Source organism: Mytilus californianus, unplaced genomic scaffold (genome assembly GCF_021869535.1).
Source record: "Mytilus californianus isolate M0D057914Y unplaced genomic scaffold, xbMytCali1.0.p SCAF_9, whole genome shotgun sequence".
NCBI lineage: Eukaryota > Metazoa > Mollusca > Bivalvia > Mytilida > Mytilidae > Mytilus > Mytilus californianus.
Window position 1 is genome coordinate 41,979,148 of NW_026262745.1, and position 144,179 is coordinate 42,123,326.

At 31.6% G+C, this 144,179-nt stretch overlaps 1 protein-coding gene and 1 long non-coding RNA gene across 2 annotated transcripts; one reads left to right on the plus strand and one right to left on the minus strand.

The window, feature by feature from the left end:
- Positions 1-6,649: 6,649 nt before the first annotated feature.
- Positions 6,650-25,909, minus strand: LOC127716437 (uncharacterized). Its single transcript, XR_007988927.1, has 4 exons — positions 25,776-25,909; positions 16,810-16,875; positions 10,980-11,261; positions 6,650-10,075 (listed from the first exon to the last, which is right to left on the minus strand). It is a non-coding gene; the product is annotated as an uncharacterized LOC127716437 (long non-coding RNA).
- Positions 25,910-34,079: 8,170 nt separating this feature from the next.
- LOC127716563 (myelin proteolipid protein-like) lies at positions 34,080-48,498 on the plus strand. The gene is made up of 7 exons (XM_052222784.1): positions 34,080-34,226; positions 36,806-36,959; positions 37,576-37,735; positions 40,838-41,000; positions 42,654-42,751; positions 43,696-43,761; positions 44,683-48,498. The coding sequence occupies exons 1-7, from the start codon at positions 34,223-34,225 to the stop codon at positions 44,809-44,811; spliced, it is 774 nt and encodes a 257-aa protein (XP_052078744.1). The 5' UTR covers positions 34,080-34,222; the 3' UTR covers positions 44,812-48,498.
- Positions 48,499-144,179: the final 95,681 nt, after the last annotated feature.

The window sequence follows — 144,179 nt, forward strand, 5'->3', positions numbered from 1 at the left end:
TTCATTTACCCATTTCAATAAATTGTATTGACATCCCTAAATAGGACAATACAAATCATTGAATCATTTGCAATTCCTTACATTTGCTGTGCACTGGCATGACATATTAGAACATTGACCAGACTTCTTATCCCATTATCAATATGGCTTGAAACATATAGCATATGATGCATGAATTTACATTGGATTCTGATCTCAATTTAAGTTTAAAAATCTTACCTCAAGAAATTGAATAACAGTGCAAAAGGAATTCCATACTAAACATATCTGACCATCATAAAAAGGCTGTACTCATTTACTGACAATGTGTTGATTTGACCCTACAAAATAATGGAAACTTCAAAATTGTACTTAAATTTATTGGAAAAGAACAATTTAGTGTAAATTGTTACTCAATAAATTTGTTAAAATATAAATGTGATTTTGTGTACAGCAGATTGTATGAAAAAGTGAAGTAGTACAAGTTCTAGCTGACCTTTGACATCTGAATTTACAAGCACTTCCGGTTTTGTTGTGAAGATTTGTAACAAGTTTAATGAGTTAAATCATTTAGTTTATATGGTGTTAATTAAATGTAGTCCTGACTAAGAACAGATTTCTTAACTTTTAATGTTTAAGTTTTCACCAAATTAAAATCTAGAAGCAATATTGGCCTTTTAATGTACATCAATATTTTTTACTAATATTTTTAATTTCAGTTTCAGGAGCAGCCATGCATTTTGATGGTAGTTTGGGCCAGCAACATCATTTCTAAGTGAAATTATTATACCAATGTGCCATTGTCCCCTTAAATGAGGGGCCTGATGGGGGGTCCTCATCACGATTCACGAGTTGATTTTTTTGTCAATCACGATTCACAGAAAATAAATTTCTATGATCACGGATCACGAAAATATAAAAAAAAAAAATCTGTAGAAAAACGGATCACGATAGCAAAAATGCGCCAATCACGAAGAATGAAAATAACCCATCAGGCCCCTCTAAAATATGAGTAGCAAGTGATTCTGAACAGGATTTTATCTAAATGTTTCATTGAAAGCCATTTTTCTATTTTATGTTACCATGCATGCATGCCCATATTGCCCATATTTGGGTATCCAACAAGAATCATCAATTAATTATTTCAAAAAAGTTTGACATGTAGATTTTTTATCTGAATTTAGTTGATTTCAGCTCTTTCGTCGTTATTGTGTTTCCAGCTATGTTTTTAACATTAAGTAATAGTATGCATTTACCTATGAATGTATGTATATCAAACCTACATCAACGTTGCTGATCAGACAGACCAATCATTTAGAACACATCTCTTTAATAGACTATGTATCTAATTAAGATAAAAGAGGTTTGGAGTTCATGACTAGGAAGAACTGTTGACCGTCTGCCTCAACCCATTTGTATCATCCGGTGATCTGTCACATGTTGGTATGCTGCACACCAAAGTTTTTATCATAACTGACCTGAAAGGACAAAATTATTATGAAACCTACCATAAACAATTTGATGACTGATTGCCTTTGTTAATAGGAGCTATCACCAAGATCTAAATAATCGATATTAAACAAACAGACTGATTAGCCTTCATACCGCATGGAAATAATGAACTTATAACCTTATGTAAGCTTAATGTAATTGAAAATGCTTTAATATATTGATCTATTTCCACTAGTTAAAAAAATTGACTGTTATGGGACGTTTCTTGGAAGTTTTTGACATCAGAGTGAAATGGACGAAAAGACATTTGGAGCAATCTGTTTGATTGGTTGTGACATAAAAAATAAATTTCTGAAGGATTTTATCAAAGAGGTTTTAAATTATCCATATCTAAATAGTAATGATCACTATGAAAGTTAGTTCAAGGTTTTTGGCATTCCCAATGAAAACATATCCAAAAACCAGTATCTGATATCTTATGTGCTTGTTTATTACAATAAATATTGGATTCTGTAATCCCTTCTGTCAATAAAATAAAGTCTTTCAAGACAGCTAATCTCTCAAGACAAAGCTTATTGTATAGAATTCATAAATTTTTAAGTGATTTCAAAAAAAGATATCTCAGATATACTGAAAAATGGGTTACTGTGGATTCATTTATTTTCGTGGGTACCAATTTTTGTGGATTGCGAAAAAATTTCCTTTTCGTGGATATGTGATTTCGTGGTTTTGTCAAAGTCTGAATACAACCTGATATAAATTTGTATTTCGTTGAACATTTAATTTCATGGTTCAGCTGTACCCACGAAAACCACGAAAATTGGTATCCAACGAATAAAAATGAATCCACAGTATTTCTCATGCAGAGGTACAGTTCAAACCAGTTCATAAGGTTTCATTTTCATGTTTTTCTTACCTTTGATTCTTATCTTCTTTAAAGATCAAATTTACCCAAATGGATATTTGACCGTTTTGTCTTATTAATTAGACTTAAATATAAGCAATGATAAATCCCTTATTAAAATTTTCCATTTTATAGTAGTTCGACTGTATCTCATCTAGTAATGTCTACCTTTACCAGTCGGATGTTTAAAGTCATTGTTCAGCTAATATTTATCATTTGTCAATTTGTAATGTATATTGTTCTTTTCTAAAATAATCTTAAGCTTAAGCACTATAAACCAGGTTAAACAAGTGAGCACCACAATATTCTTAATAAACCTGCTTCATGCCCCAGTCTAGTGGTTGTTATTATCATTCCATCATCAGTTTTTTCTTGGTGATATAACCAATTTCTAGTAACTGGTCAGTTTGAAATCTATCAACTCTTTAGAAAACTAAAAGGTATTGAAATAAATTTTGCAGATTGTAACAGTTTGCTTCAAATTACAGAAGTTCCAATCAGGCAATTTTGATTTAATGCAACTGTTGATAATATTTTTTTTAAAATTGACCAAATTGAATCTGCATGAAAATATGTTTGCTACACAGGCAGTTGAGACATGGACCTTCCTTTTTTATGGTATTTAGTATGGATTTATCAATAGCCATTGGATAACAATTTTCATGAGCAATGAAAGATCCTTAGTGAGCGCGCTCACATACCCCACTTCCCCACATTGTCATTAAGAAATAAAATAAGTATAAGAAAAAAAAATTGTATCAGAAAAAAAAATTGATTCATAATGTCCTGTCAATATGCACATCTACATAGTATGTCCTTATTATCTACACAGTTTCATGAAATTCTGTTGTGTGGTTTGAGAGGAGTTGTGATGACAAAAGGTTGCATAGTATATTGGGCAAATAAGTTCAAAGGGGCGTAACTCCTGGATAAAAATTGAATCGTAATTTCCGGTCGATATGCACATCTACGTAGTATGTCCTTATTATCTGAAAAGGTTTCATGAAATTCTGTTGTGTGGTTTGAGAGGAGTTGCAATGACAAAAGGTTGCAGTAGTATATTGGGCAATTAAGTTCAAAGGGGCGTAACTCCTGAATAAAAAATTGAATCGTAATTTCCTGTTGATATGCACATCTACGTAGTATGTCCTTATTATCTGAAAAGGTTTCATGAAATTCTGTTGTGTGGTTTGAGAGGAGTTGCTATGACAAACTGTTGTAGTAGTACATTAAAGTAAATAAGTTCAAAGGGGCGTAACTCCTAGAAAAAGAATTGAATCGTAATTTCCTGTCGATATGCACAACTACATAGTATGTCCTTATTATCTAAAAAGGTTTCGTGAAATTCTGTTGTGTAGTTTGAGAGGAGTTGCGATGACAAGAAACAGGACTGACGGACTGACTGACGGAAAGACGGACAGATGGACGGACGGACAGAGGGATGGGTCAAAAACATTATACCCTTCGCAACTCGTTGCGTGGGGTATAATAAAGTATATATTTATCATTGGCTGGTATGCAAGTTTTGGCAAAAACCTCGAATTCAAGTATCCACTAAAATAAATGAATTCACAGTAAAAAAAAAGGTTAATATAAATTGCTTTTATATTTCAATTATTTTCACTCATTTAATGTGTTCTAGCTCTTACCCATATAATCTTACAACAGTAGTTTATACATATAAAAAGGGGGTCCAAGCAGTGAGTCTGCTGCACCTTTGATCAAATATAGAATTTGATTCTATAGAGATAACTATATCATTTCCATTAAATATGGTTCCAAATTCATCTGGGACCATTTATAGCTTGAAAGCAGTAACCTTTATGAGTTTATTAAGGTATCATGTTGGCTAGTTGCCATCTAATTAAGAATTACTGACGACAGTCGTAGATTTGTTTTCATTTAACCATGGGTTGGGCATTTATATTAGATTATTTTGTCCCGAGCGATACTCTTTTAACCCACCATTTATAAATTTGAAAAATATTATAACATTCGATAATAAAATTTAAAAACATATTTTCTACCTTAAAGTATTCTCTTTATCTACTTTTATTACATTCTGAGGCATACAAGAATGTATTGAATTCTAAATATATGTGTGATCTGGCACAAGTTCAAGAAACCCCTGATGTTTAAACTAAACCTTTATTCCATATATACAGTAATCAATTAACATATTGGGTTGATCATTTGACCTTCACCTGTAGAGGGTACCCAGAAGGTTATATAGAATCCAAAAGCTTATTATCTAGCTTTCTAATAAATCTAAAATTCAAATTTACTATTTACAGAATAAAAACAATATGTTCTTGATCACTATGTTCGAATTTAAATAATGCAGAATGACATGTCTGCTTAGTTTGTTAGATTTTTACAACAACCTTCAAGCAAATAATAGTTTGCAGAGGAAAGAGTTTTGTACTTCACTCAATATTTTTTTCCCTAATGAAATCATAACATAAATATTGTGTTAGAATCATTTCAGTGTATAAGCTTGAGCTAGCTGCTATTTTAACAAATGTGAACCCTAAAAAGGATATATTATTGTTTGTTTAACATCTCCAATATTTCATAAATATATATTTTAATACCATACTGCAAACTGTTTTTGTGATAACCTAAAAACATCTTAAACAAGAATTTGCATTGCACACAATGTTGTTTAAAGTATACCCCTATATGTAATCAGATAATGATTAAAAAATTCTATCCTCACAGGGTATAAATTAATTTATAAGTGTCTTTAAACTGCTAGCGAATACCCAGAACATCGAAGCCACTAACAAAGGGCAACTTGGCAGACCAAATATTGTATCATTCCTTAATATGGAATAACAAAGTTGCATGGTAAAGAAAGGATGGACAGACCAAAAGACAGATGAAAAAAGGACAAAGTCATTTCAATATCCCCCATTAGTAATAATGAATATGTAGTTTCATTGTACATGCATTTTCATCATCTGTAATTCCAATTTTATAGAGTCTCAAGTGCTTTTTCATAGTTGATTTTTATTTTACTTTCTTTAATGCATTTTTTGTATCCCTTTAATCAAGATTAAAAAGGGAATATTGAATGCTCAATATATGTGTGACCTAGCACAAGGTCAAATGCCTGAATACCAGTGTTTGTATTAAAGTTCATCTTTTAAAGTTTGGTGTTTTTTTTATTATCAAATAGGTAATTACTTGTCTTTGATAGGCTCATAACTTGTCTAGATTCAATTTAAAGTGTTTGACCTATTGTCTAAACACTTGACCTCTAAAATTGTTATTGTTTTTGTTTTTCATTTTGTTAGGTTACCGTCTCATTGGTTTATACTCCATAATCTCCTTTGAATACTGTTAATTCAGAAATTATTGCTTGCATTTATTATTGCGATTTTGACGTGACAAGACCAAAATGTGAGAATAACTGATGCAATTACAAGTAAGCTGCATACAAATATATATGCGCCAGATTTCAGTATGCGAGTTCTTACTATTGCAATACCCAAACAGTCGCATTATCAGGATTATTTTCAATAATCAAAGCCTTGCAATAATTTCTGAATTTACAGTAATTTATTCATCAATTATGCTATTTTCTCTTTTATGTAAAAACAATAAAATTTCCCAGACACCTTAACATAATGAAACAATAAATGTATTGCCCATGACCATTTACCTGTATGGTTGTAACAAATAAACTATTAATAACAGCTGACTTTTATTCTAGAAGATTCAGAAAAATCCATTAATGTTACATAAAAAATATATAAAATTTAAAAGCTATGGAGAAAACGTGTTTGCCTTTTTGCTATACTTATCCAATTTTATATAATTTAATTTGAAGCCTTTATTTGACTGAAATGTTTACAGAAATAAAGTCAACTGTAAGAACAACTTGCATGATTTTCAAACTTTTTATTTGAAATAAGGCAGTGTAAGGACTATTTCAGGAATCTATGACCTGCTCACTGGGTGGACCTTTTCAATTAAGCAAAAAATTTGCCATTGTAAATTGTATCATTTATGGACTTAAGTTTGCATATCCTTTAGAAGGCTATTTCAATAAAATGAATGTGGGAGAGATGGAACTTCCCAAATCTCCCTCCCCCTACCAAAATATTTTTTTGTGTGTGTAGTTTTGCATACGTCAAATGGACATGCATCCATCAATGACCCACGACCCATTTCCAAAAATAAAACTTTTGTTCTACCCTCCCACATCCATTTCAACGGATTATCTCCAACACAATCATGCATATGTTCCTGGAATACTCCAAAACAACAGTTATAATTAGTAGAAACAAAAACATACAAACAAATAAATAAAACAGTATTACTTTAATCACTATAATCAAACAAGGCAATCATTGGTTCTTTTAATACTCTTGTTATTGTCAACAAATATAATATGACATTGTGGTTTGTTCATTATGACATTCTGGTTTGTTCACTATGACATTGTGACATTGTCATATGTGCATATATCATCATGTTTTAGTACCTATTAGATAATACAATGTGGTCCATTCAACTGGACCTGTTGTTTTTTTTTTACCTCATCTTAAATTTTTTGAACAGGTTAAATTTTTAATTTTACACTTTAAAAAATCAGAATATAATAGATCACTTGTATAAAATGCATAAATTCATTACTTTGACATATTCTTATTGCATACCCATTCTTTTCACTGGAGAAATTCTTTACTTTACAATCTTATTGCATACCCATTCTTTTCACTGGAGAAATTCTTTACTTTTACAATCTCATTTCACACCCGATCAAGAAAAAAGGAGAAACAAAAAACATTTTTGATCATGACTTGGATAATGGTTTTAATCTAAGAGGCTAATGGAATCCCTTACAACTTTCAATTGTACTATTTTATCTATCAAAAAAATACCGTGTTAACGGTACACCACGTTTTTTAGTTCAAATGCTCTTATGACTTTCTTTCTTCAAGAATAGCCCTGAACTGCACTATCATGTAATATACATTTTGCCTCAATACAAGAACAATGTTTTGCTTAATTATTTGACTTTTGAACAAGAAAGCAACTGAAAAACTGTTTATACATAAATATACATTGCACAGGAGTCCTTTACAAATATTAATTACAACATTGCACATGTGTAAGCTCTTTGCTGAAGTATATTTTGATTTCATATCATTAGGTTCTTTACATGTAATGACAAAAATATGTTACATAAACATGACGGTATAAAGTGAATAAACAAATACATTGTTTTATAATTGTAGTGAATTTAATCTAGTTGCAAATTTACAGAAATTTACGAGGTTTATTTTTGTCAATTTATTTCTTGTACATTACATATAACACCCCTCACCTTCCATATATATCATTTTGAAGAACTTAGTGATTTGTGGGATATTAAAAAAAATAACAAACTTGGGGATAGTTTTCAATATGCATCTACTGTAAAAGAAACTGCTTTTATTTGTTTCAAGAAAGATAACTTTGACTGTGAAAATTTAACCTAACATTAACATAGCCTGGTATCATGGCCTAATCTCTGTAGTGTTTATAGAATCAGTAAAGCCAGGCATGGAAGAAATCATTTGAATTCCTGTCAGCACTGATCTGGACTGACAATATCTACTGTCAAGGAGTGAGCCAAGATCCCAGGCTAATGTTTACACAAATAATTTTCTAATAAAAGTAGCCTAAGGAAGATTTTCAAATAAGAAGGTATAATAAAAAATAAAAAACATTTTTAAAGAAAAATAATTTGTTGAAATAAACAACAAATTCAAAGCAATTTGCAATAAAAAAGTCCTTTTTTCCCCTTCTTTTAAACCTACCAAATTGTGAATGACAAAAAAAAACATTTTAAATACATAACATTTATATATAATCATATATTAATTTCAATTTACATATGATATAAATATATAACAATGTGGCCAGCAGTATGGAAATGCTGCAACATTATACACATCATCATCTATTCTTATTCATAGGAAATTAACTTAAACATTCATAGCTGCTGGTTCATAAACACTCTTTCCCGAAAAATAAATTCTAGAAACTTGAAAGTGTCAATTCTGATTTAAGCCTGTATCAATTCATATAAAGATCCTATTAATGCATCTGACATTTGCAATAAACATGTATATATCCATACTAATACATACATAATAATGAATGCTGTTCATTGGCTGTAAAATGATAATACTTCTTACTGACAAAGAAAAATATACAATTTACAGAATTTTGTTCTCTTAAAATCAAATATTTAAGCTTTAACCCAAAACTTTCCAATGCCAAAGAAGAAAAAAGGGAACTTACAAAAATGTCTGATGAAGACTTAAAAAAGTTAACAGAAAGTAAACAAATTAATTAAGCCGAAATATCTTTAAACTAAGCATTAGAAATTTGATGTGTGGTTTTTACTAACCAAATAAAAAATAGATTTAAAATGCCATATTACAACCATCTGATCCTATGTGAAAGGAATTATTTTATTTAAAAAATATGACTATATTTTATTACAATATATCATAAGATTTGAATAATTAATTTACACAATACAAATTTCATTTTTTTCATAAAAAGCTATATATATATATATATATATATATATATTTAAAGTAAAAATTGTTCAAGCTGATCTAAAAAGTAAAATAATTATAGTTACCATAATAATACTCCTAATACATATCAATGTACTGTAAAATGTAGATTTTATGAAGAGAATATTTTCCCTAATCGGTGATAAAGACAATATTGTGAAAATATCCACTGGTGTTTATTTTATCTTTATGGAAAATAAGAATCAGTGACAGGTAAAAGCATGAAAAAAATCTTGCACACAGTTTTGATCCCTACAAATAAATTGTGAATTTAAAACTCACTTAGATAAATGATTTTACCGTATTGAAAGCTAGAGGAAAGCTGAGCAGAAAATTAATCATTATTTCAATATTGTGTTCTTTAAATGACATAAAAAGAGTGAAATGAAAAAATACTAAATAAACCACAACAAGCACAAATTGTTGTTAGGTGTTACCATGTGCTTTGTACACAAATACATCATATCTTCCAAAATGGCATCATTTACAGCAATGGTAAATCAGGTTTCTTCATATCAAAGTTTAAAAACTTACTGAAATTTTATGGTTTATCTTCAACAAAGGATAGCTTTGATAATAATTTTCATTTCAATAAAACTGCCTGTATTTAATATGAAATTAAGTTTTTCATTATTTTTAAATATTTATATTTTACTGGCAAATATTACTAGCATTAGTAATTAAAAAAAATATTAATATCTTACAAGCAATTTTACTAGCGTAAATAGTCAAAAAGATGATTTATCATAAAAAATAAAGTAATCACATTATAAAAAAATATAAACATCACATGAATCACAAATATTATAGGAATACAATAAAGATCTTGAATATGTCTATATTAGCACCCACACTTAAAGGCACAGAAGCAAATATCTACTTTGGCATGATTTTTCTTAAGCAATAAACATGTATATAATTAATTTTAATCATTTTTTAGAAGAAAAAAAATTAAAATATTTTCTTGGTTTTCTATTTTGCAATGGCACTATAATAATGTTTAAAAAGTTTTGAAGGCAATGAATAGCACGTCGAAGCCACTGACAATATACAACTTTAACAGCTATGCCACTGACGATTTACTATTTTAACAGCTACAACAACAGAATTTCTTCTTTGTGGAAAATATATATATTACTTCTATCATTTGTTGAATCTGAAAAAATAAAAAAAAGTTTTTCAACTTTTATTTCATGTAAACATGTCATCCATGAAAAAAAAATTGTAAAATAATGTTTAATATTTACTTCATTATCAATAATAAGAATACTGTATTTCATTAAGTAAAAGGCCTTATTGGAATTACCCAATATAAACTGAAAATAGGCGATCAAGTGATCACAGATACCCTTGCCCGCAGAAAAACAACTCTTTTATCCGTATATGCCAAAAGCAAAACTCAAATTGATAGTAACCTGTATTTTATGTTTCAAAGCATCGTGTTCAAATCTATTAAGAATTTGTCAGCTTTTTCAGTATCACCTTGAAAAAAAATCAAACTTTCAAGGCAACTAAGGGACTAAATCGAACATTAAACGTCAACACGTCTAAAATTAAACCTAGGGGATTACTCCAGAACGGTAAATGTCAAAACTATCAATATTTAACATGACATGTGTTATATGATCCATGACATTGTGTTCAAATTTCAAAGATTTGGTCAATTGGTACTTTAATGATTGTTCAGAATCCAAAGAAATACGAATGTTCATGTCTTGTAAAAGGCTAAGCTTCAGAACAGTAAATGTCAAAACTAACAAAACTGCTTATCTGAGCATCTTATTGGAAACTAACTGAGCTATTAAGGCACATCTTACATGTCTAACCCATGATATATCTTTTCATATAATTTATCTAAGTGGTTGAGAGCACTGAAGGGATTTAGGTAGCTATCACTCTGCATTGTGAACTTAACATTGCATTGAATAAAGCAAAGAAATATTCATTGGTAACTTTGTGAATGGAGTTATTTCTCTTTGTCCATAAAACTGTAAAAAGAACAGATAGATTCTTACTCCATGCACTACCTTCTGCGACTGTATTAAATATTATATAATTACCACATATTTATCACATTCATTCATGTTTTGATCCCATTATCTTCTATATAATGCAACACGGTCGTCTAATTGGTTTAAAAGGATTGTCTCTAATTGGAAATAGGAAAGGATCTTGTACAGCATGCTTCTCACAGTATTGGACGAGTTCTGGTATTGTTGATGACAACTTTGACCTTTGTACACCAAGATGTGTATTCAGTAGTGTAACTTGATTCCGTAAATCTTTTGTGCGTTTGTCTTCCCACTGCGCTGGTTGGCGATAGACATTCATTGTGTTTATTTCTATTAGATACAAATACAAAATATTAGTATAGGATATGTTAGATATATATATAACAAATTATAAGATGTGACACAAATACATGTACATTTTGTATGACACAAGAGAGAGAAAATCTAATATTCATGGGTAAAAAGAGCTTTTAAATTCAAGACCAAGTGCTAATGTATGTGCAGACTTTAAATCAGCTTTCCCTGTTCTGGTAATTCAAGATATAATTTGGTTGAAATGCACTAGAAAATAACAATTAAGGGGAGATAACTCTGTAATTTGCTATCATTGCTACCAAAATTTCTCGAATTACCAGACACGCAGAAATGAAAGACCTCCCATTTCTAACTCAGGATGAGGGTACCTTCAATATTGGGTGGTTAGGTCGGTGGGTTTTTTTCGCCATGTTTTGAATTTTTTCTAAATTGCCTGATTCTTATAAAGACTGGCACTTAAGGATCTATTGAATTTTTTACAAAAATATTCATAAACTATCTACTTTTTACAATTTACAAATGTATATGGACTTGTGATCCTTGCTACAACTTGTACCAGAATTTTTTTTTTATCTCTATTAATATTGCCTTAAAAAAAAGCATTCTTCTGCACATTTTTAGTTAACCCAATCAAGGAATTGTATATCTAAAAGGAATGGAAACGCGGTCAACTTCAAAGAAAATTATATTATGCATTCGGGCGATGCGTTAATTACACCCCATAGCTCTAACTGGCTAATTACTTGTCTTGCATCAGTTATCAAACTTGGTCATTTAATCTTACACCAGTTGTGGGACTCTGGTCATTTAATCTTAAAATTGAGAATGGAAATGTGGAATGTGTCAAAGAGACAACAACCCGACCATAGAGCAGACAACAGCCGAAGGCCACCAATGGGTCTTCAATGCAGCGAGAAACTCCCGCACCCGGAGGCGTCCTTCAGCTGGCCCCTAAACAAATATGTATACTAGTTCAATGATAATGGACGTCATACTAAACTCCAAATTATACACAAGAAACTAAAATTAAAAATGATACAAGACTAACAAAGGCCAGAGGCTCCTGACTTGGGACAGGCGCAAAAATGCGGCGGGGTTAAACATGTTTTTTGAGATCTCAACCCTCCCCCTATACCTCTAGCCAATGTAGAGAAAAACAAATGTACAACAGTACGCACAGTAAAACTCAGTTTAAGAGAAGTCCGAGTCCAATGTCAGAATAGGAAACAAAAGAAAATAAACAAAGTGACAATAATACATAAATAACAACAGACTACTAGCAGTTACTGACATGCCAGCTCCAGACCTCAATTAAACTGATTGAAAGATTATGTCTTCATCATATGAATATCAGGCACAATCCCTCCTGTTAGGGGTTTAGTATTATACCGTCATAAAATATATGAGAAGAACATAACCCGTGTCATGCCAACAACTGGTTTTAGAATAAATATGTTTAATTCCGATGCAAAGACCCTAAAAGTGAATCAATATTAAAGCCAAAATATGCAATCTTTAATGACCTGACAACAGTAACGTAACTATATCCCTTCTTAATAAGTCTGTTTAAAGGTTTTGTTAGCTTTTGAGGTGAATACTGACATTTTTGTGCTTTGTAAAGAATATTACCATAAAAGATTGGATGTGAAATACCCGAACATATAAGATGTCTGCATGTTGAGTTATATTTACGAATGATGTCCTTATACTGATGATAAAATTTAGTAAATGTTTTGACTAGTTTATGATATCGAAAAACCCTGGTGTAATAATTTTTCAGTAATATATAAATTTCGCTCGCTAAAATCTAATACGTTGTTACATACACGAGCGAATCGTACAAGTTGAGATATATAAACACCATAAGATGGTGTCAAGGGAACGTCACCATCTAAAAATGGATAATTAACGATAGGAAATGAAAAATCATCTCTTTTATCATAACCTTTGTATTAAGCTTCCCGTTAATGATATAGATATCAAGATCGAGGAAAGGACAGTGGTCATTGTTAGTATTAGCTTTATTTAAAGTAAGTTCAACAGGATAAATTTCTTTAGTATACATACTGAAGTTGTCATTATTGAGAGCCAATATATCATCCAAATATCTAAAAGTATTGTTAAATTTTTGTATCAGATGTTGTTTCGATGGGTCTTTGCTGATTTAAGTCATAAATTGTAAGTCATAACAATACAAAAACAGGTCCGCAATAAGTGGTGCACAGTTAGTCCCCATTGGAATTCCGATAACTTGACAATATACGGAATCTCCAAAGCGAACAAAAATGTTATCAAGTAAAAATTCAAGGGCAGATATAGTATCAAAGCATGTCCAATTGACATAGCTCTTTTGTTTGTTGCTACTAAAAAATGACCTAAAAGAGTTTGAACATATGTATTCGCATTCCGACTTTTTAAATGCCCATTTAATTAGGTGTGTGAATTTTTTCTTAATAAGAATATGAGGCAAAGTGGTATATAGGGTAGAAAAATCAAAACTTTGAACAGATTCAAAATCACCAATATACACCAGTTGTGGGACTATGTTGTAAATTATTCGTGTCTATTTATCAATCATAATTTTTATCTTTTAAGGCAAAACGCAAAAAATGGTAAAAACCGTATTAATAGGGCAATAACTCCAATGAGGAGTCGTCAGATGATTTCCTCCATTTAATTAATTGTAGATGTTGTCTAGCTGATCATTTTTGCTTATTTAAGTTTCTATCTATCTATCGTAATTTTTAAGATATAAAGCAAAAACACAAAAAATTGGTAAAAATCACCATCAAAGGGCAATAATAATAATAATAATATAATAAGGAGTCAAATGTTTTTTGAAAAATCATAGAAAATTCATTGTTATTACCAATTTCATAAAACCAACACGATGTTATAGAACACAGGTTAAGCTTTTGAATTGTTATTTCATTTACATGTCTAGTTCAAGTTGTTATTTAACCTCCGCCAGAATATAGTGTGTGGGTGTATTTTTTTACCCACTCCTTAATATTTCAGCATGTTTCGAAAGAAAATCATTTACAATAAATTAATAAAATCTAACATTTGTAACTAATTTACACCAAATTGTTGCAAAATATTCCTTCTTTAAAATGATTTTTTATTTTGACACTTTGTTCTTTTCTACTTTTCAACATTTTGAAAATTCATACTAAACTGCAAGATTGAAAGACATGCTTTGACAGAATAATGAAATGCAAAACTGAAATTTTGGAAATCATAGAAAATACAGAAATTAAACCAGAAACATAAAAAAGAGTCCAAGTTCTAGAATATGGTTTCAGCTTCATAATGATATCAACTATTTTTTTTGCCTTTTATGGTTGTCGAGCCTTTAGAAATAAATGGGGAATGTGTCCATGGGACACAGATGATGCCCCCGCTTGCATATCATATAAAGTTATAAAGGGACATAACTGAAGAACAGTAAAAGTAACATTACCCAAATTTGTACTTGATCTGAGTTTTGTGGTAATAAGTATTGTGTATAAGTTTCATAACATTTAGGCAAATGTTAGTTGAGGCAAATTTAAGTCAGAGAACGGAAATGAAAAATTCAGCAATTTTTCCATTTATAAAGGGGCATAACTCTAGAACAGTAAAAGTGACACCATCAAAATTCAAACTTGATCTGTGTTTTGTGGTAATAAGCATTGTGTATAAGTTTCATAACATTTGGTTGAGGCTAACTTAAGTAAGAGAACAGAAACGAAACAAATTTTTTTTTCCCTCATGATTTAAGAAATTGTCAATTTTCCAAAGAAAAAAATTGCAGGTCACAATTTAATTTGCTAATTCTTGGTATATAGTCTGAAAACAGATTTACTAAGTATTGCCCAACAGCACAGTGTATTGCACAACAGCAAGAAATCTTCAATTGAATATAAATTCAAATCATACAACCAATATCAAGTTCTTTGACTACTTTTATTCTGTGTCAGAAACCTATAATGTGTCAAATATTTAATTACAATCCAAATTCAGACCTGTATCAAGCTTGAATATTGTGTCCATTTTTGCCCAAACTGTTCAGGGTTGGACCTCTGCAGTCGTATCCAGCTGCGCTCGGCGAAGCAGTTTATTCCATTTGTAAAGGGGCATATCTCTAGAACGGTTAAAGTGACGCCACCAAAATTCAAATTTAATCTGTGTTTTGTGGTAATAAGCATTGTTTATAAGTTTCATAACATTTGGTTGAAGCAAACTAAAGTTAGAGAATGGAAACCAACTTTAGGACGTACGTACAGACGGATGTACGGCTGGACAAGGGTAAAACTTAATGCCCCCTCCACTAAGGGGGGGTCATAAAAAATTTAAAACACTATTCTTTATTTAGTAGTCCAGATGAAACTCTTGCAAATTTGACGAAAGAGGTCTATTTTAATATGACTTTTTATTAAAAGTTTATTGCAAACATAGGTCAAAAAGGCATTAAAATAACACCTAAGGGGTTCCCTTTTACACGGAAGAGTTGTTTCTACATGTCTTGGTTTTTATCCTCTTTTATATCTTCTCAAGGAAGATGACTCTGTGAATTTAGATGGCCGATAAATATAACAGGAAATGGACCTCTGTTATGATTCTTTGTAATATTTATCATACTTCCGAACGAAACAGACATGACTTATTGCTCTGCGGCAGTCCTGATTGATCTCGAGACGCATTTCCATTCCTTTTAATTATACAATTCCTTGACCCAATATACTTTTGTAATCAAATAATAATAAAATAATGCCTATGAAGTCCTTTTTAGTGGTTTCTGAGAATGTGTGACAAAAATATCTGTTGGACAAACAGATTGACAGATGGACAAATGGAAAAGGTGAGATCACAATATAACCCCTACTCTTAGAGAAGTGTTTTCTGTGTTAAAGAAGTTGTTATTCTTTCCCTGTAAATATACAATAAAAGCACAATTTTTTATCCTTATTTCTTTAATGCTAGTGTTAGTGGTTTATGGAAATAAAAAAAGTAATTAAAAAAGGTAAAAAATAAAATACTGAAAATATGAAATTTTTTTGTCCTGGGTGATTTTTGTTTATTTCACAATCACTTAAAACATAAAGGTTGCTGTCTAAATAATGTATACCCCATCTTCTCCCTTTGCAAAATTATTGAAGATATATATATTTATAATTAAATTTAAGTTATTGCATTTTTTGTAGATCCATGATATTTTTTACTATAAAAAAAAATTCATGTGTAATATTTAGTGACTTGCTAAAGATTGTTTGGTCTTTTTTTTAACAAGCTTTTCTTTTATCAGACTGATTCAAAAATAAACTATCTTTTAAACCATATACTTTTTCAGCATGTAGTGGAAACATAGGTATTATTTTTTTTGCCTAATTAGTCACCAAAAACAAAACATATAAACAACTTTTTAAAATGATCAATGTTTAAAAAAAAAAACAAGTGCATGGTGACCTTTGTCAAATATGCATTGGAATTTAATCAATTACAAAATATAATGCGGTTGTATCCTGTCACAATCATGTTTAATTTTAATAAATTAAAAATTAAGATCTTCACATGTACAAACCTTCTATGCAAGGACAAAATACAATTCCTTTCTAATCTTTGAGTTCAATTCACTGCTTGATTTATCCTGTAAAATAAAATAATATGCCTTTATGATGGCAACATCTGTTTCTGACAAGGTTATATTACATATCAACGGCTCATGTTGATGTCCAGTGTCCATTGTATATCATATTATATTGTTATTAATAAGTAAGGATTAAAAGGTTTCTATAAATGTAGGCTTATGTACTATAATGTCAGTAATCTAGCTCTGTACTTGTTTAAACAAATCAATATTTATTTCTATCTGTTTTTATAAGAGCATCAATTATGTACACTTGTCACAATTTCAGTGTGTAACTGAATAATGTTTAGTTCAATAATATTCAAACAACATCAACAATTTAAAAGACTATAAGGCCTCCTGAAAAAAGCTATGGAATCCCTACAAATGAAAGGGATCAATTGTTTGATGAATTCATCTGTGTATCTGGTTTTAACATGATCAAATACACTAAGAGCCGAAAGATGGATAACCCAAAGATGTATAACTAACCAAAAATCTTCAATACATAATTCATCGCTATAAAATTTCTTTCAAAAACATATTTTAACAACTGACAAACTAAAATTTCCTGTTGAGTTTGGTATATTTTATTATAACATTGGTTGCAATAAAATACCGTAATTACTGACAGTAGAATTTTATGCGACTGTCATATAAGTGAGAGCTATAAAACCAGGTTTACTCCACCATTTTCTACATAAGGAAATGTCTGTACCAAGTCAGGAATATGACAGTTGTTTTCCATTGGTTTGATGTGTTTGAACTTTTGATTTTGCCATTTGATAAGGGACTTTCCATTCTTAATTTTCCTTGGAGTTTGGTATTTTTGTTATTTTACTTTTGAATAAAAAATCTTTATATTCGCATGTATATATATATATATATAAGATTCTGTAATTTTACTCTTTTTACATCATACAACAAAAGGTGCTGTCAATGACATTCCATCATAAAATGAGAACATTTAGACAAAAATGCTGTTCTATGCACTTTCTATATTGTATACATTATAAAATTAAAAGTCAATGTAATAACAAGACTAACAAATCCATCAATTCAAATATAGAAAAATATTCAATTCTTGAATAAACAACAGAGAAAATTCACTTATGTGCTAATCCCATTCATGAATTAATGCGTCATTTGGTCGCTTAAAATATTTTTCTATATCATAATTTAGGGATTTGTTTTATTTCATAGTTATTCAATAAAAATGCAAAATTTGTAGGAGTTCTGTAGTATAATGTGTCTCGCCTGTGATTGCTGCTGTCCGTGTAAAAATGTTATTTTGACTCATCTTGACTGCCAAAAAACTAAAGTTCATTTACAAAAAAACATTTATCAGTAAAAACTGATACTTCGCTCTTGATCATCAAGAAGCTTCTGTCCAAGTTTAACAAAGTTATAATGTTTTTAAAATGTTAACTGCAAAAATCTAAGAACTTCTATACTTGTATACAAAGATGAAACAAGAAATAAAAAACATTTCAAAAATAATTTGCCTCAGATGTTTTCTCTTAATCATAAAAAAGTTTCTGTCCAAGTTTCATAGTATTGCAAGCCGGTTTGATAAAGGTATTGATGTCTAAAAACTTTAAAGCCAATACTATATCTTAAGTTGTAACGCCAAAAAATAGCGAAGTCCATTTATCAGTCAAAATACGCATAAAATAAACAAAATCATGAAGAATCTTCTGCTCCAGTTTTCATAAAATTCCATGAAGGTTAACCACGAAATTGATGTCTTAATAAACTTTAACATGTATGCTCCAGTTTTCATTAAATTCCATGAAGATTAACAACAATTATGATGTCTTATTAACTTTAATATTGGAATGTACCTTAATTTTAACAGAAGAAAAAAATCAAGTCCAATTATTAGTAAAATAGACACTATTAGATGAAAAAAAATATTTTAAAAATTTTGCCAGATACTATCTTGAGACCATGCAGAAGCCTGTTGTTTCTTTGACACCACATGGAGTGTAGGATCACATGTCTTTCACTTCAATTACTTTTGCTACAGGCAAGACAAAACCAGGCTTTCTTTCCTTTTTTTTGCCATAAAAAAAAAAAATTGCTAATTTTGACACTAAACATAAAAAACTGTGTCATCGTTCCAATCTTTGTTCTTTTCTCAAATTAAGCAGCTAGAAATTAAAAGAAGCAAACATTTCTTTACAAATATATACCTACCCTGGTTATGTAGAATGTACTGTTTTAAACAAGATAGTATTTCCTGAAATGTGATCTATAAATGCATTATGCACTTGTAATTGGTTATATTCCTGACCTCCCTATTAAGTCTACTTAACAATGCATGTATTTAACTGGAACAGCAATTATATTTGTTTAAATCCTTTTAATTCTAAGTGCATCACTAATTATTTTTGTGGGAACACTTTAATGATTTGTTTTCCTCGACCATTAAATAATTACTTGAAAATAAAATTACAAAGTTAAAATGATGTATACAGTGTTTTACATTTATAAGTGTATATAGAGTCCTATTTTGGAAAAACCACAAGAGAATTCAAAAACACTTGTAGGCACTTAAAAATATTATGCAGATGAAATTGTATCAAACCTCATTATTTCAAGACTGAACAAAATATAGATTTGGAGAAAAAAAATATGTGTTCATAGAACACCATGAGTCACTCAAACTGTTACATTTCCATGAAGGTGCAGATCCAGAATTTAAGGTTATATAAGTAGGGGGAAGATCCTAACAATAAAGTCAAGTAGACCGAGGCTAAAAAAAATTTGTTTTACACCAAAAAATTATTTTAGGGGGCATGCACCAGCAATCAGTATCAACCCATGTCATGTTAACCCCTGTCATGTTTAGTTAACTGCAAAATCTTGGTCAAAACTCTGACTTTGCATAAATTTTTAAAAGTTCACAACATGAACATGTAAACTCTGTAACCGCAACTTCGTAGTAATTTAACTACATGTACTTTAAAACAAAAACTTTAACCAAATACATGACATTGGGGACAGACACACAAACTAAGTAAAGACAGATGTATACACAGACTGGAAAATTTAGTTAATGTCCAATAATATTCTAGGCGAGGCATAAAAAGCCCTTCTCTCTTAAGAGCTTGCTCTTAACTTTACAAATTTTCCAAGAAAAAAAAAAGTATAGAATGGATACAATGTATCACTTTAGTTCAATTTAAAGACATGCCCCAAAGATTCAATATACAAAACAAATCAAAAATTAATATATATATATATATATATGTATATCTATCTGTAAGTAGAAAATAAAACTTACACCTTATATTACATGTACAAAGTCTGTACTCCAATCCCAACACTTGTACAGGAAGTGATCTACAGGAAACTATTTACCTAAGTTCTCTGTTATTTATCTAACAATGTCAATAATATATTATCCCTTTATTAGGAAGACTTCCTTCAAGTACATTTAATGCATGTATTTATTATTATGTTTAGTACTTTAGATGTCCTGATAATTTTACTTCAAAACAGATTTAACATCCCTAGGGTAATTCTTAGTTTGGAGATGTAAACATGATAAACTCAACATTTTGTAAAATATATAAATAAACAAATAAGCATGGCTTAGTCATGTTAGTAGGCATTATAACTATCTTAACAGCAGTTTAACAAATACTAGTCTATATACAGTAATCACTATATACATGAACATGTATATGTTCAATCCTCCAGATCATGATCCTGATATCTGGATATCTTAAAGTAGGATGAGAAAAGTTTGTTTTAATTTTTGAGATGAAAGGTTTTTGTAAGATGAAGATGGGGTAAAATCATTTTTTATTTGGCATTAATTCAAAGTGAAATTTAAAGTCCTCTTTTGATTCATGTGGAAATAAGAGGCACTGAGCAGGTATCAATCAGTATTTTCCACATATCTATATCTAAATGGTAATGACTGACATACATGTAGCTAGCATACTGTCCATAATTACAGTCAGCTAAAGGAGCATGCAGAAACTATCTCCGCCATTCTTAAATAACCAAAATCTAACTTTATGTTGATTATTCAAAATTTTATTCATAATATACTTTGGCTAGTATTTTCATTTTATATTTCATCTTTATGAATATGTTCCGGTCAGATTAAAGATTAATTTCATTTTGCAATAAAATTATAAGATTTTAGAAAAAACATAGAAAACAACTCTTAAACGAAATTTAATTTTATATTTGCATTTAACACAAATGATCATACCATACCAGACAGACAAGTACTCCTTACGATCTTACCATACAAAAAATATAGTTAACCTATTGTTTATAGCATCTCAGAAACTGACCGCTTTGTGAAAACTGAAAATTTATCAATGAACCATGAATATTAGGTCAAGTTTAAAAGAACAAGGGAATGTGCAGCTTCATATATGATAATGCATAAGACTTTTTACAAGTATCACTCCAAACTTTGGTGGATATTTGACAACTTTGTCAATCATCGTGATCATACCACATCTCCTCATAGCATGTACACCTTAATAATTTTCAAACACAATTACTCCTTCTCCATTAGAATGTTGTTGTTTTTGAAGAAAAAAGAGAAAAAGGGATTTCAGCAAAAAAATCAATATAAATCATATACACGACATCACTTCACAAGTACATGTACAATCGGTGGTTGGTGAATAGAGTTAAACAGGGTTGTCTAATTGATTAAGTGGGCAGCCAAATCAGAATCAAAGCCCCGAAATAATTGTCATATTTTCATTTCCATTATGTTGTTCTAATAGCTTACTAATGAACCTTCCCTTTTTTTTTAAATTAATGATTCTTTTACTTTCTTTAACTGTATGATTCTAGTACTTTAATATTTTATCATGTTTTATAATGTATAGAAAATTTGTAAAACATCAGCAAGATCTTTTCATGTGCAAGAATAACTGACCCTTGATCTTTATTTAATTCCAGATAAATGTTGACACATACACACAATTATTGATACCTTGTGATGAAGAAATTTAGACAATGAATTTAACTACTGAATTACTTTATAACAAAATTGACAACACTGAATGACAATGAATGTACATGTAAGAAGATAAAGGATCAGTTACGCTGAAATGTCTTCAAACTTGTGATCAGTCCTTTTTGTTACTGTAACAAGCTTTCTGGATTGGCTTGAGTCGCTCCTTTAGACATGTAAAATTGTAACAATTAGTGGTGTTGTAGATTTCCAAGGAGAGGAAAGCACTTAGTTCAACCATTTTAAGAAAACTTGTATGTGTCTGTCCCACAGTCAGGAGCCTGTAATTCAGTGGTTGTCATTTGTTGCTGTACATCATCAGGGGCGGATTTAGAGGGTTTTCCAGGGGGCCCGGGCCCCCCCCTTTTTTGTGGGAAAAATTTGGTTGATTATATAGGGAATCACTGAAGCATGACTGGAGCGGGCCCCCTCTTAGGCAGTCAGTGGGCCCCCTCTTATGAAAAATTCTGGATCCGCCACTGATCATATTTGTTTTTTGTTCATTATTTTGTACATAAATCAGGTCGTTAGTATCTCATATGAATAGTTTTTCATTTAGGCCTTTTATATGAACTATTCGGTACAGGTTTTGTTCACTGTTGAAGGCCATACGGTGACCTATACTATAGCTGTTCATTTCTATGTCATTTGGTTGCCGGTGGAGAGTTGTCTCATTGGCAATCATACGGTACCATATCTTCTTATTTTTATATTTGCAGAAGGTTATGATCACTCTGTTGTAGATTTTTTTTATCATTGGTTGGTACTATGAATGATGAGGCAATACACATTTTCTTCTGTACATGATTTTCATAATTCTTACACACGAGCCATTTAGGAAAACAACTGAAAATACCAAACTTACTTCAAATTTTGTTTTTTAAAAGGTTGCCATTAACACAATTAATTAGGAGATAAAAGCATGACAACATGAAACTTCATATAAGATAAATGCATAGACTTCTTACAAGAATACACTCCAAACTTTGGCTTACCAGACCAGCCCTCCCCTTTTTTTTCAAAATCCTAGATCAGCACCTGTCTAGTTGCCTACATCTATGTCATTTTTCTCTGGTGAATAGTTGACTCATTTACAATCATCATGATCATACCACATCTCCTTCGTGTCCTTAATATGATGTACATTATATAAAATGGTCTTAATCATTTTCAAACACAATTATTCCTTTTATCCCATGACTCCATTAGAATGTTGTTGTTTTTGAAGAAAAATATGGTTTCAGCCAAAAAAATAATATAAATCATCTACACGACATCACTTCACAAATAGAATTTGTGGTTAGTTTAAGATTTGCCTGAATAGAGGTAAACAGGCTTGACTAAATGATAAAGAGGGCAGCCAAAGCACTGAAATATTTGTCATGTTTTCTTTTTCATTATGTTGTATGTAAATAGGTTTCTGACACAGAATAACTGTAGTCAAAGAACTTAGAATTGGTTATATGATTTTAATTTATATTCAATTTTTTGCTTTTGTGCAATACACTATGCTGTTGCAATTGCCCCCCCCCCCCTCCCCCTTTTTTTCCAAAAAAACAAAAAAAACAACAACAAAAAAATTTGAAGGATTTTCTTTTTGATTTCTGATATCTTGAGGAGAAAAAATTGTCACCCCTCCACCACCACCACCAATTTTTTTTTACCCAGCCCCCCCCCCCCCCCCTTTTTCCAAAAAAAAGTTATTTAACTCAGTCATGGTCATAATTTCAATTCAAATTTCCAATGGAGTTTGCAACCATAATTACCCATTTAAATATATCATAAAAGTCTTAAAATAGAAAATGACATACATATCATAGCTAAAATTAATTTCCCTTAATCAGCATTTTAATAAAATTATTAAAATAGTAACTTCTAAAAATGAATTGACAGCTAATCACATCAAGACAATACAAAAATTCTTTATACATAATTTAAAAGCAGTGTAAGGCAGGTCATTCAAAGTTGTGTTTGAATTACCTCCCTTACACTGTAATTTGTACTTAAGTAATTGTTCATTAACCAGGACACCCTTGTTTTTCCTCTTTTTTTTGCCCCTCATTTCTAAACGGTTTGATCCATAATCCCCCAAAGCCAATCCTAACCATCCCTTTGTGGTATGGAAACTTCTTGTTTAATTTCAGAGAGATCCATACACTGTTCCACAAGTTATTGTCACGAAACTAGAAAAATGCTTATTTGGGCCCCTTTTTGGCCCCTAATTCCTTAACTGTTGGGACCATAACCCCCAAAATCAATCCCAACCTTCCTTTTGTGGTTATAAACCTTACGTTTAGATTTCATAGATTTCTATTTACTACACTAAAGTTATTGTCCGAATACCAAATGTCTTCGGACGACGACGATGTGATACCAATATACGACCGTGGTCGTATAGAAAGGTCCCAAAATAAGATTTCCTACCATAACGTCACGATTATTTTCACCTTTTCTGCGCTTTTTCCATGTTGTACAATGTACAGAATATTCAAACTAGTTATACTAAAAAAAAACAAATTTGGTGACCCTATTAAAATCATACCAATAAAACAGAAATTTCAGTGACAATAACAATCATATTTAAAGAAAATTGGTAGGACAGGATTTCTAGTAAAAATTGCTGTACTTTTTTTTACATTCTATACATGTACATGTAGACTAGTATTTTCCAGATAGGTAATTTGCTTTATCTCAGAAAAAATAAATGTTAAATATATAAATGTTTGATGTTAATGTGCAGTTTCTCATGCTCTAGTTGTATTCAACATTTCGGAAAATTCTGTGAAATCATCCATTTACTTACCTGTAAAGTGTAATACAAGTCCAACAATTTTTTGTAGCTTTTCACAAAATGAGTGTTTTTGAGCTATTTTCCTTTCTTCTTGTATAAGAATGCATGCATGTCAGGTATGAAATTCATGTAAACAATTGCATATCGCAATGCCTTGGAACCGTATGAAGTAAAAATTAGATATAAAAAATTCTGGCCACGATTTTCCCCTTTTACACTTTATTATACCAAGGATTTGTATACTAGTATAATACTGGGATCAGTATATCTAACGGGAAATGAATCTGATAGGCTTTTCAGTATAAAATTGATAAAATCTCGGACTCCACAAGACTTCGCGAGATTTATGGATTTTTGTGGCGTCTGACTGAAAAACAGTATCGGAACTGCTCAATAAATTAACCACATAATTCTAATCGTAAATAAATACAAGTTTTATCATAAAGTAAATACATTTTGTCATATAAAATTACCAAAATAAGTGTGATTTATTTGATGTTAATTGTTTTATAATGTTTTTGAATTTGGGAAGGCAATCGGCATGATCGGCGCCATTTTTTATTACCCTGTTTGCATTCTGTACCATTCTGTGATAAAATGAATGCGATTATAACAAATTTGAAGTGACAGAATACAAGTTTGATACACTGGCATCACTGTAAAACTAGTTTGAATGACATTTTATTGATATTATCAGAAATTATTAGGATAATAGCGAGTACGTTTTTAACACTTTCCGTATCGTATCGTTGTTACCTATGACCCGACGATAAAATCGGCTACAATTAGGTAGTTTCAAGTCCCGTCAATAAATATGTTCCTGTATAATACAAATCCTTGATTATACATAAATTTGCAAATTTTTTCAAAATATTTTATTTGTTATTAAAATGTCTTTATGAATCAAACAAGTTTTTGAAAAGATTGTACACTTCAAGAGCAGCAATAGAACACTAAATAATTAAATCGTGTACTAAAGGACCAGTAAATAAATGCATGACAGTCCACACGGAAGTGTTTCACATTTTTACTTTTTACCTGACTTTTGGATCTAATATTGCTATGCATTTTATATACAAATGTACATTCAGCATGAAAAAAAACGGAACTATCTTTCATAGACTGTATAAATACCTTTCCCTTGTACTGTGACAACCTCAAATGATTCACAGACTCTTTATTTCATCGATGCAAAACGAATTTATCCACGATTCCCCGCCCGAAGTGGAGTTATTTCCCTTTCGTTAAATTCTAACTTAGTGATACAAGTTCGGGTTTTATTTCCGTTGTCGTTCACTTAATTCTCTGACCTGGCATCCTGGCCCAATCTAATACTCCCAAGACCTAAGGCTATTTATTTTCCCGATTGTGACATTTTTGATAATGATCTAAAGATATACAGTATATAAATTAACATGCAGATATTACTGATCTAATTTCAAAATAAGAAAGAAAGAAAAAAAAAACGAGAAAGAAAGACGAATGGATGGACGGACGGATAGACAGACAGATACAGCAAAATCTGAAATTGATATTTTTGGATCCATCTAATAATCAATGTTTTTTAAAAATAGACTTTTATAAATTTATCTATGTAATTTTAATATCGAAATTAAAGACAGAAAAAGCATTTGACAAACTAAACCATGAAATACTATTCAACAAGTTGTACCATTATGGAATAAAAGGAAAACTCTGGATACTACTGAGAAACTTGTATAAAGGCATGAGCATTAAGGTTAAATGGGAAGGTCAATGTACAGAAGATGTAATGGCGTTACAAGGAATTCAACAAGGTGCAAAACTATCTACAACGCTATATAAATGCTACAACAACGTCATACTGGATAGCATTTTAAAAAGTGGACTTGGAGCATGTATTGGTAATATACAAGTCCCTGCACCCACATGTGCCGATGACATTGCTGTCCTGGCAAATAGTACTGCAGACGCACAAGGAATATTAGACATAGTACAGCACCATACAAGCAGAGATCTAGTTAAAATCAATCCAACTAAATCTGAAGCTGTTTTATATAATGCAAAAGGCTCAAACATAACAACACTGCAATTCGAAGACGATGACATCAATATAACCAATGAAACCAAACATCTAGGTATCAAAAGAAACGTGCAAAACCGGGCAAATATCTCTGAAAGAATAAGAACCGGCAGGGCAACAATATACAGCCTTCTCGGAGCCGGTTTACACGTCAGAAGGGGATTCTCACCCATGGTCGCATACAAGCTATGGAGAACATATGCAATACCAACAAGCATCTACGGACTTGAGGTGATGAACTTTACTTGCAAAAGAAAAGGATATGCTAGAACTGGCAGAGAGAAAAATCCTCCGACAAATTCAAGGGCTTCCAAATAATACAGCAAATATGGCTGTCTATACCCTGGTAGGAGCAGAACCTATTGCCATCACATTAGACAAAAATCTACTTACCTTCTTCATGAATATTCTTCGAAATTCAGGAACCATAGAATGTGAAATTCTGCGTCGACAAATAGCATTCTCAGACCAAAGAGGAAACGACTTTATCAACAGAGTGGAAAAAACTCGATCAAAATACAATTTGAAATCTAGTAGTTACTACATAGAAAAACCACTTAAGAAAATCGAATGGAAAAGACTAGTAGGAATAAAGATCAAGGAATACTGGAAAAATGAATGTCATTATGAAAAAATGGAAAAAACATCACTTAAATACATAGAGATACAGAACAATCCATTAAATGAAGCACACAATATATGGAAAAGCGTAAAAAACAATAGTAAAGATGTAAAGGCAGGAGAAATAAAAGCAAAAATAAGTACTCAAACGTACATATTACAAGCCAAAAGAGCTAAGTTCGATCCGAAAGTTAACCCGATATGTACAATCTGTGAACAGGAAAATGAAGATCTAGAACATTTTATTCTACGCTGCAAAGAATTGGAGCAAATAAGATCTAAATATTGCTCAAAAATAGAACAGACAATGGATGAAATTGATACCTCAACATACAAGAAGATCATACAAGAAGAGAATTTACTGCAGCTCATAATGGACTGTACTAGCAAGGACATAAACTGTTACTCAACTGTGTATGAAAACATTGAAACTCTGGCTAGAAATATGTGCTACGAGATGCACATGCTGCGCACAAAAAGGATAAAAAACTTGAACACAAGTACAGTATAAGTAAACTTTTTTTAAAATAAAATAGTTCCCTACTTTACCATCTTACTATTTTATGACGTATTAGGACCTAAATTAAATAAAAAAATTTACAAAGTTTTAAGATATCCAGTTACCTTTAAAGAATAATGATAAGATCCAAAATAAGGTAACTTTAAACTGTGAAAGAAAACTTATGTATATATGATGAATTGTTCTAAACCCCAACCCTTTTACATAAGTCTTATAAAATAACCTTCTCATTATAAATTCTGATGTACGTATAGCACCTTTAACTACTCTTAGTAACAATTATAAGAAAGTTTAATTTAAGACCACTTAAATTCTAAATTCTTATTTGTAAATATATCCAGTTCTTACTCAACTTATTCTTACACTTCAGCACATTATGAATATTATTTTTAAAATTTTATGATGACAATCCTATGAATTAGTTATAATATTAATTATTTAGTAATTATTATTGCCTAAATTCAGTCATCTGTACATAATTAAATGTTTCCTTATGTTCTAAGGTGTATATAGTTGCTACAATTATACCCTATGGGTAGTGCTCCACAATTATTGGAGGAATATACAAGAAACTGAACTGATCAAGATAGATATATACCTAGGACTTTTCAATATAGATACTGATATATTACTATAGTGTCCCAGTATATACGAACAAGATGTACTAGTAAAACTGTGTAGACAAATATTTCGACTCAACATATTGCTTTCTTACAAATACTTTTAACTTGAATTGTTGACTAATATCGGATGATTATGACACTGATTTTACCAATAAAAGAGACCCTACTTGCATTTTCTTATACATTATGCTCTTATAACTTGATATACTAGACTAGAACACACCCGCGAAATCGCGGGCATTTAGAGCGTGGTTGAAAGTATGTAAACTGTTGTAGGATGAATTTTTGTAAAAGATTTTATGACCGGAAAATTTCAGGAAAGGTATCAAAAGTCATAGGTACTTGGGGACAGGACAATTTTTTTTAGCCCTCCCCCTTTTTTCCAAAGTCCATTATTTTTTGTTTTCTGTTAATTTCAACTTTTTTCACGCTTTTCTGTATACTATGAACATACATATATGCGTTTGTTTTTCTACATTGGCTAGAGGTATAGGGGGAGGGTTGAGATCTCAAAAAACATGTTTAACCCCGCCACATTTTTGCGCCTGTCCCAAGTCAGGAGCCTCTGGCCTTTGTTAGTCTTGTATCATTTTTAATTTTAGTTTCCTGTGTATAATTTGGAGTTTAGTATGACGTCCATTATCACTGAACTAGTATGCATATTTGTTTAGGGGTCAGCTGAAGGACGCCTCCGGGTGCGGGAGTTTCTAGCTGCATTGAAGACCCATTGGTGGCCTTCGGCTGTTGTCTGCTCTATGGTCGGGTTGTTGTCTCTTTGACACATTCCCCATTTCCATTCTCAATTTCATAATTTTATATATACTATAAATAAAGTGTATTTGCTATTTTACTATCTACGGCTCTCAATATAATATATCAGTGACCGCCGTGGATAGTAAATAGCAAATACAATTTATTTATAGTATATGTATGATCATAGTATACAGAAAAACGTGAAAACAATTGTCCTCTCCCCAAGTACATAGGAAAATTATGTGTAATTTTAACAGTCCTAATCGGAAGTCTTGTCTATGACTTAAAAGTTAGTCAAATTAATATCCGGACGCCCTTATTTTCGTTTTCATCCCAAAATAACCCAAACCAAATAATTAAAAGCGAGGATGACAAATGCGACTATGCATGGTACCTATAGGACACAGGGGCATTATGATTAATTTATTGTGTTGTGGAAGGGAAAGAAGCGACACACAAAATGAGGTCTTCTCATTTAATAGTATAGATAATGGAGTGTGTGTCCGAGCGAGAACTTCTCTAAGTTAATTACTTTAGGAATATTTATCTAAAACTCATATTTCACTATTCAGCCCCATTCTTCTATTAAGTCAGACGTCAGGCGCTACCCTGATACACCCTGTCTTGTTTTTGTCCCCTGGTTTTGTAGGTTACGTCTTTTGTCGGGTACTTGATGACGGATGGCGCTTGACCCGAACAGTTTAGGGGCCAGCTGAAGCCCGCCTCCGGGTGCTGAATTTTCTCGCTGTGTTGAAGACCCATCGGTGGCCTTGGGCTGTTTTCTGCTCTTTGGTCGGGTTTTTGTCTCTTTGACACATTCCCCATTTCCATTCTCAATTTTATGTTTAAAGGGACATTAGCTACGACTTAGACAAGAAAATCAAAATACGAATCCTTTGATTCAAGTATCAATAAAAGCGGAATTTTGAAATAATATAAATAATATTTCTTTATAAGAAATTATAGCATGGCCCAAATTTGTCAAAATACGCTCAAAAAACATCGCTGATGTATTATTCACTTGCATAATTCGGCCTCATGAGTTCGAATCCCGCACGTGGCAGGTGCGCTCGACTCCAATCTTAATTGACTTAGGGTTGTAAGCTTTCTCCCCGAAGGTCGATGGATCTCTGTGGACACTGCGACTCGTCCAACAACAAAAACTGATCGCCACGAAATAGCACATTAGTGATGAAAGTGCCGTTAGCACCAATCAATCATTAACAGAATAAATTTATGCAGTCAGACTATACACTGATAAGAGGCTTTTCATAATAATATTAAACACACAGTTCTTTACACTGAAGTGTTTGCCCCAAAATATTTCTTCTAAATTTGTAAAAATGCAGACAGTATTTGTACATTTGCAGATAGATAATATACTAGTAAGTATTATTCTATGTTTGATTTGGAAAATAAATTTTGACTTGCATATAGTATAAGCAATATTGTATCGTATTTTGGCAACGCAAAGAGAGTTTACCTTGTAGTTCTATGCGAATAACCTTTCAAATTGATGGTCTTTCAGTAATGTCACCAGATGCTTTTCGACTGCCGATTAAATTCTGAGTTTTGTTTCACGATAAAGCAATGTATGTTCAATATTTCCGTTATGTTAGCTGTAGAAATGCGCAAATGTAGTTTTTTTTTTCGCAAATGAAATATAACCTTGTGGTGCAAATGAAAGATTGGAGTTTGTAAAAATTGCCGTAGATTCAATGCGCCCATCTAAATTTTAGTGGCTATTTTTTTTTTCAAATTACGGGCAAATTACATGCCAAAAGTTGGCAGTAGATGATTAAAGTCATATGAAACGAGTTTCTTGTAATTTTATAAAATGATAGAACCAACATGCATGCATATATACTAAAGCGTGCTAAGTCTAGTATGCACGTTTTTTTATTTATATTTTTTACGAATCTATAACGTATTATCAACAAATAATATTTCATTTAGTGATTGTTGATCTCAAGCTGACTGACTTTGGAGTTTCTTGCCGAAGTTTATCGGATCGTGACACTGATAAATAATCAACAGAGAGCATGCTAAGCACGTGACAAATAAACTTGAATTCATAGAGTCATGATATTTTCTTTTGATATTTTCCATGCGTTTCCATTAGTTAATTAAACTTTTCTCTAACAGTTGTTAAATGATTTGTTGTATTAAATTTGTTTTTAAGTATTTTATACCTCCAGTGCACGTTTGTTTACATTCTTTAATCACGGTCCTCCCCTAGCACTTGCGCTGTGCGATGGCCGAAGTTTTATAGTGGTGTCTCGTAGTTAAGGTAACTGCATACGGGAAAATTTCGGCGAATTACTTACGGGAAGACAATTATTCAATATCAGTACATTTGTGGAGATTTTGATAATATAAAGGATTTTCTTTTACAAGAAAGTTCACGTACACTTGTTTCATTGTAAAACTAAGCCATTCGAGTATATGAAACATATTCAACTTTTTTTTAATTTGAAGTTTATATGACTGTAATAAAATGATGTTTAAACTTTCTGCAGGTAAAAAAACACACCGTCAAGTTCATAATATGTCTAAACGGGTTAAACATGTTTGAAGGCGCCAGCCCTCCCTTAATCTGGGACAGGTGTAACAATACAACATAATAACAAACAATAAAAATCAGTTGAAAAGGACTTAACTCATCAGATCGATACAAAGCAGAAAACACATGTAACAAAAACACAGATTGGACGTTACAGGGTATTTATACACCCGTCACAACAAAAAGACACAAAGTACAGATCTGAGAGTATACAAATTTACTGACAGCTAGTTCAAAGCCAATAACAACTTATAAAAAGAAACCATGTATCTAAGACTAAAAAGTACATAGATTACGTTTATTGAAACCAAAACGTCACTACAGACACGGGCATAAGGAAAAAGTTGGGATATATGAACACCGTAAGACGGTACCAAAGGATCCGAACATCACATCCAAAAAGAAAATGAAAATAGGGAAAGAAAAATCGTCCCTTTTGTCGTAAATTTTTGCGTAAAGTTTCTCGTGTAAAACTGAAATATCTAAATCAAGGAAAGGACAGTTATTGCTTTAAATATTTGATTTAAAGTAAGTTCCTTTTGGTGAATTAATGCAGTATATTTAGAGAATTATTTAACGAAAAAATATCATCAAGATAACGGTAAGTGTTGTTAAATTTGTCAATCAAATCTGAGAATTTAGACGGGTTTTTACTGAGTTTGACCATAAACTGTGATACATTACAGTACAGGAACAAGTCTGCTATTAAAGGGCACAATTGGTGCCCATGGAATACTTAAACCTGTCGATAAACTTTATTGCGGAAACGTACAAAACTGTTCCCAGGGAGAAAATTTACAACTTTAAACATCTCATCACACATCCGCATATTTACCTTTCTCATTAGAGAAAAAAGGCTTCATATGAGTTGCAGCTAATATATTTGCAATCAGATTTTTCAAGCGACCATTTAATTGAATAGGAAAACTTTTGTTTGATATATTGTGCGGAAGTGTAGTATAAAGAGTGGAAAAGTTATAACTGTGAACCGAATCAAACGAACCATCGAAAGCACTTAATTTATCTAAAACATCCAAAGATTTGTTTACACTCCAAAAATAGTTAATTCCACTATTTTCAAATGCTTTATTACAAAAGTTAATGATATTTTAAGTTCTTTGGTAGTAGTGAAGTAACTAGTTAAAGGTACCAAAAGATAGGTAGAAGAACATTCACTACAGGCCGAGATGAAACGATTGTACGGGTTTTTTTTTGTGTACTTTAGGTAACCAATACATAGTATGGACTTTCAAATGTTAAGAGGAGGCCTTAAGCTGAGCTGTCAGGGTATGACATGACTATTTACTATTTGACTCTTTGTGGAGCGCACAGCCTTCAATGTAGTTCACTAGCTGAATATATAATTTCATTCTTAAGGACTTCCGTGTAATATGTATTCATACCACCACCACATTTTTGGCTGCTTTGTCAGTCGGTACGAACACAAAACGCTTTGCGAGTACTTTAATTTTGTTTTTAGTCTAGAAATGGGCATATTACTTACTGTTTCATTTATTCTAAATTATTTTCGAAATGTGATATGGGAACATCAACAATTTTTAGACATTTATTTATTGATAGCCTATTAGGAATAAAGTGACTTTTTGTCAGATTTCTCCAGTTTACAGCAATCAAAATACAATAGGATGAAAGAGCATCTTTCATCCCCAGTTTTTGATGGGGTTCGTGTTGCCCAGTGTTTACTGAGTTTTCTATGTTGTGTTTTATGTACTGTTGTTTGTCTGTTGGTTTTTTCCTCTTTTTTTTTTGCCATGGCGTTGTCAGTTTATTTTCGACTTATGAGTTTGAACTGGGACTATACTAAGCTATTTAGTATGATAGTCCCAGGTTTGAATGTCCCTTTGGTAATTTTCGTCTCTCTTTTATAATGACATGACGACACCCTTTTCAATTTATTTTCGACGATGGACGATATGTTGGTCCTTTTTTTTTTTTTTAAAGTTTATAACATCTCGGTCTTGAACGATGCAGAGGTGCCCTTTTAGGTTCGTTGTGGTCTTATAACGTTTGTAGATTTATATAGGGCTTTTGTTGTATTACGTACGAGTTCATGAGGGATCAATGTGGCTAAAACTTTGTACACCTGCATATTTCGCACCAAACTCCGAAACAGTGGTGACATCTGGCTACGCTTCTTTGTAGAGAAAGGGAAGTATGACCCGAACGATAACGCTGTATGGAGTTTGATTTCGCACCTGTAAACATAGTCATAGCAACGTTTGACAGGGAAGCAAAGTTGTAGTAACTTATGTTTAAAGCTCTGAATGTACACAGATGTAAACACACCTGGAACTAAAGCGACACCTGTACAGGAAACATGATTAATGAGAAGAATTTGAAATTTCTTAATGTTAGAAATGTAATTAACAACCCTTAATTATCTGAAAACGCCTTAAGAAATTCGTGAAAGGTTATAAGATGGGTAAGTGTCATATGCATAAATTTATCAAGCAGAGTATAAACGAAAAATGATAGATTTTTTTCATACTTTCAATTTCATACTTGTACTATTAAGTTGTAGTATATATTGATATTGAAATATATAATAAAAACAATGACGCCGAGCTTGTTTTCAAGCTACAGATGGTGAAAAATAACACATGATGTAGCTGGTTACATATATACCTGGGAATAACTGTGTCTGGTGTGTAAAACTAACTTGCTCACTTTCAAAATAAAGAGATGTGGTATGATTGCCAATGAGACTACTACTCATAAGAGTTCAAATGATGTGGATGTAAGCAATTATAGGTCACCGTGCGGCCCTCAACAATGAGACGGTATAGTCGGCTATGAAAGGCCAGACATGAAAAATGTTAAACACTTTAACAGGTCAGAAATAAACCATTAATTGGTGGATATACTTAATTCATATATAACCCACCATTTCACATACAAATGTATACTGATACTAAACTAATTAAGGTATTATGGCATTTTCTTCACTGTTAATCCTTAAATGAAATTTGAGCATGTTATATGAATGTGCATGTATACTGTATTATTGATGGTGAGACGTTCATGAATTATTATTGTATTGTATTGTTATTGCATATTCCATCTAAAGCTTTAATGAAAACAATTAGAGACATGTAATTGCTTCTGACTTTCTGTGCTGCTTTTGTAAAAAGGTGGATTATACCTTAACTGAGGTATAATAAATTAATGGATTGATATTCATGACTGGTTTATCTATACATTGTAGCTGTAACAGTAAAAACTTGAACTTTTGTTTGTCGTAGTGGACAGTACCTACAAAACAAAAACAGGGTTTTAGGAGATGAAAACTAAGAATTTTAAAGTGCCAGTTGTGTGAAATAAAATTAAGGATTAAGCCCATTGAATTTGTAGACTGGTCGTATGTTTTTTCAAAGGATAGCTATTTATGCCAACTAATCAAGTATTTTTTTTCACTTCCAGCAATCGTAACTCGAGGGTACCATCAAAAGATTCTGATTTTTGGCAAAATAATGTTTCACTTCATTAAAACGTGATTATGAATGGCCTTAAATTAACGTTTGATCCATTTATTGCATTATAAACATCATATTCCTTTCCAACTTGCGCACTTAAGATTGTTTATTTCCGTTAATTTTCCTTCATCTGCTTTTGAAAAATTGTTACAGAAGCAGATTCCAGACCAACTTTGACTGAAATCCGTATTTTTACAATATTAACCACAGATACATGTAAATGCTCAAATGATCAGAGAATTATGAGCCCAAAGTGAAAAATATGAATTCAGAGCCGATTAATAGGCATTTGGTTAGACTTAGTTACAACTACATGTATATATTTTAACACAACCTAGTTTTTTCAACCTATTGATTTAATTTGCTAAATTTGTCAAATTTATACATTTTGTAATAAAAAAACATGAATATCATAAACAGAATAGTTTTCTTTATTCAACTTATTGATAATTAGTTTACCTTTTTAATTTTTTTTATCTGTAGATATATTTGTAAGCAACAGTACTTGATATACATGTAAGTTGGCACATTTTGGGGTAAAGATGGCATGAAATGCAATCAAAACCCTATGGTACTGACTTGATATCTATATCTTCCGTGGTTGATCAGTACCTTTGATAGTACAAACAAAATAGTGCAGTGAAGTGAGCATTTTTCAAATCCTATCCAGTCAATGTCATGCAGTTTATTGGTGATATGTTATACTTTGAGGGTACAGGGTGCATAAATCTGTTATAAAAATAGGTTCAATTACAAATGTACAATCATGAACGAAGGAAGATAACTCCTACTCAAATTTTTAATTTACCTAGCAAAATACAATTCAATTTTAATAGACAATGTTCAATGTTTTATTCAAAAATTCAAAAAAATTGCAAAATGAAAGCAATCTTTACCCTTCAGTGCTCACAAGCACTTTGATTTTTGGTAGTTTCTGACAAGTGGAAAAATTTAATTGCATGTACTGTAACTATAAATGTCAATTTATGACATAAGCTGAGCCTACTTTTACTGAAATGGTATTCTTAGACAAGAAATAAAACTGGATTTGAATCATACAAAAAAAAGAAGATAGGATACAAAAATTAACATGATTAATGGTAAGATAAAACCCAAACATTATAGCTCAATGGCCGAACAAATACTTCTCTTTTAAGTCTCACCACTTCTACCTATCAGTTTCAAAAAGAGAAGTCACTTCTCCTTTTGATACTGAGATACTATAGATCAAATCAATTGTCAATAGTCTGTTCTGTATTTGATCAATATAGTCTCCTGTCCGCTGTTCATGGTGTAATTCTTTTATATAAGGATAAAAACTTGTATAAATCTCAAAAACATTGACTTGGCAGCAATTGCTTTTGTAGCACTCTTATGCTTTGGTTTCTGTAACACAATGCAGCATGAAGTGTTAGAAACAATTTACATATTCAAGATGAAGAAATAAAGAAATGTGCATCAGAGACAACAAAAAAGATAGGCTATACATAAAATCTGTTTGACTTTGTTTGAATATTTTTATTTACAGCTTGTGAGAACATTGGCAATTGTGCCTTTGCCTCATTGATATCAGCACTACTTGTATTTTTTGGAGTTGGTGTATACTGTGGAACCCTTTACAGAGCATTACAGATCTTTATTACACAGATTCTGGAGGATATTTTTGGATTTAATGTACCATGGTAAAATATAATTTTAAAAAATTCAGTCAGAAATTTATTTTCTTCTACAAAATGTGAATTTAAGAAATCTTGGTGTCAGAATGAACATTTGATCATTATATATAATTGTAAAATTCAGACTTAATGAAAAATAGATGAGATTCTATTCCGTCCAAATGAAAACCAGACTTTTTGAAAAATAGGATGAGATTCTCTTCCATCCAATTCTTTGACAGTTGTCACTATAAAAAAATCCATCAAAAACTTGTACAAGAAAACTTTGATAGTGACAACAGTCCTTAATACATTGTATTTAGTTTTACTAATTTTGAGAAATGTTAGCATTACAAGCTACCAAATTTTCATATATATATATATTTTCAATCCTTATAATTATAGTTTTTTGCTACAACTGTGAAATTACAAGTAATATCAATTTTTTCATTTCATTTGCTCTTCATTGCTGTGATGTTGTCACAGGAAGTATGTGCTGTCATGAATGTTGGATTGTATTTTGTTGGGGAATGAAAACTTATTTTGGAATGCCACTTGATTATTGTCCGCCAATCATAAAAAAAGATTCTTATGAAACATACAGTAATGTTGTTATATTGTAGTAATGATTTTTAAATTTCAGGTTAGAAGTTATACAGATTGTTTTTGTTGTCATAGGTGTTGTCATGGGAATGTTTGCAATTCTCCTTTTGGTGTTTGGTTTCCTAGCAACAGGGGCTACCAGGAAAAATGTTTACTCTGGTAACAAATGCATTATGGGAGGCAGAGTGTCTGCAGGATTTGTAAGTACAATGTAGTTAAAGTGAATAAGTAAAAAAAAAACTGTTTATAGGAGTTTAGTTTTAACATATTTATTTGCATAAACACAAATTGGATTAGACACAAGTCAAACAGACCTATGAAGTCTCCTCCATTTAACATATTAAACAATGCCATATATAATAGCATGCATACATTACATTTTATTTCAACATTTGTATAAATTGGACAGAAAATTTAAATGGCGCAAAAGAAGAAGAAGAAAAAAACCAACACAAACAAAATAAGGAGTTTCTTAATAACCACTTGATGGTTTTATTTTTATCAATAATTTAACCTGTAGTAAATCAGTGTAAAATTTATGAAATGATATTTTACCTTCATGCTTTTACATTAAAAAAAAATCCACACATGCAACAATGCTGCATGCATCCTTTCTACTCTTATAAGATGATCACGCAATAAACCTCACTGGGTTTATATGCCATATCAGATAATTAAGGTGGCACCCTCACCAAAATTTTAACTTTTGGGCATTTGAAACAGTTTGGTCATGTGGTTTTACATTAGACATTCTTATTTCTGCTTGAGCAATGATGGTTTCCTTACACATGATAATTTGTAAATAGCACTTTATAAATTTATTTAAATAGAGTTTAACATTTGCAAGAGAATTGGTTAACAAATATAAAAATAAGAAGATGTGGTATAATTGCCAATGAGACAACTCTCCTCCAGAGACCAAATGACATAGAAGTTAACAACTATAGGTCATCGTATGACCTTCAATGAACGAAATACAAATATGATATAGAGCAACAAAAGACAACAACTGAATTACAAGCTCCTGAATTGGTACAGGCACATACAGAATGTGGCAGGGTTAAACATGTTAGTGGGCTCCCAACCTTCCCCTAACCTGGGACAGTGGTGTAACAGTACAACATATGAACAAACTAGAAAAATCAGTTAAGAAAAAAAAAGTATATATTAGATGTTTTTTGTCGAGCCTTCGACTTTAGTCGAAAAAGCGAGACATAGCGATCCTACATTCCGTCGGCGTCGGTGTCGTCGTCGTCGGCGTTGTCGTAGGCGCTTCCACAAATATTCACTCTGTGGTTAAAGTTTTTGAAATTTTAATAACTTTCTTAAACTATCCTAGATTTCTACCAAACTTGGACAGAAGCTTGTTTATGATCATAAGATAGTATCCAGAAGTAAATTTTGAAAAAATAAAATTCCATTTTTTCCATATTTTACTTATAAATGGACTTAGTTTTTCTGCCGGGAAATATTACATTCACTCTGTGGTTAAAGTTTTTAAAATTTTAATAACTTTCTTAAACTATCCTGGGTTTCTACCAAACTTGGACAGAAGCTTGTTTATGATCAAAAGCTAGTATCCAGAAGGAAATTTTGTAAAAAAATAAATCCATTTTTTCCGTATTTTACTTTTAAATGGACTTAGATTTTCTGCCAGGAAACAACACATTCACTCTGTGGTTAAAGTTTTTACAATTTTAATAACTTTCTTATACTATTTTGGATTTGTACCAAACTTGGACAGAAGCTTGTTTATGATCAAATGCTAGTATCTAGAAGGAAATTTTGTTTTCTTCCAGTTAACATTTACATTCAGTCTGCAGTTAAAGTTTTTTAACATTTATTAGATTCATAAACTATCCTGGATTTTTACCAAACTTGGACAGAAGCTTCTTACAATCAAAAGATAGTATCAACAGGAATATTTTTATTGATTTACTTCCTCATTTTTGTTGAGCCTGCCATTAACAGAAAAAGTAGGCGAGACACTGGGTTCCGCGGAACCCTTACGAATTTTTTAAGTCATCAAGCTGTCATACATGTTTAAACCATTGTGGTGACGTCAGCCTATTCATTTACCGTGGATTCTTTTTCTAGAATCAACGCTTCCTAAATCTGCCGCTGAAATGGACTCACCAAATTCTATTCAATTGTTTCCTTTGTGTGTCTAATTTCATCAAGTTTGAATTGGCTAATTAACTGATTTCTGTTCACTAATGGAATATAATTTAAAAACTTACCTTTAATTTTTGTAATTCGTATATGCCTTCACTGGGAATCGAACCCTTCCTTGAAATCTGTTATGAATGACTGACATCAACACATCGACGAAACTTCTCGGCTACCAATGGGTTACAACTTAGATGTCTATTTTATATATATAAATGAACATCGGACACACAGGGGTTGTACCTTTATATATACACAATGGGCAGTCGTGTAGTATAAGTTTGTTAGCCGTGAGGTTAGCATGCTTAGAATCAATGAGTTAAAAGATAGGGATTTGTCGGTTTAGGTTCGAATCCCTGTATTATCTCTGTTGTCCCAATTCTGTTTTTTTTCTAATTTTGCATGTTATAGTGGATATTTTTGTAATAATAGCGTGTTTTACCGTTTATTTTTTGGATTATTATTGGCTATTTCACATGTTTGAAACAAAAATGATTACATTCTATTTGTCAATTTTTGTTATGATTTCATCAGTTTTACTACATAATTTTACAAATATTTGTCTGCAAATTCCTATGCTAGAAAATCGTGATGTGCCTATGGTGCTATAAATTTCGGTAACATACTTATTATATATATATACTTTATATATGCTCTTTGGTCGGGTTGTTGTCTCTTTCACACATTCCCCATTTCCATTCTCAATTTTATTAGAAATAAGTTCGAATATGTCTTATTTTGTAAAAACAGATAATATTCAGATGCCTGATAATATAAAGATCTATAAAGGTAGAAGTGTTATATTTGTATTTTGTTAACCAATTAATTGTGATCTGAGAATTATCAATAGATCGTTGGACACGATAACATGGTTACTTATACTCACTTACAATACCTTCTAATTAAGAAAAGGCTTTAATTTTGAAAAGAAATTAACACAATAGTTTAAGTTATAGATACAATGGATAAGCGTAGATTCATGAAAAACAAACCATTCGCCCTCCGGGATCATGGTTTCTTTTTCAAGAATCCAAGCTTATCCATTGTATCTATATAACATATATAACCATAAATTTAGGAAATTTATGTTGTGTTGAAGTGTTTTGTATTTTTCAAACTCTTTGTTTTTACAGTTTATGTGTATATCATACCTACTGAATCTTGTATGGATTGGTATGTTAGGAGTGGGCGTCGTCCCAGTTGTTGCGTACCTCATGGTCTCATCCAGATGTGATAATAGTGTGTACAATAAATATCAAAATGGTCAAGTGACATGTATCAATCTTAACCACTATGGTATGTAACATTTTGAAATAAGAATATTTGCTTTGATTCAGTCTGTACTTAATATACATGCATGACCACTGACTTATAGATATCTTCTGTAATTATTGCCAGTGTTCTCCCCAGGCCCTTAAAGGACCGCGGGCCCGCGATGTATAATTTTCTACCGTGGTGGTATCGTTCTTGCCGCGATGTATAATTTTTCTCCGTGGTGCTTAAATTTTCGGGAAAAAAATTGTAAATCGGTAAAGTTTTAAAGGACTTGTTAAACCTTTTCCGTGGGTATAAAATTTCAGATGAAAATTGACCAGTTCAAACCAGTTCAATCCAGTTCTTACAACTAGATTGTTTACACCACGTGATCGATTTACCTTTTGAGGTTAACCTTGATGATTGGATTTAATCGATGTACATGATTCTTTTGTGTTTTAATTAATAAAGAGATCATAATTAATTATCACACTTGTGAGGGACAAGCAGACATTTGTTAAATAACTCTATCACTCCAGCCTTTGGTCATAAATAATTTGCGTATTTTAAACATGTTGGAGTTACTTCCCCTGATTTAGCTTATTACAAATAAGTGCTCCTAATATATTATCTATCATTGAAAATAGAAATAAAGTACAAATTGAATGCAAAATTATATAAGAATGTTACTTTAAGGATAAAAAATTTCTTTGAACATACCAACAAAAATATATTGCAAATTATTTTTGATAATCATACTTTCATTAATGCACAGACATATTATAATAAATAGGTAGTAGTTTCCAATTTGTAACTGAAAGTAGTCAAAGTCTTTAGTCACTGATTGGAACTCAGCTGGATATGATACATGGGTGCACAGATAGATGATATAAATTTACTCTTCATGTCTGTCTACCAAGTAACACAATAATGATTATAATAATAATTGTATTGTTGTTTAAAAGAATCATGTCAAGTAAAGCTATGGAAAATAGTTTTTAATTTACTAAAGGTTCTGCATTAAAATTTAATCTTGTTTAAATTTAATTGTTATGGTGTAATCTAACAAAAATGGGGAATGTGTAGTGTAACTACAAGTATCAGGACAAATTGGCTTGATCAAAATATAAAAAGTGACTTTAGTTTAAAGACTAAGAGTGCTTTCTTTTATTTATTCTTAAAAGAAATTAAAGTATACAAACTGTTTATTTTTTTTACCAGTAATTTTTTGACCCAAAGTCTACATAATACAGTAAACAAAACAAAGACAAAAAGGTAATGACACAAAAACTAACAAGAAAAAAAAAAGCGATGCAACGCGACACGACATATTGTATAAATCATTTTGACACGCGTTACCCTGGTGCTATCCAAAAATTCTGGGGAGAACACTGTATTGCTATTGTATTTTTCTCTCATAAACAAAAAAATGTTTTCTGTATGTGATGTTCTCCCATAACAAATAATATTTATAAGGCCTTAAATTTATTATTTGATGCGATATGCAAAATAAGATGGTATATTGTATAAAAAAGGGAACAGGAATGGCCAAAAATACCTCACAGTACAATACCTTGTGCTTTGTGCATGTATAATATTAGAACAATGTCTGCTCACTGTATATATGAGCCTACTTTGAAAATACATTAACTGAACAAAACAAAATATGAAATAAACTAAGTTATATTTTTACAGGAATTTATAGAAATCAAAGTTACATTGCTATTGGACAGTTGCCACCAGGAAAAGAAAGTGTTTGTGATCCTAATGACCTGAGGAGATTATGTGATAAGGTATATTGGCAAAAAATAAATGTAGTATTCTTGAATTAGTATGGTATATAAACAGAAAATCATAAAAACAATGTATATGTTACCAAACAGTTATTTATATTATGGTATTTTAAAAAAAATGATAAAATGTATAGGTCCCTATTTTTGTATTTAAGCTACAGGCTGCATGAGGCTAATTTTCATACTTTGTATTATGCACTGAAAAGGCACTGTTATGTGACTTGAAAGAAAACTAAATGATAGAATTGTAAAAGAAAATATAGGAATAGGTCATATTCTGCCTTTAGAAACTTTAAAAAAAAAAATGGCATGCACACGCTTCATTTTTTGCTTCTTAACAAAATAGATAAAATTACAATGCATTCTTTTATGTTACTTAATTATCTCCTCTTAGTCAGAAATGTTTTTGAATATTTGTAAAAAAAACACCAGTTGTCTCCCTTATAACTCATACACGTTATTCAACAGCAGTTTTTAAAGTAACACATTTGCATTTTTTCTTTATTTTTTTATTCCATTGGAGATTTTAAACAGTAATGCACATGATGAATATATATCTCATCTCAATCTGAAAAACACTTCGGTGGTCTCGTGGTAGCAAGTTCGCCTTGAGTGTGGGAGGTCATGGGTTAATCCTGGCAAGGTCAAACCAAAGACTTAAAAAATTGGTATTTGCAGCATCTCCCCTAAGAATGCAGCATTAAGAAGTAAGAGCAAAGACTGCTCAGCTGGGAATCAGAATAATGTGTCCCGGTAAGTGACATGTCTTCCTACGGACTGTTACCTTGTTGAACTAGCAAGTTAAAAATCTGGCTCAGGTCTAGTACAAAGCAGGGTAAATATTCATATTATGTTAAGCAGCCATCCATCATCATCATCAATCTAAAAAGTACTGTATTGAAAATAATAACAAACTAGTTCTATGCCATTTTACACCTTTACAGATAGCTGAAGCAGGACCTCTGTTTTGTGTGGCATGTGCTGGAGCTGTTGTAATTATAATGGGAATGGTAAGTTTATTCTTATATTTAATCTTATATATAGTAAGGTCTAGATAATTATTAGTTTTGTAGTTGTTGGTTGGTAGAAGAAATGCATTTTATATGTGTCTGCTGATAGATTCACAGTGGGCTTCAAACATTATAAAACATCAAGTGTATCCACCGTCAAAGCTACCTTTGATATGTTTTATGCATAAAGTTAGATCAGAAAATACAAACAAACAAACAGATCAAGTGATTTTAATGAAAATTATATTTTCTAAAAATAGAATAAATAGACAACAGGCTCTGTTTTTGAATGAATATCTAATGAAATAATCTCTATCTGTTTGAATTCATGTGATATGGAGAGTACACAGTATGATTACTTTTCATTTTGTTTTATGGGTTATTTTAAAGCATAACTTCTATCCAAGTTAGACTAATAATTAACTTTTAAATACAATAAATGTCATTTGTTATGTTAGCTTTAGTTCAAAATTAGAATTTACAACAGCAGGTAAAGAGTTAAGTAATTTAACGAAAGTCCTCAGTTAATTGAACTATATTTAAAAGTGCAATTATATTTAAATGTCTACTTCTTTAAAATGAAATGTGAAATTTAAAGCAATTTGGAAAACAATATCTAATAATTATAAATTAGTCTTTAACTATAGGCTTACATGTATATAGATCTGCTGGAATCAGAATTAATAGGAGTATGGAAAAAAAATTAGGAAAGAATGCCTGTTGGCAATGACTTTTTAAAATGAAAAGCTTTTGAAAGCAAAATGTTCTTGCTTGGACTCATTTAATCTCATACTGCATAATGGTAATTTTTATCCAAATGATAAATTTAGCTAGTTTGGATTTTAAAGTATTGTACATATAATGTTATCATTGACCTGAACATGTAATTGTTACTTTGCAAATTCATATTCTATTTTTCAGACAAATTTTCTTCTAACACTTGCCACAAATTACACCAGATTAAAGATCTCCAAAGAACTAACAGAGTATCGTGATGCTGTGGACATGGAAGAATTAGAATTGAACAGTCGAGACGGAGGATCAAGATGACAGCTTACAGCCCACCCAGCTCATTAAAATTCACTTTCTATCTCATAAATATTCATGATGTCTCTTCTTAATCTTTCTAGACTTTTGATTAGTCAATCTTTGCTAGACTTTTGATTACTCTTTTATTATTTTTTGTAATAATTTGCTTGTTGTGAAAATCATCACATGAGTATAATCAGTGATTTTTTATTGTGCCATTTTAATCAGTGTATATTATGTGCATTTTCACAGCAAAAGAATAAGCTTTTATATATAAACTTTATTTTTAAGACAGGCTAAAATGAAAACTTTTTTCTTATTTCTGATTGTTTTTTTTTTCTGTAAACCCTGTGTGTATGCTGTATTATTTGTGGGTTTTCTTTAAACATATCTATTTTGGTATAAATTCAATCTGATTTGCTTACGAGGATCTGAAAATGCTTGGTTCTACTTTCTGTTCTAAAGAACTTTCGGGATCCTCTGGTTTTGTTAGATTAATACAACCCTTCAAAAATTTGAAAGCTGAAATTTCATTGGCTGATGTAATGATTATCAGAATAGAAAGTAAAACGGATTGTTGTCAGATCTTTGTAAGCATAGCCTAGAAACAGGATTTGCATCTTAATCAGATTGGTATGAATTTTACAATTTTTTCTAATTTGTTATCTAAATGGCTTTATATCTTATTCAAGTCAAAGATTTAACTTTTCTGGACAGTTGGTTTACAGAAAAAAGACTAAATAATAATATTGTAAAAGATTAAAGTTTTTATTTTGTCCTGATTTTTCTTTAATGGTAAGACACAGAATTATTTTGTAAAGCAATTTTGTTTCCTTTTCCTGCTCTTGATTTGTTTGTATACTTTTTGATTTTTTGTAGTCTATGATGTTTTGCATTATATAACAGAGCTATGGTGGGCATATTGATGAAGAAAAACCAAATTGTACAGATACATTTTTAAAAACATTTATTGATATTTACAAGAATCAAAAAATCATTTTATGGACATATGCTGTTTTGTTTTTTATAAATATTGTGTTATTCTTACTTCATTGGATGATATTCTGTAAAGTTTAGGTATTGTGCAAGAGTGGCTTTGGCCTGATGACATGACAGTGTTTGAAAGGGATAGACATAAAGTATGAACCTGCAACACTCATCACCAAAAAATCTTAACAGCAAATAGACTCTTAATTAAGTCATGAGAATAGTATAATTTACAATTGATTTAAATTGTAAAAAAATTTTTTATTGAAAGAGTCTCTGGAAATCAGCTTAAATCTTTCATATTGAATCAATTATGCATATCAAACAATACATCTCTACACTATGTGTATATTTCAGTAATTATACAGTCATATCAATCCATTACATATCCAACTGAATGTGATGAACTCCCTAAATGCATGTAGTTATAATATGTTTTGTAAGTGTCTATGAATTTAATGTTTAACATTTGTAAACTGAGGCATGTAACATGTTTTTTTTTATATAATTTCGCTTCAGAATGATTTTTACATGGTGTAGATTATCCATTGCCAACTTTGATTGTTTATTATTTCTTATGTAAATAGAAAACTAATGATTTACAAGTTAGAAGTGATAACTGATGATAATGATTGAATCTATTTCTTGAAAGCTATTTTGTGTAAAACATGGATGATTTTGAAGAGTTGTCATACTTAAATTTTTTGTGATGTTTTTATATTGTATTTTTATCATAAGACCATGTAAAAACTATAATTGTCAACTTTAAGTTTTGATTTTAAGATAATTTAAAAGTACAATTGAACCTCGTTGTGTTGAATTTGGTTCCTTTGAAAACACTGATAAATCGAGGTTCAAGGCATTTGTAATGCTGATGAGTCAAACACGGTTGATTCGAAATCTCGGTTAACTCAAATATATTTTCAGCGTCCCCTGGTAGAAAAATTAACATAAATTTACATCAGTGTGTCATACTTTGAAGTAAAAAAAATATTGGAAAAAAAACCAGTTTCAATTAGATATAATGAATCAAATAAAGCTTCCTTAATAGATCTATGTTATTCAACTATTTTGTATAACAATCAGATTGGCATATTACACTTATTGTTTGTCAACAAATTCAATGTTTGACCATGCAGAAAGTTATGTCTGTGAAACATTTTAGCAGCGATAATTATGGAAGGAATTAATAGACCCAAGCTGAGAAATTCATAAAAGATCAATGAATTATGAAACTTATATAGTTGTTGTTTATCAAATTTTTCTTTAAAGATTTAGACTTGACCTCAGCAAATAGCAGATAAGGAGAAAGTTGGAAAATTATACATCTGTAACAATTTGTTTCGATTCGCAAATACTTCTGTATTTCCTTATCTTTATAAACATCAGATGTGAACTATATATTGGCCTGTTCTGTGTTTTTTTATGAAATCAATAACTTTTTAATACTGCATGTTCTGTCGATGCATATAGATTGGTATAAAAAAATACGTTTTTTTGCCAATACATATCAGGCTGACAACAAAAGGTACAATATTGAAATGGTACAACATGATGACCTGGAGACCTTGGATGACCCCAACATCTAATGAGTTGAATAGTTATGTCAGGTCCCTCCAACTTCGACTTATTGAGGTTCAACTGGAATATTTTTTTTTAGTGTTGTTAAATCTTCAGATATTCCGATTATTTGATATATTTCCTTGAACTGGGTATACTGTTAATAATGATAAAACAAGCATTTGGTTTTCCTATACAGCCAGGTACTTTATATTTAAAGGAACAAATTTTTGTTTAAAATATTTCTTTGTGTAAGTAGAAAATTTTGAAAATAAAAATGTTTTATTACAAGTCATACATGTAAATTAAGTGAAAGCAAGTTTTAACACATGAGACATGGAATCCTATTTTCCACTGTCTTATTATATCATCTAGAAGAAATTTTAACAGTAGATTAACATGTACATATATAGTTTTATTTGCAGTAACAAAGTAAATATATGTCACAATTATTTAATTTTTTTTACAAAGGTGCTAGGCCATCAATTTAAATAAATTTTGGTAAGATATTTTTTTCTTCAGAAATACAAATGGTAGAATCTGCTATTTTATGAACCATTAATATAAAAGATGTCTATTGAAATCTAAATCCAATTCATGTAATAATCATCCCATTAAAATTGTCAAGAATATATTCCATCGATCATTGATATTTTATATGTTGTTTTGTATGCATATATGGTACATTTCAGGTTCAGTTTTCAGGAACAACTCTATCAGCCATTTTCCAGATGCAGATTGACATTGTTCTGTGTCCACATTTTTTAACTTTATAATTAACTACACAGTTTCATTATACATAAGGTGTGCGGATAGAAATCGATCTTATGCAAATGAATATCAATTCATCTGTTAACTTATTTTGGGTTGAAAAATCCCTATGCAAAGTCTGTAACTGTTTGAAAATTAAGTTGATATAAGATCCCTACAAAACAGACCCAAATTTATCTTTTAGTTCGTTTTGAATGTTGCGAAATCAATCAAAGCAGTATACATGTACTTGTATACATGCACTTGCATACGGTCGATTTCTATCCGACGCACTCATGTTATCATTTTCTAACTGGTTGTGATATATATAAATCCATTTATGTAAAATGTTCTGTATTGTTGTGAACAAATATATATTTTATATGTGGCTAATAAATGTAATAATATCTATAGACTCTCAGTATCATCAATAGACCCAAACAAACATTTAAGATTAATTGGTTTGTGGCTGTTAAAAGTCCAGTGTAAAATACTACATGCATATTTTGAATGATAACATGTTAATGAGAAATGAATGTCCTATGTGTTGTATTTGACTGATATGCTGTGTCTGATTTTAATATGCTAGCAGCTCACATCACATGCACATGGTAATAAACAGCTGCTAACAGGAAGATAGATCAACATACTCAAACAAATTATTCTAGCTCTTAGCTGACAAGTCTATTCTTTTACTTCTGAATGCTACATGCTTGGCAGAGTAGCACGCTTCCAACAAAAGAACCGTGGAACAATATTTGAATTAAAGTAAAGATGTTATATAAGATAGTGATTCAAATCAACCAATATCTCCTGAGTACTGAATTTTACCGTTAAATGTTTATATTAATGCAGTTTTTTTAAATTATCTTAAAACAGAGTACAAAATGTCTTAAGACATTGCAACTTCTTACAGGTTGTTACAATAATGATCTTGTTCACTATACAGTCACACCTGCTATAAAGATCCCCTCTATTCAGCAAAAACAAGTCAGGTCACCCTCTTCTTTTTCTGCTGTAGTATTAAAATTGAGAATGGAAATGGGGAATGTGTCAAAGAGACAACAACCCGACCACAGAACAGACAACAGCAGAAGGTCACCAACAGGTCTTCAATGCAGCGAGAAATTCCCGCACCTGGAGGCGTCCTTCAGCTGGCCCCTAAACAAATATATATACTAGTTCAGTAACAATGAACGCCATACTAAACTCCAAATTGTACACAAGAAACTAAAATTAAAAATAATACAAGACTGACAAAGGCTAGGGGCTCCTGACTTGGGACAGGCGCAAAAATGCGGCGGGGTTAAACATGTTTATGAGATCTCAACCCTCCCCCTATACCTCTAGCCAATGTAGAAAAGTAAACGCATTACAATACGCACATTAAAATTCAGTTCAAGAGAAGTCCGAGTCTGATGTCAGAAGATGTAACCAAAGAAAATAAACAAAATGACAATAATACATAAATGACAACAGACTACTAGCAGTTAACTGACATGCCAGCTCCAGACTTCAATTAAACTGATTGAAAGATTATGTCTTCATCATATGAATATCAGGCACAATCCTTCCCGTTAGGGGTTTAGTATCATACCATCATAACATATATGAGAAGAACATAACCCGTGTCATGCCAACAACTGGTTTTTAAATAAATGTGTTTAGTGCCGATGCAAAGACCCTATAAGTGAATCAATATTAATGCCAAAATATGCAATCTTCAATGACCTGACAACAGTATCGTAACTATATCCCTTCTTAATAAGTCTATTTAAAGGTTTTGTTAGCTTCAGAGGTGAATACTGACTTTTTTGTGCTTTATAAAGAATATTTCCATAAAAAATTGGATGTGAAATACCTGAACGTATAAGAAGTCTGCATGTTGAGCTATATTTACGAATGATGTCCTTATACCGATGATAAAATTTAGTAAATGTTTTGACTAGTTTGTGATATCGAAAACCCTGGTGTAATAATTTTTCAGTAATACATAAATTTCTCTCGTTAAAATCTAAAACATTGTTACATACACGAGCGAATCGTACAAGTTGAGATATATAAACACCGTAAGATGGTGACAAGGGAACGTCACCATCTAAAAATGGATAATTAACGATAGGAAATGAAAAATCATCTCTTTTATCATATATTTTAGTATTAAGCTTCCCGTTAATGATATAGATATCAAGATCGAGGAAAGGACAGTGGTCATTGTTGGTATTAGCTTTATTTAAAGTAAGTTCAACAGGATAAATTTCTTTAGTATACATACTGAAGTCGTCATTATTGAGAGCCAAAATATCATCCAAATATCTAAAAGTATTATTAAATTTGTGTATCAGATGTTGTTTCGATGGGTCTTTGCTGATTTTTGTCATAAATTGTAACTCATAGCAATACAAAAAAAGGTCCGCAATAAGTGGTGCACAGTTAGTCTCCATTGGAATTCCGATAACCTGACGATATACGGAATCTCCAAAGCGAACAAAAATGTTATCTAGTAAAAATTCAAGGGCATATATAGTATCAAAGCATGTCCAATTGGCATAGTTTTTTTGTTTATTGCTACTAAAAAATGACCTAAAAGAGTTTGAACATATATATTCACATTCTGACTTTTTAAATGCCCATTTAATTAGTTGTGTGAATTTTTTCTTAATGAGAATGTGAGGCAATGTGGTATATAGGGTAGAGAAATCAAAACTTTGAACAGATTCAAAATCACCAATATATGCATGCAATTTATCAAGTACTTCCAATGAGTTCTTGACACTCCAAAAGTAATTAATTCCACTATTTTCGAAGGCCTTATTTGAACAATTTATTATCAGATTTTTGATTGTACCAAGTGTACTGGTAAGAAGAATAGACAATTTAGTAGTGGAACAATGGCTTGAAGACGAAATGAATCTATATTTGTAAGGTGTTTTGTGTAGCTTCGGAAGCCAATACATAGTTGGGATTACCTATTCATTTCGAACTATTATTTATGATTTATTGATTAAATGATGATTGCTTTATGTCAAAAAGGCTTGTCCAAATGAGTCACAATATGCATATTAGAAACATTATTATTGTGGTCAATTACATCTTTTAAAAATCTGTTTTAGAATTATATACCGAAATGATATGATATGGGACAATATCCAAAATAGCTATATTAAAATCGAATAGAGTTTGCTGCATCTTTTAAGATCATGTCGAAGATATACAATTGGTCAATACACTTAGAATGGCAAAAATTAAAGAAACAAAAAAGACATGAACTACAAATAAATCAAATTTTGCCGAAATCGTAACTTGACTCGTTACAGGAGTAATTGCACTTCAAAACATTTTTTACCCTTTTTTGTTTTGGGCAAAAACCAAGGAAGATAGAGAAAAGCAGAAAAAAGATAAGCAATGTAATTTCAACAAAAAAGATTTTTTTTCATGATTTCAATGTTTGAGAGTGTCCATTGTTGAAGGTGCCCATAGACCTAGGTGTGCGACACAGACTCTCTTGTTACCTTTGCCCTATCAAGATTTGTCACTCTCTATATCTAAATTTTGCATATAGCTGTCGGTGTGTTTGGTATTATTGATTTAATATATGTGGTTGTTTAAAGATAAATTACGAATCAAGAGCTATTGCCGTTTATTAACCATTCTTAACCATTTCTTGCGTATTTGGCTGTGATCGTGAGAACAAACATAGATGTAAAGAAATTGTACCAGCTCAAATGATAAGCAATATAGATCTATAAAAGATCGGGATAGCAGTATGTATCAAATTCAAACTTACTTAGTGTGTGAAAGATTGTTGCTGCTGTTGCTAATGATTTTGAATTTTATATTTAGCAAAGAGGGACGACAGATACCAGAGGGACAGCAAGTGAGCAATTCAAGCTACCAGCAGCCTGAATTCGGAATAAGATTTTCTGCGACATTGAGACGATAACTAACAGTTTATTGTTTGGGTGGACAAAAACTTTCCCTTTTCCGGTCAATGCATTTAATAGAGGATGAAATATATGAAAACCGTTATCCAGTTGTGACGCCTTACACCATACACCGTATAATACGAAAGCCGGAAAATATACAGAGAAAGTGTAGGAAACTCAATAAACTTATTACAAAATATCAAGTCTAACATGTAGTTGGTGAACCTAAATGCTATAAAATCATAAGAACACTGTGTAGTCACCAACGTCATAAATTTGGAACCATAGTTGAAATTGTGAAAATTTTGTTAATCGACCAAAATTGTTATTTAATCAAGAACAAATATAATGATTAATATAAGAATAATTAATGATTTTTATGACTTTGTCCCAGAAATTTTATCTTTCATGTTCTTATTCGTATTCGGAGTCAAGTCGGAGTCTTACACTCACATATTGTCAATCTCTGACAATATAAATTTGTGGTGCTACTGGTACATGTGTATTGAATGGGGACACAGAATGTGGCATATACAAAAATGCGTCATTTTGCTTTAACTGATTCATGTAAGAGTGACTTTATTATTTAAAAAGAATGAAAGTATGTAATGCATCAACGTACCACAGGAGTATATCAAATTAAGATAAATGGATATGGGTTCTTAGATAAATCATGCTTTGTTTACGTTCTGTCACCTTTGTTTTCCTAACTTCTGAATACTATTGAAGTACATCTTTGAACTTGGGTAATTTAGTTAAGGTAAAAATTATCAAGGCAGTTCAAATAACGTTTAAGTGTTTCTATAAACAATTGTGGTCGAAGCAAATTTCCTACGTGTACAAAAAGGCGGACAGGTTATTCTTACATCATGCTCGATCTATATAGATAGAAAAATGCATCTCTGTATTTATGGTATTGTTGTTTAATATTTCATTATAAAAGGTAAGGTATTTAATATTGATTTTTTGTCGTTTTATTTGAAAAAGAAGATATATTAGATAGATCATATTAAGATATCTAACAATATAAACTTCTTAAATAAAAGTAGAGCACATAATCTTTAAAGGTTTGTCAGAATCTCCGGTCAATAATGCTAACGTAGTTTTTATGACATGTAGTTTTGGTTGTGTCTTTGAGTTGTTCTATCATATATGCGAATATCCTACATACAGCCTGTTAATATGAATTAACTGCGACTTTTTAAATGATTTATTTGTGAAGAAGTGACCCAGATATATAAATCAAATTCATTTAATCTAAAAACCTTTAAAATTGGCAAAGGAATCTAGGACAAATTATGGTGCTTTTACACCTCTTTTTTACATCAATTTTGCTAGTAAAAATTTAGAGATATTTATGTCAGTAAAATGTTCCTTCATATGAAAATATTACACTCACTGAAAGTTAGTACCAACGCTTTCAGAATGGACCCCCTTTTATATTATGATGCCCCTCTATTCTTATTTCCTCCACATGGAAAATAAGAATAGAGGGCTGGGAACATATATACTACTGTCATTGTGATATCAAATTGATAAGAGCAATAACACACTAAATAAGTGAAAATAAGATAGAATATTAAAGGAAATTTTCTTTAAAAAAATAAAGAAAAAAGTGAAAAAAGACGGGGTCATTACGAACTTCTTTGGAAAATAAAAGGCCAACAATTCAGACTTTACTTCACTTACAAAAATTCCAACTCTAAATTGCCCGAAATGTCTACGGCAAAATAATATATATACAAAATGCCAAGCTTTTAGTTGTCGTTAAGAAATAATTTGATAATTTTGTCATATGGTTGCTCCACACAGTAAAATTATCAAAAGTCACGTCACGAGCAGGAGAACATTTACCATTAATTTTACTCAGATCGACGAGAGATCTGGTTACTTTACAAAAACGCTACATGGAAACTGTGCTGCGTGCTAGATATGCATATATTTAGTTAATTAATATAAATTGTGTTACTCATTTATTTGTCATCCATTTATTTTCTATTTTTAGGTAAATTTAAAAAGATATGACACGACTTAGGACACTGGTAGTATTTTTCACTTTATTTCATTTCGGTGAGTGTACATTAAAACACTTAAAGGGAAATACCATCAGAACTCGGAAAGGACTATTTCAACAGTTTACAAACATTCAGAACCGACGAATTAACAACCTGACCGAAAGCAAAATGTACATAAATCATAAGAATAAGAGCGTCCAGCGCAAGCGCAACACCATTAGAAGAAGCAACAATCTTGTGAAATTTCAAAACATCCGCCAGAGAAGAAGCTTCGTAGGTTTCTTTCCTTCAACCATGTCAAGCCAGACGGTCTTAATTGCCTGTCGGGAAGATGATATATTTTGCATTCAGACACTGAGTCAATTTACAGCAAAGCCTTAAGGTGATACAGAGAAGATTTTATGAAGGATGTATATGTATTCTCAACAAAATGTTTAAATAAAGGAAACATGTTATCAATAAATATTATATGAGTATTTTAAACCAAATCTTGAATTATATCCTATTTTGGGGAAATTTCAGAAATTCAAATGTGACGTCACCTTTTTTTTGCGTTGATCTCTTTGGCTAACTCGGCTGTGAATTTTTATGTGCTGGTTTATGTTGTTTTATGTATCCGTTTTTATTCTGTAGTTAGTCACCACTTCGGTGTTATCATGTATATCTATTATATAGTATTTTTTTTATAAATTTACTGTTTGCAAAAGTATGAATTATTCTAAATACTAAGGATTTTCTTATCCCAGACATATAACCTTAGCCGTATTTGGCACAACATTTTGGAACTTTTGGTCCTCAATGGTCTTCAACTTTGTACTTGTTTTGGCTTTCGAACTTTTTTGATCTGAGCGTCACTGGTTAGTCTTGTGTGGTCGAAACGCGCGTCTTGCGTATTAAATTTTAAACCTGGTGCCTTTTGTTAGCTATTATTCGTATGTTTCTCTGTCCTATATGTTCTCCCATAGATTTGTATTGTAGTCCTGTCATGTGATGTTGTCATTTTAAGCGGGAGGTTTGGCTAGCCACAAAACCAGGTTCAACCCACCATTTTTTTCTTAAAATGTCCTGTACCAAGTCAGGAAAATGGCCATTGTTATATTATAGTTCGTTTCTGTGTGTGTTACATTTTAATGTTGTGTTTCTGTTGTGTCGTAGTTCTCCTCTTATATTTAATGTGTTTCCCTCAGTTTTAGTTTGTAACCCGGATTTGTTTTTTTCTCAATCGATTTATGAATTTCGAACAGCGGTATACTACTGTTGGCTTTATTTATCAACATTTAGTGTCTTCTGCAATCTTTTTGAATTCCAATATTTTTTCCGTACAAAGAAAACATTTATAATACTTGAAAACCCGCAGATAGATGAGATCAATGATACAAGAAAAAAATGTCATTTACAAATATTTTTATTTTTCACATTATCTTCCAGTCCTTCACTTTATAAACTAACGTCGTTCAAACACGTCTCATCCCCACCTTCCACTTGGTCTAGCTGCATCAATATTCGTCTGATTTAAAATGGTTAAAGCTTGTGTCAGACGATCTACACATTCTTGTGTCATGCAGCGAATTGATATCAAATTTGAGCGTTTTTGTCGTTGTTTTCCTTTGATTGTTGCTACTCTAACTCTGACTGGTAAGATGTTATTGATGAGATTCGATTGTTTGATTCGTACGCCATGAAGATCTTGTATGATTGGTACATTTAGTACAGATGGCAATACAGAAACCAGAACCAGTAAAGTATATCTAAAATTCAAAATACATTTATCACTGAAAAGAGTATCTTATTTCATTAGAAATGAATATGAAAAATAATGACATTGGTTAAAATATTGGCATTGATCGGTGTATTTTTTTCGTAATGGCCTACGCGTTTATGATGAACTCTTAACATATTGGAAAAGCCAGTATCGTGGCTTTTTTTATGTCGCAAAAGATTTGGTCCGACGATATCAAGTTTGACCCCACCGAAGTACCAACGACGCATTCGTGTAAATGACCTGTCGAAATCTAGGTTGAGTCGATATGTTATTGTGCCAATATAAGAAAACTTTGAAAGAAGTTTGTTGCGGATCAAGAAAACATTCAAATCGATAAAAACAAATGACGTATCAGTTTTCAGCACATATGTCTTGTAATACCAGTCGCTCGACACAATTCCAACCCTTTGGCTCATTCGCTTCGCGCCCTCGCCAAAAAATTCCATACTGTAACTCGCGACTGAAATTTTACGAGCCTTTTCCCTGCATCTTTCATGTCTACTATTCTACTCAGCATTTCAGAAAACCATGAATAGGAGCCGTGTATTTACTTGACCCATCATATTTAAAAAATAGTGCATCCACACATATTTTTGTTCCAGTTAACCGTTTCTAAAGTATTTCGGTTCCAATTTTCTTTAAGTTAAGCATTTGCTCGTTGTATGGCCAAAATTACATGTTATCTATTAGAGGTTTTTTTTAGAGGATTCTTGTGCAGTTTTGGTTATCTTCAGAGGCATATATTAAAATTCGTTTAAACAGGACTGCTATAAATAGATACAAAAAATCATTTACGCTCAAACTAAACTTTATTTTTATGATTGCCCATGTAACAAATAAATGACACTATTTCTGATTTCCAAAAATGCCACGATCTCTGATTTCTTTACTTGTTTCACGGACATTTGCTCTTTATAGTGCGACCCAAATAGCATTAAATCACCGTTTCATAACTGCCGACACTTGCATAGCCATATAAAAATAACAGGAAAAGTGGAATGATTGTCACTGAGCCAGCAAGTGTAAATACTTACATTGAAAGTAAATTGATCCAATATTAAAACATGCTTTTAAAAACATATCAGTATAGTATTTTTTTTTATAACTTTACCTATTTCATGGTCTAGGACATACAAGTGACTAAAAGTCAACTGTTCTCTTTATTTTCAGTTCCCTTTTGGTCATATGGCTCTTCGCGTATTCAAATACTTATCTATCATTGGCTTTAAAAATGTTCGACTTGAGCATTAAACACTACGAACGCACCAAATTTATAAACAGTTATTTTGACTTTGATATGATATATATTTTTTTTTTGTATTTTCAGAGATTTTCTTAAACTCTTTGTGTGTGTGTGATTGATATCTCAGAATATCAAAAACCCGCAAGCAGACGTAAAACACAAACTTTGTGTAATTTATGAAAATTAAGACGTATTTGAGAAGAGGGAAAATGTAATGAATGTGATGTTATTTACATCATTCTTATCAAATCGTGATGGCGACCATAGAATTTTTATCGTTGCGACACTTATTCGGGCTTAAAATAATGTACATCAAAAGACTTCTTTACAATCAAATGTACTCACCTATTCATCTCCCTGCAAAGTTATTTTGCATTAGAAAGAAAAGACTGATTAAAAAGCATATATCGTGAATTATATTATAGGTGCCTTCCACTATTGTTGATATAGTTAGGTGGAACTTTCATTCGTTTATAATTACCTTGTAACCTCTTTAAGGCGTCATTGTGTAATCTTTATATTGACCATACTTGATTAATAAGAAGATAATGAATTGTCACCTGTCTGAGGTTTGAAATTTGCGTCAGTTATCTCAGTATGTTTTAATAATGTTGTATGATATATCTGCATAAAATGGTCAATTTTTTATTTAGTGCCAGATTCAAACTTATTTCTTTATTTGTTTTGGTGCAAAATAATATGTTTTTATTGCAATCATCCTTTACAAATCTAAAGGTTGGTACAATTGTTATTATTTCATTGTTTACAAATATTGAAAGTATCAACGTTACTAATAATTTATAAATATGTAATTTCAAAGTAATTAAATATAAAAATAGACAAGCAAAAATCATAAAAACATGGTTATGCCCAGTGGTTGTATTTTGTGTGTCGGATTTGGGTTTGCTTTTTTGGTATGTGTAAGTGTTTTCGAAGGTATTAAAGTGTTGAATGACATCAGGATTTTCCCACAATGTGCAGTCGAGTTATTTACACTTTTAGCCCTGGTTTGTGTCGCACAATTAAACATATTGTACACTTTAAATTGTCTTGCTTTTTTATTAATTATTCTATATGAATATAATAATCATGTACGTAATTACGGTGATTCACCAAAGCTGTATACCCATTACTATAACATTCATTACTTTAAATTTATCATTTAACACTTTTTGAATTCGTTTTTTCAAAACGGACCCATTAAAATGAAATATCATAGTGAAAAACACTGTTTTAACAACACGTTACATTAGCTTCTTGTTGTCTATATCAGTTCATTATAGTGCCTAACAAGATTTTGTGAGGTAGACGAATCCGGCCTTAAAATGATCAAATTGACGTTTTATGTACAAAAGTAGGCAGATCAGTCATATTTTGACTTTATTAACTCGCTGCTTTCACTTGGATTAAATTGGACTGTCAACAGCTTAATGAGAGTGAAAAAATTTCACACAAGCTTTTTCCCTGGCGTAGACTTGCGTAAATATATATTAATGTTTTTCTTCAAAATAATATATTTTTCAAAGAATGAAAATGCATGATCTGTAAAGTTTCTCAAATTTCTGATGAGCGCGCTATTTCAATATTGTAAAAATTCACTGTATTACAAAAAATTCATAAAAAAGTAAGAATTGCAAAATCGAAGCTTTCATACTTTTTGTTTCATTCTTAAAAATATCATGAACTCGTCCAGTGTACAGTTTGATGGTCAGTTTGAACCACACGTGTGTAAAAAGAGATGCAAATTAACCAGTTTTTAGATATACAGAATATAATTATACTTTAAAGGCATTCAGATTAGGAACGTCCAGCAAAATTAAATTGTGACTTATTGGGTATGAAGGTCTGGATGAGTATCTTCGTTTCTATATTCTCTTATTTTTAAGACATTTTTCTGTTTTCTTCACTGATGTTGCCCATTATTCTCAAGACTGACTGTAACATTTTAAGATTCTAGTTAAATAACAGTGGTTTTATCGAATTTATGAGAAAAGAAAATAAATTAAAAGTCGAGTTGACCTTTTAGCACAATATTAGGACAGATAACTAATATAAAGACAAACCATAACTATAATTGTTAATCAACAAACAAGAGTAATTTTATAATTTCTTCAAGATTTTTTTTTAACTTCGGATCTAGAGTTGCCATCCTTGTCTTCATAAACAATAATTATTGTTACGTAATAAAATTTCGTGTGCTTACAGAATACACTCAGAACAAATTTGAACAGGTAAACGAGTAAAGGTGAAGTAATAATAACTTCATCAAATCGAATTGCGTAAGATTTAATAACAATGACCAGTCCATATCAAATTAAGAGGTAGGGGTAAATTGGTCAGGGAGAAAATGAGACAATTTTTTAATACAATTTCTTGTTAATACTTCAAAACGCTCTTTACCCAAACTTTTTGTTAGAAGTTCAAAAACCTATATGTCTGTATTGGCATCGTTTCGATCTTTCATTGGTGCATTTAAAGCAATAGAAAGTTTAGACTTCAAAAAAACCAAAATTTTGACTTTATACTGAAAATTAACCTTCTTAAAGCGTTAATTCATTAACATATACTACACGGATACATAGCAAAGTCATTTTTGAAAATACTGCAAAAAATTTCAATCTGATTCAGCGGTATTGGCATGAAGTGCGTTTAAGCAAATATCGAATTCCCTCACAAAATAGCTCGCAAGTCAAGTTTTAAGTTGACGATGATAATTATAGGTAAACTAACCTGTGGATCAACTAAAAATACAAAATGTCTCGAAAGATGTGGCTACATGCTTAATAAACGAAAACAATGAGAGAAAAGATTTAAATTTCAAAATGAAATCAGCTATTTATTAACAGTATGTAGTCTGTTTTTAATCGTCTGGTTCTGAAGAAGAGCTGAATCACAAGGCTTTCAATATTTTAGGAATTTTCTTAGCCATGAATTTCTCATTGCTCAGCTGATTCCTTTTAACTAGCTGCATCAAATGATATGCTTTTTTGGCTCAGCTTTCTTTGTCGTTGGATCACTAGGTCCGGGCTGCTGCTCGTCAGATAGTTACCCGCCCTCCTCTTTCACTGCAGAATTTTTTTGTTGCCCGCCCTCCTCTTTCACTGCAGAACTTTTTTGTTGCCCGCCCTCTTCTTAAACTGCAGGACGGTTTTGTATGTTATTTTTGTCAACCCCGGATTACATTCCCAACAAGGAATTGAATCGCTAAATCATCGCTTGAACTGAGATATAAAACTGTAGACGACGCCATAGACACTTAGGAGGGAAACAATGTTTTTCAAATGTTTTCACTACATAGATAATCCTTTTATCAAACAACTGGAGAAACCCCCGAAACCTTTTTAGGCATATTGAAAAACATTGGAAACGATATTTTCCAGCGTAACACTGGCAGGCCACACGAACTTGTCCTAGAAATCAAGTAATGTTGTTCATGCTTTGGCTAAGATCATATCCGTGTTTAATTTTTGACGTAAGATTTACAACAATACATGGTTCATTTCCGTGTTTTACCATCATTTTAAAAATCTGGTACACAGGCCATCTCTAAATAAAGGGAGAGCAAAAGTGGGAAAATGGGAAAATCTAATACCATTGACGCTATTGACGGAACCTCAATGGAAATTCACTGGTCACTAATTCAGCCTCAGAAGCTTTATTTTTCGGGACATCGCCATTTTCCGATTGCATCCATACTCATGTCGTTATCGATAATTAAGGCAAAATTTATTATATTTATTACGTGTTTCTGGGACACATAACTGACGCGCAACAGTTTGCAATGATAGAAATACTGAGCTTGACTTTCCTAAAAAATTTCCACAGAGATATCCTCTTATGGCACCCTATGCACGACAACATATACAGCGAAAACCGTACAATTTAAAAGGGAGGTGTCGAAAAATTAATAATGGTATCAAAGATACAGAGTTACTGTTGAATATTCAATTGGAGAATTGAAGAATGATAGAGCTATGAGAAGTCTTTGCATACATTCAAGCAAAACACTCTGTTAAATTGTAAATATTTGTGCTGCTTTTATATGCAGGCGTCGCGACTTTTTTTTTTAATTTAAATTAGAATACAACTTTTGCGTTAATCGCTTTTCAATTCATCAACGTCGTACACTTTGAGATGGCCCCTATACAATTATATGTAAATGTCATCATCAATATGTAAACATAAAAGTTTTAAACAGTTTTTGAAAATATCTAAAAATATTTTTAATGCAAAACAAATGACTTTTTAATTCTTTGACCTTTTGAAATTGTAAAAGGAAACTTCGAATTCACGCCTATAAACCAAAATTTGTTTTAATGCACGTGACACATAAAGATTATTTTATATTTGGGTTGGGCTTAATATGCTTTCTTTACTTTTTTTGCTGAAGATCTCTTCATGATTAATACATGATTAATATACTAAATTATATTGAATTCTAATTATCTATGCATATTATGATCTAGATATTATGCTGCAGGTAAAATAATGATTTTCAATCGAAAATTCAACATACAATTGAGTAATGAAGTTCAAGAGAGTTCTTGAATAGTTACGGCTGTGCAACTATATGCAAATCAAGGAAAACAGTTGCAAAGATTTTAAGTTTTATTGCAAAAGAAGACAATGCATATCCCTTATTTTAGAACTTTCGTCTAATCTTTCTTTAAGTTTCGGGAGACAGAACAAATCCTTTTTTTATTATAAGAATTGATACGGAAAGTACAATAATGAAATAATCAAAAGGTCAAATTCATTAGTCGCATTTCTGTTTTAATAGTACAAAACAATTTACAAAATCTTTCCTAATTTAATGATTCAAATCAACCTTGTGCTATCTGATCATAACAGGTTATATTAAAGGACTAAATTTTGAAACTTCATAAAAAGGTATCATGCAATACTTGCAACTCTTTAGTTTTCTGTGTGATAATGTCAGACTGTTGTTTGGTTTTTTTCGTCGTGTTTATTCTTTTGCCATAGTGTTGTCGCTTTCTCTTTCACTTGTGAATTTTTATTTTCTCTTTGGTATCTTCCACAGTTTAAAAAAAAACCCACTTTTTTTTGTATTACACTTAACTGCAGCCAAGCTTAGCAAAAACCCGTGCGACATAATCAGTCAGATAAACTTCAATTGATATTTTATAGTGTGTCTTTCTATGTTGTGATGTTACACTATTGTTTCAGATAAGGGTGAAGGTTTGGTACCATAAAAACGTTTAAACCCGCTGCAATTGTTTGCACCTGTCCTAAGTCAGGAATCTGATGTTCAGTAGTTGTCGTTTGTTGATGTGGTTCATAAGTGTTTCTCGTTTCTCGTTTTTTATATAGATTAGACCGTTGGTTTTCCCGTTTGAATGGTTTTACACTAGTAATTGTTGGGGCTCTTTATAGCTTGCTGTGCGGTATGAGCCAAGGCTTCTTGTTGAAGACCGTACTTTGACCTATGATGGTTTACTTTTATGAATTGTGACTTGGATGGAGAGTTGTCTCATTGGCACTCATACCACATCTTCTTATATCTATTTATAGGAACTACTCATTAAGAAACGATCGTTGTTATTGGTCAATGCAAACCTTCGACCTCAAATACGCTTTCAAGCCCCGCACAAGCACACCTGTGAAAAAATAACATGCGTACTATAAACGATCGAAAAATAAATGGACTGATCACGTACAGGATTGTGTACTTGATTATCTCATGGCAAGGTTATATTCATGTGCATAAAAATTCTTTTTATATTGTAATGTTGTGCAATAGTTTTAATGAGATCCTTTTTTTAGAATTTTTAAAAAAGACTCTTAACGGTTTTCACGGCGAAATATTGAATCCAACTGTCTCCTCTCAAATAGTTCTGATCTTACTCCGTGCACCGTTTCTATCTGTTAAGTTACATCATTATGTGTTTGCAATGAGACCTGGGACAAAATCTAATAGTATAATAGTTCCAGATGAATCCAACTTAGGATTTATGAATGAATTGTAACAAGAATGGTAATTTTTCATTTGATCGTCGTGTGAGTTAACTTCTGTTATTTTTAGAGGAGTGCATTAACTGAATGATTTTTTAGTTATTTCACTTTTCAATCCCGCCGTTGATCGCTTACCATATTAAAAGCAAAGAATGGGAGGAGCTTAGACCAGTTCTTTAACCACAAGGGCTTGTTTAGTGGGTCAGACGAGGTTTTACTGTCAATGGTGGTCGCTATCCATCCTATAGGATAGCGACTGATATTGACAGTAAAACCTCGTCGGAACCACTAAACAAGCCCCTGTGCTCAGAAGTTGTTATTGTACAGCCTAGCTCCGTCTTTCTGGCCTAGTAAACAATGAAATAAATGACCATTAAATTTCCCAATAAATTTACATAAAATGGATACACAACAATTTATCAAAACATATATTCGAGAAGGGGTTTAACCTAACACTAGTCAAACTTGTAAACCTAACCCTAACTTAAAAATGGTTCCATAATCTTAAAGTAAATGAATGCCAGAGGAGAGCTACAAAAAGGAATAACGTGGTCTTTTAAACGTAGAAGCGATATTGATAAATTGGTAGATACTTGTTTTTATGGTGTCAAAATTAATATTTCTACAATACATATGTTCAGTCGTAGAACTAATATTTTCATTCCTTTCCTGCATAAATTGGTCTTTCAGTTTTTGTTCTACACATTTAGAAATCCACAAAGCAGAATAAGAACCTTGTTGATTCCAAATATTTGACATTGCAAAATTGTCTAATGTGTTCTTTATAAAACATAACCATTTACTCTCCAAACCATAATTATTCGAATAAATAAATAATAACTTATATAAAATAGTGGAGAGTTTACATTCTTTTACATTCTTTTCCATGCAAAAGGCGACACAAAATTTTACCATACAGACTCTTGAACTGAGATGGGGTATCTACCCAGCTATCCGTATATCATAAAATTTGGGGTAGATTGTTTCAAATGTAGTATAAGATTGCAAAATCGCAAATGAACTCTTTCGAGTAACTCTAAGTTTTCAAAACCCCAAATTTCACCTCATACAAGAGTATCGGTAAACTAGTTTTGTCGAACATATCTAATTGACATTCACTAGATAGATTGTTTTTTCTACATTTTTGTAAAACCCATACATTGCTTTTGTAGTTTTTTCTTGTAAATATTTTCATGTCTTTAAAAAGAGTCACTTGTTGAAAATATAATTCCAAGATATTTATGGTCATTTACTATCTCTATTTCATGATTATCAATATCAAATTTCATTTTCTTTGACAGTCGACCTTTTGATAATATTATAACTTGTGCTTTCTGCACATTAACTTTCAGTTTCCATTGTTTACAATAATAAAAAAAAATCGTTTAGCATCAATTGTAAATCTTCAAAAATTGTATCGTCAGCATACAGTAAAATAAACATTTTGAAATAAACCATTAATTCGTTTTCTATATCTTACTTATAGTTTCTAAGCCTTTAGCATTAGTTGTTTCTAGAAAGTCTTGCAAGTCATTTAAATAAGAAAACAATGTAGGAGAGAGATTCACCCATGTCTGATTCTTATATCACATGGAAAGAAGTCGGATTTTTCATTATTATGTACTATACAAGATTTCGTATCTGAATACATATGTTTTACAACTCTAAAAAATTTCCAGTTTATGTGGTTCTGTAGAAGTTTGATAAATAAAGAGTTTCTATGTACAAAGTCAAAGGCTTCTTTCTTTTTACAAAACAATAAAATAATAAAAACAATACATACATAGAAAAAATATGGTCGTTGGTAGAATATCCGGATCTGAATCCAAATTGATTCCCATGTAAAATCTTATAATTATCGAAACATGTACTTAAAATATAATTCAAAATAGATGTGAATATCTTCCCAATACAAGATAGAAACGTTATGGGTCTTTATTGTTTTGGTTCCTTTTTACTCTCTTTATTTTAAAAAAAATATGTTAAACCTTTCCAAAAAGCCACGACTTTGGTACAATACCTGTATCAAAAATCAAATTGAATAAATAAATATAAATGTCAATCACAGAATCCAATGAAGATGAACTGTATATTCACTAATAGTTAAATCACCATCTGGAGACTTATTAAATTTAGATTTTTTACGGCTTTTCTGATTTCATCTGCTGTTATTTCCTTGTTAATCACCTCATTAACTTCGTCTGAATTTATTTCGTTTGTAATTACAATATCATCTGAATGATCTTTGTATGTATTTAAATCTTTAAAAAAGTCAACCGAAGTTTGCAAAGGAATTTTGAAATATCTCTTTGCCTATTACCGTGACTCGATGCTGTTGGATAGACGTAAATTGAGACCGTAATTAACTACAAAAATAACCAAATTACATAATAAAGAAATTGCACGATTGTACAGTAAATATGTTTGTGACATGCACTGTATATGTTCACTATTCATTTTCTATCGTCAGTATATCACAGCCTCCTCCTCGACCCTAAGACTTTGCTCACCTAAACGAAACATTTTATATAGATATGAAACTACATAGAAATAGAAAAATGGAATCCTAATGACTAGACATAAATGACAACTTAAATTTACATCATTTTATGGCATAATCCAGTAACTTATTAAAGCAGGGAAGCTTGGGGTTTTATGGATTTGAGTTTACTTGATTTCGAAAAATAATCCCAACAATCTAAAAAAATCATAGCAGGTTACCCTGCTTTGTTTAGACAAAAATGGAGATGGCAAAACGTTGGCCACCGTGAAAGGAAATGTAACTCCGGCGATATAGGTGATGCATATACAGATATTTGTTTTGCTGTTCTCAGTTGAAAAACGAACATAAATTATATATTGTAAATATTTACATAGAAGACCAATTATTATTTCAATTAACTCACTGTTTGGAAATGAAAAACAATAAGTTTAAAGAGAGTGTGTTTATTCATTAAATGAATTAATGAAAAGGTGAGTCCCTCTTTGTACATGTATTTTGTCATCCTTAATTTCTTTATATTTCGTTTAACAGTTTATTTTACATGTATAATTTTGTACTTCATTTTAAATAAGCATACTACGTATGTGTACCTTCAATTTGACAGCATTTTTATTAATATTGTATGTTTCGCAGTAAACACATACTTAGTTTTTGGAGAATAAAGTATCTTTCTATATGCACGACTAGTATCCTACATCTGAATCCGCTAATGGATTATTTCCTCTTGATAACATTGAGACTAGTACATTTTAACCACGGCATATCATAGAAATTTTATTTTACAAGGAAATAACTGCTTAGAGACATTGGAAGAAAATGTGGATTCTTCTTTTAATAATTCAATTTCAGTCATAATCATTTGTGTATCTATTTGCGAAAAACAACACTGGCTCAGAAATGTAATGCAAAGCTCTATTCTTCGGGTAGGTTCATCTTAGTATGAAACAAAAGACAAATTATTATCCAATTGATATCAAAACAGTACTTTTATAATTGTTCCTTATAAACTACGGCATTTCTCACAAGTATTTATTATTCTTTAGTTAATACATGCAGAAGCAAAATCTCAACCAGTGTTACATTTCAATCCTTGTTTTACACAAACATGCCTGCAATTCCTTTTATTTTCGTATTAACTTTATTGCAAAAAGTAAAACCCTCACGGGTTAAAATGCAAAAATAACTTACATGTACACAAGAAACATACAATACATAAAAAGTTCTAAACAAGTCAAGTTGATATTGATAACAATGATAGTACATTCTGTAGTACGTCCATTGTGTTCATTTACTTGCACAATATGATGATTGTTGTTTTGTTTCTATCTTTTGGTGAATGAATTAGGCAATTTGTTTCGTTTGTAATACGTTATTTCTGAATGACCAAACGCTTAGCTACTGTATGTTCGTTTTTATAGCATAAAAACAAAAGAGAAATGTGCAACCCATCATGAATTATTATTATTATGAGATCCTAATTGCATGTAACTATGACAATATCAGGACAATAACTTAGGATATAATTGTATTCCGTCAGTGTGAAAGAAAATTAAATGTGGTTCATGTATTTATCCCTATAAAAGTGGCACATGTATTTATCCTTATATTTTTCATAATCGGGTACATGCTAAATAAAGGCAATAAGGAAGTATGCAGATAGGATTAATGAGAAAATAATTATGTCTTCATGCCTATAATTAATTTCATTTAATAATTACATGTATTTGTATTTGCAGGTGAGTAATGAAGAACACAAATTCAGTCTTAGGCTTAGATTTCCTAAAAGACCATATGATCCGTGTTATAAGGAAGACACACCTAACAGTTCTGATTACGTATACACTAATGACATATCTATTTTGGAAAGTAAATAGAAAAAATCTGGCCATGGCCTACAGATGCTAGAGGATGCATTAAAAAAAGAGAAAAATTGTGAAAGACGAGGGAAAAAAAAAGGCTTTCACTAAGTTAAGAAAGACCAGAGTAGTTGGAAAGGGAGTGCATGCTTAACACAGTTCTCCAGAAAAGACACAGAGAGAAAACAAAAATAAATCCTGAAATGCCGAGGATAAGAAAACAAATTGATAGTCAGCATACAAAATGGAGACAAGCTAAATAAAGGCAACAGTAGTATACCGCTGTTCAATAGTCATAAATCGATTAAGCGAAAACAAATACGGGTCACAAACCAAAACCGAGGGAAACACGTCAACTATAAGAGGAAAACAACGGAACAACAGAAACACTGAACTGCAACAAATCAAACGCCAACATACAAACAAACGTACTATTTGATTACAACTGCCATATTCCTTTATTCATTTAAATACTTTGTTCTCCAAAGCACAGCAGAATAGTTTACAAAGTCTATTAAAAATCATTTTTCAAAAGTGACACCAAAAAGGAATGCAGCTTTGAAATGAGGTCAGTTCACCATGCATTATGGAAAAAAATAGAAGAAATGACCTTGTTTGCAGCCAATTAAAAAACAAGATATTGGAGTTGGCAAGAAGAAGAAAAAAGGGAGCAAGAAAAACCTTAAATTTCTTATACAAACAGTAGAAGGAAAGAAGAAGAGGTGCCACAATATAGAAATTTCATAAAACCTTTGTGTCAAAATGTTGGAATGAAATTGAATACCTTGCAAAAATACCTCAGAAAAGACATGGAGCCCAAACAGAGATCAGATGCGTTAAGAGAGGATGAGAAATGTAAAATTCAATTTTTATGTTGAAAATTCTACACAAAATATTCAAACATGTTCAGCTAACAGAGATGGACAAAAGAAGATTATTCTCAATTCCACAACTGCCAGATTGTATAATGAATATCATGGCACGTGTAACGTAGCCCTTTCAACATTCCGAAAAATGAAATCTAAAAATGCATTGACTGTTGATAAACACAGATTAAACTCTGGCCTTTGTGAAATATGTCTTAATGTATCTAACAAAATCTATGAGCCGTTTTATAAGCTGAGAAATGCACAGCTTCAAAACGATAAGTATCAAGTGTGTTCTGATACGTTATGCAGTAAACAAGAAGGACAGCAATTTCATAATGCAGAATGCATTGAAAGAACATGTTCCAAATGTGTACCAGATAGGCTTCACAATGTTTACAGTCAGCTTGTGGAAATGAAAGGAGAAGATTCCTTTAAGTGGAATAAATGGCAACTAAAAAAGGTCACCACCCTGAAAAATAGAACTGTGATATCTAAGAACAACATCAACATCTAAAGCTTCTTCATACTTAATAGCTTCTAATTATTCAGTCTATTCAAGTTGTAACAATCAAGCGAAAACTGACGTTTTATAATTTTATACATGTCTTTATGTCATTAGAATGTTTACTTTTAGCTATATATAGCTATATATTAATGTGATATGAAATGACTTATACACACAAATGTGCTATGCAATGACTATTTAACTTTTAACCATTATGAAAATTATGACTAACTCTGCCAGGTCAAAACTACCGGTCCTAAGCCCGGATAACATAGGAAGGAAGTCATAAGAAGCAAACAATGTCCTATTAAAAAAGCGCAAACGTCTATATAAATTGAAGCGCACATGTCCATTAAGAAAAGCGCAAATGTCCTATGAAATATTATTAACAACATTTTGAGTAAGTCAAATGTGTGAAATCTTTTATGCATGCCAGGTGTTATCGACTATAACCGGAGTTTTTAATACGAATCTCATAAATTCATAATAACGGTCAACATACTGTATACCATTTGGATGTGAGAAATTATTTTAATTTTTTGTCTCGCCTGCGACGAAAGTCCGCGTATGCGAGACATAGGTCTGTTTTTCCGATACTAATAGCAATAGGTCAACTATAATTGGTGTATGGAATTATTGTAAGGTGTACATGTCTGTCTAGCCAGTATCATATGACCTTGACCTCATTTTATGGTTCATTGGTTAAAGTTAAGGTTTTGTGGTTTGGTCTGTTTTTCAATTACCATAAGCAATGGTCAACTATATTTGGTGTATGGAATAATTGTAAGGCGTGCATGTCTGTGTGACAGTTTTTATCTGACCTTGATATCATTATCATGGATCTTTAAAAATGTTAAGTTTATGCCATACTTGTAGAAAAACCTTTATCTTTAAGGCTTTCAACATAAAATCAAGTCAGTAAAACAGGCGAGACATTCCAGCGTGTGCACTCTTGTTTTAATTTTCAAAGCTATGATGAACATAAATAAAACTAATAAAAATTTAAGTCTATTTTGATTGATTTAATTATATATTACTTTTGAATAGTTTAGTTAAGTTCAATATTGAATCGATTTTATACTGTTTACTGTCCCGAGTGGTCTCTTTCACGTTTAATTATCTTAATAAATATTACTTCACATTGCACTGACAATGATTGCATCATTAAGTCAAATTTTAACGACTCATAATAATTTATATTTTTCCTGATTTTTCTCATCCAATTTATCTTATTTTCATACATATTTTGTAAAAATGTATTTATTAATTGATGGAAATAATATATGACCGACACAATAACTCTCGTCACTGATTTTGACAGAAGTAACGATTTTTTTCAAACCAGAAGACTCGCACTGTTTCAGACAATTAGATCAGATCCTTGAATGTTTCTGTTTAATTTATTCACACTACGATTAAGAGCTTGTTGTATTCTTTAGACTCCTGTCTTTTGTTGAATTCTACATGCTGTTCTCAAGATGTCTCTTTATGATTTTTGTCGTCTCAATTGATGTGATACTGACGTTTACCTAAAATATTTATTTAATCACAGAAAAGCCGGGCTGATTTTGATATATTTTCAACCTGTAGATAGTGAACGGACAATTTTATCTTATTTTGGAAATTTTAAAACTGTCACATAAATCCGGCAATAGGTCTGCCTATATATACATCTGGTTTATTCTGATAATATGCATCTTCAACCATAGATGGAAACAATTTAAATATATATCATTTAAAATTCAAATACATTTCAGATTTTGAAAATAAATATTTTTGCCCTCATTTAGTTGAAAATATTTATAAGCTGTATTTTTTTTAACAGAAGCATTGTCAGTGGTTATTTAGGAGGGGCATAGGCATAGGTGGCGTTAACTAACTTCTGAAAAGCTTGTGGAATACCTTTGTTTATATAGATGCTTTATGTTATGAAGTTTCTGTCGGTCATATGTTCATTGTCCTTGACCTCATTTTCATGGTTCAGTAACTACATGAAAAATTTTTTTTTTTTACCCAACTGGCGGGTGTCATCTGACCTTGACCATATTTTCATGGTTCATTGGTCAATATAAAGTTTCATGGTTTGGTCTGTTTCTTGTATACTATAAGCAATGGGTCAACTTATTCAGTGTATGGAATGATTGTAAGGTGTACATGTATTTCTGGCTTGGTTTATCTGACCTTGACTTCATTTTCTTGGATCATGTTAAGTTAATGTGATACTTGTAGTAAAACTTTATATTTAGGACTATCAACATAAAATCAATAGCCAATAAAGCAGACGAAACATTTCAGCGTGGGCACTCTTGTTTATTGGATATATGATGCCTCAACCTAACAAAAAAGTATCCTTATATACATGTAGAAATATATGACTCATAAATAGAAAGTCCTATAACGATGGAATGAATAAAAAGACACTCAAATGTTATAAGTATATATAAAATTTCACAGGTTACATATGTGTTGATGTGAATGACCTTTCATGCCAATATTCAAAATATGAATAAAAGGAGATGTTGGGTGGTAAGCGGACAGAAAAGTCACAGGACAGAAAGTCACAAATTTGATAAGACACAAAGTTACAGGACAAAAAAATCACAAATAATTTGTTTAGAGTTGTTTGAATATATAAGAGAAAGTTCTTGAAATTATTTCTTTTCATTACATATATTCATTTAACAGTTAAGGTGTAATACCACCAATGATTTTCCCCTATTAGTCTGCTAAATTTGCACTTTTCGAAAAATTGTGCAGAATTTATCTTTGTTTCAAATAAAGAAATACTTGGCATTAGTAAAGTTTTATCCTGTCCAGTACTATAGACAAAATTTTACATAACATTTCATTGCATACAAGAAAATAACCATCACTGGAAGTTAACCAATCAAATGTTCACCTCTTTTTTTCCTGTGTACAAGCTTTAGTAACCATGTAACCTCAAGTTTCCAAAATATTCTATAGAAACACCAAATAAAAAAATAATGGTGCTTTGAAACACCAAAGATATATGTTTATGACTTAGAAATTTTTTACTGCAATGAAATGTAGGATTAATTTCCTACAACTATCAAATTCAAGGGAATACTTTTTTCGACCCTTTTTCGTATGCAACCGGATGTGACGTATTATGATTTGGTTGTATTACACCTAAAGGAAATTATTCATAAGTCTTGATAAATGAAGGTTCATCAAATTTCAGTCATGCAAGGGAAACATTTCTTGGCACCATGAAGCCATTTAAGTACCGACCCACTTTGACAAATTGTTTTCTTAACAATTATGTGATCGTTAATGATTTTGTAAGTATAAACTTTATTTACAAAGTTGCTTTAAGTATAATAGTTCAAGAAAAATACAAAAATGTTTTTAAAATTTAGCGTTTTTATATTCAAAGAAAATTAATCTCAAAAATGAATTTTACATTTTGTCCTGTGACTTTTGGTCCAATATTTATGTTGGGTATATGCCAAAAAGACAGTCCAAAAAACAATAACAACTAGAAAGGCATATGGACCTTGACTTACAGGGCACACTCTATATAAAAACTGACTGATTTCACGTGCAAATATATATGCATCTTTCTTTCTAAACATGCCTATTAGCATGTTTAGTACAAACATTTTAAGGACAATCATATATATTGTTCAGGTTTTAAGTATATTAATTGATTTTTCATTATATATTAGGTAAAACAAATACAGTTTTATGATGGAATGTTTGCTATTTGAACATGTTTTGTATTTCTTTTATTTATATTTCGAAAACAATATTGCAATAAACATGATAAAGTACTTTTAGATATTTTATTCATTGTAACTATTCATTTTGAGAAAAGATGCAATGTCCATAACTAAAAATATGAATCCTCATGATCATGATGAAGATACTATTAATTAAAAGGGCAACAGTCATGACTGTGTGTATTGGATTTTTATGCTTTGTTTCAGGAAAATTAATTTAATAACATTGTTTTATTTGCTGATAAGAATCATTTTGAACCATTATATAAATACTCACCTTGAAGGCTATATATAATAAATGTTCATTAAATTAAACTGTTTTGTTGTCCATGATTCAGGAATATTTGAAAAATATACTAATTATGCAATCTTGCTAAATAAGTGACATAAAAATAATAATTTACACAGCAAAAATATGTGAATATTTGCTTTTTAGTCAAATTCAACATGAATTTTCTCAACACATACAATTTTTTTCAAATTCTATTTTAAAATATTTTACAAACAACTTCAAAATGCAAGTAAGTATTGTACATCATCCGAAAGGTAATTAAGTAAAACCAGGGAAATACTTGTAAAACAGCATTAACACAGCATTAACACAGCATTAACAACACAATATATGAATATCATATTATATGAAGATTGATTGATTGTTGGTTGCTCAAAATCCAATGACAAATAGTTCATGCATGTTTAGGAGACAATAAACATATGATATAAGTAAAACCTGTAATAGGGCATTCCGCACAACCAAACAAAAGCCCCACATGGGCAAGGGTTTAACCATTAGTCCTATAAGATCAAGAGTGACCATATTTCTATTTTTTAAGGCGGAGTATAAAGATATATGTTTTAGGTAAATGCATGTATTTTAATAAATTTTGGGTATGATGTTTTCATTAGACTGCTTTTATTTTTTCTCCCCTTGGTGAATGGGACGTGCCCTCCGGCCTTAATTTTCCCCGCTGACGACCTGTGGCCTGAAAATGTTCTCACCGCTGTTGGCTGACAAGCCGGTTGAAATCTCAAGTAATAGCATAAGAGTAAAAATAATGATGAGGCCAATTGATTAATTCACGGTATATTGTTTAGTTGCTTAAGTAATGATTTTGATATGATGTTCCATTTATGAAGAGATATTGTAGACTTTGGCACTATTGATAAAGAAGTATTCCAGACTTCGACACTATACTTCCGAGTTTATATCACAAAAGAGTAAATTTTTGTTTTTAATATATTGTTTCCATAATAAAACCTTAATTATATTTCAGCAAATATCAAATATATTTCAAGAAATCAAACTTTGATAGAATGGAATAAGAGCTTTTACAATCAATAACACCTTACACTATGCAAATCGATTAAACTATAACGGTTTCACAAGCCGTTGACTGGAACTGACTACAGTTAAAGACATTATAAAAGATATAAGTTCATTGCGATTTCGTTAATGACATCAATGAAAGCCTTAATATGCCATAACTGAAGATGAAATTTTAAAGTGCGTTAAAAAACTGAAAAACAACAAAGCCTGTTCAGATGATAAAATTATCAATGAATACATAAAATCTTCCCCTGGTCAGTATATAGAGCTTTCTGTCAAATTGTTCAATCTTATCTTTGAATCGGGGAAAATTCCTGAATCATGGTTAATTGGGACCATTAAACCCTTTTACAAAAATAAAGAAGATAAATACAACCCTAAAAATTATCGTCCGATTACAATTGTTAGCTGTTTTGGAAAACTATTCACTTCCATCTTAAATGCAATACTAATTAAAATTTCGAAAGAAACAATGTTGATTAAGGAAAATCAATGTGGTTTTCGTGAAGGTTATTCGCCAACTGATTGCATGTTTGTTTTGCATTCATTTTTTGAAATTCTAAGAAATAATAAAAAGAAGCTCTTTTGTGCATTTGTTGATTTTGAGAAGACGTTTGACACTGTTCGACGGGATGCTCTGTTGTATAAAATGCTTCTAAGTAATATAAATGGCAAAATGTACATCATTATTTTTAATATGTATCAAAATATTAAATCATGTTTATTATATAATGGACAAAAATCAGATTTTTTTCCATGCGAAACTGGTGTTTGGCAGGGAGAAATTCTGGCCCCCTTTTTATTTTCACTTTTTTAAATGACTTAGAAGACTATCTATGCAAAGAAAATGTGATTGGTGTAGAAACAATAAGCAAAGACATTGAAACAAAGTTAGATATTTATCTGAATCTATTTGCTATACTTTACGCTGATGACACGATCATGCTTGCAGAAACTGCGACTGATCTCCAGGCCTCCCTAGATAAGTTTAATATGTATTGTAACATATGGGAACTCAAGGTGAATGTCGAAAAAACAAAGATAGTAGTTTTTACAAAGGGAAGATTACAAAAGAATTTGCTATTTCAATACAATAATTCAAATATCGATATTGTTAAATAAAGACTTTAATTATTTAGGGGTATATTTCTCTAGAACTGGGAGTTTTAAAACGGGTAAACTTCATTTTGCAGAAAAGGCTACGAACGCAATTTACGATGTCATACGAAAAGGAGGAAAACACAATTTTTCTATTAGCTGTCAACTTGATCTTTTTGACAAACTTGCTAAACCAATTCTTTTATATGAATGTGAAATATGGGGAAATGAAAACATTGAAATCCTGGAAAAAGTTCATTTTAAATTTTGTAAACTCCGTCACCATTTAAAATCCACTACACCTAACTATGTTATATATGGGGAACTCGGCCGATACCCTCTTAATATTGATATAAAAATCAGAATGATAGCATATTGAATAAGAAAATTAAAAGGCAAACAAGAAAAACTAAGCTACATTTTGTTTAATCTATTGCTGAGAGTGAGTTAGAAAGTGATTCCACTTTAAGACTTGCATGGCTCAATCATATTTCCAACATTTTTAATGAATGTGGTCTTTCTTTCATATGGACTTATCAAATATTTTACAATTATGATTGGCTAAAACATACGATTAGAACAAGTCTCCAAGATCAATGTATTCAAACTTGGAGTTCAAATATTAATAACAGTCCCCAAAACGGTTAACTATTGCATTTATAAAGAAAGTTTTGCTTTCGAGAACTATTTCAATAAGCTAGACGATAAAGACGTTTTCACTCTTTGTAGATTTAGAACCACAAATCACAAGCTTCCAATTGAATCTGGTAGATGGGAAAACATACCCAGAGAAAATCGAACATGTAACTTGTGCAATATAAATGAAATCGGAGATGAATTTCACTATATTTTGGAATATACATATTTATCAGAAGAAAGGAAAGAATGTATAGATAAAAAATACTGTACCAACATTAACACTCTAAAGTTTAAAGCAGTTATGAATTTGTCAAAACAATCAAAACTTAAAAAGTTGTGTAAGTTCATTAGAATCACAAATAAAAAAAAAAAAAAATAGATTCTCTCTGATAAAATGAAAGCCTTCAAACCTATGCATTCTTTTCTTCTCTATAATAATTCTCTATTTGCTGTTACCTCATCATATGTCTTATAATATTATCATGTATGTCTATGTGTTTCTGTATACCATTGTATCAACAAAGGTTTTTTCAGAATAAATATATATATATATATATATACAATACAACACTTACGGTATTTTCAAGTACCTGCAAGCTAGTTTATTTCAACGTTTTACACATCGACGTCACGAATAACACACTGTCTGTTGACGTCATATGCGTTAATGGTACATTTTGACAACAATGTTTTTGTAATGTCAACCATGTAAACTTAATGTTTACAAAGTCAAATAAATCAGTAAAGGCATACTAGGAGAAGAATTTGTATTCAAAATATGCGGAAAATATGCATTTTACCACGAAAAAATAGGGTTTTCAATGTATGAAAATGATAATTATTTGGGACTAAGAGGGTTAAGTTAGAGCCACAATTGATAAGCGTCGATTCATGAAAAACAAACCATTCGCTATCCGGGCTCATGGTTTCTTTTTCAAGAATCAACGCTTATCCATTGTATCTATACTACACAATCATTATCGTGGCACTACTGGTAATTTGAATGATGATTATGAGAATGGTTTATTCATACAAATGCATTATTTCTTCTATCATTGATTTTTGAAAGAGTTGAGCGCATTATGTAATAGAATGCAAGCTATGTAAGGGTGTAATGCATCAACGTAACACAGGAGCTGTATCAGATTAAGATATAGTTTCCTAAAATAAACCATGATTTGTTTACGTTCCGTCACCTTTGTATCTTAACTTTTGATTTCGATTGAAGTACTTAGGTGATTAACTTAGGTCAAAGTTATAAAGGCAGTTCAAACGACTGTTAAGTGATTCTATAAGCAATTGTGGTCAAAGAAAATTTCTTACGTGTACAAAAAGGCGGACGGGTTATTCATACATCTTGCAGGGTCTATAAAAGACAGAAAAATGTATCTGTATTTATTGTATTGTATTTTTCCATAACATTTTAAAAGGTAAGGTATATTTTTGATTTAAGAAAAAATTCTTTCATGCCATACTAATTTAGAACTTTTGTACTTCGAAGTGGACCTATAATACACGTTCGAAAGGCAGCCATATTGATTTGGTGAACCAAAAACGTTATAGGAAATCAACAGTTTAACGATGAAAAGTAAACAGATACATGAAACTTATTTTTAGAATGTTATTTTTTTAAACTAGCGAGCAACACAAACACAGATGTCCAATTTGATCTCCGGCGTTATTCAATATTCAATTGACGTTGCAATTTCAAGTGTGACGTGTTAGAACATGGCGTTGTTTCCAAAACGAAAGAAGAACGTCATATTAGAAATATATATATTAGTTTCATTTTGTTCTTGTCTTTGTATTAGAAAAAGACTGGATACTGGGTGGACGCTCACCAAACATCTTACAGTAGAAAATTCAGATTAAAATTAGAAGTGCAAAATAATTTTCTCGTATTTTTAAAAACTGTATTATGTCACAATTTTGGCCAATGATGCCATTGTATTTGCCATGTACATTTGGTTGTGTCGTTGGGTTGCTGTCTCATATGTTTCTTTGAATCTACTGTGACATCTGTGATGTAGTAACCCGGTTTTATTATCATTTCTTTTTTACAAGAAAGTTTAAAATGGGCAAAGAAAAGTGAATTCAGGACCAAATGATGGCGCTTGTACACCTCTTGCTGGATAGTTGTATCATTGGCAATTATACAATATATCCAAATCTTTATATGTAAATCGTCTTTAAGAAATGATAATGATATGGCGTACGGTTGCTAATTAAGAAGAGTTTCTTCATGAGCAAGAACAGATTTACCATTAATTTTACCATGATCCACGAGAGACCATGAGACTTAGCTAAACAGGAAATTCGTTGATATTATGTTTGTTACTCATTTCTTTTCAACGTTTGTAATCTCTTTTCAGATAAATCTAGAAAGATATGATACATGTACGACTAAGGACACAGTTAGTATTTTTTATTTTATTTTATTTCGGTGAGTGTACTTTTAAACACTTGAAAGGAAATGCCATCGGAACTAGGAAAGGACTATTTCACAAGTATACTTATATACAGAACAGACAAATTAACAACATGGACAAAAGCAACATGCCCATAAACCATAGCCATATGATCGCACAACTCAAGCGTAACACCATTAAAAGGAGCAACAATCTTGTGAATTTTCAATACATCCGCCAGAGAAGAAGCTTCGTAGGCTCCTTTCCTTCAACCAGATCAAACGATACGGTCCTAATTTTATGTCGGGCAGATGATATATTTTGCATACAGACACTTAGTCAATTCACAACAAAGCCTTAAGGTGATACAAAGATAATAGGACGGATATAGATGTATGCTGGACACAAAGTTAAAATGAATAAATGAAATACGTTTTTTCAACATGTCTTCTGCAATCTGTTTGAATTAAACGTGTTTTCCGTACACCGAAAACATTTTAAGTATTAAAAAACCCACAGATTGATCAATGATACAGAAAAAAAAACTGACTTTCATTCAGAAACATGTTTATTTTTCATATTTGACTCCCCCCTTTTTAAAGAACGTAGTTCAAACATGTTATACATGGTCTCATCCCCATCTGCCACTTGGTCTAGCTGCATCAATATTCGTCTGATTCAAAATGGCTAAAGCCTGTGTCAGACGATCTACACATTCTTGTGTCATGCAGCTAATTGAAATCAAATTTGAGCGTTTTTGTCGTTGTTTTCCTTTGATAGTTGTTACATCATCACCCACTGATAAGATGCTATTGATGATATGCGTTTGTTTGATTCGTAATCCATTAAGTTCTTGTATGATTGGTACATTAAGTACAGATGGAAATACACATACCAGAACAAACAGTAAGGTATATCTAAAATGCAAAATAAATAAAACACTAAAATCTAATTTACTTGGAAATGAAATGGAAAAATAATGACATTGGTTAAAATACTGGCATTGATCGGTGTATTTTTTTCGTATTGTTCTTCGTGTGTATGACTGCTTAACATATTGGAAAACCCAGTATCGTGGCTTTGTTATGTCGCAAAATATTTGATCGGACGATATTAAGTTTGACGCTGAAGTATTAACGACGTATTTGTGTAAATGGGCCGACACACCAAGTTGAGTCGGTGTTGTGGCAATCTTATAAAACTTTGATAAAGTTTGTATAGGATCAAGAATACACTCAAATCAATTAAATAAATGAGGTATTAGTTTTTAAGCACATTTGTATTGCAATACCAATCGCTCGACACAATATAAACACCTTTGGCTCGTGTGTTTCGCGCAATTAGCCAATCAATTCCATACTGTAACTTGCGACTGAAAGTATACAAAAATTTTCATTGCATCTACCATGACTACTATTCTGTTTAGCATTTCAGAAAACCTCGAATAGAAGCCTTATATTTTACCTGACCAATGATATTTTAAAGAAATATTGCATACATACATATTTTCGTTCCAATTTACTGTTCCTAAACGTAGTATTTCGGTTCTTATTTTATTGACCAAAAAATACATGTTATCCCCTAGAGATTTTATTTATCTTTGGCAGTGTTGGGTTACCATGAAAGAGTCATACATTAACATTTGTTTAAATAGTACTGCTATGAATAGGAAAAAACATCATTTACACTAAAGCCAAAATTTCTTTTCATAATTATCAATTTAACAAACAAATGACACCATTACTAATTTCAAATACTGCCACACGCTTTGTTTACTTGTTTCACGGGCTCTTTATAATGCCACCCAAGTAGCATTAAATCATTGTTTCATACCTGTGATAGCCAGATACAAATAAGAGGAAATTTGGTATGATTGTCACTAGCAAGTGTGAAACTTACAAAAAAAAAGAGTAGAAATAGATCCATTATAGATCCCTCATTAATACATGCTATAGTATTGGTATAGTATTATGTTTTTTCTATGACAGAAAAAATGACTAAAAGTCAACTGTTCCCTTTATTTCTTATGTCATTTTTGGTCATGTAGCTCTTTTCGTATTCAAATACTTATCTATCCTTGCCTTTTAAAATGTTAGCTTTGAGCAACGCATCAAATTTATAAGCTTTGATATATGATATATATCATTTTTTAAATTTTCATTGATTTTCTTAAACTCTTTCAGAATATCAAAAACCCGCAAGCAGACGTTAAACAAAGAAAAAACACAGCCTTTGCCTAATTTATGAAAATTGAGACCTATTTGAAAAGTGGGAAAATGTAATGAATGTGGTGTTATTTACATCTTTCTTATCACTTCGTGATGGCGACCGTAGAATCTTTATCGTTGCGACACTTATTCAGGCTTAAAATAATGTACATCAAAGACTTCTTTACAATCAAATGTACTCACCCTTTCATCTCCCTGCAAAGTTATGTACCTTAGAAAGAAAAGACTGATTAAAAGGCATATATTGTGACACAACAAGAATTATATTATAGGTGCCATCCACTACTAATGTTGACATAGTTAGGTGGAACTTGACTTCGTATATTATTACCGTGTAACCTCTTTAAGGCGTCATTGTATAATCTTAATATTGACCATACTTGATTAATGTGAAGATAATTAGTTGTCACCTGTCTGAGGTTTGATAAGTGCGTCAGTGTTCTTAGTGGGATTTAATAATGTTGTATGATATATCTGCATACAAAAGGTCAACTTTTTGTTAGTGCCAGATTCAAACTTATTTCATTAGTCTAATTTTTTTTTGGTGCGAAAATAATAAGTTTAATGCGACCATCTTTTGCAAATCTAAAGTTTGGTACATTTGTTATTATTTCATTGTTTTCAAGTATTTAGATATCAACGTTACTAAACAATTACAAATATACAATTTTAAAGTAATGAAATACAAACATGAACAAGCAAAAATCATATAAACATGGTTATTCCCAGTGGTTGTTTTTTTTTCGTGTTGGATTTGTGTATGCTTGTTTTGTATGTGTGTGTTTGCGGAGGTATCAAAGTGTTCAATGACATCATGATTTTCACACAATGTGCAGTCAAGTTAGTAAACCTTTTAGCCCTGGTATGTGTCGCACAATTAAACATATTGTACATCATTTGGTGTCATCCTGGTCTACCCACATTTAATTGCAGGTTTTGGTTTGTGACCCGGATTTTTTTTCGCTTAATCGATTTATGACTATTGAACAGCGGTATATTACTGTTGCCTTTATTTAAAAAAAAAACATAGGGCTTTTTGTTGTTTTAACAATTATTAGTTAATTTCTGAATTATAGTCATATATTTTTTAACTTTATTTAACCTGTAAAATTTTATTAAAGATACTTAATTCTACTATTAAACCAGGAAAAAGGATTTGAAATGAGTAATATAAAAAAAATATACATACAAAGATGGGTGTTTATTACTTTGACCAAATTTTGAATTTTTGGTACATTCTGAAAAAAAAATTTAAAAAGGTAAAATAATGAAACTGATGAATAATGAGTTATCAAAGATACCAGAATTATAATTTAATACGCCAGACGCGCGTTTCGTCTACATAAGACTCATCAGTGACGCTCAGATCAAAATAGTTATAAAGCCAAACAAGTACAAAGTTGAAGAGCATTGAGGACCCAAAATTCCAAACAGTTGTGCCAAATACGGCTAAGGTAATCTATTCCTGGGATAAGAAATTCCTTAGTTAAATTTTATAATAAATCTTGTTGAATTTAATTATTGATTTTTGTCTTTTGTTGGCTACGATTTAAATGTGATTTCTTGTCGTAACAGGAGCAGGAGGAGCCCGACCACCAAACAGACGACGATACAGAGTTATAGACCCCAGGCGCCCACTACTGAAAGACAGATACCAACAAGAAATTATCAACGTGATAGACTACTGTAACGCAGCATCCTATCTTTTTCCTTTGAACTGAATGACTTGTGAAATACTGTCATTGGTGACTTTGTTAATATAATGTTTTGTGACTTTTTGAAATATATATAAAATGTTGTATTTTTTAAAATGATAAGTATAGTGCTGCATATAACGTATTTTTTATCACAGTGCTTTATTTACTTCCTTATGCAATGCATGTATAAATTTTATTCATAAATGATATAAATTATGTTTGCAATGAAAGAAAACTTTATTTATCAGATATTGGTGCATTAATATCATAATCATCCAGTAACGGATGAATTATAAAGACACGTTTATAAATAAATGCAATTGTTTTGTCATTAGTTGTATGTTAAATGAATCGACTGAACTGAATTAAATTATTGAGCAAAACAATATTTGATTCATTTATTATTTATCTTTTAATAAAAATAGCACTACAAACTGAAAAATACCTGAATATGTAGAAAACACAAATAAACTATATACCTATAAAGTTGGAACAGACTATACAATTGTATGCCCATTTTGTTTTCTTTACTAATAGATAATTGGTATAATTAAATGTTCGCAAACCAAGAGTAAATCCCTTTAAATTGTCTTGCTTTGTTTTTATTAGTTATTTGACAATATAAAGTAAGTAATCAGCGAATCACCAAAGCTGTATACCACCCTCTATAACATTCATTACTTTAAATATATCATTTGACACTCTTTGAATTTGTCGTGTCAAAATGGACCCCTTACATTAGATATCATTGTGACAAACACGTGACATTACCTTCTTTTCGTCTATATCAGTTAATTAAGCCCAAATGCAAGTTAAAACAAATGACTTCTTAATTCTTTGATCTTTTGAAATTATAAAAGGAAACTGTTCGAATTTCCGCCTATAAACTAAAATTTGTTTTAATGCATGTGACAAATTAAAAGAAAACTGAATTGGTTTCTACTTCACTGATTGATAACTTTCTTTTCCGATTTCCCTCGAGATAAACGCACTATTAAATAATCAAAAGGCCAAATTCATTAGTCGCACTTCTGTTTTAATAGTACACAACAATTTACAAAATCTTTCCTAGTTTGATGATTCAAAATAACCTTTATATTTAGGCACCTACGTTTTAATATTGTATTCATATTGTATCATAAATCAAATTTATTGTATGTTTACTTGTTTTTGTTTAAATAAAATTGAGAATGGAAATGGGGAATATGTCAAAGAGACAACAACCCGACTAAAGTGCAGACAAAAGCCGGAGGCCACCAATGGGTCTTCAATGCAGCGAGAAAATCCCGCACCCGGAGGTGGTCCTCAGCTGGCCCCTAAATAAAATTGTGTGCTAGTTCAGTGAAAATGGACGTCACACTAAACTCCAAAACATATAAATGAACTAAATTTAAAAACATACAAGACTAGCAAAGGCCAGAGACTCCTGACTTGGGACAGGCGCAAAAATGCGGCGGAGTTAAACATGTTTTGTGAGATCTCAAACCTCCCCCTATTCCTCTAGCCAATGTAGAATAAAGAAATTCATAGCAATACGCACAGTAAAACTCAGTTTAAAAAAAGTCCGAGTCCGATGTCGGAATAGGTAACAAAAGAAAACAAGCAAAATGACAATGATAAAAAAATGAACAAAAGACTAGCAGTTACTGACATGCCAGCTCCAGACCTCAATTAAACTGATTGAAAGATTTTGTCTTCATCATATGAAAATCAAGTACAATCCCTCCCGTTAGGGGTTTAGTGTCATACCATCATAAAATATATGAGAAGAACATAACCCGTATCATGCCAACAACTGGTTTTAGAATAAATGTCTTTTTGACCGAGTTAAGCCATTTCAGTTGATATTTTATAGTGTGTCTTTTTATGTTATAAATGTTACACTACTCTCTCAGGTTAGGGTGAAGGTTAGCGCCTGTTAAAACGTTTAAACCCGCTGCATTTGTATGCACCTTTCCTAAGTCAGGAGTCTGTTGTTCAGTGGTTGTCGTTTGTTGGTGTGGTTCATAGGTGTTTCTCGTTTCTCAATTTTTATATAGATTAGACCGTTGGTTTTCCTGTTTGAATTGTTTTATACTTGTCATTTTGGGGCCCTTTATAGCTTGCTGTTCGGTGTGAGCCAAGGCTCCGTGTTGAAGGCCGTACTTTGACCTATAATTGTTCACTTTTTATTCATTGTGACTTGGAAGGAGAGTTGTCTCATTGGCCCTCATACCACATCTTCTTATTTATATTGTGCTATCTGATCATAACAGGTTATATTGAAGGAATAAATTTTGCAACTTCACAAAAAGGTATCATGCAATACTTGCAACTCTATAGTTTTTTGTGTGATAATGTCATACTGTTGTTTGTTTTTTTCATCGTTTTTATTTTTTGGCCATAGTGTTGTGGGTTTCTCTTTGACTTGTGAATTCTTATTTTCTCTTTGGTATCTTCCACAGTTTGAAAAAAAAACCCACTTTTTATTGCAATACACTTAACTGCGGCCAAGCTTAGCGAAAGGCCGTGCGACATAGTCTGTCAAACAAACATTTTTTAAGATCAACTCATTAAGGAACGATCGTTGTCATTGGTCAATTCAAACCTGCGACTTCATAGCACACCTTTGAAAAAAGAACACGTATAATATAAACGATTAAAAGTTGAATGGTTTGATCACGTACATGATTGTGTACTTGATTATTTATCTCATGGCAACTCTAGCTTATATACATGTGCATGTAAAATGAGGATTGAAACTGGGAGATACGAAAATATTGTTTTAGAAAACAGAGTGTGCCATATATATGGTGGTTTTATTGAAGACGAAGCGAATGTTTTATTAAGATGTCCTCTTTATGACGATTTTAGAAACCATTTATATTATGTTGCTGGATCTTTAAATGAAAATTTTAATACTTTAGATGATAACCAAAAGTTAGAGTTTTTATTCTCAGATGTAAATAAGATACGTGTATGTGCAAAACCTGTTAATATTGGATTTTAAGAAAACGTAGACATTTTATATATTGTAAATAGTACTTTATTTCATATTGTTTAATGTATTATATCTATGTATTTTAACAGTCTCTTAAAATTCTGTATAAAATGGCTCTCATTTTATTTAGTATTGTTTTACAATGTAAAAATATCGATTGTACTTGTTGAGAGATGAGACTTTAATAAAACATTGAATTGGATTGAATTGAATTGTAAAATTTATTCATATTATAATTTTGTGCAATAGTTCTAATAAGGTCCTTCTTTTTGAATTTTTGAATTTTTTGAACAGAGACTCTTAACGGTTTTCTCGGCGAAATAATTGAATCCAACTGTCTATCTCAATAGTTGTGAATTATTTACATAAAGACCAAGTATTATGTCAATTAACTCACTGTTTGGTAATGAAAAACAATCAGTTTAAAAAGGTGTGTTTATCTATTAAATGTATTAACGTCTCGTCCTTTTTCTAAAAAGTTCATCGGATGATACCAAGACCTTGTTGATAAATATTACGTAGCAACTTCACAAATAATACACGATAGTCTTGAAGTATAGATTCTAGGTACTGACGTTGATTATCATAATAATTACGTGTTATAGTGTTCTTTTATTTGTAATTGTATATTAATAATCTTTACTGTTTGACCATTTTTGGTAATATTCTTTTGGCGTGGCTCGGTACTTATACATCCCGCCATTGTGTTATTGTGCTATGGTCATTTATTTGTCTTTCATTTGTGCTTATGTGCTTTGTCTATATGCCATTTTTTTTTCTTTGTTGACATATTTGTTTGTTTTTATAATGATTAAGATTATAACACGACGTTGACTGCTGTACCCCAATTTTTTTACCTATTATGTCTGTTTATTTTGTTCACACATTGTTGTCAATATAATGGAATTTTATACGCCTGTCATACAAGTGAGAGGTTTAGCTAGCTTTAAAACCAGGTTTAATCCCCCATTTTCTACATAAGGAAATGTCTATACCACGTCAGTAATATGACAGTTGTTTTCCATTCGTTTGATGTATTTGCGCTTGTAATTTTTCCTTTGAGTTCGGTATTTTTGTTATTTTACTTTTTAATAAAAAGGTGTCCTTCCTTGAACACGTATTTTGCCCTCCGTTTCGTTTAACAGTTTATTCTACATGTTTAATTTTGTACTTCATTTTAAATAAGCATACTACATTTTTTTACCTTCAATCTTATTGCATTTGTATTAATATTGCATGTTTCTCGGTAAACACATACTTAGTTTTTGGAGAATAAAATATCTTTCTATATGCACTACCAGTATCATACATCTGAATCCACTAATGAATTATTTATTCAAAATTTTTCGTCTTGATAACATTGTGACTTGTACATTTTAACCACGGTATATCAAAGAAATCTTACTTCACTAGGTAATAACTGCTTAGAAACATTAAAAGAAAATGTGGATTTTTCTTTTAATAATTCAATTTCAGTCATCATGAATTGTCTATTTGCACAAAACAACACAGGCTCAAAAATGTTATGCAAAGCTCTATTCTTCCGGTAGGTTAATCTTTGTATGAAATCCAAAGACAAATTACACTTAATTGCGGCCAAGCTTAACGAAAGGTCGTGCGACATAATCAGTCAAACAAACTTTATAAGATCAAATTGTTAAGGAACGACCGTTTTCATCGGAAAATTCAAACCTTCGCCCTCACATAAACTTCCAAACCCCGACCAAGCACACCTGCGAAAATAGAACACGCAAACTACAAACGATTGAAAGTTGAATGGAATAATCAGGTACAGAATTGTGTACTTGATCATCTCATGGCGATTCTAGCTTATATACATGTGCATGTAAAATTTATTGATATATAATTTTGTGTGTGCAATAGTTCTAATAAGGTCCTTTGTTTTAAGATTTTGAATTTAAGACTCTTAACGGTTTTCACGGCGAAATATTAATTGGATCCAACTGTCTTCTCTGAAATTGTGGATTAACCCCGTGCACCTTTTCTATCTGTTAAGTTACATCATTATGTGTTTCCAATGAGACCAAATTAGGAAATATGAATGAAATGGACTCGATGATGTTGGATTAACGTCAATGAGACCGTTATTAACTACAAAAATAACCAAATTACATGCTAAATGTATTGCACGGTTTTACAGTAAATAGGTTTGTGAAATATACTGCTCACTATTCAACTTCTATCGCAAGTATATCACAGCCATCTCCTCGACCCTGATACTAGGCTCACTTATACGTAACCTTTTGATTTATAAATATGAAACTACATAGGAATGGAAAAATGGAATCCCAATGACAATTTAAATTTACATCATTTCATGGCATAATCTAATTACTTTTTAAAGCAGGGAGGCTTGGGGTTTTAGGGATTCGGCTTGGGATAGTGTGATTTTTTTTCTGAATCAATTTACTTAATTTTGAAAAAAAATTCCGAAATTCTAAGTAAACTCAGAACAGGTAACCATGCTTTGTCAGTTTAGACAAACATGGAGATGGCAAAACATTGGCACAGTGAAAGGAAATGTATTTTATGTAACTCCGGCAGTATAGTTGATGAATTTATAATTAATTGTTTAGCTGTTCTCAGTTGAAAAAAGAACGTTAATTATATATTGTAACCATAAACATAGAAGACCAAGCATCATGTCAATTAAGTCACTGTTTGGTAATGAAAACAATCAGTTTTAAAAAGTGTGTTTATTCATTAAATGTTTTAATGAAAAGGTGAGTCCCTCCTTGAACATGTATTTTGTCATCCTTAATTTCTTAATATTTCGTTTATCAGTTTTATTTTATACATGTATGATTTTGTACTTCATTTTAAATAAGCATGCTACATGTCACTTTAGTGGATAGTTGTCTCATTGGCAATCATACATCTCCTTATTCTTATATATACTGCATTTGTTTACCTTTCCTTTTATTGTATTTTTATTTAATATTGTATGTTTCTCAGTAAAGTTATGCTTAGTTTTTGGAGAATAAAATATCTTTCTATATGTACTACCAGTATCCTACATCTGAATTCGCTAATGAAATATTTTTTAAATACTTCGTTTTGATAACATTGCTATTTGTACATTTTAACAAAGAAATCTTATTTTACCAGGTAAAAACTACTTAGAGACATTTAAAGACAATGTGGATGTTTCTTTTAAAAATTCAACTTCATGTATGAACATTTTTTTTGTATTTGAACGGCTAAACAATGTTATGCATAGCTCTATTCTTCCGTTAGGTTCATCTTAGTATGAAATTAAAAGACAAATTTGCATCCAATTTAAATCAAAACAGTTCATGTATATTGTTCCTTATAAACTACATTTTCATAAGTATTTATTTATTGATTAGTTCCACACATGCAAAAGAAAAATCCTTGCCGATGTTACATTTCAATCCTTTTTACACAAATATGCCTTCAATTCATTTTATTTTCGTAGTAACCATACTAGCACATTGCATAGTACATCAATTATGTTCATCCACGTGCACAATACGATTATTGTTGTTGTGTTTCTATCTTTCGGGGACAATTTGTTTCGTTTCTTTCGTTCTCTTAGCTAATGTATGTTCGTTTTATAGTATAAAAACAAAAGAAAAATGTGCAACCAATCATAAATAGTAATATTATGACTGATCCTTATTAAATGTAACTACGACATTGTCAGGACAATAACCTAGGATATGATTGTATCCCGTCAATGTGAAAGCAATTTAAAAATGGTTCATGTTTTTATCCGTATAAAAGTGCCACATGTATTTATCCTTATATTTATTAATAATTCGGTACATGCTTATTGTGTTGTTGCATAAAGAACATCACTAAATAAAAACATATCACAAGTATGATATTTCGACCCCACCATTTGAAAATCAGGCGACGATACAGCATTACACACACATTTATTTAATTCTTTTTACGTTCTTGGTAACATAGTACATTCCACTGTCGGTCACCTATGTCAATTTACGTGCACACTACGATTATTGTTGTATTTGAATCTTTCGGCCAATGAAATTGCACGTTACAAGTTGTTTGTTTGCGATACGCCAGGAAGTTGTTAATAAAAGCCAAAAGTTGCCTGCAGTTTAGTTACTGAATATAAAGAGTACAGAGTTCCTTTATAGAGGAATGGCTTTGATCATTGACTGCGTCACGACATTGCACCTTACTGTATAGTCCTTAAGACAAAAGAATGAGTTTTAGGTGACTCCGCTTTCAATAATTGAGCTGAAGTAAATTAGTAAATATTACTTGAACAAATTGACATAGGTCTTGGACAAAGACTGTGTAAACGGTACAATTTAGTCAATACTTAGAACAAAACCGGCTGCCAAGTTCAATGCCCAGTTTTCTTACCTGTATTGTAGGAGTATTTACAAAAGCTGTTTGTATTCCAACGAAAAAAACTACTTATAAAGTTTTTTTTCCGATACTGTAAAGTATTTTGTTTTAACAAACATATCTGGAAACAACAATTATAGTTTTCATTTTTATTTAAAAGTAACGATAGTAGTTGTGAATAAGTAATGTAAGTTAACATCGATTTCAACTTCCAGGGAAAATACTTTAATATCGGTGAAAAAATCTGTTAAAAGCGCATGAGATTAGCACACATTCCTATACTGTCGATGCACCCTTTCTTGCTCCTTTTGCGACACCATCAAGTTTTAATTATTAACTTGGTTTGTCTCCTTAAACGATTTATGGGATTTTAACATCGGTAAACTAATGTTGCCTTAATTCACTTGACCAATGCTAACTTGTTTTTTGTTGGTTTGAAGGGTTTAAACGCCACTTTCTGCGCCCGTGGCTATATCATGGCGTAGTTTTTATTCATAGAGGAAGTCGATGTACTGAGAGAGAACCATCGACCTTCGACAGGAAAACTACCGATCTTTGTCAATTAAGATAGAAGTCGGACAAACTTCGCCACTAGCGGTGTTCTTACTCATGGCAATGCCAATGCCAATGTAAACTTTGACAGATTTCAGAAGTTTAAAGTGTGACTGCCCTTGTTCCAGTTCAACTAGATCTGTTCTTTTGTTAAGAAGTACGTTAACATGTGCTGTTACATACACAATCGGAACTTAAACGCCTTGCAAAAATGTATTAGAGCAACTATATCGATCAAAAGGCGTTTGAGAAAGTAAACTTTAGAATTTCAATAAATGTTTAGCACATGTATACTAGATAGTACATTAAAACGACTCAACAAGTACATAATTATTTTCCGCGAACAGTTGTAGGAAATTAACCCTGCATTTCATTGCAGAAAAAAATGCCTGAGTCATAAACATACATCTTGGGTGTGTAAAAGCACCATTATTTTTTTATTTGTTGTTTCTTTAAATATTTTAGAAACTTCAGGTGACAACAGCTTGTTAACAGGACTAAAGGGGTGAAAAGTTGATTGGATTACTTCCGGTGATGGTTATTATCTTATATGCAATGAAATGTTATGTGAAATTTTCACTGTAGTACTGGACAGGATAAAACTTTACTCATGCCAAGTATTTCTTTATTTCAAACAAAGATAAATACTGCACAATATTTTGTTTTGAAAAGTGCCAATTTACAAAGATTAATAGGGAAAATCAATGGTGGTATTACTCGTACAAGGGCACAGGACATTTAAGTGTCTTTCAGCATTTATACCGCATTTTTCGTTTTTGATACTATTCAAATTCGTTATTTCCAACTATTTTGTTTTGAGTTTTGTGAAGACAAAATATGCGTCTTGCGCACTTAACTATTAGCCTGGTATGAGTATTTATCTTCCATATGCAATGTGCAATGGCATGGCTTATCTTTACTGTAACCTCTCAAATTACCCTTTCGACTATTAAATTATAAAATTTAAAAAAAACGTCTTTAGAGAAGTCATTAAGATAAGATAGGATAATCTTTATTTCAGACTCAAAAGGTCCATATATATACATGAAACAAAATACACTGTTTAAACAGAATACAATGTTGAAATATTTACAGTATTAACTAAAATTAAAAATTTAGATATAACTCATTGTACCACACTCTTAACATTGTTGAAGAGCACAATACATTATAATTTAGTAGGTAAATTAAACTTCATTATAATACATGCCGCTTTTGAAGTCGAGGAGTGCACGCTACTTCGATAACATGAAGGCGGTATTCACTCAAGTGGCAAGGTTTAAGGATTGGCATCAATGATAAAGACAAAGAAAAAAGACAAAATATGACCTTAAATGGGCCTTTTTCAAAACAAAATGTTTCCTTTGTTTCCTGGTCTTATTTACGGTCACATGTCTTAATCTTTACCGACCAAACGTCGATAACGACAACTGCCATCAAAACTGCCACAATTACTGCCATGCCAACACCTCCCATACACAAAGCAGAAAAACGGGAATCGGGAGCACTTGTTTTACTTCTTCTGTACGACGACAATGATTTCTTGTCTAATTTAAAGTTTAAGGGTGTATGTTTTTCGTAGAAACTACTAGCACTAGTCATCTCTGGATTCTGATGAACAGTAATTCCCATACTATTTTCATTCAAGGAACAAGACAAAGGAGTAGCTCGTATATCTGTGTTATTATCTGTAAAAGTTGAATTAATAAAATGTGATTTCATATGAGACTGTATTTGTTTACACTACTATAAATACATAAAAAAACATTTTTACCAAGTCAAAATGAATAATAATGATAACAAGAATCGGCTGTTGCCCTTTTGTGACAATCGCTATTATTCTCTTTATATCATTTGCGACAAATTGCAATATTAAAGGCTTCAGAAGCCTGGATTTATTTGAGCCACATCACATCTATGAATATTTGCAATATATCCATTATTTCACTCTAATATATACAAGTCTTTAAATAACAATGATATCTAAAATACAATAAATTTAGGCAGCAAACTGTAATTTAACGATGTTAAAACTAATAAATGGATTATAAAGATACAAATCAAGGTAACACTAAAACTGCAGGAATCGTATAAATTCCTAAAAAGGCGCGAGACTGGCTGCATAGACAGGGTAATCGTCTCCTGCTAATGTACGCATCACCTTCCATGCGAATCACACTCAGTCAAAATGTTTCAAAAGATACAATCGGTAAAATTACAGCTCAGACGACTATTCTTGTATATAAAGATCTAAAACCACGAAAACATGTCGCTAGTGAGTTGAGACATAGACACGTCGTATCAACTAATTCGTCATGGTGACAGTAGATTATATCACTGCATCGAGTGTGATACATTATTTTTGCACTGAAGACAGTGGCATTTTCTGTCTGCTGTGGAAAATTATCGTATTGCACAAGATTTGGTGGTAGAATCTGTTTCTCTAGCGATTTTTAGACGATGTGCAGACAAACTTTATCTTTCTTTTCCAATGATTTGCAAATGAATGTGTTCTTTCTAAGCCACATCATCAAGCATGGTCGCCTCTTTTATGACACCACAACAGGAATTCAAAGGAAAGCAAGAAAATTTTACGTTATAATTAAATTTTCACCAATGAAGAACACAGATCAAACGAACTACACGTTGATTAAATAAAAATAATCAACAGGCAGGAAAAAGGATAAATTGTCCAAAATGAGAGAAAAAAGTATAACAAAAATACCAAGCTTCAAAGTAAATTCAAAAAGGGGAAGCCCATAAAAAGCGACAATTCAAAATGTTAGACTTTATAAACCAATTGAACGAATGAAAAAAAAACTGCCATATTCCTGACTTGGTACATGTAGGCTCCGACGAGAATGGTAGGTTAAACCTGGTTTTCTAGCAAGCTAAACCTCCCACTAGTATACAAAGTTTTTTATAGTTCCGTTATATTGACAAAATTGGGTTAGCAATCCAAACAGACATAAGAGGTTAGAGGTTAATGTGACAATAATTGGGATCCAGCAGCCAAAACTGTGTAAAGATTTAAGATGACTTTGCACAAAAAAGATTTTACTGCAAGCGCTTACAGAGACGAAAAATGCATGACTAAATTTAGTGCACTTCTATTATATGAGACCATCATATCGCAATCGTAACTACTCGGCCATTCTCGTTACGCCTACAATAATAATTATTATTAGGGAGAATGGCTAAGTAGTAACGATTGCAAAATATCAATTAACTCTAATAGTCTGTAGCAAACATTCAACATAAATTGTATCCAGGAGACCATAAAAGATGACTTGTTTGGTATTGTTGTTAAATATTGTTAAATGGGGTTACACAAAGTATTTCCAACAATAGAATATTTGCCAATTTCGCAATGAATCCTATAATACAAATTTCATTGATTATGAAAAGCCAGAGGAAAAAGCAAATTTATTCTCGCCTAACGTGTGTAATCTTTCAATTTTTCCAAATCTTTTGATTTAATTTTTTTCTTTACCTTTCGATCTTAATAGTTACATTTAATTTCAAATTGATTAAAAGGATTATTTTCACTTTTAACTTACCATGCTTTGTGTGGAAAGCAGACCATTTTTTTTCTCGGTTAAGAACCAGTATTGTGTTTAAGGTGTATAATAGCAGAGTCATTAATATGCAAATTTATTACTATACAATTTCTTAAGTGAATTACCAAAACCCAATACAAAATAAACTCATCATAGATACCAAATTGAAATTTTGTACGCCTGACGCGCGTTTCGTCTACAAAATTCTCACAGTGACGCTCTAATAAAAATAAGTTAAAAAGGCCAAATAAAGTACAAAGTTGAAGAGCATTGATGACCCAAAATTCGTAAAAGTATTGCGAAATACAGCTAAGGTAAACTATTCCTGAGGTAGAAAATCCTTTGTATTTCGAATATTCAAAGTTTTGTAAACGGTTAATTTATAATTATCATGTCAACACAGAAGTGCTGACTACTGGGCTGGTGATACCCTCGGGGAGAAAAACTCCACTAGCAGTGGCATCGACCCAGTGATTGTAAATAAACTAATCACAGATACCAGGATTGGAATTTTTTCGTCTACAAAAGACACATCAGTGACGCTCGAACAAAAAAAGTTAAAAAGGCCAAATAAAGTACAAGCGACAGTCGTGTGAACCAGAAAAAGATTGACAAAACCAATGTGTAATATATACAGCTGCACATTATAAACTGCCGGCCCTATCTCCAAATGAAAGTGAAAGTGGAAATGGGAAAAAAGTAAAATAATAAGAATACCGAACTCCAAGGAAAAATCAAAACGGAAGGTCCTTGATCAAATGGCAAAGTCAAAAGATCAAACACGAATGGAAAACAACTGTCATATTCCTGACTTAGTACAGGCATTCCCGTATTTAGAAAATGGTGGATTAAACCTGATTTAATAGCTTGCTAAATATCGGACTTGTATGACAATGCCATAGAATGCCATTATATTGACAACAATGTGTGAGCAAAACAAACAGGCATAATAGGTAAAACTTGTGTACAACAGTAAACATTGTGTTATAGTCTTAATCACTATAAAACAAACAACTATGTCTACAAAGAAAATCAAAATGGCATATAGACACTCTATAGACAAAGCACAGAAGCAAAAATGACCAAAGCACAATAACACAATGGCGGGATGTATAAAAACCGAGCAACGCTAAAATAATATTACCAAAAATTGACTCAACAGTAAAGGTTAAAAATAAACAAAGACAAATAAAAAGAACACTATAACACGTAATTAAGATGACAAACAACGTCAGTACAGAGAATATATACTTCAAGTCCATCATGAATTATTTATGAAGTTGATACGGAATATTTATCAACAAGGTCTTGGTATCTTTCGGTGAACTCCTTTTAGAAAAAGAACGAGACATTTTTTGACAAACCCTGGTTCATCAACTTTCTGCTTAGACACTGGTGACGTTTTATAAATTATAAGTAGCAGCTGCAATACCGAATTCCGAATGAGTTTGGAAATGAATATTCTATATGCTAGTGAAGTTGGTATATTGCTGCTAAGGTGGGGAAGATTTATAAAGTCATTGCTTTAATAAAACTAAATCATAATAAACAAATATTTGCGTATTAGTGTACTTTATTGTTGGCACACGTTATACTTCAGATTATGACTTAAGTGCTTTATAAACATAATATATATAATAAAAATATTAAGAAGGAGAGATACAACTATCAAACAGAGTCCAAATGAAACAAAAAACACAACAAACAATGGTATGATTGATGACAAAACAATTAACGAACAACACACATTACAAACAGCAACCAACGACAACCACTGAATTACAGGGTCCTGACTTCGGACAGATACATGTAGAATACGGTGGGGTTAAACATGTTGCTAAGCGCCCAATACTCTCCTAACCTGGGACAGTTGTAACAGCATAACGTCTGCTGTTCGGCCCAACAATTTTCGATTGTTCGTCTCTAAGTGCAATTTGAGTCCATGCTTCTGTGACATCGCGGCAACATCGCCTGCACTGTTCTCAGTGCCTTAGACCATTTAACGCGACCAATTAGGCTTAATGGAATATGTGTTTTGTTCGTCGAGTTATGTCTTTTCTTGAGTTTTATTTGGGAGATTAAATAGTATCCTAGAGACATTAAAACAAAAGCAATATTTCGTATAACCAATTTATGCAAGTAAGCTAAGTGGCCGCTAAACAAAGTAAAGACGGTGTAACCTGTTATATGTCTCAATAGCTTCAGTTGAAATTCAACTAAGGGAATGATTTAAACTTCCCATTGCAAAACATTGTTTCTTACATTGTTGCTTACAATAAAGCTATTAAACCAAGAGTTCCAAGTAGTGAAATTGAAATCATCCTTGCAAAATTTTACGGACTCTATCACTAGTTTGTTGACGGCTATAGAGTATCTGTTTTACAGATGACGACGAATATGTTCCAATGGTCGTAACCACATTCAAGTCCTCTTTTCCTCGAATATGATCTATCGAATTATCATCGATTTTGTAATGATATGAGCAACGTGACGGGTGCCTCATGTGGAGGAATATCACCCTTCTGGGGCCCCTGAGATCACACTTGGTCTTTGATGGCGGTTGTGATGCACAGTCTTTAGTTTTTTAAGTTGTACTTTGTGTACTGTTGTTTGTTTTTTGGTCGTTTTTCGTATTTTACCATTGCGTTGTCAGTTTGTTTTCGACTTATGAGTTTGAATGTCCTTTTGGTATCTTCCGCTTCTTTTTTCTATATATGTACACATCCACCGCAAAACAAACAAACAAACACCACTAGATCCAAATCATGATCGACAGCGTTTTTACAATGTATTAATATGTAAGTGATGAGGAACAAGATATTGAAATACGCAAGTGTGTAAGAATTATGAAAAACAGATAAATGAAAAATAAAGTTAGTAACAAACAAGAAAAATGAGAATACATGATATTTAAAAAGAATACATGATATCTTAACGATCAAAGCATTTACCTCCATAGTAGATTATCCATTCCCCCGTCGAGCCAAATCCAGTCATAATTCCTACCTCTGAAACTTTGTAGGAGTCAATCCATGATAATTCATGAATTTTACCAACGCTTGTATTGAAACCTTTACCTAGAGAAAATGACTCATTTGTCCAATGTATCCAAAATGGTCGGAATCCATAACAATTTAACAGCTCAGATTCGGGATTGTCAAACAGATTCTGACTGTTATATCTGATAGTGACTTTTGTACCATCGTAGCTTCCGATAACTATTTCGTATGTGCCGTCTGGTGCTGATGTTTTCATTGACACAAAACTATTCCCACATGACCTAACCATAAATTTTAGTGTACTTTGCGTTACACTATTATATCCATAGTCCGATAAAAGTGTCAAATGATTCCAATAAGTCGACAATGATTCAACGCCACTGTCAACTTGACCAGCATTTCCCGTTTCCACAAAAACAACATGAAGTCCTACTACCAATTTCGTGTAAGACAAAAAAATCACGCAACAAAATGTAATAAAATGACAAAAATGCATTTTTACCTTTTTCTTTACCTAAGAAGAAACATTTTTTGTAGAAGCTGCTGAACGACTACTTATATTAGTTCAACACTTTAAAACATGACTTTATCTTAATATGAATATCAATATTCACAAATGATACTTAATTGTTATGTACATAGATGGTAAAACAGTTAAAAAATCTAGAAACATATGTTTTTTATCCAATGCAGAATGATTCATCCTCATATACATATTTTGAAAACGGCATCTGATTTTCGCTGAAACTTGTTAATCCAGAACGAGAATGTGACAAATTGTAATCATCAGTTTCAAAAGAATTATATGCATGTAATCCATGATACAATATATCTAAAATAGCTTATTCAAGAATGATCTAATACATAATATTGACAAAGACGTTTAATTGACTCTGGTTTTCAATCATGAATTTTACAATTGATTTGTACAAAAAATAAGAAAAACGATATCTTTAAATTGCCTGAAAATTCGTTACGCAGAATTTTTGATATTATTTGAAAGTTGGTTTTACTTATATTCAATGGATTTGCCTGGTACGATGCCCTTCAAACACATTTATCCCATACCCCTTGCGAATCAAAGCTATCGAAATTACTGGTGGAAGAGTAGCTTGAATAATTGAGAATTATATTCATGCACCGTATGGCGTGGAAGAAAACTTGATATTACACTATTGCAGACAGTTGCATTTACAGCAACTCTTTAGAAAGATTAGCAATTAGTTTTTCAGTGGATAAAAGGAACTTAATGTGAGTCAATGATAGTGGGTCCCTTATTATGTATTTCAATTTCGTTTAAATTGCAAAATTCACATTTTAATAAAATAATTTTCCCTGTATTTACTTTTTCATCTTTAAAACATAGATTCTTTTAATAAATTGTATAAACTTTCCGTGTAGGACATGGGATTAATAGATAAAGATTTACAAGAAACTATTGAAATATTATTGGAACAAAGCTTTACTACTTTTCTTCTTTAAGGATTGGTTATTGATTTTGAAAATCAATTAACACTGTAGATTGAAAGTCGTAGAGTGGCATACAGGAATTTCCATTTCCGTAACTTGATACAGGTATGTATATAAAAACGTTGAGAAAATCTGATTATTGAGCTAGATTCTTTTGATATTTTAATTCAAGCGGATGCACAGATATTTTGCATCTTCTGTTACCACGTCATTAATGATTTGATATGAATGGAAAAAGGACTTTCGAATGATAGTGCATTGATTTTTATTACATTTTACTAACATATTTTCCATAAAAAAGGCTTCGAAGATGTACTTTTTCAACAGAAACAAATTAAGAAATTAATTTTATTAAAATGGAGGTTTATTCTTCATTGCACAAAATACACTTCCTGTATTCAAATATACAATTAACTAATAATGCTATTATTAATAGCTCCAAAAGTATATAAATTATGCAAAGCTGTTATCGACATGACCAATGGCATACATAAAATAAACAGGTTGAAAAAATAACGAATATAGTTATTACATTTTTTGTTAAACAAGAAGATATCTTGGTTTGAATAAACTAAAAATGTTTAACTATGATTGCTGAAAAGTAGAATATTTCAATAGTACAATTAACTTTTGAGGGAAACCAGAACGTGCCAGTGGTAACAATAAACACAAATAAAAAACCGAGTGAAACCATCGTTCTGGCGAATCACCGATGCCATCTGTCTTCTCATTCCATGGTTCGAATGTTGACTTTGTTGAATATTTAGGACATAGTTAGTCTTCATGGAACGTGAGAGAGTAACACTAGTTCAGAAATAGCTCAACCAAGCAAGCAGAAATGAAAAAATTTACCACAACAACAAAATCAACATTTTATCAATGGAATTAGAAGACAATTAGTTTCGATGATTCGTGTGAACGGTGGTTTCACTCAGTATTGGACGTTGTCGAGTTTATTGTAACCACTGACACATATTTTCGTTTTCCGAACAAAAGGAATTTTGCCATTCAACTTTTCTATTTGTAAGCATTCAAAGTTAAACATTGTCCATTTTTAGTACCCAGGACTTCTTCTTGTATGACAACAAATGTAGTTAGTTAAATTCGTTTATTTTTCATCAACCTTATAAATGTATACACGCCTGTGGTCAAATAACAAAATGCCCTTATCTATATACTTTTAGTCCAATAATTAATAATATGTTATAATATTTTGCTTTGTGAGAAAATCAGGGTGGTGCGATACTTTTTTTCCAGGTGTATATAGTGGTTTGCTAAAGTTAAGAGTTTTTGAAATTTTACTTATTGTTTCAATTCAACCACTGATAAGTGTAACATACATTATTTATAAATTACATATTATCAATGATGATAATTGCACTGCTTTATCAAGTAAACTATAGACCTCACTTGAATATCTTTATGTATACAGATTTAATATCTTCTATTTTCTCATGATAAGAAAGAAATCTAGTTAATCCTTAATCTTTTTTCTTTAAGACATGATTTGCAGAATTAGTTTAGGTCGTGTAGATCAAAAGCAATAGGTTAATTAACACAATCTATCATTTCTATATAATTTCAAACATATAACATTATACATGTGTGTATTTTAATGAGGTAAAAGATTGTGTATTGAATTGTTCAATAAAGTGTCTGCTAAATTATGTAAGACTGAAATGAATAAGTAATTTGGTCTATACTATGATTGATTTTTATCTATACATCTATACATTTAAGCACATAACTGTACGATATGACCTTTCGCTGTGTTTGTTTTTATAGATTGTCCGTTCATACACCGCTTTTTACGTTCAAGGGGTTGAGTTGGATTTTTGACGTCACTGTAGCTAATTATATTAGCAAAACTTGAAGTAAAATAAACTTTTCTGTTAAAGATTCTGTTCAACACAGACCTTCTTACCATAGACGATCTACAGACAGAGTTGGGAAACACCAGCAGTCTGGTAGTGTATATTGTGTATCACGATATGGTATTAGTAAAAGTTGACAAAACATCATTAATAAACGGACCACTGGCGCTGAAAAACCAACAAGTAGAAAGAATACAGAAAATTTATTACTAATAATACAACAAGTATATGTACAAAAAATATGTATGTGTGGATATTTGATATGCCGCAGATAAAATGTTTTACCAGTTCCAGGGAGACAAACAACCCGACAGCCAAAGGATTGAAAAGAGCATATCGGGGACCCTATGATAACATAAGAGTCAAAATATCCCTCCTACGTGCAAGAGTGGACTGGACGGAGAACCCCCCTCTGTTTACACAAACCTCTGCAAAACAACCTGAACTACGTGTACTGCGAGGATGACACCTCCATTCTGATACCAGAAGTGGAGTGGATTCCTCTCGATGACAAGAGTGAACCCTAGGAAATTATTTAATACCCTCCACTATAGAGCCGGTAGGGTAGAGATATGTGCCAGAGGGGGACAGTTCTAAGTCCGTTTATTGTCTCCCTCAACCGCCAAATGAATGGGGGTCTCATAAATCCCCATTCACCGCCAAACATTCTCTGCGCTCATTTATATGGTGGGAAAACCTTAGCAACACCGAGTACGAATGTTTCAATAGCAGCCTGAATGTTGTTTAAGAAGGTACCAATACCAACTTGTGACAGGTGGGTGCCGTCATGTCTAAATAAATTAGATTCAGAGGCTTTGATAGCAGGATACCTTATAATGTATTGACCTTCGATCTTAAAAAACGATTTTACAGCACAGTTTACTCTTTTTCTGGCTATTTCTATTAGCTTTGGCCTTAATGTTCCATGCCAATAGGGCCTTGGTAAAATATCTGACCATATGATTTTAATGTCAGGTGCGAAAACATGTATTCTTAAAATTGAACCTTTGATGTTCTCGATTAACTCTTTTGACTTCATAAGCACTAAATCATTTGCACCTAGATGTATAAATATATAATTTGGGGCTGGCCACTTTTTTATTTAACATTCAAAAGATGAATCCAGATCTTTCCATTTCATTCCTGAATTTTGTTATCCATTTTAATTTGTACTCGTAGCCTATCCAAATTAAGATTTTTTCCCACCAGATCGGCTAGCAGCTGTTACGCCAGCCCAATGGGGAATAGACGATCCCATTATCCAGACAATTGACTGCGCCTCATGACCTACAAACCGAAAACTATTTTAAGGAGTTTGCTATAATGTTGTTTACTTCTATTCTATATGTACATATAAAGAAATTGAAAATTGAAATTATTTTCACCACGGAATCCTGATGTAGCGCTCAAATGCACCTGACGACCACCTTCCCAATTTTTTAATAGATTCGTCATTAATACCACGATTGCTCGCCTCTGTGGCGGCTCCAATTCTAAAAGAATGCGATTTCAAAAGGTTAGGGTTTGGAATGTTACAAAAATTTACCGACTTCCTTAGCATAGGTGACAGTTAAAAACGATTTAGCGGTGACCCGTCAAAATGCATAAATAACTGATTACGACCTGAAACCGAAGGACGTGCAGATAAATGTTTCTTCAAGGTTAATACAGGGCAAATGCTCGCGTTATCTCTGTATTTATTTATTACGATGAACGTTGAATGACCTCTCTGATCCGTTTTACTTTTCTTAATGTTAATTTTTAGTTGACGATCTGACAAGACCACATCAGACAATTGCAGTGCTTCGGTACTAGAATCAGATTTATTTTTTGTCGTAAACTCACTTACACGTAACATAGCGAAAAATGCCAAAATAAATGAAGATTTAAATAATAAAGATTTGTAAGTAGATGTACAAATGCTAGGGAGAGCGTTTGTAATCTGTCGTAATACTGATAATGTAGTCGGGGCCCTATTGTCTCGCTGTGGGTGTTTTTATTAAGAGCTCCTCCCGGGAAATTAAATATTAATCAAAATTATAATACGTTTCGAATGTTTGCGTTTAATTGTCATTTAAAATTCCTCCGAACATAGGTAGCCTATGAACAAGGGCACTTTTTTAAGGCTTACACTTTTAGCTAATCGTGTATTTGTCATTCCACCTCCTCTGTACCATCAGAGCAAATACTTTCATCAACAGGACTGTTAGTTACGTAACAATGTTGAGAAATCGATTCGTCACAGAAAAAGTTGACAAGATAATATTTCTAAATAAGAACAAATTCGTTGCACCCTGTGTCGACCCTCAGAAAATGGTGAAAGGCATCAGCAAGTTCTAATCATCACCTCTTTGTTTGTCATTAAATGTGTTTTTTTACGATAACCAAATACTATTGTTTGAGTAATCGTTTTTCTATAGATGTTTATTAATTATTTGATTAGATTATTGCCAATTTTCAAAATTAGTACATGTAGTAAATGAGCTATTAATTGTGGTTAAAAATTTTTTGGACTATTATTTAGTCCTGGGTAATAATGTTGAGGGTTTTACGTCCATAAGACAACGTCCCACAATAAGTAAAATGGGTATAATTTTGTGTTTCCATTTTGTAGATGTTTTTCTGAGCGAGTACTCGAGTATCGCTCGATAAATCCAACGAGTACTCGATTAGTAAATCTTCACCGAGTTGACATCCCTAGTTATTATGTAATGTTTCTAGAACTAAACGTCTAACTAAAATCATGACATCCGATGATTTTGATGTTTTCTTGTTAAGAATGTGCACTGCTCCTTCGTTATCAGTATGAAACAATATCTTTTTATTCCTTAGTTCAGACCCCCACATTATGATTGATACCATGACTGGGAATAGTTCTAAAAATGTAATGTTAGACAATAAACTGCGCGTATGCCTCGTTCTCGGCCATAACCCGTGAGCCCATCTACCCTTAAAAATATATGCTGAAACCAAGTGTGGACCCCCGGAACTGTCTGTGTAAAATTTGAGCGCCTCGTTAGAAAAAAAGATTTCCACATCAAAAGATCAGCTTTTATGTTCGAAGTTATTCTTATTCTGTAATGTGGTTTATTCAAACCAATCGTTGAATCAATTAATCTTCTGCAAAAAGCTCTCCCCGGCGCGACAACACGACACGCAAAGTTTAATGAACCCAAAAGGGATTGCATTTCCCTTAGCGTGACCTTCTTATTTTTTAAAACAAAAGACATTTTCTGAAGTTATTCATCAAGCTTATCAGAAGGTAAGCGGAGAGTCATGTCGGAAGTGTCAATTTCTACACCAAGAATGTAAGCCGTGTCGTGGGAGCGATCGTTTTCTCATCCGCTAAAGGAACTCCTAGATCATTGCAAATAACCTTGAAAGTATGAAGCAGGTATCAACATTGACTGGTTCCGCCCCTTCCCAAAAATAAAAAGTCGTCAAGGTAGTGTACAATGGCGCCCTCAGGTTTTCGTACAGAAACAGCCCAGTGTAGAAAAGAGGCGAACTTGTCAAATAAAGCACAGCTAATTGAGGCTCCAAACGGGAGGGCTTTATCAAAATAAAATTCTTGATTAATTTTGAAACCAAGAAGATCAAAGTCAATCGGCGAGATAGGGAGTAATCTTAATGCCGAGCGGACGTCGGATTTGCTGGCTAATGTTTTATTTCCGTATAATTTTACATCAACAGCGTCATCAATATTTGAGTAGACTACTGAACATTTCTTAGGATCAATAAAATCATTGACGGATGAATTTTCAGGGTAAGATAAGTGGTGAATAACTCTAAACTGACCGTCCTTTTCCTTTGGAACTAAATCCAATGGGGATATACGTAAAGTAGGAATAGGCCTAAACTTAAAAGGACCGGCAACACGCCCTGCATCTGTTTCCTTCTTAATTTTTTCAAGAAGTATATCTGGTCTCTCGATAGCGCTTTTTAAGTTTTTGGAATCTGTAGGTAAACGAGGGCCTGAGTAATGTAAAGAAAAACCAAATTTGAAACCGGACAATAAATACAAGGCACTTTCTAAAAGGGGATAATCATGTAAATATATTTCTAAATTTTCAACATTGACTGGGGAAAAACCAAGTGAAAATGGGTCTCTCTGTTTTGACATTTTAATGTCTCTTACAAAAGTAAGCTGGGTGTTGACCTCCGCATGCTGAGCATCCATGTTTGAATCTGTAAGGGTTAAAATTACACCGCTTCCCTTTTGTGTTGTATGCATTGCATGTTCTTGGTGGCTGAAAATTTTTCTAGCCTGATGACTGACAAAAGGAATGAAGGGGCTCACTTTTGGAACAGAGACCTAATTTACTTTCATTACTTTGACCTTGATCTCTCATAGCTGTTGTTATATAAAATGACCATAAGTCTTGGTTTATGACAGCCCAAGATGACTGAGGTCTTTGTGCTTTTCGGAGTCTGAATTGCTCATCGTATGTTCCCAACCGTGTGATTTATTTGCTGGAAAACGAATATATCTCATGTACTTTAGCAGTTCCTGTGCCAAAGAACTCTGTTTCTCTAGCAAAATACTCATATAAATCATGAAAGCGCTTGTCCATGTGTGTATATTTGGTATAGCTCGACATGGTAAAGATTCAATCCGCATGTGACCATGTTTCCAAATCTTATCTTTTTAGCTTCATGGGTACGTAACACCCGATTTGGTCAAACAAACTTTCCTCAAGACAGGGAAGGCTTTGTGAAAACTGAATGTTTTCGTTAAATGGGCTAGATTCTGTCCCAGTTGACGTTTGGGGGGCCCGTGGACACTACTAAAATCAATAACTGACTCACCGGATGATCTGTGATTTATTTCACTAATTGTTTCTTTCTCCTTGGGGTCGTCCATTCTTCTTCTTTTCACCCCCTGTCCTCTAGCTGGAGTCCCTTTCTTTGAATTCCCTCTTGGCATGTTAGTGTTGAAACTGGACAGCAAACAAACAGCTAGGTTGGTACTTAATTAAGACAATGGTAACGTCACACTTTAAATACTGACTAATGTTTCTTCGGTATAAAAACTATGAATGTCAACAAAATTTTTGTATACGATGATACTCGGGCAATGATAACTACACTGGTGAGGATTGCACAATAATCCTAGAATATAGACTATGTCGAAAATTATTTTTGGTTTTAACAATTTTTTTTGTATAACAAAATGTTTGTATGAAGCTAAACAGATGCTATGTGAGAAAGTTTTAACGTGCTTTACACTCTTGAGAATAAAATGCACGTGATAGTAATCATTCTTAACAAAAAGAGGCGTTCCTAAATGTAAGCCAGTGTAAGCAGACACTTTTGATCTATAATACAAACACATTATAATCCAAACAAAAACAACATACGCCAGTAGCCTCATTAAATTCAATTATCTGATAAACAATAATTGCTATTATATTACCATACGACGGGTATAACTGCAGCTACAGTCTTTTTTCAGTCGGAGTTAGAGTCAGTCTATCATAACAATTCAGTGGGGGAAAACGCATGTCGTAAGTCAAAGTTGGAGTCAGTATGGTACCAGATGTAATATAACTGTGCAGAAATAATCCTTTTAGTCAATCCCAGATAAAGTCAATCTAATAAATCATTTAATGACACACAAAGAGAGTTGAGCTGAGAAATAAATCCATACAGCTGAGAACTGTAAGAGGAAAAATCAAATGTTAACACAGCTAAAGGAAAGGATTAAGATGATTAGACTAAGACAGAACATCACAGAACAAATACTATTGAATGTGCAAAACGGCTCTTTCAAGAAAATAATTTAAAAAAATTATTATTATTTAATAATTACAACATGTACAAAGCAGCAGTTCGATATATTGTTTTCCTTCGTCTTTCATTTTCCATTTTTTTTTAAACCAAATATTACCTAATAAAGGCAACAGTTGTATACCGCTTTTCAATAGTCGATTAAGCGAAAACAAATCCGGTTAGCAAACTAAAACCGAGGGAAACACATCAACTAAAAGAGGAAAACGACGGCACAACAGTAACACTGAACTACAACAAAAGCAAACGCCAACATACATATAAACGGACTATCTGATAACAACTGCCATATTCCTGACTTGGTACAAACCTTTTTAAGAAAAATTGGTGAATTGAACCTTGTTTTATGGCTAGCCAAACCCCCCGTTTATATGGTAATATAAACAAACCCGCTTAAATGACAACACTACGTGACAGGAATACAGAACAAACAAACGCAAGAACACTCAGCACAGAGAAATACATAAATGAATAATATAATAGTAGTACATTACAACATGTTAACCGCAGAATAACAACAGACACCTCCCATGAATTTACGACAGCACACCTTGACACCACAAATGAAATATAAACTGCGCGTCACATGAATGGATCAACGTCACAAAACGTGACGTATTTTTGTGACGTTTATATCATCACAGGTAGATTTCTAAAAAAAAATAGATTTGTTTTATTTATAGACACGTACAAGAATATCAAATTTAGATTGAGGTAGGTAAACCGTGCTAGCACGTAAACGCAAGTTTTATGACATGGTGCAAGTGAAAAATGTGTGTGTGTGTGTGTTTCATTGGGATGTTTCTTTCTTTCTTTTTTTTTGTCACTCCAAAAACACATTAAAGCAAGTAGGTGCGTGCGTGTTTCTGTCAATTCTTTCTTCCTTCGTCCAAAATGAACCATTAAGCAAGTTAAAACATGTATCTTTGCGATTTGGTATTTTGACACAATCTTCTTTAAAATTGATGAACTGTTTGCTTATGGACGCTATTCAGACAATAATGAATCAATCTATAAAAGGAAATGATTTCTGCATGTGCTGTCAGATTTTTATATAAGATATATTTTTTTACAGAATAGTAAGTGCTATGTATCGTTATTTCTTGACGAAGTGTAAGGACAGTAGCAACTAAGAATACACGTAGAACCCGTCGACTGAATGTGCGGCTTTCTATCTTTTTTGTAAAATGATAATAATACAGCATCTCTGATCTGCAGTAGCTATAAATAATTCTAATCTGCAGCAGTTAAAAGTAGTTCTGATCTGCAGAAGATATAAATAGTTCTTATATGCAGTAGTTATGCATAGTTCTAATCTGCAGCAGTTATACATAGTTCTAATCTGCAGTAGTTATAAGTAGTTCTGATCTGCAGTAGTTGTAAGTTGTTCTGATCTGCAGTAGTTATGCAAATCTTGCGTGAAAAACTTATCTGTAGAAAACATTTTGTAGAAAATGTGTGATTATGTATAATAAATTGAAATGTTTTCAAAATTTTATTTGTTATCTTAACAATACCATACACTAGAGCATCAAGGTCCAAAAACTCAGATGGTTACAGATGAGTGCCCCAAAGAATTTTGGATAATTATACCTTCAATGATGTCATGAGAGTAAAAAAAAAATAAATAAAAAAGAGATAATAATAATAATAATAAACATTTATAGATATATATACACAACAAGACATTCTATTATATATAGTGTAACAATTACCTATAGTAATTAGAGAATGTTATAAAATGACATTCAATAGTCAAAATGAGATGCTAATAAAAAAAAATAATATTCAATATTCAAAGTTTAAACCATGATAATACAATAGAAATGATTTCCAATATTCAAATTTCAAAGTTCAAACATGAGAATGCTATAAAAAGGATATTCAGTTATTCAATGATGAGAAAGCTATAAAAAGCATATTCAGTTATTCAATGATGAGAAAGCTATTAAAAGCATATTCAGTTATCAATGATGAGAATGCTATAAAATTATTTTCAGTAATTCAATGTCGAGATGGCTATGAAAATGATATTCAATATTCAATGATGAGAATGCTATGAAAATTATATTTAATATCAAAGTGTTTGAATTGAGAAAGCTACACCAGATTGATAAATAATAGATTTTGAACATCATAGGAGATGCACTCAGTATTGCAATTCAGAGAGGAAGAAACTGCCTGTACGACAATATGCCAGTTGAGGAGAGTGGAGCGAGGGTTCCCCACGAGGGGGTGAGACTTGGCGTCTCATCTGTAGCTGTTAATGTGCTAGGTCTGCATGGGGGATAGCCCATGTGCTAGTAGATTAGACAAGGTCTATCAAAACTGGCATTGGAATACAGGCATGTTAATGCTATAAAACTATATTCAGTATTCAAACATGATAAATTTTCCTAAAAAGATTTTTGAAGAAAATGCCACTCTGTTCAGTTTATGCAGTTAATAAATAATACTTTCTCATGCTCGAAGCTCTCACCATTGAATACATATTATATGCAGTTATATATTTAATAAGTCTTTCGATGTGTTTGTCTTAAGTTCAAAGTTCACAGCTATAAAGTACTGCTAGATTCTGGGGTGGTATTGATTGCTTAAGTATGTACTGCTGTCTGCAATGTAAACATTGGGGGTGTAAATAAAAGTTTGAAATGCATTTATACTCTACAGTAAACATCACTGTATTCCCAAATATAAATATCTTTAACATATTAAGTTTCATCAATAAATTCTCTACTGGGTATAGAGCAATAAAACCTATATACATACTGTCTCTACTATTGTAAAATTTGGTAAAAAACACCTGTCTTAGACATAATACAATATCTATAATATCTTAAGGCAAAGTGTATGGTTCCTCGGTTTTGACATATTCTAAATGCAAAGTAGTTTATTTAAAAAGTGTATGTTGTCAGATTATAAGGATTCACGTACGCTTGAAATAGCAACGTCCCAATTAGGTTTACCATTTGGTTTGGAACCAAATACTTCTGGACTCGTTAGGCACTGATGAGGCTGTAGTGCTGCCTTGTAGTCGATATTCTAAAATGGTATATCCTACATGATCTGTTTGAATGGTTGGAGAAATAATGTCCACACAGATAAAGAATCTGAAAAAGTACGTAGCATTAAGGGACGACACATTATAAATATCAATTACTAATAGGCGATTCTCATTTTGAAATGTGATTACTCAATAACAAAGACCTATGACCTCTTTTCTGACAAATTTACAGACTATAATTACAGTTTATTTCAACCTTATTTTCTGTAAAAATTAAGTATGTCACTAATTCAGTGTTCTCTATTGTTTACATCTATATTTGCAGTGTGTTCAGTTAAAAACATGACATTCAACATCCACGAATTTCCATCAATAAATGCCATTAATATAATGATTATTCATTTATGCAAAAATAATAATACTCTATGAGGTTTTGCGCCTTTATTTATATAATTATATTTGGAACTGCTTACATCAATCCTACACTAATTTAGTGTTTCGGCGGCTATGTATTGATATTTGTATTGTGTTATTATTAATAATAAAGATTGATTCTATGAAATTTTCCATATATTTACTGGGCCGCCTCTTCAGTGATTTCCAATATATGGGTTTAATTTCTTATTTTTGTGGAAGTTAGCAGATCTGCTAAATTTTTATTTCTTGTATATGCTTATATCGTCTTGTTCTAAAAAATCGCTCTGCAATCCGTATCATGATTCAAAAGGTGCCAGTGTTTGAGTATCGCCTTCTTAATCCTCTTAATACAAGGGTTATATTTTGTTGACAAAACAATTGGAATATCATTTGCATTTCCACGTATTGATTTATTCAATAAATCTTTTCTATCAATTTGTAATGCTTCATTTACAGATTGCTTCTTGGTAACTTCTTGCCATCAAATTTAATTTAAACTGTGAGAGTGCATGCTGTAAATCATCATTATTGTTTGTATTTCTAATGTAACGGATGACCTCTCCTTTGATGAAACCTGAAAAGACGTGTGGATTATGGCAGCTTCCCCTATGGAGATATAAGAATGTATTTGTAGGCTTGAAATAAATTTTCGTATCTAATATGTTATTACACCGAAATCGTGAACCCTTGTATATTTTAAGGTCAAGAAATATTATTTCTTTTTCTGATATTTCGTTTGTGAATTTCAAATATTTATGATGACAATTTGCCACTTCAAATAATTCCGTCAATTGAATATGAGTTCCATCAAAAATTATAATGTCATCATCCATATATCTCCCGATGTAGAATATTTGTTTTCTCAACTTAAATTTAGAAATTGTGTCGTTTAGTATTTGATTCATAAAGATGTTGCAAACTTGCGGGGAAGGAATAGCTCCAATAGCTCCACCTATTTGTTGCTTCCATAGGATGTCAATGAATTCAAAAACATTCTTTTGCAGTATTGATTCAAGGAGATAAATCAAGTCATCTGTAAGATGGTAAAGATTTAATTTTGAATTGTCAAAATTATCAAAGGCTTTTCTTACTGTAGGCAATATTTCATCAATAGGACAATTTGTAAACATTTGACTTATGTCGTAGATACATAGTAGACATTCAGAACTATGAAGTCCGTAGTGTTCTTTAAATATGTAGTATGGGATTGCACAAGAGATACAAGCTGACTAACAACAACTCTTCCAATGGATTCAGTGACAGTCTCAATTTGTGATATAATTGGTCTACTAGGGGGATGCATTACTCCAATAGAATCAAACCTGTTATTTGTTATTTTATTTAGAACCATTGGGTCGAATTTGTGCATTTTAGGAAGGACATGTATGCCCTGGTCCATAATTTTGTTGATTTCTCTTTATTAGATAATCAAATGTGGTTTTGTCTAGAGCACCTCGTATATGCATACCTAATTATTAAGATTGCATCTAAGGGTTGCAAAGTCGAAGGATTGCAGTTTTGTATAGTGTGGTGAATCAAGTTGGCGATATGCTTCAGATATATAATTTATTTTACCGATTATCACAACATTGTTGCTCTTGTCAGATTTTTTAATGATTATTTTTTGTCTCTCAGCACTGGTCAAGAAGCGCCAATATTTTCCTTGACTTAGAGCACTTTGATCGATTAAAATACCGTATTTATCTGATCAGAAAAGAAATAATTCCTTGGCATATACCGAGATAATTGAATTCTTCCCTATCGTTCTATGTAAATATTCTGGCATAAATGTTCAACCCGTGGTAATCAATATAAATTAAAAAGCCCTATGAATTCATTAAACAGAAGTATGGTCACCTTTTCCCATCCGGCTGTTAAACTGATTCTTTACTTTAAGTATTTTTTTAATGTCAAAAGAGACAAATGACAATGAATAAGACACACGTTTTTAACATATAAGGCCACGGTTCTTTTTCAATTCGGATTGGAGAGTTGAATCCATTCGACGTCTGGGGATGTTGAATCTATTAGGATGCATGGAGGCCTTTAGTCTAATGCCTCTTTTATGGAGAGTTAAACATTCCAAGCACGTCAATGACTCTCCTGCAATAAGTTTTCAGTAGGTGTAACAAGACAAATTTCCATACCTATACAAAAACTCTCGTATCTTGCAGATGAAATTCCCGCATCCTGATCGACTCAGTTTGTAGAACCTACCTATTGAGTTTATTAATAATTTTATCTGATGGAGCTTGTACCTTATTTTTAACTTAATTTTATATATATTTTTTATCAGGATATTTAAAAACAAAATACATCATTTAAATCATGCATATACTGAAGCGCTTGCTGCTGCGCAAATGACAACCACATGTTGTGATAACCCAAAGAAACAGTGGTGCTGACTTACAAGAAGTGAAAAAATAAAATGGCGTACCATTCTAATCATCAAGCCTTAAGTTATCGTCTGGTGTATTTTGACCACAAAGCTATTCATATGAATGTCACAAGGAGGAAGAAGCATGAGTACTATTATTTTTCATCTGTTCTTTAAGCTAACTGTATACAATGAAACTTACTCCACATTCATATCAGAACCAGATCAACCAAACAAAAAGATAACAATTTGATATCCTTGGTAGATAAGGAAATTGAACATATTGAATTATAAATTGTTAAAAGAGGGAAATAAACTCATTAAAGATACTAGGATTGAAATTTTGTACGCCAGACGTGCGTTTCGTCTACAAAAGACTCACCAGTGACGCTCGAATCAGAAAAGTCCACATAAAGTACGAAGAGCATTGAGGACCCAAAATAAGGTGACAATTCAATCCAAAACGAAGTCAAAATGAACCCTTGTTTAACTTATCCATGAAAGTACAATTTTTTAAGTCAAATCCTTTACTTTATAATTGCACATCTTCCAAACATAGTTCGAGCTTTAGATTAAAACTATAGGAAACTTCTCCGTTGAGTACTACATTAAAATTTCACTTCATTTTAGGCTGGGTTACATAAATAACTAATGTTTAGTGAAGTATGCGATTCCTTTATCATTGCTGACGCTCAAATCATTACCATTATATCTTAATATACCAGGATGCTATTGCAGAGCACTAGAGTCCTATATTATATGCAATTTGTAAATCTGTGTGAAGACGTAATCTTGTTTCAGAAATTTAAAAAAAACAACATAATCAATTGGCTCATTTAACTATGAAAGCAAATAATATAATCTGATACGAGTCTCTGGCTACTATTTCGAGCAAAAGTTATACTCACGTTACTATTTACGTAAGTCTAATTTGATTTAAAGTAATGAATATTTCATTCAAAAACAATTTGACAGTTGGTAAGTAAAACAACTGTATCGGTTTATATCTAAATGTTCAATTGCACGATAAAGCAATTTACATACATTGCAGGAACACCATCGTTTCATTGACAATATTATGACGAGTATAATCTCAACAACAACAACAAAAATAATATCAATTATAATGATTAAATTCTAGAAAACCTGCAATGGATCATTTGGTACCAATACTTAGAGGAAAGCATTGATTTGTACCCCTTCTTCGTTTTTGATGATTCAAACAGCAAGTTAACACGAATCTTCTTTTCTAATAGGAAAAAAATTAAAAGTGCAGCGAAAATGAAAATAAAGAAACTGAAAATTCAATTAATAAAGAAAATAGTATATTGACAATATATTGGGTTACAAAGTGGTCATTATTTATAGAAGAAACCTAAATATAACAGGTGGGCAGGTAAGCTATCTAAAGACATTTAAGATATATGTTAATTATAGATAAGAAGCAATTTGAAAAACGAAGCTAAAATGTTTTATAGCATAATGGATGATAGAAAGAGCATGTAAATGTCTGCTTCATCAACATCTATACACTTACTTCATTAAGTCAACAATGTTATTGATTTAGCGACAGACATGTTTTCCGGTCTTAGATTTTCAAGTACAAGAACAGACGTATAACATTGTTCTAAAGTTCTATTTTATCTTTATGTTTTGAAAGGATAAATTATGGCATCAATCTGAATGATGTTAATACATCTGAGTAATAACCAATTCTATACAGTAGTTGTTTGATTACGAAGGAGACAATTATACAGGAGTTTATAGTTTGCTCCATTTTGAAGGCCCCACAGTGACCTGAATGCAGATGATTAAAAATATGTACTTGCAACCTCACTTTAGGCAATAGACACGGCCTATTGACGATTAGAAGTTCAGAAACGACTGAGAATGGAAATGGGAAATGAGTCAAAGAAACAAGAACCCAATCGAAGAGCAGAAAACAGCGCAAGACCACCAATGGGTCTTCAACACAGCGAGAAAATATTAAAAACCAGACGGAAGACGATATATAAAGGTGTCAGAACACCAATTCAAAACCCCTATATAATCAATCATTTTTTTCAATTTGTATAGCTTTCTAAATATTTTAACATACGTTTAACTTCATAGATACTAGGTATATTCTGAATTGTACACGTATCACCTTTCTAAAAGCCAATTTTCAACCAATGTTTAAAGTCTTGTAATGAAACACAACCGTTCGGAACTTTACTGCCTCTGGTTTTCTGGAAATCTTAAATAAGAGTACTATAGAGCTCATTAATACTCAATTTTTAATGCAAAATCATTGACAAGTAAATTTTAGTTCAAAATAATCTGCATATATTTCTCTTTCATCAAAAGTTTCATTTATCGTATTTGTTTGTTAGTTTAAGTAAACCAAGACATCAAAAACACTATGTTTTTGTTAGGGAAGGGCTACTCTTATATATGTTCAAAATTGAAGTGGGTGAATTGGTGGTCTGATACCCAAAAGAACAACCAGGTGTTTTTGTCCTTATAAGTAGGGCTAATTTCCCTAATTATTTACCCTATAATTTCGCGCCATTTGTCTGCTGTGTCCGATAAAAGTGTCCGATTGAAGTAACGTAAGTATATATTTTGAAGACATTTTGACAGTTTTGATTGATATTTATATACATTCCTCTCTTTACAAGAATTTTTCGATTTGTGAACCTTGAATGATCATTAACTGTTGATATGATCGACGACTTTCATAAAAAAAAAGGGGGGAGAAGGTTGCTGTTCATTGAAATTCCCGTTCTTCGACATTTACATTTAAAAAAAAAATAATCTCAAACTAGCAGCTGTTCATAGTGTTGAATTTAGCCTAAGCATAAAAATAATCATGGACAGCAAGGGCGGATCCAGCCATATCAAAGAGGGGTTCAAACCTAGGATAAAAAGGGGGAATGCCTCAATTCAAAAGTATAATATTTATCGTCAAAAAAAGGGGGTTCCAACCCCTGGGAACCCTCCTCCTGGATCTGCCACTGAGCAGGTCAGCGGGGTAACAATATTGACAAGCATGACAAAGGAGCTTCCTGTTGGACCTAGACTAATATATCTATAGGTGTCATAGAATTAAATCGGATGGATATAATTTAACATTGTTTATGTGGAAAAAAGAAAGCATTTGCTTGAAATGGTTTTCCATCATTTTATTTGTACAATCAGAAGTCAAAGTTTAATCTTTACACACCAGTATCAAGTTGTTTTTTTAGGAAGGAGTAATATTACTGCACTTTTGGTTCCTACTGTGACATGTTAACATAAGTGTTGACACATTAAATTTACTAGAAAGTGCACATGAACTTTAAAGTTGACTATTTTGAGCTAAAAAATGGCAATTAGTTATATAAAAGTGGCACATGTGACTCTTTCGGTTTGAAAATTTCCCATTAAAAGATATGTTTTTTTTCCTAAACAGCTTATATTTAACTGAATTTCCAAAATAAAGTGTGGTAGGAAAAAATATAAAATTTACTATTTGTCAATCATTATTTTGTCATATCGCATGATATTTCTTAACAATTTCTCTTTCTGAAAGGTGCATGTCTAAAACTGCAAAAATGGGTGTAATGTCACTCCAACTTCCTCCACCAATATACAGACCTCCAGGAAATAGCACAATTATATTCATGATAGTACTGAAAGTGGCGTTAAACACCAATCAATCAAAATACATTTAAATAATGCTTTTCAGGAACTTGTTTATCGTTTTTGCTGGTTGATCTATATAAAATAATGTGTTTTCAATACTTGTTGATTTTTTTTAATTTGCTTGGAAAAACAAAAACTATGATACACAGAAGAAAAGGCTGTACAGTTTATTGAAGAATTTAGCATCACACATAAACCTTAATATGTTTTTGAAATATATGAATTTTAAGCTGTACTTAACATCAATCTGTTGACTAGCTAATAAATGATCAGCGTGGAAGATAGTCTCATTCGAAGTCATACCACATCTCTTTACTTTTTTAATAGTGAACCTGAGATAAATTATGATTAATTATAAAATAATCTCAAAGCTCGAGCTTTGCAATTATCAAAGTTTAAAAGGAGTACATATGTTTTGACGTCTTTTTGGCATATTACTCAATATCATACACTTTATATTTGAGTATATATGAGACTATGCGAAGAATAAACATGATTCCCTAAATGATATAATTTACAACAAAATGGATATAAAGGCTAAGATATTAAATAAATATGAAAGACAGTGGAATTTATTGATATGCCCCTGTCACTAGGTGAAGGTGGTATTAAAAAGTAAAATCACAAAAATACTGAACTCCGAGGAAAACTCAATCGGAAAGTCCCCAATCACATGGCAAAATCAAATGACAAAACACACCATACGAATGGACAACAACCGTCACCCTCCCGACCCGGTTAACCATGGTTACCCTTGATCATAACATTTGGAGAAAATTGCAATTTTAGGCAGTTAAGCTGCCTTATGCTACTACCCTAGATTTGTGTTCTTCCCACTGAATGGTGAAAAAAGTGATATTCTTATTATCTAGCTGGCTAATATGTTATTAAAAACTAATTGGGCACTTTATTCATACTTTCAATTCTGGAATACAAAAAATATGACCAGAAAAACCTTAAATGATCGTCGAACAACCCAAAAGTTTTGAAGTTGCACATATGCAGTTTATTTTCCCGTGTACTTTTGGCTAAGATTTCAAAGAACAATTGTATAAAATATTTAATCGCCGAAAATCTCTAAAGATAAGTCGTTTACATTTCCCAAATGGCAAAAGTCGTAGGAATATTGTTTGTCGGCAATACGTATTACAGTTGTCTAAGTTGGCAGCAATTTTAACATAGAAGACGAAATTTACGTACCTTTTAAATTTTGAGGATTCTGATGATAGAAAGGTAATTATTGTTAATCATGATATTCTTTTTGTTTGAGATGAGTGTTCATAGAGTTTAAATGTACAATTATGATATAAAAAATATTTATTACCTTTTATTTAAAACTAATAATTATTTTCTAATTATTAATCTTTTTTTAAATTATAGTTATAGGTTAAATTTGATACAATGTTTTCATTTTTTTTTCATTTTTAATTTGCTATTTTTATTTTACGCCAATACTTAGGACAGCGGTTAGAACATCCTAGCTAAGATAATCCTAGGATAGCTTCGATTTGCATGCTGAGACATGTCGTAAGTCGGTCCTAACTTTATCCTAATTTCTGTCCTAAGAAATTCTTAGGACCGATCTTAGGACAGTTTCGATAAACAGGCCCCTGGACAAGAACGATTAAAATGAGAAATACCATCTTACTATATGAGATTTGATTGTTTGAAAAGCGTATTTTGGTAAGTACGGCTTCTACAGTTAAAAACGGGTTCTATATACAAACTCAAATCTTATTTATTTATTTCCCTTTTCAAAATCTTTCAAGTAATTTATTACTGGACAAGAACGAGTTTAAATAAGGGAATAAATCTTACTAAATGAAATTTGTACCTATCATTGGTCAAAACGTGTTAATTATTTAAATGAATCTTAACGACAAGAATAAAGAAACAAAAACACACACGCACAAACACATTTATATATATAATTGGAATTAAAACGCAATGATACCAATATAAATTAGAATATAGCAAAGTGCTCTCGACCAATGATATTGTAGGATTTGATGTCTCTTAATTGTGAAGAATGAATGTAAATCATGTTCTTAGTAAGGAATTATCCTATATTTTGGGTCTATTTACAGTTTAAAACAAAGAGTTTCTATAAATGAGTTACCACTGCCCCGAAGCACATCTATCAGATTGAAAAGATTTATCACAAAGTGATTGAAAATTCAAGTTTCTAAAAGTTGAATTCTGAAACAAACAAAAAAATCAAAATAAGTTGAAGTTTACTGTTGCAGTAAAATTGGTACCTTTATTGTTATCATCAAAATATTAATAACTTCAAATTACTAAAAAATTAAACAATATCAAAGCAATGTAAAAAAAAAAGAAAAAAAAGTTTTAAAATAAAAAAATTACCCAAATCTTTAGCTTTCCCAAACTCTGATTACTGGACCAGCAGTTAAGAAGAATAGTTATTTCCAATATTCCGATGAAATAAAAAAAAAACAAACAGGAATTTAATTTAAGTTTTGAATATATTTAAAACTTTTAAAGGCATTTTATTAGAACATTCTCCTGACATAATTAAATAGTATTTGATTTAAAAAGCCGGACCAAAATATTGGCTGTGAAATAAAATTAATTGCAACTCAAATGTATTTATTGATTTAAACTGTAAATAAAAAAGGATAATTCCTCACTAAAATATTACATGATTTACATTCAAAGAAAATAAACATAAGTCATTCTACATTCAATACAATTTGTTTACCTTAAGGCTAAACAAAAACATGTACCTTGGCATGTTTATTCGGGTTTTTGATGAAAAGGTGTGATGATTAAGAGACAATTCTCAATTTTGAACGTTTTTTGTCTGCATTATATACGTGTTTTTCTAACTAATATTTGTTTCTATTGTTTCGCCTTATTAATACGATATTGCAATGACAGATGTTGATGCACACATATATTATTATTTTCGACGAGTGGAAAAGGTGGTCCATCATCCAGAGCGCCGGCGTGTTCTTAAACTTATTCCCAATCCTTTAAAGTGTTCCTTTCAATTTTGATTTTGAGTAATATCTTTTAAAATTTCAACCCCTTTTTATTCAGGAAAAAAACTGAAATCAGCCTGATTTTTATTTTTATAACTTTGACTCTTTTTAACAAGTGTGCTTTCCTCCGATGAAAAATACGGTACGTCTAAACACTGCTAAGGACTACTTGGTGCACTAAGGACTTTTACGGATATTTCTTTTTCAGTATCAGTTAATTTTGGGGTCCTCTTCGCGGTCCGCGTTTAATCTATGTAGATTTCTTTGAGAAATTGGAGACAATGATTTAGATTAAATTCATATGAAACGAGTGACTGGTTAAAAAAATGTTTATCCAATTCTTGAAGCAATGCATGTAAATATCATAAACTTAGTCTTCTGTGCACGATTTTATCATCTTTTACGCATCTATATCGTATAATCGTCAAAAATTTTTTTTTCGGTCTATTATGATCTGTTATGATGTGAAAATATGACAGCAAATTAATTGTCGTATTTTGAAGCCGTAATTTACCGATTGTCACCTTATAAACAATCAATCTAAAGAAGCATGGATATTGAGTACTTGTATAACATGTACAATAAGATAATAGTTTATTTCAATGACAGATCCATATGTATTGCGATCACCAGATTTTTAAGAGAAAGGTCACGCTGAGTTCACTGCATACGGAAAACATATCGGCGAATTGTTTACTGGAAGCAAGCAATTAAAAAAAGTTAAAGTTTGGACAAATTATAGATTATTTTTTGGAAAATAGAGTATGTGTACATAAGTTTTATAATTAAAACTAGCCATTTAGATATAGAAACCATATGCATAATTTTTTTTTTAAATTTGAAGTTTCATATGACTTTAATAACTTTAACTTTCAAGTGTTGGGAAAAAAAATCAGGATAAAAAACAATATATGTACATTGTCGGAAAATATAAAATTTATTTGTACTCGCTACGAAACAGGAGAAAAGCTAGGCGAGCCTCGCTTTTCGTCCTGTTTCAACTAAATTTTATATTTTCCGACAATGTACATATATTTTATATATATTATGCCACTAATGACTAGAAGGGGTGCTGTTACATGTACATTGTTTTCATATTATGGTAGAGATTATTATTTAATACATAAATTCCAAATTCTATAGAAAAAGAACCATGTGAACAATATATAGGCAGAGACTTTGATATAGACACGTGCCGGTTTTTCTTTGATATTGCCGAAAATCAGTGAACCGATTGACACGAGCCAACTTACAGAACAACTGATTAAACAATCATAATCTTTTTTTATATTTCAAGTTATAAACAATTGTAAAGACTATAATACAACAAATGTATAATCATATGTTTTGTTCTTATTTACAAAGATTAAAAGGACAAATAATTTTGCTTTTGTTTTATTTCTCTTCCGATAAAGTTATTGGCGTGCATGGCTTTGATTTGCGTCAACTATTATAAAGTTAGAATGTGGTCAGCTTTTAAAATGTGTATGTATTATAGAGTTATCAAGACAAAAGGAATAAAAATGTCGACAATAAAAAAGAATTGATATTCTATGGTCAAAATAGATATACGAAGTTGTTGTATGAGTGCTAATGAGACAACTCTCCATCCAAGTCACAATTTTAAAAAAAATAACCATTATCAAAGTACGGCCTTCAACATGGAGCCTTGGCTCACACCGAACAACAAGCTATAAATAGCCCCAAATTACTAGTGTAAAACCATCAAAAACGACAACCACTGAACAACAGGTTCCTGACTTAAGACAGGTGCAAACAGATGCAGCGGGGTTAAATGACAAAAAGCCTTAAATTACTTAAACGAATAATTCCCGAGACTTATGTTACAATGTTCTTAATATTTTCAGAATCGTATGCGTTAATTTAGAGCAAAATATATAATTTTGTCAGAAAAAAATATGGTTCGTACAAATTTAAATAGCTTAGAAAATATCCTTTTATCAAATGATGAGAACATTTTAAAAATTTGTTATACCTATTACTTCATAATCTATTTCTGACACGACTTTTCGTCCTGATTATGCATGAAATGTTTTCCACTGGACGTAAAGCAACCAACATCCAATCAATCAAATTTTGCTCTAAAAATGAATTAAACAGTATAAGCCACAATTGTATCCATTATTGGTGTTGTGCCTGTTTGTACCGTAAACATACTGAATTCGTTTTTGTCCACAAATATATTACTTGGACGAGTTCAAGTAACTATGTAAATAAATTGATTTATAGGGTTATGTGGTCAGTTGAAATTATTCAGTACAATCATTTTGTGTCCGTCGATTGTCGTCTTTTATACATGTCAAATGTTGTATCCACTGTATGATGTTCGTCGTCTGTTGTTTATGGCAGTCAGGCCTCGGTATTAAGATTGTAGCCCCCACTAAGGTGACGACTAATCATAGAGTGTGTGGGGGGGGGGGGGGGGGGTGGGTCTTTTCAGTTATTCTCGGGGTAAACATGTGATTGTATTTCTGATTCAATCCAAAAGAGACATTGCCAAGGTCAGCAATTGAATGCATTAATAAGTTCAACAAGGTTCAATATCAAAACATATTTTCATTCTCAATATTGTGTGACGATGGTAAAACCAGCGCCGTATGTGAACGTTCATATAATGGGCTTTTGCAGCTATTTTTTTTATGTGCAAGCATAGCCAAAATGGATAAGCACTTATGCACGTGCATTAGGCTGCGTGTATTATGATTTACATTTGGACTTTGGTATGGTCGTTTACACTTTGCATGCCGACATCAAGCTTTATTTGAGGTCCAGTCCGTGATCTTGATGAATATATAATTAAATAACCATAATATCAGCATTAAAAAGGCAATAATATATAAAATAAAGAACATGTATCTCTGAAGGGGGAGGTGGATCATTCTGATTTTCTTGTACCACACAAGCATTATTTTTTGTCGCGATTTTTGCTTAATAAATTTTATGACAAACAAACTCACATTACGAAATATATTCTCCTTTTCCCTGATAAGATATTTAAAAAAAAAAATCAAAAATCAAGTTACAGTTGAATGGTAGTTCCCAAAGACCTAATTACGTTAAGAGCTTCTAATATACAAATAAGAAGATGCAAGTGGTATGATTGCCAAAATGAGACAAATCTCCGCAACAGACCATACGACACAGAAATAAAAAAAAATATAAGTCACCGTATATACTGAGAGGACCTATAGAAATATTCAATTCAAATTCCAATGTTAAAATATGTTCAATATATATTCAAAATATGCAGTTAAAGATAAACATAGCAACCTAAAATTAGTGTATACTGACAATTGAAGAAACACGATATATTGTTTGATTCAAAATAAATCCAAGTGCTGTATATCGATTACTATTTTTTTTTTAATTTTTCGATTACTGTTGACTTCAAGTCTAGGTGTTTGGTGTTCAGTGATCCGTGTCGGTTCATTCTATACATGTACGACTGCCGTCTTAACAAATTAACAAAAAAGCTAATTGCCATTCCAATCACATACATGTATGTATATGTAAGAGAATGATAATCCCTTTCTTTATGATTAAGTACGAGCGTTAGCGAGTGCTTATCATGAAGTAAGGGATTATCATTCTCTTACAAACTTAGAATATTGTAAAGTGCTCAAGGCTCAAATGATCTCTTGGTTGGGTGTATTAAAAAATTAGCTTCATTGTCAGTACAATGTTTATAATTAATGCATGACTTCCTTTTTAGGTTTTTCATTTATGGATTAGTTTAAGTGATGTCAGGACATTCTTATAATTTTGGAAATATTTAAAAAAAAAAATGCTTATAGACATAAGTTGACACAACAGTACAAAGAAAAGGTAGGAATTGTATATGTTTCCTGATTGTGAGTATGAATGTAATCATGTAATATTTTAGTGAGGAATTATCCTTTTTTTTTATTTACAGTTTAAATCAATAAATACATTTGAGTTACAACTAATTTTATTTCAGAGCCAATATTTTGGTCCGACTTTTAAATCGAATACTATTTCATTATGTCAGGGAAATGTTCAAATAAAATAACTTTAAAAGTTTTGAATATATTCAAAATTTAAATAAATTCCTGTTTGGTTTTATTTTATCTGAATATTGGAAATAACTATTCTTCCCAACCGCTGGTCCAATAATCAGAGTTTTGGAATGCTAAAGATTAGGGTTTTTTTTTTATTTATTTAAAAAAAATTTTTTTTTTGCATTGCTTTGATATTGTTTAATTTTTTAGTAATTTGAAGTGATTTATATTTTCATAATAATATTAAAGGTACCAACTTTACTGTACAAGTAAGCTTCCACTTATTTTGATTTTTTTGTTTGTTTCACAATTCAACTTTTAGAAACTTGAATTTTCAATCACTGTGTGATAATTAAATCCTTTCAATCTGATAAATGTGCTTCGGGGCAGTTGTAACTTATTCATAGAAACATTTTGTTCTGAACTGTAAATAGGCCTTAACAATAGGATAATCCCTTACCAAGAACATGATTTACATTCATTCTTCACAATTAAGAAACACCAAATCCTACAATTTCATTGGTCGAGAGCACTTTGCTATATTCTAAACACAGGATGTCCACCTCCGACTTTCACCACATGTTTAATACATCCAGCTGTAAGTTACCTGTGTATAGTTTTTAACTTTTAATTTCAAAAGAATCATGAAGATGTACAGATAGAAAGATAGTTTATTCCCATAAAAACATGAATACAAATTATAAGTTGTCATAACATAAAATAAATATTAAAAAATAAATTTAAATAAATAAAAGTAGATAAAATAAATAAAAATATAAGAATACAAATAAAGATGTTTAAAGAAATAGTGTTTAAATATGTTGAAATTATGGTTGAGAAGAAGGAGTAATTTTACTGTTGATACATTTTATGAAATTGTAAAGCTGTATGAGTGTTTTCGGTTTTTCAACAGTTCGTTTGGTATCATTCAATCTTTTCCTTTCATCTTCTTAAACTGGACAAATAAGAATATAGTGATAGTCGTCTCCGATATGTCCATTCTGGCATATAGAACACATTTTGTCACTTCTGTCAACATGATATCTTCTCCCTATATCTATAAGCAATACATTTTTGCACTTTTCATTCTGATTTCAACACATTACAAGTTTGATTCGACCGAAGATTGCACTGACTATATTTCTACTCTTTATGGATATTTTTTAAAGTAAGATACAATGCAAAAGGAAAGGGGGGGGGGGGGGGTAAAAATAAGTTTTAAAACGTGTTATCGTGTGACAATCAAATATGCACAATATAAGGAATGCACATAATTTTCAGACATAGGATTTTCGTTTAGATTATATAAAATTATAGCATAATAATTAGGTTTTTACTCTTAAATAAAAACGATAGTCATAGTATCACAGCTTCACGCGTATCTACATATATGTGTGCGTTATATTTTTGAGCTATAAAACATAATGTCATCTATGATTGATTGATAATTGCCTAATTTCCAGTGGCAACTATTTCATGCATGTTCAGTACGAATGTATAAGTTTGTTGATTGCTTCTGTTTAATTACTTCTAACTGTTATACACTATATGAGTACACCTGTCTACTGATAAAGACTTACATGTTTGTTGGTATCAAAATGTATTCTAGATATTGTTGTCGTAGAGTTGCTGTCATATTGATGTACACCCAATATATTCTTAAATTCACAATGTATGTGAACAGTAATAAAAGACAAATTCCGAGCAATAGCTGACTTATGAGACACTGTATAGACACATTCTGAACTATTTAAAATGTTATACACTGTATATAAAAATAAGAATATAAGGTATGATCGTGAAGGAAGAATCCCTCCACAAGAGACCAAAGGCCGTTTTTCTTTTTTTTGTCCTTTATTCTCTATTCATTATGTAGTAGCACCTAATTATTCTCTATTCTCTATTTTTTGGGTACATTTTTCTTTATTCATTTTATTCTTACATTCATATTCTCTTTTCTGCAAACCCACATTCACACCCTCTCAAATTTCTTGCATTTTTGTGTTAGGTAATATTTTTCGGAATTTTAAAAACTTTTCAATTTTTGTTAAAACAAAAATGTCTTGAACAGTTTTAATATTATATATATTTTTTTATTTTTTATATATATATGTCATAGTCACAGAGAAAATTTATATTTACAATAATAAAATAAATTTGACGTTAGCGATTTATTCACCAAGATATATATACAGTTTTAAAATAGTGGAACCTAATTTTTACTGAGAGCGGGGATTACCAGTTTAAAGGTTATTTTTTCAATAGCCGCTTCCGACGTTAAAGCTAGATAAAAAAAAAAAACAAAAAAAAAAGGCAATTCCGACAACAGATTTCTTTTATATTGTAATTTATAGCCATTTAACTTTCAAACATATTTCATTTTGGGCAATTAAACAAAGCAGAAGTATTTTTCGATCAAATGTACTGAAAATTATAGTCCAAGCGCGAATGAAGGGAGACAAGCCTTATAAATTTGCACAAACTTTTTTATGTCAAAATCGATAGATTTACATGGCACTGAACACTACTGAAAATTCCCAAACAACTATTTTATCGATGTACTTATTAGTACGAAAACGTTCTTGACGCTACTGAATTGAATGCAAGACGTTTTCTCTGAATTACATGAGTCAGTACTGAACTGTACTGGATCTCCTCCGCGGATCAGGGTACTGAACAAGTACTGAATAACTGAAAAAGATCTAGGCATTTTTCCTTTTGGTAATTTCAGGCATTTAAGAGTTGTTCTGTTTAAAATGACCGTTTCAGTAATAAAAACAGTTACTAGTGATAGCTAACTAAACCTCTTGTATTCCCATCACTTTGATTATAGCCTATAACACTCCTACCTTCAGTTTCTGTCATATAGCAAACTAATGTTAGAAATAGTTTATTATCCTTGATCATTATGATAGTTACAACATCATTATAAACTCTTAGTATCAAAATTCCACTTCGGACAGGTATAACCAAAACTAATGATCTGTTCCTCTTTTGAAAGCGGACGGGTCCGATCAAGTGTAATGGATCAGATTTCAATGACTTTAAGACGTTCAACAGATAAATTCAATTGTGGAAATCTAACATCTCTATCCCAGATGTGCGATAAGTTCGTCTTAAAAATATTTGCCAAAGATTCTGTGTTCAACGTTTCTATGCAAATATTGATTGATGTAAATTTCTATTTAATAATTGCTTTTAATGAAAAAATTCAGCTGATCATGTTAATTATACATTGTAATTGTTTGAGCAGCTTTTGTTTATTTAAAGTTGAAATTTTTACGTAAGAAACAAATATTTACGGCCACCTTTGTACATTTAAATGTTTCATATTTTGTTTTGGAAATTGAACAGTTTGTTGCATCAACTACTTAGAATGTTATGTTGGTCACCGATTTTTGATTATGTTTTAACTCTTCCGATTTTGTCCTTCAAATATCATTTAAGAAGTTTGTCGAGTAAACACAACTTTTCTTTGCATCATTTCATTAAATAAAACTGAAACTTTATCCCGATAAATCAGGTTAAATTCGTGCTATTTCTTTATTTTCTTCCTTTTGAAAATTCAAACAATGAAACTTAGCATATATTTGAAAATGTCTTAATCTAACATGATGCAAACAATTCAACTTTGTTTTTTTCATAAGTTAATCCATCATGAGCTGATTAAGTTATTACATTCACAAACAGTATATCGGCTTGTATTCTGTTAAAAATTGTATATCTACTCTTATTTTTTGGGGGCTTTTTCCAATGATTTGTCGTTTGGTCACCGTCTCACTGATGTATATCCTACATCTTCTTTTGTTAAAACCCTTGTGTGTAACTATGTAAAATAAAGCGGAAGATACCAATAATTCATAATAGAAACCAAGTGGACATCCAAATTCATAAGGTGAAGAGAACGCCAGGGCAATACAAGAAAACGACGAAAGACAATCAAGACCTCAAAATACGACATAGAAAACTAAAGACCGAGCAACACGAATAATGAATGTATCAAAGGATTTGCAAAAGCAAACTATTGCCAATTATTCTGGTCAACTGATCCTCAAGTTTTACTTCTTATTCACCAAGTGTTGTCGCTGCTCTATAATTTCTAAATAAATGGTAATTATAATTTTGACTTGTGTCAGAAAAGAGGCGGAAGATACCACGGTAACATTCAGAATTTTTCTTGATTAACAAATTTCCGACTTATCAGCTTCATTTTAATCTAATACTATTTCCTCGTTTTAGAAAAAAAATTTTAAGATGTATTTTAGAGCAAATGTAATTAAAAGTATTATTATGTTAGCTTAAAAAATATGTATATACAACAATCCCAACAGAACTCCCTCTATAAACTGATAATGGGGATGTGTTAATAGTCCCTGAAAAACCTTTTTCGTTTTCGTCTTTTACTATAACTGAATTTGGATCTCTCCTGTTTATCGTTTTTTTTTTATATAACTTAAAAAAGAAAATATGTTCACAGCAATAATGATATTTTCTAGCGTTTCTATCAGTATAGCGGAAACATGTTGTATTCTCGGTATGCAATCGTTTATTGTCGGTAGGCCGATGTCGAACTGTCCAATTAGGGGGCTGATTTGTTGTCATATTTAAGGTGGGTTTGTGTGGTAGCTTCACTTTCTAGCCGTCGTTTGACCGAGGAAACTCAATTATTTGAAATCATGTTGTTTGCCAAATATTTTTGCTTAACGAACAATATTTGTACTGACGAGGTCCGACGTCATTATCCTGAGATAGACTCGAGCATTGATTTCGGATACAGATTTCCATAATGCGGGTTTTTCCTGGTCGGCATTGGCTATCAATGAGGTGTACTTTTTCAAACGTATAGCTTCCAATATTTTGCTACGTTTTACACGTTTTACGTATGATTGATGAATGAAAAATAGTCAGTTTGATTACTGTTTTTATGTTTGTTTCATGATATGTCACGATTATGTATAATATACAATTATATCTGGTGTCCATCACGTACGACGGGCTGTCGGCAAAAAGCGTTTGAGTTATTTATTTTTCTGCCATTTGTACGATGTAGATATCGGTGGTGTTCTGTCGATGGCAGAATTGGGTGTCATTTGAAAACAAAATTATGTGAACTCAATTTGGTTAAATCGTAATTTAAAGTGACAAAAAATCTTACATTTTCAATATCTAGCTGCGGTTGAACGAGTTCTATACTTATACCAATTTCATAAAAATCTTAGATACTCTGAAATAACGTATACTTTGCATTATATGCGCTCTTTAAACGGAAATAGGAACTGGTCGATAACCCTCTATTTCGTCTTTCATTTCAGGGTAATGCAACAAATTTGCAATGGCGAATCCATGATTGTTGAATAGTGGAGGACAATTCGAAAAAATCATGGGACCGGCAAATAAAACAAACAGAAAAATATAATTAATAAACACGCATGCTTTGTTCTTAAGGGGAGATCCCGTGATTTGTTGTTTTTCTATTGCACAATCATAAATTATACATGTGACCAAATAGTACCTATCAAACATTTAAAAAAAATTAACTAAGTGCAGAAGATCAGTAATGTATAATTTCGATCATATGCATCTCAATGAGTCAAATGGGTAGTACAGATTCTAAATTGTCTTATATATTTGCGATTGTTCTTTTTTCAAGTATATTCTCCTGCAAAAAAGACGACATAGACAATGCTACAATGGTTCAACCCACCATTTATTCTTAAAATGTCCTGTACCAAGTCAGGAAAATGACCATTGTTATCTTATAGTTCGTTTCTGTGTGTGTTGCATTTTAGTGTTTCTGTTGTGTCTTTGTTCTCCTCTTATATTTGATGTGTTTCCCTCAGTTTTAGTTTGTAACCCGGTTTTTTTTTCTCAATCGATTTATGAATTTCGAACAGCGGTATACTACTGTTGGCTTTATCTACAAAATAACAAAAAACCACACAAAACAGTAAAACGGAGGTAACTAGTCTGTTACATGTAACAATATATGGATCGACAATTTAATAAATAATATAAAAGTCAATAATTGGCATCAGGCCAAGGACAAAAAGACCAAAATGTTTAAATTGTTGTTTTTCATTTTTAATCGACATGAATCTTTGTTTTAATGTGTTAGCTTTGATACTGTGCTATTTAAGAAACACCTATCAAACTCAATCAGAAATCGTTACCTGTGATATTGTTATAATTGGTGCCGGAACAGCCACCTTAACACTTGGAGGGTTATTAGCATATGTCCCATACTGGAAAGTTTGCATTTTAGAACGTGGTCCTCTGGAATCAAATATGGATGGGTTGTATACTAACAGTAACAAGTTTACAACTCCTCATGATCCGATGTGGCTGAAAACTCCTACTCTCAAGGCAATTGAAAATAATAAAAATAAAAACAGAGATGAACGAAATATATCTATTCTAAGATTTCGTGGTCTTGGTGGAACATCTGGTGTTTATGGAGAAATATATAGAAGAGCAAGTACTGATGTACTTGATTTGTGGCCAGATGGATGGAATCATGATAATTTGACCCACTATAATTATAAAAGAACGGTGATTCGTTATTGTTATTATGACTCAAAAGACGTAACTGGGATTTCAGATGAAGATTGCAAGAAATGGCATGGTAAAGGAGGTGCAAAGCAGGTAAATCAAGTTGGAGAAGACAATTATTTTCATACACAGGAGGCGCGAAATAACCGAGCGTCACAGACGCCTCGTGGTAGCAGTTTTTCAGGTTATTATAAACGAAGACAGAACATACCTAAATCTAAACTCTTTACATCTACAACTGTTACAAAAATATTGTTTGAAAATAAATAGGCAATAGGGGTCCTCTGTTTGAATGGAAATAGTGAGACAATTTTAACATTTTACGCCAAGAAATAAGGTTATTGTTGGGGGATGGTCTTTTAATACTCCTCATTTGCTTAAGATTGGTGGTATAGGTCCCAAAAAACTTTCAAGTAAAATTAAAGTTGATATAGTTGCTGACAATGAACACTTTGGGCAACATATATAGGACCATATCTCTGTTCCATATGTACTCAAGCTCACATCTGAATCAGATGATTTATATTGCACTAGTAGAGACAGTAAAATACCGACATTAAATATTAATGGCAAAATCTACGATACAAGAAAATTATCCAATATCAATGGTCCTTTTTCGTGGATTATGCATTTGAGATCAAATCTAAATCGTTCGCTGAAAAATATGTCCGGCATTCAGATATATGTGATGGGAAATTCCAATCTTTTTGACAAACAGGATCATTGTGTACCGTTCCAACAACTGTCACAATGATCTTAAGGAATACGGTTTCACTGGCGATGAAGATGATATCGTTGATTCAGGCGATTTGAACGAAGGAACAATTCGTAATATCGACCAGTGGCCAGAATTTCGAGGCTCTTTTAATGCAACAACCAACATTTCCGACAAACCAAAATTTGATTATGGATGGACCTACACTGAAGATGGAATACCTACAAAAAAATTCGAACAAGTGTCCAAACTATTCAGAGATCAGATCCGAATGTTACGAGACATCTTTTGGCAATGATGTTTGAGAAGAGCTACGTTATTTAATTGTTGATGAAGTTGCACCAGGTACGAAAATTGATACGGACGAAGAACTAGATGAGTGGATGAGGAAGTGAAGGGAGTGTTTGAATTGAGAGTAGGTGATGCTTCAGCATTCGCCACGCAAACCGATGGAAATCCTGCTGCAACCCTATATGCAATGGGAGAAAAACTTGCAGATATGATCAAATTTCAATATTTAAAGTACGTTAAAGTTATCATTTGTCAAAAAATATCAGTTAAAGTTGAATCGACTAAATTGGATGACCCTGATATGTCGTCTGTACAATCATACACTAACTGTATATACACTAAAGTCTCGAGCGAATGGATATCAAAGGGAGAGTCAATTGCTGCTATGATTTACCAGTGGTCTCTTGTTTGTAGTGATGATTCGAATGAAAGAGATATTGCAGACAAAGTCAGTGAAGCAACACTCAGCTTGAATTTTGACTACAATAGTGCTATTACAAAAGGCTACCCCAAATTTAACCGCGCAGAGACTCCCCCTATTAATAAAGAATCTACATCATATCATAATGAATCATCTTTTGTTTTTATAGTATGGTGTAGGGCATTTGAAAATGTTAATCTTAATGATATATGGAAATCCGGTGGTTATTATAACGGAGATAATGGACATAATCCTGGTTCGGAGAAATTTTTTAAACTTAACTGCCAAGAACCAAGAGGAAATATGTTCAGTATTAGAATATATGAACGACGATACTAGGGACTTATTTTTTCTGAACTGGAACTAAATTAACCTCTTAGAAAATATGTTTCAACGAAGAAGATTTTTCCACAAACAATGGTAAATCATCCTCTTATGTACGAACCGGATCATTTAAAAGTAATCCCGGTATAGACTGGTATGAAGGACTTGCCGGATAATTACTTGAAGATGTGTATTCTGCTGATGGAACTCGACGATCACAACGATATATACCCACCACTGAACAGTCTAAGTGATAGTGAAAAAAAAAACCAGATGGGCTTTTAAAGTATGAACCAAAAGGCTTAAAATCTAGTTTACATGTTGCAACGTTTCATTTGGACGGAACTTTAATAAGAACGAAATCCGGAAAGGACTTACCTGTAGATGAAAACGAATAGGAGTTGAAGTTTCATGAAATTACCAAAACACTGTTAAAAAACCGTAACGAGGGTATCAACAATGTTATTATGAGTAACCAGATTAGGTTTGAAAAAATAAAGAAGAATGGATGACAAAATAGAGAACATCATTTCTATGTTTGAAGTACCAATGCATGTTTTAGCTGCCACGAAAGACAACAAATACAGAAAACCGAATGTTGGAATGTGGGAATATTACAGATGATCATTAAACCAATTAAGTTCAATTGATAAATCCGATGCAAATATGTTGGTGACGCCGATGGTCATGAAGAACGCCCAGATTAGTAGTTTAGAGCTGTAATCAACGAAATAGTGAAAGGGACATGTTTATTTGACAATATCAATACACAAATATATCGACCAAGCAATTGCAAACGCGTATAACCGATACAATAGTGTAAGAAAGTGCATTTGGTAGTACGTGACACAATTTCAGGGTAGTCATTTTGATAGTAAACATGCTGCAAATTCTCAAAAACACCACTTTTAGTTGATCTAAGACAATTGCCATCCGTATTAAAGAATTATTATAAAAAAAGATGTGGTATGAGTGCCGATGAGACAACTCTCCATCCAAGTCACAATGTATAAAAAGTTAATAATAATAGGTCAAAGTACGGCCTTCAACACGGAGTCTTGGCTCACACCGAACAGCAAGCTATAAAGGGCCCTGAAATGTCTAGTGTAAAACAATTCGAACAGGAAAACCAACGGTATAATCAATATAAAGAACGAGAAACGAGAAACACATATAAACTACACCAGCAAACGACAACCACTGAACAACAGGCTCCTGACTTAGGACAGGTGCATAAGAATATACCTATATATATATATTTAGATAAACCATTGTATACGGAGGCAACCTTCACATGACGTACAAAGTCAAAAGATTAATAAACTAGATACCACAAAACCAAAAGATACACAAGCTCATGATCTTACTTATCACGCAGTCTTAACATCAAATAGATTCACACCATTTAACACACGTGAAGAGGAATCATTTGATTCAAATGAAAATATGCATGATAGTTCTTATAATAGTAATGCACGAAAAGGTAAATTAGTGTTAGTAGGAAATTCACACATCAAGCCAATAAGAGAAAAGGACTTTATTTATGACTATGATACAGAAAAGTACATAGCGTTTTCATTTCAAGAGTCAAAACATATTTTACAGGATTTACAAGGCCTTGTTGCCTGTCTGGTTGTACATCTTTTCACTAATAATACCAGGGAACACTCATCAACAAAGTGTTTAGGTATTGTAGAAAAATTCATCACATTTGTTTATGATAAATAGCATGAAATTCCCGTCATCATCTCAGATGCTATATCTCGAGGTGACAACAGTTTGATGAACAAGATGCGCTTCATGAGTGCAATATTCATTTAAGACATAAATACCTAGGAAATAAATTGATTTCAGTGTGACAACGCTTGCATTAGTATTGGAGGAAATGATATCAACAAATGCTTATCCTCTGACAAAGTTCACCTTTCGACACAAGGTAAAATGTACAAAAGTGCTTGTTGCAAACATCAAATCATCAGTGTGTGAAGCTTTGTGCATTCCAAATCCCTTCAAAAAGAAATATGAAGATCATGTAAGGGATAGAACTCGTGAGTACAATGCAAGGTACTCAGGTCGTGACAGAGAGTACACAGATCCAAATAGAGAGTACTCAAATCCAAACAGAGAGTACTCAGATCCAAACAGAGAGTACTCAGATCCAAACAGACAGTACAATTCATAAAAAATAACAATGAGAATGAGTTTTATGGAAGAAATGACGGTTACTTCTTGCCCCTTTTTAATTATTTTTTTTCTTTTCATGTCTCTGGTGTTAGTTCGTGTTTCGTGGAATTGGAATAACCCGGTTAGGTCATATGTACCAGTTTCTGCGCTCGACCGATACCTTGTTACTTATTCGCTACTGATTTGTTTATTATTCGATTTTTATACGATGTACTTTTTTAATGCTTTCTTTTCTTTTCTTTTCTTTTCGCTAGTGTTAGTGCTTTGTTCGTATAGTTGAAATTACTCTATTAGCGCATATGTCCCCTTGTCAACGCTTGACTGATTCCTTGTTACTTATTTGCTACTTATTTGTTCCTTATTCGATTTGTATACGTTACACCCCTTTAACGCTATTTTCTATTTTGTCTTTGTCTCTGAAGTTAGTTCTTTACTCGTAGAGGTCAAATTATCCTATTAGCGCGTATGTACTCGTTTTCGCGCTCGACTGATACTTTGTTACTTATTCGTTCCTTATTCGGTTATTGTACGTTACCCCTTTTTAAATGATTTCTCTTTTTTTCTTTTCATGTCTGGTGCAAGACAGACATGAATGACATGGAATGACACGGCGGTAATAATTTTCCAGTAGAGAAAGTAGTTTAAAGCTGTAATCAACGAAAAAGTGAAAGGGACATGTTTATTTGACAATATCAATACACAAATATATCGATCAAGCAATTGCAAACGCGTATAACCGATACAATTGTGTAAGAAAGTGCATTCGGTAGTACGTGACACAATTTCAGGTTAGTCGTTTTGATAGTAAACATGCTGCAAATTCTCAAAAACACCACTTTTAGTTGATCTAAGACAATTGCCATCCGTATTAAAGAATTATTATAAAAAAAGATGTGGTATGAGTGCCGATGAGACAACTCTCCATCCAAGTCACAATGTATAAAAAGTTAATAATAATAGGTCAAAGTACGGCCTTCAACACGGAGCCTTGGCTCACACCGAACAGCAAGCTATAAAGGGCCCTGAAATGACTAGTGTAAAACAATTCGAACAGGAAACATAGAACTCGTAAGTACAATGCAGATCCAAACAGAGAGTACTCAAATCAAACAGGAGAGTACTCAGATCCAAACAGACAGTACAATTCATAAAAAATAACAATGAGAATGAGTTTTATGGTAGAAATGACTGTTACAGAAATCAGTTTAATAGTTATGGTTCAACTTGCTCATTTAACCCCAGAGGAAGACGTGGCTAAGATATAAAGAAAATACAAGAAGGCTGTGAAGCGAATATAGTGTAGTTAGACTTCATAGTATGTGTGCACATATAAAGAATTCCATTCAGTTAATGTTTAAAATTTGTTCTTTTTATGTACAGGCTAGTGACCTGATCTTTTTATTTCTATTTTTGTCAAGCAACATGGTAACTGGCACCAAGAAATGCTGTGAATGTACCATGAAACTTTGTCTCTTTGAATATAATGACATATATATATATTAATCAATGATAAGTGGTTATTCGATAAATCTGAACATTATCACTATTATTTTAGTAAAAATTTATGCTTGTAAAGAAAAAAAGATAAAAAGAAAGAAAAAAAGTAAACACTAAATTTATTCAATATGATGAACATTAATCAATTAAACAAGAAAGAAAGGAAAACAAAAGAGGAGAAAATCTTAAAGTAAATGTTTCATTGTTAACTTGTACTCTACTTTTAATTTCACTAACTTTATAAGTACTTTGATAAGTACATTTTATCCTTACTACCATTACATTTATATCTACAACGTGACATACTTTCAGGTACATGTATAGTACATTTATCATGTATATGTATGCGTACAGCCTAAAATGATTAATCCGTTGCTACATTTTGTAGTTTAATCTATTCAGTACATTTTTTTTCTGTTTTTAAAATACCTCTCAACTACATTTAAACACGTATGTGATTTTTATTATAAATAGTGGCAAAATCAAACAAAAAATCAAATTCTTATTTTACATATATGTACATGCTCATCACTAATATAATTCAGATAAAATACTGATATAGAAAAAGGAATACTTATACATGTACAGATAATGAGATTGCTTGACTTTATATATACATTTGTATATATGGTATAGTTAGAGTCTTTACTAATGGTTATTATTGAGGCTATACATGTAGAAAAGTTTGTATTGTTAACATTCTTTTATTTTATTTAAATAACATCTTTATATTGAACTGAATTCACTGGTGATTTCCATTCTAGATCATTAAAGGGTTAAAAAAAAGGTAGAAAAGAAAGAAAGAAAAAAAAAAAGTTTTCTTAAGAAATCATACATTCGTGTATTCAAAATGCAGATATTACAAAATATTTAACTTATTTCAATATTTCAATATTTTAACTGATTTATTCAGATAAAATACTTATATAGAAAAAGGAATACTTATACATGTACAAATGATAAGATTGCTTGACTTTACATATACATTTGTATATATGGTACAGTTAGAGTCTTTACTAATGGTTATTATTGAGGCTATAGAAAAGTTTGTATTGTTAACATTCTTTTATTTTATTTAAATACAATGTTTATATTGAACTGAATTCATTGGTGATTTCCATTCTAGATCATTAAAGGGTAAAAAAAAAAAAAAAAAAAAAAAAAAACGGTAGAAAAGAAAGAAAGAAAAACAAAGTTTTCTTAAGAAATCAAACATTCATTTATTCAAAATGCAGATATTACAAACATTTTAACTTATTTCAATATTTACACTATATTGCATTGGCTTTTACTTTCAACACAAACAAAATTGCAGCTCTAATCTACTTACTATGGCTGTGTTATGGTAAGACAAATATTTGATTATAATAAAATAAATTAAATGGAAAAAACATCACTTCTTATTGCTAGTTGGAATATCAATAATGGGTATATATCAAAAGATTTTATTAATTTTGGAGACACAGAGTTTGTTAGTCTGATCTCTGATAAGGATATATTCTGTCTAATGGAAACTCATTGTGATTTGCAAACTTACCTTAAAGTACCAGAATTGGATATGATTAACTTAATTAGGCCTAAATCTCCGAGAAGTAGAAAGCGATCTGGAGGATTATCTATTTCTATCAAAAAAAGATATGGAAACGGGATAAAACTCCTTGAACAGGGAACCAGTGATTAAATCTGGTTAAAATTAGTTATTGTTTTGGGGAATATCAAGATGAAGTTATATAATTTCTTATATGATCCACCAGCGGAATCAACTTATTTTCGCCATTTAGATGCTGACATTCTCTCACTAATTGAGAAAGATATTTCAAAACACTCCAAAGATGGGTAAATGATATTGGCTGGGGATTTTAATCCCAGGACCGGGGATGAACCTGACCTAATTCAAGGGGATAGCTCAAATCACATCCCATTTTTAATTTATACAGCCCGATTTACATTAACCCTCTAGAAATAGTCAATAATATATACTTTCTCAAAGAGGAAAATATGTAATTGATTCATGTTTTCAAGATAACTTAAGAATTCTAAATGGTAGAGCATTCGGAGATACTTTTCGGACAGTACACTTCACATTAACCTAATGGTAGTAGTGTCATAGATTATTTCATTGTATCTGAATATTTGGTAAAATATGTTTCATTTTTTCTTGTAAATGATTTTGAGCTTTTGATTTTGCCATTTGATAAGGGACTTTCCGTTTTGAATTTTCCTTGGAGTTCGGTATTTTTGTTATTTTACTTTTTTATTGGAACCATGTCTGACCATTGAAAAAATGTCTATGATGTTAAGTGTGAAATATTCTGTCAAATATGATTTTGACCATGGTGGCTGTCCTCTTGAACCTCTTCCACCTTCGTATAAATTGACAGATAAATCTTCTCCTGAATTCCAAAATGTGTTGTCTTCATCAGAAATTCAGAATGATCTCTCCAATTTCATGAAATAACATGTTGACCAAACAGAATCAGGAATTAATTCTTTAATTGATAACTTTAATCAGGTAATTTATGATGTAGCAAACAAAAGTCTAAGAAAGAAAAAATCTAATAAGGAAAAGAAAAACCTAATTGGGAAAATCAATCTTTATCAGTCCTTAAAAAGCAACTAATTGATAAAGAAAACTTTTTTTTTTTTTTTTTAACAACATAATAATTTTATTCATCAAATATTGCTTGTAACATAAATCATCAAGATTCCAAGCTTCTCTTGACGTACCCTGTTATGATCCACTGACTACCCAGGGAATAGTCAGCTGGTTAGATTAATTGACATACATTTTGTTTACAAAACATTATAATAACAATACTAGAAAAATTATTCATTGATTATGTTCCTTTTAATTGTTAGTAAAATTGGACTTATTGTCTTATGTCCATTAATATTGGTGTCTACTCTCTTAGTGTATTCATTGACAAAAATTCTGTAGACGTCTATGTTTTTTTTTGTTTTCTGCTCAGATACATAGTATGACTTATATATTGAAAAACTAAGTATTGTAATTAAAAAATTTATTGAGTAATACTTGTTGTCTGTGATTTTGTATCCAAATATCAGGTGTTGTAGTTTTATTAAAAAATCCATATTACTCCTTTTTAAGAGGTCGTATATTTGCTGCCAAAATCTTGTCAAATAAGAACAATTGAAAAAATAGTGATCATAATCTTCTTCTATGTTACAAAAATTACACATATTATTATTAGTTATTTTCCATTGTAATAAAAGCTTTTTTGTTGATAAAAAAAACTTAATTAAAAAAATCAATAAAGATCCATATATAAGATCATCTTATTTTAGTGCTTTAAAGCATTATAAAAAATCTAGGAAAACCACGATACGACTCGAAAGACAAAATCTAGTAAATCAGCTTGATACTTTAAAAGATAATTATCCACAAGCTTATTTGAAACTGAATAGATATTTAAGTGATGGTGGAGATTCTAGAGGACAGTCACAAGACAATATATCAGCAGAAGAGTGGTTGAACTATTTCAGGGAATTAAATACCGCTAAAAACATAAATAACCAGGATCTAGATAAGTTACTAGCTGAAGCAGAGAAATGTATACAATTTAATAAGCTAGATTTTATAATTCCTGAAAAAGAAGTTCTTGATGCACTGAAATCTTTGAAAAATAAAAAAGCCTGCGGAATTGACCAAATATCAAATGAGATGTTAAAATATGGTTTTCTACATTTCTCCCAACCCCTTTGGAAAAAATTCAATGATGTCCTTACTTGTGGAATTTTCCCGAAGATTTGGTGTAAAAGTGTTTCTACTAGCTACCAATCTATCAGTGCTTCTAACTACCTCCCTTACTACTATCAAAGAACTTGTTATTAACTTTTGTAATAAAGCTTATGAAAATAATGGTATTAATTATTTTTGGAGTGTTAAAAATTCTTTAGAGGTTTTAGATAAAATACATGCTTTTGATGGTCCTTTTAATTCTGTTGACAGTTATGATTTTTCTACTCTCTATACTACACTTCCACACAATCTTATCAAGAAAAAGTTTTCATATTTAATTAAATGGTCTTTTGAAAAATCTCATTACAAATGTTTTTGCTGTAACTCGTTTAAAGCTTTTTTTCTGTAACGAAAAAGGAAAGTATGCTAGATACACTTACTGGAAATGTGAAGATATGATTGAAGCTTTAAATTTTCTCCTGGACAACATATATGTACGTTTCGGCGATAAAGTGTATCGACAAGTAGTAGGTATTCCTATGGGCACTAACTGTGCCCCTTTAATAGCAGATTTATTCCTGTATTGCTATGAATCTCAGTTTATGACCAAACTCAGTAAAGACACGTCATTGTTACATTTGGTTAATACATTCAACAACACCTTCCGTTATCTAGATGATATTTTTTCGTTAAATAATCCAGAGTTCTCTAAATATACTACCGAAATTTACCCAATAGAACTTACTTTAACTAAATCTAACATGAAAAGCAGTAGTTGTCCTTTTCTGGATTTGGACATTTCAATCTCTATAGGAAAACTCCATACGAAAATTTACGACAAAAGAGTCGATTTTTCATTCCCTATTGTTAATTTTCCTTTTTTAGACGGCGATGTTCATTTGGCTCCATCATACGGTGTTTATATATCCCAACTCGTTCGTTATGCCCGTGTGTGTAGTGATGTCATAGATTTTAACGAACGTAATCAATGTATCACTGGTAAATTATTAAATCAGGGATTTCGTTACCATAAATTACGTAAAACTTTTGCTAAGTTCTTTCAAAGATACAAAGATTTGATTGGTAAATTTGGCTGTACTTGTAGAAAACTGATTAAAAACGGTATTTCACATCCTAAATTTTACGGTAATATTGTACTTAAAGCGCGGAAATCACTATGTGATCCGTGTAAACTCATCGAACCTTTAAACAAACTTATTAGTAAAGGTTATCTTACCAATGTTATAATTAGATCTTTGAATATAGTTTACATTGGCACTAATATCGATTTTGTCATCAGCAAATAAAAACATAACTTAATTTGTATTCTTTTCAAACGGGATGTATAAAGACACACCCACGTTCGTTTTGATCTATCACTATCCTACTGCCTGTCGATACATTTATTTTGGGCATTGCACAAGTCATGTCTTCTGTGACTGTCCATGACGTTAAAATACTAAATCCCTGGGATGTGTTTTTGTTGATTTTAGTCTCTGAGGCATGATTTTTTATTATTAATTGTTTTTGGCTTTTAACTAGCTGTCAGTAACTGCGAGTACTCTCAAATCGTACTTTCTTGTTTATTTGACCTGTTGATACTAATTGTAATGTTTTTTTGTTATTTAATGTTTACTTATTCAGGGTTATATCTGGACTATATACCAGCTTTGATAAGTGTTTGGTACTTCTATAAATTTTCACTTCTTTACGTACTATGAACATCAAATTTATTTATTTTGTAAAAATATTTCCTTTCTCCATTTGAACTGCACACGTATACATAACAACATAATTATTTTCATTTACCTGTGTTTAAAGTATTTGCAAATGGCTGATATTTTTGTTCAAGCATATTGTTTTTCTTTAATTGTTTAACATTTCACAGCGGTATAACATGTTACTTTGATTATTCTTCCCTCAGGTTATTTTTTTTGTATTTACATTGTATCATAGATCAAATTTATTTGTTCAGTGTATGTTCACTGGTGTTAATATGACTTTTGATTGAGTTAAGCCATTTCAATTGATATTTTATAGTGTGTCTTTCTATGTTGTGATGTTACACTATTGTTTCAGATAAGGGTGAAGGTTTGGAACCATCAAAACGTTTAAACCCGATGCAATTGTTTGCACCTGTCCTAAGTCAGGAATCTGATGTTCAGTAGTTGTCGTTTTTTGATGTGGTTCATTAGTGTTTCTCGTTTTTTTTTTAGATTAGACCGTTGTTTTCCCGTTTGAATGGTTTTACACTAGTAATTTTTGGGGCCCTTCATAGCTTGCTGTTCGTTGTGAGCCAAGGCTCCGTGTTGAAGACCGTACTTTGACCTATAATGGTTTACTTTAATAAATTTTGACTTGGATGGAGAGTTGTCTCATTGGCACTCATACCACATCTTCTTATATCTACATACATCCAAAATACTTATCATAATATTTATCTTGGCTTAATGTTAAGTGCATCTGGCAGCTAATCAGACGCCAAAAAAATGTTATATAAAAAAGGATTAAAAGCTTTCTTTAATATACTAAATATTTTACTAATTATTTCCACTGTCAAATGTTTTCACTACATAGATACTCCTTTTATCAAACAACTGGATAAACCCCCGAAACCCTTTTAGACATATTGAAAAAAATTGGAAATGATATTTTCCAGCGTAACACTGGCAGGCCACACGAACTTATCCTAGAAATAAAGTAATGTTGTTCATGCTTTGGCTAAGATAATATCCGTGTTTAATTTTTGACGTAAGTTTTACAACAATACAAGATGAAATTATTTGGTTCATTTCCGTGTTTTACCATCATTTTCATAATGTGGTACACTGGCCATCTCTAAATGAATGGAGAGCAGAAGTGGGAAAATGGGAAAATCTAATACCAGTGGACGCTATTGACGGAACCTCAATGGAAATTCACAGGTCACTAATTGAGCCTCAGAAACTTTTTTTTTGGGACATTGCCATTTTCCGATTGCATCCATACTCATGTCGTTATCGATAATTAAGGCAAAATTTATTATATTGATTCCGTGTTTCTTAGACACATAACTGACGCAAAATAGTTTGCAATGATGAGGCCAACTGATAGAAATACTGAGGCTGACTTTGTTGAAGGGATAGTTTTACTGGCTAATAAAAAATTTCCACATAGATATCCTCTTATGGCATCCTATACACGCCAAAACATACAGCGAAAACTGGACAATTTAAAAGGGAGGTGTCGAAAAATTAATAATGTTATCAAAGAATACAGAGTTACCGTTGAATATTCAATTAGAGAATTGAAGAATAATAGAGTTATGAGAAGTCTTTACATACATTCCAGCAGAAAACTCTGTCAAATAGTAAATATTTGTGCTGCTTTTATATGCAGGCGTCGTGACTTGTTTTTTTAATTTAAATTATAATACAACTTTTGCGTTTATCGCTTTTCAATTCATCAACATTGTACACTTTGAGGTGGTCCCTATACAATTATCTGTAAATGTCATCATCAATGTAAACATAAAAGTTTTAAACAGTTTTTGAAAATATCTAAAAAAAAATTTTAATGCAAAATAAATGACTTTTAATTCTTTGACCTTTTGAAATTGTAAAAGGAAACTGTTCGAATTTACGCCTATAAACCAGAATTTGTTTTAATGCACGTGACAAATAAAGATTATTCTATATTTGGGTTGGGTTTAATTTGCTTTCTTTACTTTTTTAGCTGAAGATCTCTTCATGATTAACACATGATTAATTCACTTAGTTATATTGAATTCTAATTATATATGCATATTGTGATCTAGATATTATGCTGCAGGAAAAATAATGATTTTCAATCGAAAATTCAACATACAATTGAATAATGAAGTTCAAGAGAGTTCTTGAATAGTTACGGCTGTGCAACTTTATTGCAAACATTTTAAGTTTTATTGCAAAAGAAGACAATGCCTATTCTTTATTTTAGAACTTTCGTCTAATCTTTCTTTAAGCTTCGGGAGACAGGACAAATCCTTCTCTTATTATAAGAATTGATACGGAAAGTACAATAAAACTGTCGATCGATGGTCTCAAAGTTCATTTGAGTATCTGCTAAAAAATTCATGATATTGTTTGAAACCATACACATAAGTTTCATTGACATGAAAGTTATTTTTTAAAAAGAAAACTGAATTGGTTTCTACTTTACTGATTGATAACTCTCTTTTTTTTCTTTCCCTCGAAATAAACGAAATAAGAAATAATTAAAAGGTCAAATTCATTAGTCGCATTTCTGCTTTGATAATACAAAACAATTTACAAAATCTTTCCTAGTTTAATGATTCAAATTAACCTCGTGCTATCTGATCATAACAGGTTATATTAAAGGACTAAATTTTGCAACTCCATAAAAAGGTATCATGCAATACTTGCAACTCTTTGGTTTTCTGTGTAATAATGTCAGACTGTTGTTTGTTTTTTTTCGTCGTGTTTATTCCTTTGCAAAAGTGTTGTCGGTTTCTCTTTCTCTTGTGAGTTTTTATTTTCTCTTTGGTATCTTCCACAGTTGAAAAAAAACACGTTTTTTTGCAATACACTTAACTGCAGCCAAGCTTAGCGAAAAGCCGTGGTACATAATCAGTCAAACGTTGTAGGATCTTCTCATTAAGGAACGATCGTTGTTATTGGTCAATTCGAACCTTCGACCTCAAATACACTTTCAAGCCCCGCCCAAACACACCTTTGAAAAAATAGCATGCGTACTATTAACGATCGAAAATTAACTGGACTGATCACGTACAGGACTGTGTACTTGATTATCTAATAGCAATTCTAGGTTATATTCATGTGCATGTAAAACTTATTTATATTGTAATGTTGTGCAATAGTTTTAATGAGGTCCTTTGTTTTAAATTTTAGAATTTAAAAAAAAGACTCTTAACTGTTTTCACGGCAAAATATTGAATCCAACTGTCTCCTCTCAAATAGTTCTAAACTAACCCCGTGCATCGTTTTTATCTGTAAAGTTACATCATTATGTGTTTCCAATGAGACCTGGGACATAATATAATAGCCCTAGATGAGACCAGATTAGCAAATATGAATGAATTGTAATAGGAATGGTAATTTTTCATTTGATCGTCGTGTGAGATAACTTCTGTTATTTTTAGAGGAGTGCATTAACTGACTGATTTTTTAGTTATTTCACCTTTCAATTCCGCTGTTGATCGCTTACAATAGTAAAAGCAAAGAATGGGAGGAGCTTATACTAGTTCTTTAACCACAAGGGCTTGTTTAGTGGGTCAGACGAGGTTTTACTGTCAATGGTGGTCGCTATCCATCCTATAGGATAGCGACCGCCATTGACAGTAAAACCTCGTCGGAACCACTAAACAAGCCCCTGTGCTCTGAAGTTGTTATTGTACAGTCTGCTTCCGACTTTCTGGCCCAGTAAAGAATGAAATCAATGACCATTAAATTTCCCAATAAATTTACATAAAATGGATACACAACAATTTATCAAAACATATATTCGAGAAGGGGTTTAACCTAACACTAGTCAAACTTGTAAACCTAACCCTAACTTAAAAATGGTTCCATAATCTTAAAGTAAATGAATGCCAGAATAACGTGGTCTTTTAAACGTAGAAGCGATATTGATAAATTGGTAGATACTTGTTTTTATCGTCTCAAAATTAATATTTCAAAAATATATATGTTCAGTCGTAGAACTAATATTTTCATTCCATTCCTGTATAAATTGGTCTTTCAGTTTTTATTCTACACATTTAGAAATTTACAAAGAAGAAAAAGAACCTTGTTGATTCCAAATATTTGACATTGCAAAATTGTCTAATGTGTTCCTTATATAACATAACCATTTACTCTCAAAACCATAATTATTCGAATAAATAAATAATAACTTATATAAAATAGTGGAGAGTTTACATTCTTTTACATTCTTTTCCATGTAAAAGGCGACACAAAACTTTTACAATACGAACTCTTGAATTGAGATGGGGTATCAACCCAGCTCTCCGTATATCATAAAATTTGGGGTAGATTGTTTCAAATGTAGTATAAGATTGCAAAATCGCAAATAAACTCTTTCGAGTAACTCTAAGTTTTCAAAACCCCAAATTTCATCCCATACAAGAGTATCAGTAAACTAGTTTTGTCGAACATATCTAATTGTCATTCACTAGATAGATTGTTTTTTTTCTACATTTTTGTAAAACCCGAACATTGCTTTTGTAGCTTTTTCTTGTAAATATTTTATTTTCATTCAAAAAGAGTCTCAAATTTCATTTTCTTTGAAAGTCGACCTTTTGATAATATTATAACTTGTGTTTTCTACACATTTACTTTCAGTTTCCATTGTTTACAATAATAAAAAAAAATCGTTTAGCATCAATTGTAAATTTCACTTGATTCTGACATCAAAATTGTATCGTCAACATACAGTAAAATAAACATTTTGAAATAAACCAATAATTCGTTTTCTATATCTTTACTAATAGTTTCTAGGCCTTTAGCATTTGTAGTTTCTA

Bases quoted from the DNA above. Each gene is read 5' to 3' on its own strand.
- LOC127716563 (XM_052222784.1), top strand. The intron at 36,960-37,575 runs GTAAAATATAAT...TTTAAATTTCAG, and splicing joins TTTGGATTTAATGTACCATG to GTTAGAAGTTATACAGATTG. The intron at 43,762-44,682 runs GTAAGTTTATTC...TCTATTTTTCAG, and splicing joins TTGTAATTATAATGGGAATG to ACAAATTTTCTTCTAACACT.